A 140,823-nucleotide genomic window follows, 5' to 3' on the forward strand; every position below is an offset into this window, starting at 1 on the left:
GCCTGCCTGCTCTGACTGCTTGGCACACATCACTACATGATGCTTTATTTGTCTTAGCTCCTAGTGCGGGGCAACGGGGTGCAGGGATGAACCAAGGACTGTTCTGTGTCAAGGCCAAGCTGAGGCCTGGGCAAACTCAGCACCTGCAGAACGCACAAGGAGGTGTCCTCTTGTTTGTTATTTGCTAGATCATTTTAAATTTCATTTGTAATTTTCTTTTCTCTCCAAGGGTTAGATGCTTTCAGTGTGCTTGTTAATGTCGATATAATTACAACATGGGGGACCATTTTCCTGTCTAACTTTATTGAATCAGGAATCAGAGCACATAGCCCATGGAGTTTACACAGTTGACCTTCTGAACAGCCAAACAACTGCAGATGGAAACTGTCTTTAATGTCTAGTTAGTTTTTGGTTTTGGTTTTTATCTACTTGAAAGGCAGAGAGAGAGAGAGATCTTTTCATCTGTTGGGTCATTCTCCAACAGCCTGCTACCGCCCAGAATGCCACCCTGGTCGCCCACGCGGGTGGCAGGGACCTGAGCATTCAGCATTCGCTGCCTCTGGAGTCACATTAGCAGAAAGGCAAATCAGGTAAGGAGGAACTGGGACTCAGACCAGCAATCAGATGTGGGATTATGAGCATCGCCAGAAAAATTTAACCTGCAGTCAAGGCCCACAAAAAAAAAAAAAAAGCCTTTTTTTTCCCCAGGATTTTTTTTATTTTTATTGGAAAGTTAGATATGTAGAGAGGAGGAGAAACAGAGAGGAAGATCTTGTGTCCAGTGATTCACTCCCCAAGTGGCTGCAACTGCCAGAGCTGAGCTATCCGAAGCCAGCTGCCCAGAGTCTCTTCCAGGTCTCCCACATGGGTACAAGGTCCCAAAGCTTTGGGCCATCCTTGACTGCTTTCCCAGGCCACAAGCAGGGAGCTGGATGGGAAGTGGAGCTGCTGGGATTAGAACCGGTGACCATATGGGATCCTGGCGCATTCAAGGTGAGGACTTTAGCCACTAGGCTATGCCGCCAGGCCCATGAATGATCTTTTTTTAAAGACAATATTTATTTTATTTATTTGAAAGGCAGAAGACAGTGAGAGAGAGAGCGACATAGAGAGAGATGTCTCATCCGCTTGTTCATGCTCCAAAAAGCCGTAGTGGCAGGACCGGGCCGGGCTGAAGCTGGGCGTTTCCTCTAGGTCTCCCACATGGACGACAGGGGCCAACCACTTGGACCATCTTTACCTTTTCAGGTGCATTATCGGGGAGCCAGCGTGGCTGGGACTCAAACCAGGCTCTGACATGGAATACCAGGAGCACAAATGCAATTTAACCCACCAGCCCCTTCTTCTTCTTCTTCTTTAATGATGAGCTGAGGCTAATTATTAAAAAAAAGTTATACTACCCCACTTTAATTTACACAAACCTCTCCTTGTCTTTCTAACGGGCTTTGCCATATAATTAGCTGCTATTTGCTTGGTGACGCCGGTTTATTGCTGTGGGCAAATTATCTATTGAGCATTTAGTTTAAACGGGCCCAGAGAGAGACCCATTCAGTTCTCAGATCTGTTCCCAAGCTGTTTACGTCTAGAGGGAGGACAGCGTTTCCGCCCAATGGACCTTTGGGAAATGTGGGAAGGGTAGGGAGCCGCGGGGGCAGGTGCATGCTGACCACGCATCACGGCAGGAGGTCAGGGTCACCCACAGCTTTCAGGAACCTCTCAGGCCAGGAGTGAGGCCGGGCGGGGTCACATCTCCAGAAGGCCTGCAGCCACTACCACTCCTGGCCGCCAGGGTCCTGTGGCCCTCTCTTCACGACTAGTTTCAATCCCAGGGATCTTCTTCAGGGGCAAGGGATGAGGGACGTGGAGATGCTTGTTGAAACAATAAGTCTCTGGTTTTTTTTTTTCTTCTTCTTCTTAAGAAAAAAATAAAACTAGTTTGAGGGGCCTGATGCAGTAGCTTAGTGGCTAAAGTACTTGTCTTGCATGCACTGGTATCCCATATGGGTGCTGGTTCATGTCCCAACTACTCCACTTCCCATCCAGCTCCCTGCTTGTGGCCTGGCAAAGCAGTCGAAGATGGCCCAAAGCCTTGGGACCCTGCACCCGTGTGGGAGACCTGGAGGAAGCTCCCGGCTTCAGATCAGCTCAGCTCTGGCTGTTGTAGCCACTGGGGGAGTGAACCAATGGATGGGAGATCTTTCTTTCCTGCTCTCCTCTCTGTAAATCTGACTTTCCAATAAAAATAATTAGTAAATCTTAAAAAAAAAAAAAAAACGAAAAACTAATTTGGGTTTTGTCCTCAGAGCATCCTGGAAGAATTTGGCTCTGACCTACTGTCAACCCTACACTGGGACCTGGCAGCCCTATGGAGAGGATGGGGCTTGGTGAGAACTCCATCCAGGGGGTCAGGCCTCTCCCCACACTCCTGCACTTGGCTAAGGAGATGGGAGGGGCATGCACTGCTTCTGACACACTGCAAGCTCCACCCCTGAACCTGGCCTGCCAGGTCAAGGTCGTGCTTGCTGAACCCCAGGTGCTCAGTTACAAGGAAGAGAATGAGTGTGAGGGCAGCCCAGCTGTGACTCCAAAGACTCAAGGTGGGGTGGACAGGGCTCTGGACTTCTGTCCTTCACCGTCACATGCCAGCACCCAGCTTCCCTCTATTTCTTCGTCTATAGAATCAGCATCTTCCTCCCTGGGGCCAGTGTAGTGGCTCAGTGCCTAAATACTCACCTTGCAAGCACCAGCATCCCATATGGGTGCCGGTTCGTGTCCTGGCTGCTGCTCCACTTTCTACCCAGTTCCCTGCTCATGGCCTGGGAAAGCAGCACAGGATGGCTCAGAGCCTTGGGACCCTGTACCTGCATGGGGGACCTGGAGCAATCTCTTGGCTCGTGGCTTTGGATCAGCTCAGCTCCAACCATTTTGATCACTTGGGAAGTGAACCAGTAGATGGAGGATCTTTCTCTGTCTCTTCTCTGTATATCTGGCTTTCCAATAAAAATAAATAAATCTTTTAAAAAAACCAGTGAAATAGATAGCATTTCAGAACTATCCAAGCTGCTTGATCAAAACCCTTAGAACTTGCATTATATCAGGCCCCTGGGTTGATATTGGGGGGCAGTTCCCCATCCCTGGGTACTGGGACATTTGGGAGGCTGGGTGTGGCTTCCCCTTATCTCTACCCTCCTCCCAGAGACAAGAAGAAATAGAGAATTTGGAAGCAATTATTTTACCTCCTTTTCCCTAACTCTCAATCCTTCCCACCCTGGTCAACCATGCAATCATTATCAAAAATAAAATTAAAAACAACAAAAAAACCTTCCTCACAAGGTAGTGGACATGAAAATGCTTTATAGAGGCCAGTACTGTGACAGGCTAAGCCTCTGTCTGCAATGCTTGCATCCCATATGGTCACTGGTCCGCATCCTGGCTGCTGCACTTCTGATCCAATTCCCTGCTAATGTGCCTGGGAAAGCAGCAGAGAATGGTCCAAGTTCTGGGTACCTGGCTTCAGACCCGCCTAGGTCCAGCATCTGGGGGTTGAATCACCAGATGGAGGATTTTTTTTCTCTCTCTTTTAATAAATCTTTTAAAGATTTATTTTAAAATTTTTATTGGAAATTTAGATATACAGAGAGAAGGAGAGACAGAGAAGATCTTATGTCCATTGATTCACTCCCCAAACAGCCACAAAGCCTGGAGCTGAGCTATCCGAAGCCAGGAGCCTGGAGCCTCTTCTGGGTCTCCCACGTGGATGGTTTGTGTATCACCAAATCTCTAAACGCTTAAGGAATCCACAGTAGATTCTCAAGGCCTATCCCAAAGGCCCCCTCATGGACACAGAGCCCATACCTTCAAGGCAGGAAGCTGGGGTCACATCAAAAGCCCAGAAAGGCTTGGCCTAGGCTCTCCACCAGCCCCACGCCCCCTGCAGCTTACCGAGGGATGGCGAGGACGTATGACCACGTGCCGAGACCCGCGTGTACAGGCCTCTGTGTTCTCAGCAGAGCTCTGATGCTGTTATCAGTCCATTGTATAGATGGAGAGATCGAGGCTCCAGAGTTTCCCTCACAGACCCGAGGTCACAGAGCAAGTGGTAGAGCTGGAATTTGAACCAGGGATTATGATTCTAGAGTCCGCATTCTCACCCCACCTTCTGGGTACACCTTCATCTCCGTGAGCCCCGGATGGCTTGCGTGAGAGACGGACATCTGCCTCACAGCGTACGTGAGATAGAACGCTCGTATGTCATCGAGGCATGGCCCAGCCTGTGGCCCATGGCTCTCACAGGTGTGTTTCTTTTGGCATCGTGTGTGTGCATGCACTGGAAAAACTCACAGTTCGAGTGTCCTTCGCATCCTGCCAATGACAGGGAGCGATACAGCATCACTGAAGAGTTGCTGGAAAAAGGAAAGGACAATGTATGCAAAACACTTAGTGCTGGGGTCAACATTGCAGTGTAGTGGGCACAGCCACCACCTGCAGCGTCAGCTTCCAAATGGGCAGCGGTTCTTCTCCCGACTGCTCCACTTTCAGTCCAGCTTATGTTAACGTGTCCGGAAAAGCAGCAGAGGATGGTCCAAATCCTTCGGCCCCTGCACTCACATGGGAGACTTGAAGGAAGTTCCAGGCTCTTGGCTTTGGATCAGCTCAGCTCTGGGCATTGTGACCATCTGGGGAGTGAACCAGCAGATGGAAGATTCTCTCTCCCTGCCTTTCATTCTCGCTCTGTAACTCTGATTTTCAAATAAATATTTTAAAAATAAATTACAGGAATGATGAAGAAAGAAAAATGCACCTTGCAGGCCCTCCACTATTTTATAGAACTTAAATAGAAACTTAAATATAAACTAAGCGCCAAAACATGGGCTATGAACATCCTAAGCCATGGCCTAACCAGCACCCCGAATACTCACCCCCAGTTTGTGTTACTATATATGTATGTATATAGTGTATGTGTGTGTATATATGGTGTATATGTGTGTGTTCACACACTTGTTTATTCAGAGAGACGCACACAACTGCAGCTTTCCCATGGGTATCCTTCATTCAGTTCACACACTTTATTTGCATTTCCAGTTTGCCGATTAGCTTTGAATTTTGGCAACATTTTAGAACAACTCTAATGAGATGATCAATAGTTTTTTCTTTTTGAATTGTGTTAGTATGGTGAATTCTGTGGATTGATTTTCTAAAGAGTAAACAAATTTCTCATTCCTGGGGTAAACCTGATTTGGTCATGGCTCATTTCCCTGTCTATCTATTGCTAGATTTGATTTGCTGAAATTTTGTTAAGCATCTATGCGTCGATGTTCATTAGGCATTCATTTCTTTTCTTGGAACTCTATAATCAAATCTCTTGCCTGATTTGGTATCGGCATAGTGCTGGTCTCAGAAAACGAGCTCAGTGGTATTCCTTTGCTTTCTAGCTTCTGAAGGAGTTTGTGTAAAACTGATGCTCTTTCTTTCTTGAATGTTAGGTAGACATTGCCATGGAAACGATCTAACCCTGAAGGACTCCCAGTGGAAAGATTTCTTTTTGACTTCAATTTACTTAAACATACAAAATTCATGATTTCAGGGATTTTTTTTTTTTTTTAATGCAGGTGGCAGAAGTCTCATTGTCTGACCACTGCCTTTCTGGGTCTGCATTAGCAGGAAGCAAGAGCCCCGGCTCAACACTGAACCAACATGGGGCATGGATGTCCCAGCCAGAGTCTCATCTGTTAGGCCGAAGCTTGACTTAGAGTCACCATTTTAAAGCGTACGCACCACTGATTATTCCTATGCTCAAAATTTCGTGCCACTAAATTCTGTACGCTGTGCTCTGATTCCAGGACATCTTCACCACCCCTCTTCCATCCCCAGTGAACCACAATCTGGTTTCTGTCTGTCTGGGGCAGCTGATTCTGAGCACACACTACATCGCCTTCCGTGGCTGCGTTCTCTCACCCAGCACGCTATTTTCCATGTTCATGCATGTTTAGCATGTAGCAGGACTTCCTTGCTTTCATTGCTGACGAAGCTTCCATTATATAAATATGTCATAGGTTGTTTATCCATTCATCTGTCAATGAAAACGTGGGTTGTTTCCACTTAGGGTCTATTATAAATAACGCCGCTGTAAACATTCGTGTGTAAACACACGTTCCCAGTTCTCTCGGTTAGACGATGGCTGGGTCACAGGGCAACGCTATGTTTAATGTTCTGAGACATTGCCAAACTGTTCTCCAGAATGGTTGCGGCATTTTACATTCCTACTGGCAAAAGTGAGATCTCAGTTTCCCCATATCTTGGCCAGCATTTTTAATTTTTTAATTTTCTTTCTTAAAATAAACTGCGTTGGGCCCAGCACGATAACCTAGCAGCTAAAGTTCTCGCCTTGAATATGGCAGGATCCCATATGGGCGCCAGTTCTAATCCCGGCAGCATTGCTTCCCATTCAGCTCCCAGTTTGTGGCCTTGGAGAGCAGTCAAGGACGGCCCAAAGCTTTGGGACCTTGTACCCACGTGGGAGACCTGGAAGAGGCTCCTGGTTCCTGGCTTCAAATCGGCTCAACTCTGGCCATTGTGGCTGTTTGAGGATTGAATCATTGGATGGAAGATCTTCCTTTCTATCTCTCCTCCTCTCTGTATATCTGACTTTCCAATAAAAATAAAATAAATCTTAAATAAACTGTTGTCATTCTGGTGGATGTGAACCTCTATCTCACAGTATGATTTATAGAAAATTTGTAAATCTGCCTTTCCAGTAAAAACAAATAAACCTAAAAAATCAGACATATGCTTTAAAAATACCTGTCCAGTTATATGGACAGTTATTTCTTAATTATTTTTTTTTTTTTACGTCTCCTACATGGGTGCAGGGTCCCAAGGCTTTGGGCTGTCCTCAACTGCCTTCCCAGGACACAAGCAGGGAGCTGGATGGGAAGTGGGGCCCCCACTTCTACGTCTCCTACATGGGTGCAGGGTCCCAAGGCTTTGGGCTGTCCTCAACTGCCTTCCCAGGCCACAAGCAGGGAGCTGGATGGGAAGTGGGGCCCCCAAGATTAGAACCGGTGACCTTATGGGATCCCGGCTTGTGCAAGGCGAGAACTTTAACCACTAGGCTATTGCGCCAGGCCCAAATGTGTACTTTTTAAAAAGTTGTTTCAGCTATTCTTCAAAAAAAGGATTTATTTATTTTTATTGGAAACCCAGATATACAGAGAAAGAGAGATACGGAGAGAAAGACCTTCCGTCCTCTGATTTGCTCCCCTAGTAGCCACAAACCGATCTGAAGCAATGAACTAGGAGCTTCTTATGCATCTCCCCCACTGTGGGTGCAGGGTCCCAAGGCTTTGCACCATCTTCTACTGCTTTCTCGGACTGTATGCAGGGAACTGCATGGAACAGCCGGGACATGAATCGGCACCCATATTGAATCCAGGCATGTGCAAGGCAAGTATCTAGCCACTGGTTCATCAGACTGGGCACGGGCTTTAATTTTCAAATAGCCTCCTGACAGATGGCCTCAGCGATGCAGAATTACTTTGCAGGAGGTGAGGGAGGGAACCGCAGTAGTCTCCAGGATAGGAGGGTTCCAGAAGGAGGAAACAACCAGTGCAAAGGCAGGAGTGTCAGACGCAAGGGAGCGGTGGGAGGTAAGTGCTGAGAAACCCAGGCCTGGGCTCGTGCAGGCTGGTGGAAGGACCAGGGGTTTAGGTTGAGTGAGATTGGAAGCTCTGACGTGTTTTGTGCAAAGGATGACGTGATGTGACTGGCTGCTGTGTGGAAAACACTCCCAGAAGATCAAGCACCAAAACAGGGAGGTCTGACTCGTCACCACTAATTCTACAAAAGCAGCTGCTGGCAGGACCTCTGTTTGGGGGAATTACTAATAGTGATGAAATTGTCTCAGACTTCGGCGGCCTACTATTTAACGCTGGACAATAGCATGGACCAGGAGGCTGAAGTTATCCATTACGGCTAAGATGTGATGCTGGACTCCAATGACGGAAGCCAAAATCCTGATTTCACTGCCTATTAGCTTGTGACCATGAGACAGTTATGTGATCTCATTTATAAAAATCATTTGATGGCTAATATCCAAAAAGCACAAAGGGAAATGTATAGTGGAAATGATTCTTTTCCCATGGCTGTCTCATAAGTCATTGTCTCCACACTGGAGTGAACTACAGTGGTCCGTTTCTTATCTGGTGTCACCTCCATTTTCTCTTTTGAAAATTGCCAACGGTGCTGTCTCCACAGGCTCCCACACAAGGCTGTTCTCAAGACCAAAATCAGAACCCTTGCAGATGGAAGGAGATGCAAGCAAGGAACATGGACCTTGAACTTCCAGCCTGACCAGAGCAGGTGGCACTCCAAGCAGCCAGAGTTCATCGGCTGTCTTCCTCGGTCCCAGCTCTGAATTTAGTTGCCATAAAACAATCTGATTCTTGAAGCCTCCCATGAGTTTTGAGCATTTTGCCATCTTCCAAGTCCCGGCTTTGGGGTCCCACAGGCTGGGAGGCTGCCCCAGCTCCTGCGCCTTGGATGGGCATGAGCTGTGCTTAAGTTCTGGCTTCATCCTCCACTGGCCACAGGACCTGGGCAAATGATCTTGTGTCTACAAACCTTACATTTTTTATCCACACATTTTTGATTAACAACTTTCACCTCTAAAGTATCAGTTCTTAAATGTCCTGGTTCTGAAGGATAAAGGACAACAAAGAGCTTTTATTTATTATCAGAATGTATCCATAAGGGGATACTTCATACATTTCATGGACACAAAAAGGAATTAGGGTCCAGGGTGATAGGCTAGTGGCTAAAGTCCTCGCCTTGCACATGCTGGGATCCCATAAGGGCGTCGGTTCTAATCCTGGCAGCCTCGCTTCCCATCCAGCTCCCTGCTTGTGGCCTGGGAAAGCAGTTAAGGATGGCCCAAAGCCTTGGGATCCTGCACCAGTTTGGGAGACCTGGAGGAGGTTCCTGGCTCCTGGCTTCAGATCAGCTCATCACCGGCCATTGTGGCTACTTGGAGAGTGAACCACCAGATGGAAGATCCTTCTTTCTGTCTCTCCTTCTCTCTGTAGGTCTGACTTTCCGATAAAAATAGATGAATGTATAAATATTTTTAAAGCAATGAAAAGATAAAGTTTAGGGGTGGGCATTGTGGCGTAGCAAGTTAAGCTGCTGCTTGGAACACCCACATCTCATTTGGGAGTGGCCGAGTGGAGATCGATGCTGGTCCCACTTCTAATCCAGCTTTCTGCAAACATGCAGCCTGTGAAACAGCCAGTGGTGGTTCAAGTCCCTGGGCCCTGCCGTTCGGGCGGGAGACTTGGACAGGGCTCCTGGCACTGGCCTGGCCTTGGAGGTTGCAGTCATCTCTTTTTCTGGTCATTCCTGCTTGCAAGTAAATAAAAATAAAGTAAACTTTAAAAAATAATAGATGGGATTGGAGCTGTGCCGTAACGGGTATCCCTTAGGGGCACCAGTTCGAGTCTTAGTTGCTTCACTTTCAACTCAGCTCTTTGTTCATGTGCCTGCGAAAGCAGTGCAAGGTAGTCCAGGTGTGTGGGCCCCTGCAAGCACATGTAAGATCCTGAAGAAATGTATTTTGGTGGAAAACAAAAAAAGATTTTTTTTAAAGAACTATTTTATTTTCATTGCAAAATCAAATATACAGAGACGAGGAAAGACAGAGAGAAAGATCCTCTATCCGATGAATAACTCCCTAAGCGGCTGCAAAGGCTGGAGCCTGGAGCTTCTTCCAGGTTTCCTACATGGGTGCAGGGTCCCAAGGCTTTGGACCAGCCTCAACTGCATTCCCAGGCCACAGGCAAGGAGCTGGATGGGAAGCGGGGTGGCCAGGACTAGAACCGACCACGCTCCGGAAAACAAAAACAAACAAAAAAAGATTTTAAACCCATGCGTTTGAGGGATCTTCACAAGGGGCAGGTATTTGGCCTGACAGTGAAAGCATTGACTAAGACTCACACATCCCTCATCAAGTGTGTGGGCTCAACTGCCCTAACTCTGATTCCCTGTTAGCCTCGCCTGTCCACCCAAAGGATGGGCTCAGATTCGGGGAGAACACCGGGAGCTAAACTTTGTTAATGGTCCTACAAGATCAGGTGTCTGGTAGGCAGGCCCACTCTGTGTATGCAGTTACAGCAAGTAGTTTATCCCCCAACCTGCAGGTCCCTCCCTCGGTTCCTCACTGGTTGAGTACTATGGGGTTACAATCTTTCCGGAAGTTTCCTGTTTTAATGATCTCCTTCTGTTTTAGTTTTGCTAACTTAATCTCTCAACTTTTCAGGTTCCAGGACTTTGTAAGCCAGCTGCTAGGCTAGCTTGTTACGGGTAACTTTCCACATCGCAAGCTGTTGTTTAGTTATGAGTGATTTTCTACTAGCAGCTGAACAGCTTGCTTTGCAAATAAACCCACTGTCTGCTCCTCACAGTGGTGAGTCAAGGACCTGAGTTTCTGCCACCCATGTGGAAGACCTTGATTGAGTTTCCAGCCCCTGGCTTTGGCCTTCTGGCTGTTGGAGGCATTTGGAGAGCGCACCAGTAGATGAGGATTCATTCTGGCTGCCTGTTCCATGACTTCTTAAATAAATGAATAGTTTTTCAAAGTTCATGGAAATGCATGTTATGAAAAACTGTACATATGTTTTGATATATTTCTTTTTTAAAGATAGATTTCTTTACTTGAGGGAGACATATTTACACATAAAAAGAGAGAGAGAGCTAGAGAGATCTTCCATCCCCTGGTGCATTCCCTAAATGACTGCAACGACTGGCGCTGAGCCAGAGTGAAGCCAGGAGGCTGGAACTCCATCTGGGTCTCTCACAAAGGTGGCAGGGGCCCAAGGATCTGGGCTGTCTTTGGCTGCTTTCCCATTCGCTGTAGCAGGAATTTGGATCAGAAATGGAGCAGCCAGGACTTGAACTGGTGCCCATATGGGTTGATTGTGTAACAGGCAATAATCCATACACCACAAAGCTGGTGCCCTTTCCATATAATTCTGCACCTAAGCAAACTTACTTTATTGCTGCTATGGAGCTGGTGTGAGAATCAGATAAAATCATGTACCATGATGAGTATATTATTTATACCATTATAACTATAACCTGATAGACAATTAAAAAAATGCAGTTCACACATGCCTGGAACATTCTGAGTGCTTGGATTCTAGCAAGTTTCTCATCATTCAAAAGGTTTCTGTCGTGAGTCCTGTGGCCTCAGCACACCCAGCGTAGACAGCCTGCGTAGACAGCCTGTGTGCATTGTGAGGCCCTGTGGCTGTACCCAGAAGCTGGCCCAGCCGTTGCCTCATTCAAATGAGCAAATGTGCTACTTTTCTTTTGCAGAAGATTCATTTATCTGACAAACACAGTTACAGAGAGAAAGGGAGAGAGAGGGCAAGACTTCCATCTGCTGCTTCACGCCCCCCCAAATGGCCACAATAGCCAAGAACTAGGCTATACCAGAGCCAGGAGTGTGGGGCTCCACTCAAGTCTCCCTGGGGTGAGTGGAAGTAACTCAAGAACACGGGGGTCTTCATTTATTGTCTCCCAGGTGCACTAGCAAGGAACTGGATGGGCTGTGGAGCAATTGGAACTGGAGCCAGCACTTTGAAAACAAGATGCCATTGTCACAAATAGCATCTTACCCTGCTGTACCACAACGTTGGCCCCAAGTCTGCCATCTTTCTCCAATTCCTGACAGTTAAAGACATTTTTAAAAAAAGATATCAAATACTGAACTTTTGGAGTAGCTTTATGAAGGTGTGTGAGCAAGTGCACACGGGTGAGTGTGGGTGCAGGACTGTGTGAATGTGTGCAGGGGTGTAGGTTGGGGCTGTGATATGGGAGGTAGCTGGAGAGACATGGAACTGTGTACCCAACACTGAATTCTAGATGGATGCTCTCTGTCCTCTTCCTGTTGCGAGCCATACTCCCAAGGAAACAGGCAGGACAGAGCAAAGCACACAGGCCACAGCCCTCTCCTGTCACCTCCCTGCCTGTCATCTTCAGGCCCTGGAATGGGGGAAAGCTGTCCCTGGTCCAGGAGGCACCTGGTGACAGCCTGGCATCCTGGTAACCATCACCAGGGACAGAGAGTACTTCTGGGAACAGCAGGAGCCAGCAGGCGGAGGCTGATCCTTCGCTGCTATATTTACAATTCCTGATTTAGCCCAGGACCTTGAGATGAAGGCTGAGTTCCCAAGTTTTCAATACATTCATCCCCTTGGCAACCTGGTAGCAGGGGCAGTTTTATGGGTGCTCACGAAGGCTAAGAGTTTCTCAAGGTCACACAGCTCGGACGTAAGAGCCAGAGCAAGGCTGTACCCTCTAGGACAAAGGTGCAGGGCTTGTCCAGTCTAGGGCAGGCAGCACAGTGCCGCCCAATGACCTGACCCACAGGAGCGCCGTCCATGCTCTTTGCTATTTTACAATGTGCTCCTGTGGTGGCAGCCAGCTGGTTCTGATGGTCATTCGTGGACCAAACCTTCAACCAGTAAACATCATGCAAGTCCCAGGAGTAGGGGTGCTCCACACCGCACCAAGCACTCCAGGGGATCGACCCAATACAGCTGACTTCAGATTGGGGGGGGGGGTGATGTGGGGCAGGGTCCTGGAGGTAGCGAGACCCCCAGGAGGAAGCAGTGGACAGAGCGTTGGGGCCCCTGCACAGGCGCAGGACTGTGGCCACTGACCAACAGGAAGGGAAACATTTCAGTAGGTAAGATATCCTGGCACATTCTATCTGCTTGCGTGCCAACCTCAGCCAAAGACAGTGCTTCCACTTTTTGCACAGGTGGGAGAGAAGATTCCTCTCTGCCAGTTGCTCTGCTTCCAATCCAGCTTCCTGCTAATCAGCAAATGATGGCTCAAATATTTGCATTCCTGCCACTCAAGTGCACCCAGATGGAGCTCCAAGCTCCTGCTGTCAGCCTGGTTAGCCCTGGATATTGCAGGCAACTGGGGAGTGAACCAACAGATGGACAATCTCTCTGTCTTTCTGCCTTTTTAATAAAAATAGGAGTAAATGAAGAGGAGAGGTTTATTTGGGTCACTGGTCTGGAAACCGACAGCATGGTGCCACTTTCTGCTCAGCTCCTGGTGAGAGCCTCGTGTTGCTTTTAATTCCATCTTACATGAACTCTTTGAAGTGTTTTTTTATTTCTAAGGCTTTCTTTTGGATGCAGCATCTCTCTGTTGGAGGGAGAGCAGGGCTGTTTGAGACAGCTTCATCTGAGCCGGTACCAAACACATTAGCCCTGTTGGCCTCACTTCCTCACCCCTGATGTCCTTACAGGTGCACCAGAGAGATGGAACTGTCCCTGTTGCAGCCAGTGCCCGGAGCACCCTGAGATGGTGTGGATACCCATCGGCTGGCAGCCACGCCTTCAGCTCACCCTGCACTGCAGCAGTGCCCAGCTGGCCATGGAAATGCAGATTTGGGGAGGAACAGTCTCTTTGTCCCCAGGAACCACAGGGACCTGCTCACGATCCTAGGGAGTAAAAACCCACCAGATAGTCTCACTCCCCACCCCTCCCCGCAGGTGTCCATGTCAACTTAGAGACTTCTTGCTCTTCAAGCATGAGCACCTGCTAGTGCACCTGGGAAGCAGGGGCAGAGTGGCCTGAGGACTCGGGTCCTGCCACCCTGGTACAATACCAGAGTTCCTTGCTGCTGGTTTCATTCTGCCCTAGCCCTGGCCATTGTGGCTATCTGCAGAGTGAGTCAGAGGATGGAAGATCTCTCATTTTCTCTCTCTCCCTCCTTTCCTCGGTCTCTCTGTCTCTCTCACTCTCTGTAACTTTGACTTTCAAATAAACAAATCAATCTTTTTTTTTAAAGATTTATTTTTAAAATTTTTATTGGAAAGGCGGATATACAGAGAGGAGAGACCGAGAGAAAGATCTTCCATCCAATGATTCACTCCCCAAGTGAGCGCAACAGCCGATACTATGCCGATCCGAAGCCAGGAGCCTCTTCCGGGTCTCCCACGCGGGTGCAGGGTCCCAAAGCTTTGGGCCGTCTTCAACTGCTTTCCCGGGCCACAGGCAGGGAGCTGGAAGGGAAGCGGGGGTGCTAGGATTAGAACCGGCGCCCATATGGGATCCTGGGCGTGTAAGGCGAGGACCTTAACCACTTGCGCCATCATGCCGGGCCCACAAATCAATCTTAAAAAGAAAAAGAAGAAGAGAACTATTCAGACCCAGCTTCCCTTTCTACCGTCTTCTCCCCACCCAAACCTCACCCTCACTGCTAAACAAGGCAAAGGCCTCCTCCCCAACTCTACATGTGTCCTGGGAGACTTTTGGAGCCTGGCCCACTTGGCCAAGATGATGTTTTGGTGGAAACTCTTATTGTTTCCACTGTCTGACTTGAGAGGCATTGAATTATTCATCTTCATTGAGAGTGGCCTGGGTGGTGTTTGAACAGGGCCTCCTTGCCTGGTGGATTAGCTTTCCTTCCTCGTTGTTTTAGAAGCCAAGAAAGAACGAAAGGGCTTACATTTTCATGTATTTTTTTAATTATTATTTTTATTTAGAGAGCTCCCATTCATCGGTTTGTTCCCCAAATGCCTGCAACAGGAGGGGCTGGGGCAGACCAAAACTGCACGTGAGGAATTCGATCCAGCTCTGCCACATGGCTGGTGAGGCCCTCATTGCCTCCTCCTGGGGTGCATTTTAGCAGGATGCTGGAATCCGAAGAGGAGCCAAAACACAAAGTCAGGCACTGTGGTATGGGTGCCCCCTGCAGCGTCTTATCTGCTGCACCAAACACCCACCCCAGCAGGGAGGGGACTCAGAGCAAGGACGTGATTGGCCTTGCTCTATCTACTCTGGTGTGTGTGGGGGGTGCGCGTTCTGCTCCAGGAAGTAATAATGTGTCTGCTGGGCCCACCTGGCTTCCTCCAGGAAGTAACGATGTGTCATCTGCTCGTTACTGCGGCATAACTGAGTCAGTGTTACCCCACTCCTCCTGAGTCATGGTCCCAGCTCTGGGATGCTAATCCCTGTTCCATGTGGTTGCGGTTCAAGCTCTCAGCTCCTTGTTGGCCATTGGAAGGAACTCTCTTAGCGCTATTCTTCTAAAAAGATGTATTTATTTTCATTTGAAAGACAGATTTTACAGAGTCGTTGAGAGAGTTCTTCCATCTGTTGATTCTCTCACAAATAGCTACAACAACCAGACATCTGCTGATCTGAAGCTGGAAACCAGGAGCTTCTTCTGGGTCACCCCATAGGTATAGTGTTCCCAGGCTTTGGATCATTTGTCACTGCTTTCCTGGGTGACAAGCAGGGAGCTGGATCAGAGGTGGGGCAGCCAGGACATGAACCGATGCAGGCAGAGTATTAGTCTGTTGCACCACTACACCGGTCCCTCAGTGATATTTCTTGTTCACTTGTTTTTTAAAATATTTATTTGAAAGGCTGGGCCAGGCTGAAGTCAGAAGTCTAAACTCCACCCAGGTTTCTGACATTGATGGAAGGTGTCTAAACAATCGAGCCATCTTCTTCTGCTTTCCTGGGTGCCTTAGCAGGGAGTTAGATCAGAAGAGGAGCAGCTGCTGCTTGAACCAGCTACCCACATGGGAAGCTGTCATTGCAGGTGGTGCCTCAACCCACTGTGCCGCGGTGCTGACCCTCAGTCTTGCTTCCTTGCTCTTCCCAAGCCAGCTGCTGCCTTGTGGGCAAGGACAGTCCTGCCCCGCTGGCCCACGCTGCTGGGAGTGGCAGTGAGATCAACAATTCCTCGGGCAGGCGGACACACAGTCCCTGTGTGGAGCAGAGGTACGGGGCTGTCTCTCCACACTCCCATTTCATTACCTCTCTAAGACCTGGGGCGGTAATTTGAGGCTGTTGAGAGAGATGGAACTCGCAGCCGCCAGCTTCCACCTTGAATTTGCAGCAAGCTGGGGCAGCTCCATTTTCCCCATCCTACCAACCAGCTGGCTTGTGTCCTGCTGTGGGGAGGTTTGATTGATCAGAGTAGGGAGTGGAGAGATGGCACCTGCCTTATTTACCACGCACTGTCTTCTCAGTGTCAAAAACAGCAGCAACAACAACAGGGACCAGCGTTGTGGCGTAGCTGGTAAAGATGCCACCTGTGATGCCAACAGCCCATACAGGTCCTGGTTCATGTCGTGGCTGTTCTACTTTCAATCCAGCTCCCTGTTAAGGTGCCTGGAAAAGCAGAGGAATACGGTCCACCCACTCCTGCCTACACACACACACATACACACACAGACACACACACACACACACACACACATCCCTCCATCCAGCGACACACATATGAACACATTCTCCACCGTGCAGCCTCGGGGGAAGAGGGTGGGAGCAAGGGCCGGGCTTCCAGCCCAACTTGTGCAAGCTCAAGAGAAATGAAGGGGTATTTGCTTTTTAAAAAAATTTGTAATATTAAAATAAAACAAAAACCAAACAGTTGCATGGATTTGAAAGAATGTCAGACAGAAGACAAGGGAAATCGTCCCTTCTCTGGTTCACTCGCAAGTGGCTGCAACACGCAGAACTGAGCCAGGTCAAAGCCAGGAGCCGGGGCTCCATCTACATCTCCCACATGGGTGGTAATGGGTCAAGCATTTGCTGTTTCCCCAGCTGCCTTAGTGGAGGTGCTGGATAGAAAGTAGAGAAGCCAGGACTCAGATCAGCACTTGGGGCTGGTATGCTAGTGTCATAGGTGGCAGTTTTGTCTGCTACACCACAGTGCTAGCTCCTGAGGTCTGCTTTCAAAGCATGGGGCGGCTGTGCTGAGACCTGGAGCTGACCCACAGAGCACAGCCCGGCTAGCAGGGCTCCGGCCCGGTGCGCTCCGAAGCACGGATCCCACGCCTCACAGGCTGCCTCCTTGGGAGACAGACGGCTGCTTTCTCTAAAATGGCGGGTGCCTCTAAAATCCTTCCTCAGGCCTGCTTTGTGCCAAAGTAAACACTGACCTTGGCTTCTGTTCTCACGCAGGACGCGCGCGGGAGGAGCTCCCGGGGAGCTGGGCTTGAAGGAAAGCAGCAGGCCTGCGGGGCAGCTGTGACCAAAGCAGTGGGACTGGCTTCGTGGTGAATGTTCCATACTTACACGCCCAGATAAGCACTGCGCCTCTCAAAACTGCCACCTTGAAGGCCGTGGATTGACTTTAAACTTCATACCCAGAGCGCAAAAAGAGCCCCCATGCAGGAAGCACTCACCATCCACGAGGCTGGGTGCCCACAGCTCTCAGGGTGTGACTCCATCTGTCCCACAGCCATGGTCACAGGCAAGGAACTTGATGTCTGGCGAGGCCCGTCACTGACTTGGCCGACCCAGGTCCTCTGAGTCCCGAGCCCTTCACGTGGTGTGATTATTAAGTGTGAAGTTTAAATGCCATCTGGACTGCACACATCTTACAGCAGAGTGCCTGATCTGGGTCCCGGCTATTCTACTTCCAATCCAGTTTCCTGCTGGTCTGTACCCCCAGGAGATGGCTGATTATGACTTGCTCGAGTACTTGGGTCGCCACCATCCACGTGGGAGACCTGGGCCAGCCCTGGCTGTTGCACACGTTTGAAGGGTGAACTAACAGATGGAACCTCTTGATTGTCTTTCTTTCTCTGCCTTGCAAGTAAATAAAATTGCAGCTTAAGGGATGGGAGGTATTTAAACTAAGAGATTCAAAAAGTGTCACAGGAAGAAAATGCCAGAGCTTGTTTCAGGTCACAGTCCACGTGCCCGCCTGTGCAGCAGCACCCCTGGTTTCTACTCACTCTGGTTCTGCTCTGGTCTCTCCTGCCTTTCTCCCCGTGTCTGTGCACCCCATAGCTCACCCTGACCAGGGTGAAGGCTCCATCGTCAGCCCCGTTCCTCGCCCAGGGTTGGCTTCTGCCTGAAGCTGCAAGCTGTGGTTTATCCCTTCCCGTGATGCTTTTACAGGAAGCTAGGGCTGCCAGATGTTCCCCGGTGACTGAATCACAGTCACTGACCTCCCTTGGCTCCGCAGTCACTTTCTGTTTTTTATTTACCTATTTCAATTTGAGAGACAGAGAAAAAGAGACACAAAGACACACACACACACAGAGCTCCCACTGGCTAAGTCACCCCCTCCCCCCCCCGCCAGGTGTTCTGCACAGCCAAGCCTGGGCCAGGAGCTCCATCCTCCATCCGGGTCTTTCATGCAGGTAGCAGGGACTCACCTGCTGCTGTCCAGGATCTGCATCTGCATTAGCAGGAAGCTGGGGTCTGGAGCTGGAGCCAGGAATTGAATCCAGGCTCTCCGTGTGGGGTGCGGATGCCTTAGCTGCTAGGGTAACCGGCCACTCCCAGGCACTTCCTTTTCTCCCAACTGAAAATGTTCCAGAACACACATTCTTCCATTTTGTTGTCAAGCCACAGCGATTGTTGTGGAGAGAAAGCTATCTCATCTCCCCCACCTCTTTGTACATTCTTCTCACTGTAGCTAATCCCCTGTCTGCCTGCAGGTTTAATTCCAAAACAAGTCAGGAAAAGGTGTTTGACCGGCTCACACATTTTGAGCGGCTGTGGTTCCCAACATGTTTTGGAAATTCCTGGGATTGATGGGGAGCAGAGGTGCTTTTAACCAGAAACTGGGTAGTTTCTGTGAGACAGAGAATGTGTTCTGACGTTAGGTAGAGGAAAGAACAAGGGAGCAGAAAGCAAGTCTGAGCAAGCACCCCAAGCCTGATTTCTGTGTACATGAACTGCAATAATAGTGTAATTTTTTAGTAATATAGTTTGGATCTGAGAACTTCCAAAAGTTCCAGGAAAATGATAGCAAAACATATGTTTATTTTGGTGCAATTTTTTGGCATATGGCTTCTACGTAGAGGGCTTCAGAAAATTTACCAGGCCTGGCGTGGTGGTCTAGTTGCTAGAGTCCTCGCCTTGAATGTGCCGGGATCCCATATGGGCACTGGTTCTAATCCCCCAGTTCCTCTTCCCATCCAGCTCCCTGCTTGTGGCCTGGGAAAGCAGTGGAGGACGGCCCAAAGCCTTGCGACCCTGTACCAGTGTGGGAGATATGGAGGGGTGAGACTGTATCGCAGTATCTTCTGTGAGATATGGCGCTGGGGGTGGGACAGGGGTTCACGTGGCTCCAAGTAGAGGCCACCTGAGCCACCAGTGTGCCCACTGGGCCTCGGCCTCCTGGACAGTGGAACCCCACAGAGGGCTAGGCTGCTTCTGCTCTGTGGAGGTATCACAAATCTTGCCTGGCCCTGACTATAGCAGTTCTACCTTTGATGTGAGGGAAGAGGCTGTTGGAGGCAGACAGACCTGCCCAAGGTGGCCCAGGTGGTAGAGGACAAGCCAGAACCAGAAGCAAGGGCCCTTGGTTTCCAGTTAAAGTATTTCCACCCACCTTATCTACAAACACCTCCTCCACCAGCTGAGGCAGGGAAGCAGCAGTGTCATAGCCCCTTCCTGGAGAGGGTGGGGTCTGGGAAGCCGGGGACCACCCAGTTCCCATGCATGCATTCACAACCATCTGTATCCTGGCCAAGTCTGGGGTGGATGTGTGGTGCAGCGAGTATGATGTTGCTTCGAATGCCTGCTTGCATCCCCCATCACAGAGCCCGGGTTGGAACCTCTGCTCTGCTTCTGAGTCCAGCTTCCTGCTAACATGTATTCGGGGAGGAAGCCAGTGATGGGTCAAGGACTTGGATCCTTGCCACTCGCAAGGAAGACCTAGACCTGATTCTGAGCTCCTGCCTTTGGCCCCCGTTGTGGCTGTCAGCCGGGGAGTGAAGCAGCAGGTGAGAGAGCTTTTTCTCTGCCTTTCAAATACACGCAATAAAAAATAAAATAAAATAAAATAAACAAAACAAAACAGAAAACAGAAACCTCAGCCTTTACACACTGGGAGCCAGTTTTTTGAGTTTGGTGAGGACAGGATCAAACTGCTATTCATAAAATACGTTGTTAGCATTTTCTCAGCTATTTTCTCACGTGAGGCCCACAGGTGTTGTAGCCCTGCTTAGTCTGGTCTGCCTCCATCCCAGCTCATGCTCTCCAGTGGGAGTAGCTGTCCAGCAAAGGAACCACCCCCTTTTCCCCTGCCGGTTCCGCCCCCTCCCTTCCTGTTTCTCACGTGTGCTGGTTGGGTGCTGTGGTCACATCCGGTACAGGCAACCTCACCTTGGCATTCTTTATTGTGCACAGATTCAGCCTGGTCTTCCCCCGACCCATGTCAAATGTATGCCAGTGGGTAACTTTCCATGGCCTGTTCTGGGCTGTTTCCTATCATGTTTCTTGCACTTACCTGCCGCGTCTGTGTCCTGCCAGAGGAGTTACCAGGCTCCTCCATCAGAACCTCTCCCACTGCCAGATTTTGCGCATCCCAGTGGGTCCATGAGCCAGCCCTCCTCAGTTCACCTCCTGTCCTAGCAGGAACAGTGGCTTTTCCTGACTGGCCTTCAACCCAAACTGGTCCTTGCTGTTGGATGTTTCAGCCCAGCCATGGCTTGTCCATACTCACATATGGCTCACACATGGCTCAGTAGGGGTTGAGACCTAACCTAGTCCATCCCACATCTACCCTGGTCCTCCAGGACACCAGAGGGTGTTGGAGCCTGGCCTGGCTTGGTGCATCCAATCCTAGTCCACACTTGTGCCAAGGGGGACTACAACCATTTCCCATTCGGAGCGTAGCCCCCATTCCAGGCCACGCGCCCCTTGGTGGGAACCTCAATCCAGCTAGGGTTGTCCCCTTAGCTCCCCAACTGGGCCTGTTCCCAGCCATAGATCGTGCACATGCCAGTGGTTGCTCTGACTCAGCTTGGCTCAGCCCCTCTCCTGTCCCGACCTCTGCCTTAGACAGTGTGGCTTAGCGTTCCTGGCTCATGCAGACCAGTAGGTGCAAGAGCCTAGCTCAGCATGACCTGTGTTCCCTCCTGGTCTCTAGTTTCGCTTGTCCCCCACATTTCAGTGCAGGAGACTCAGCGGGTCCCTTCTAATGGTCAGCGTAAGTGTGAGTGGCACTTGTGAGTGCAAGGGTTGGCTATGAAAGCTCCTGGGCTTCCTAGCCACTTGCTTTGTCCCGGGCAGCTCATCTGGTGGAAGCTGGCTCCACAACGGGCACTCAGTCTATGGAATGCCTATGTGGCAAGAGCTAACACCTCCTGCCTAGAAGTCACATCCTGCAGGGCTAGGCAGGACTGTAGATATGTTGTTACACATCCAGTCTGACACCGCTGAGAGACCCCGATTCAGAGCCATTCAGCCTAGGCTCGTCCCAAATCCCTGATCTACAGAAACTGAGATAATAAATATTTGTTCATTAAGTCGCTAAGTTTGCTAAGTTTGCTAAGTTCGCTAGGTTGTCATACAGTGATAGATAATGAGTATCCCAGCGTAAGCAAAGAGAATTAACTAGGACACATATCCAAGCAGTCTAGAGGTGGATACAACCAGATGCCAGGTATCAAATGTCATCTCTAGCAGCCAGCACATGGGTGAAAGCCACTACTGGCCATGCTGGAATCCTGTATCAGAGTGCTGATTTGAGTCCTAGCTGCCCTGCTTCTGACGGCAGCTCCCTGCTAAGAATGTATTTAGGAAAACAGCAGAGGATGACCCAAGCGCCTGGGTCCCTGTCATCCTTGTAGGAAACCCAGATGGAGTTCCTGGCTCCTGGCTTAGACCTGGCTCAGCCCAGGCTGTTGTTATTTGGGATAGTGAACCAGCAGATGGAAGATTTCTCACTCTGCCTCTCGAGTAAATACTGGTTTTGTTCTTGTTTGTTTAGTGGCGTTGGACTTAGTTCCCTGCATCTCTTAGCTCCGTCTTCCTCTGCGTGGCCTTTTTCTCAAGTTGCATCCGGCAACTCCAAAGCTCCTAGCTGCCTCCTGGAGAAGGCTGTACCTCCCTCCCACGAGAACCTCCAAGAAGCTTCTGGCGCGTCCCTCACTTTGATTGAGCCTATGCCCAACCCTTAACCCATTGTTGCGCTCTGATTGGTGCAGCCCACCGTTTGCCCAAACCTGGCAGTTGGGAGGTGGAGTCAGCTGGGGCAGGGGCAGAGTCTCCCCAGAGGAGGACCAGGGAACGGTTGCTAGGAGGGGAGCGGTTGCTGGGGAAACAAGGGATGTGGGTTATTCCCCTGTTGCTGTGTGCTTGTCCTGGTGTCCTCCGGGCTATTCCTGAAATGCTCTCACATCCTCGTCCCGTTTGGTCTGAAGGATGATCTCAGCCAAGACCTCCCCTGAGCACCCCATTTCACAAATGCACCTTTTTGCAATATCATCCTGCACTCAATGAATATGTACATTTATTAGATATTCATAAAGTTATTTTAGTAGTTTAAGGAGATGGAAACGCCAGCTAACCAGATTTGTTCGTTTTACACGGAATCAAATCACAATAAACCCAGTGAAAATAGACAATGGTAATAGTTCTGTTTAAAAATGTTTTAAATGTTATCTTCTTCTTCTTCCTATATGTTCTATTCCCTTTCCCTTCATTTTAAGAAAAGAGTTATTTATTTATTTGAAAGGTAGAGTGGCGGAGAGAGAGAGAAAAAGAGAGAGAGAGAGACAGAGAGAGCGAGTGACTCTTCCACCTGTTACCTGAATGCTGACCTGGGATGTAGCAAAGAGGGGGCTTATCCTGTGTACCACACCTGCCTCACGTCCCCTGTACATCCCACCCCTGAGCTTCAGGCTAGCGTATTATTTTATTTATCTAACTTCAACTCCATCCCTTCCATGGAAATATAAGCTCTACAGGCCAGAGATTTTTCTTCATGCTGGTAACCGCAACATCTTCCATGCCCAGGACACTGTTTGGCACACAGTAGGAGCTCAATTTAAAAAGGAGGAATAAGTGAATGCACAGTCAACCTGTGAAGTAAGTGGATTGGAGATGATTTTCCCTCTGTTACAGACGAGGACATTGAAAACATTTTTTAAAAAATATGTATTTATTTATTTGAAAGGCAGTTACAGGGCCTGGCATGATGTCTAGTGGCTAAATCCTCGCTTTGCATCTGCTGGGATCCCATATATGGGTGCTGGTTTGTGTCCAAGCAGTCCTGCTTCCCATCCAGCTTCCTACTTGTGACCTGGGAAAGCAGTAAAGGTCAGCCCAAGGCCTTGGGACCCTGCACCTGCGTGGGATACCCAGAAGAAGCTCCGGGCTCCTGGCTTTGGATTAGCTCTTTTCTGGTTCTTGTGGCCTCTTGGGAAGTGAACGTGCAGGTGGAAGATCTTTGTCTTTCCTTCTCTTCGTAAAGCTACCTTTCTAATAAAAATAAATAAATCTTAAAAATAAAAAGGAAAGAAAAGCAGTTTTCTGCTCCTTCCCCCGTTTCACTCCACAAATGGCTGTAATGATGAGATCTGGGCCAGGCTGAACGCAAGATGCTGGAACTCATTTATTTGGGCTATCTCTGTTGCTTTCCTAGAGAACTGGATCAGAAGCAGAGCAGCCAGGACTTAAACTGACATTCATATGGAATGCCAGCATCCCAGTCGTGGGCTTAACTTGCTGCCCCCCAGCACCAGCCCCATGGACATTAAAACTTGACAGAAAGATCCTGTTAGCACAAATAGTAAAACAGCGGAAAATGAACATACTGCACAGTGTTCCCACCAAGTGAAGGTCAGGTGATGCCTGGATGTATTAGTTCAGAAAGGTGATAGGAAAATTGAGCATCATGGACACAGAAAGTACCAGCGTCCCAACCCAACCAGAGGCACTTGTCAGTATGAATCCACCCAGGGAGCAGCCATTTCACTCTAGCAGACAGCAACAGCCACTTCTCAAAGAATATGGCCAATTTGAATCTTACTCGTTTTATAGTTTCTTTTAAGTAGAACTTGTGTTAGCTTGTTTTTATTGTTATTGTTGGTTAGGAGTCTAAAACCATAAGCAGTCGGTGCCTAGCTTTAGGCTTGGATACATTTAAGGGCCTTTAATAGTATGTAAGTAAGGCTGTAGAAATTTGTAGCCATTATAAAGTACTTCACTTAGTGTTCAAGATTGAGAAACATTGTTTCAGAAGATTCCAGCCCTCTTGTCATTGGAGACCTGAAGGAGGAGCCTGGGAGTGATTTATTTTTCAGTCTGATGTAAATGTTGAAAGCAGGGTAGGATTAGGGGAGAGCACTCTAGGGCTGTGGCAGGTGTGACAACAGGACTTTGAACTGTGTAGCCAGGAGCCTAAGGTCCAGGTGAGGAGTGTAGCCCTCTCCCTGGGCCTCTCCTGACTAGAGTCTCTCACCTTTGTTGCTTCTCTAGTAAGGGTGTCTCTCCCACTCTCCCTGTCCAAGCTGCCCCCGCCCCTTCCCGCCAGGTATCCTATCACCTATCATTTCTCTGGAAGGGGCCAGGCCATGCCTCTAGGGCTCAGCTCTTACACAGGACCTGGGAAGCCTGTTGCAACTCACACTTCCCTGCCTGGAAACTCATGCCGGCTTGCAAGGCAGTGTGGGGATTACTAAGGAGGAATTTTCGCACTGTGACTGGGCTATCTGCTGGGAACCAGAGATGGCTGGGAGGGTTCAGGCTGGGCAGCTTTTGAGTGGGACAAGCTCAAAGTTGACTCAGCGTGTTATCTGAGGGTCCTGCTTACACGTCCTTCCTGGAATGTTTGAGTGAGAGATGGGAGAGCACTTCCACCACTACATGGAGGGGGGATGCACAGAAGGGAGCTAACTTTTGGTCCAGCGGTTAAGGTACCAATGTGCCAGAACATCAGACGGGAGTACCTGGCTCCGGCTCCCGACCACAGCTTTCTGCTACGGCAGACCCCAGGAGAAAGTGGGGTCTTGTGGTGGTGACTCTTGTAACTGAGATCTTGTCTTCCATGTGGCAGATCTGGATGGAGTTCCTGGCTCCTGGCTTGAGCCTGGTCCAGTCCCAGCTATTGTGGACATCTGCAGGGTGAACCAGTGTGTAGGAGTTTCTCTCTCTCTCAAAAAAAAAAAAAAGAGTCAAAGAAATATTTGCTATGATTTTAAAGATGTACTTATGTATTTGAAAGGCAGCACAACAGAGAGAGGAGAGAGACACACAGGAAGACCACACAGTGTTTCTAGCACTGGCTTCTCAGGAGGCCCCAGGACTTGGGAAATGCTTATGAGGATGACGGATTAGGTTAATGAGGGCAATGGAGTCAGAGAGATGGCATTTATATGCCAGGCCACTCAAGCACCCTGTGTGTCCTAGGCACTGTGGGGAGCCAGGTGGGGAAAGCAGAAGGGTGAGACCACCTGGCAGTGTCCAGGGAGAGGACGTGAGTGAAGGCTGAAAGACCAAGGAGGCACTCCTCCACAGATGTGTGCTGTGGAGTTCAGGGGTAAGTGAGGCTGTTAGAATGTTCCGGAGCTGTGAGTAAAGCCCAGCTCTGGCCTCCTGAACTGGGAACCCCACACACCATACTGAGCTGTTCCTACTTCTTTCTTGCTGCATGTAAATCCAGATTGAGATTTCCTTATTGGATATGCTTCCATCTGAAGTGTGCACGTGCTTCTTTTGTGAGATGATTGGGGATTGTGGAATGTTTGCAAATACATAATGAGGTATTTGGGATGGGAGGCAAGCCTAAACATGAAATCCACTCATGTCTCACATACACTTGTAAGCATAGCCTAAAGGTCATTAAAAAAAAAAAGGACGTTTTTTATTTTTAAAAGCAGAATGACAGAGATGGAGTGACAAAGGGAAAATAAATAAATAAAAAAGAGCATGAGAGAGCAGGCTTTCATGTGCTGGTGCACTCCCCAAATGGTTGCAACAGCTGAGGCTTAGCAAGGCTGAAGCGTGGAGCCAGGAACTCTCTGTGGGTCGCTCATGTGGTGTCAGGGACTCAAGTGGCTACTGTATGGTCTTCTGCATCTCAGATGCATCAGCAGGATGCTGGATCAGAAGCCGATCACCAGGACTCGAGCTGTCATTCCAACATGGGCTTCTGGTGTCTCAAGTGGCAGCTAAACCTGCCGAGTCTCATGTCACACCACCTGCCTTTAAAGATGATTTTATAGGACATTTTTAGTGTACCTGAGGTGTTTTTCTTCTTAAAGACAAAGAAGGAGGAGGAGGTGAGAGAAGAGAGACAGAGAGGAGAGCAAGCAAGAGCACACTAGACTTCCCATCAGTTGGTTATTTCCCAAATGTCCCGAACAGTGAAGCTGGCCCGAGATGAAGCTAGGGACTAGGAACTCAGCCTGGGTCTCCCAGGAGGCTGGCAGGAAACCAAGTCCTTTGAGCCATCACCTGCTACTTCCCTAGGTGCGCAGTAGCAGGCAACTGGAGTCAGGAGAACTGGAAGTCACACTGAGGCACTGCGGTAGGGGCTGTGGGCATCCCAACAAGTGTCAGCTGCCAAGCTACATGCTTGCTCCTTGACTCTTCTTTGACTGAGGCCAAGGTGGAATTTTCCACTTGTGGCATCACACCAGAGGTAAAAGTTTCTGATTCTGGAGCATTTGGGGTTTCAGAGTTTTGGATTAGGGATGCTCAACCTTAGGAAGCACCTGTAAAGGATCTCTTACTGTCAGGCCGTGAGGTTAGAGCACCTAAGGCGCAGCGAAGGAATCGTCAGGTCTCTGGTCCATGGTGCTTTCAGTTTATAGACATTTATAGACAATCTGTGTTCCCCGCAGGCCCTTGCATGGTCAACTGCACACAGCAGGGCAAGGAGAACCAGAGCGAGCTGAAGTGAAGCTGGTACTGGGCTGGCACCACATTCATGCATAACTTCCCATCAGCCCAGGCCATTTTTATGCTCTGTAAGTATGTGTAGCACAGACAAATGAATTCTTAGCAAGGAAGCCCATGGTTTGGGAGGCCCACAACTCCTGGAGGCATGGTGATGCCTCCTTCTCTCCAGTGAAGGTGGATCTTCGGGTCTAAGCCCCTTAGTTCTGGCTGTGTTGGGTAGAAGTGGTTGTTTGGCCATGCCTAAGGCTAGCTTGGCCTGCTACTGTGGTCTGGGAGCTCTGGCACCGGAGAAAGGCCCTTGACTGGCTGAAGAGTCTGTGTCCTCTTGCTTGCCATGGGACTCAGTTCACACCCACTGGTGTGCGTAAGGACCAGAACTCTGTCCACACTCTCTGCCTTTGTCCCTGCCCCCAGAGAAACCCCAGGGATGGATGAGAGAAGGGACAATAAAAAAGCCCCTGGGGAGAACAGAGCAGTGCTGTTTGCAGTGAGTCCTCCCATTGTGCTCATTTTCCTTCCTGTCTTAGCTCATTGCACTTTGCACTTTGCACATAAAACCCCAGGGATTTAGACATACGTGGAAAAGTCTTTTATTTGCAAGGCAGGCAAGGCAGTTTGACAGAGAGAGAAAGAGGGAGAATGAGATCTTTCATTTGCAGTTCACTTCACATGGCTGCGATGGCCAAAGCTGGGCTGGTCTGAAGCCAAGAACTTCATACAATCTCCCATATGGCAGAGACTCAACCATTTGGGTTTTCCTCCATTGCTTCTCAGGTCATTAGCAGGGAGCTGGATCTGAAATGGAGCAGCTGGTTATGAGGTGGAACTTGAACCAGTGCCCCAATGGAATGGTGATATTGCAGGCAGAAGCTTAACTTGCTAAGCCATGGCTGGTCCCTTGTAAAAATAATTAATTTGAGAGAGAGAGAGAAGAAAATTCTCGTTCATTGGTTCATTCCCATGTGCCTTAAATCCTGGCTCAACCTGCTCTCCCACACTGGTGGCAGGGACCCAGTTACATGAGCCAGTTACTAAAGCCTCCCAGGTTTGCTTGGACAGGAAGCTGGAGTCTGGAGCTGGAACTGTGCCTGCAACCCAGGCACCCAGCTGGACAACCTGACATCTTAATCTCTGGATCAAATGTGTACCAGTTTTAATTCCAGCAGCCCTGCTTCCCATCTAGCTCCCTGCCTGTGGCCTGGGAAAGCAGTGGAGGACGGCCCGAAGCCTTGGGACCCTGCACCGGGATGGGAGGACTGGAAGAAGTTCCTGGCTCCTGGCTTCAGACTGGCCATTGTGCTCACTTGGGGAATGAATCATCAGATGGAAGATCTTTCTCTTTGTCTTTCCTTCTCTCTGTATATCTGACTTTGCAATAAAAATAAATTTTACAACAACAAAAAAAAAGAATGACTGTTAATTAATTGATATGGTCAAGAATCATATGAAAAGCTTAAATCCACAAAGAGAGAAACCACTATTCATGTACCCAATATAATGGCTTTTTTTTTTTTTTTGAAAATTGACAATACCAGGTGGTCAAAGGATGCAAAGTGGCTGAAATTCTCACATCTTGCTACTTGGAGAGAAAATATTTACAACCCTTTTGAAAAACTGTTTTTTTACTAAAGTAAAACATATGCTATTCTATGACCCAACAACTCCATTCTTACGTATATACCCAGCAAAAATGGATGCATATGTTCACGAAATGCATGCCTTAAGCTGTTCACAGAGGCCCAAGTGCTTGGGTTTCTGCCACCCATGTGGGAGTCCCAGATGGAATTCCTGGTTCCTGGCTGCAGCCTGGCCCTGCGGGGCTACTGCAGGCCTTTGGGGGAGTGAAACAGCAAGTGGAAGATATCTCTCTCTTTCCCTTTCTCCCTCCCTCCCTCTCTGCCACTCTGCCGTTCCAATAAAAAGAAACCTTTTAAAAAGAAAAGAGAATATGGGTCAGGTGCAGTAGCCTTGTGGTTAAAGTCCTTGCCTTGCATGTACCAGGACCCCATATAGGCACTGGTTTATGTCGTGGCCACACCACTTCCCATTCAGCTCGCTGCTGGTGGCCTGGGAAAGTAGTCCAGGACGGCCCAAAGCCTTGAGACCCTGCACCCGCGTGGGAGACCTGGAAGAAGTTCTTGGATCCTGGCTTCAGATCAGCTCAGCACCAGCCATTGTGGCCACTTGAGGAGTGAACCAGCAGATGGAAAATCTTTCTCTCTCTCTGTCTCTCCTCCTCTGTGTATGCCTGAATTTCCAATAAAAATAAATAAATCTAAAAGAGAAAGAGAGAGCGATATATTTATTTGAAAGGAAGAGTTACAGAGAGAGGGAGAGACAGATCCTCTCCCTGCTGCTTTGCTCCTCAGATGTCTACAATGGCCGGAGCCTGAACCAGGAACTTCTTCGAGGTTCCCCTTGTGAGTGCAGCGTCCCAAACATTTGGGCCATCTCCTGCTGCTTTCCCAGGCATTTAACAGGTTCTGGAGCAAAAGTAAAGTGGTCAAACAGGTGTACACAGGGGATGGTGATGCCAAAGGCAGAAGCTTTACCCACTATGCCGTAACACCAGCCCCAGTATCTATAGTCTTTCAATAGATTAGCTTTACGCACTCAATCTATACAAGCCAATGGTTGTCATGCTCTGTATAATTTGCTTATTTTCCATAAACAAGAATTAGAAGTGGAGCCAAATACAAGAAGTAATTATGTAATGTTTATTTCTCTATAGCAAAATGTGAAAAGTGAAGAATTTTCCTGAGAAAGAATTAGATAACCTTAACTCATTGTGATGTATAATATTTATACATAATGTTTTTCTAAAGCTGAGTTGCCAACATTGAGCATACTCAAGGAAAGCTCTACTAATCTGCAGGATCATATATTTTATCTGTTGCCTTTGGTTTGATTATTGTTTTCAGCATTGGTTCACTGTCATTAAGAAAAATGTTCATAGCAGCTCCAAACTCGAAAATATGAATACCCATCATCAGGTGACTGGATTAAGTTACTTAAGATATAGTCACGCAATACAATACTATACAACAATAAACTTGATCCAAGCCACATGAATCTCTTACATATTAGAGAGTGAAAAATCCAGAAACCAAAGTGTCTATATTGCTTACTTTTAAGGTTTCGTTTACTTATTTTTTTTAAAAGATTTATTTATTTTCATTGGAAAGGCAGATATACAGAGAGGAGAGACAGAAAGGAAGATCTTCTGTCCGATGATTCACTCCCCAAGTGACCGCAACAGCCAGAGCTGCACCGATCTGAAACCAGTGGTTTGGGGCTTCTTCCTGCAGGTTTCCCACATGGGTGCAGGGTCCCAAGGCTTTGGGCCGTCCTCAACTGCCTTCTTGGGCCACAAGCAGGGAGCTGGATGGGAAGCGGGGTGGCCAGGATAGAACTGATGCCCACATAGGAGTCCGGCGTGTGCAAAGTTAGGACTTTAGTCGCTAGGCCATCACACTGGGTCCACTTATTTGTTTTTAATTGAAAAAGACAGAAAGAGAAAGAGAGAGAACATCTAATGTCTTCCATTTGGGTCCTCCATGTAAGTGGCAGGGACTCAAGAACTTTAGGCATGTAAGCAGTAAGTTGGAATGAAAGTGAGGAATCAGGACCCAAACCTCAGGCACTCCAATATGGGATGCAGGTGGTTCACACAGCATCTCAACCACTGTGCCAAATGCCTGTGCCTTATATGTCTATGAAGTTTAGAAACAAGCAGAAATAATGCTTGGTGGCACAAGTCCTTCCATGAATTGGGAGTAAAAATTGGAAAGTACATGAGAAAACTTGAGGTGCTGAAATATTTTATGTCTTGACCTGGGCAGAAAATCCACAGGTATATAGGCACAGGAAATTTCACTGAGTTACCTGGTTAAGATGAGTGCATTGTAGCACAGCAAGTTAAGCCTCTGCCTGCCATGTTGCCATCCCCGCTGCTCCTCTTCTGTTCCAGCTTCCTCCTAATGTGCCTGGGGAAGCAAGTGCTTGGGCCCCTGCACCCATGTGGGAGACCCTCCTGGCTTCTGGCTTTGGCTGTTGCAAGTATTTGGGGGGAGTGAATTAGCAGACAGAAGATTCCCTCTATTTCTCTCCTCTCTCCTGCCCTCGCCATGCTGCCTCCTGAATAAACAAACACACTTTAAAATAGTAATAATAATTAAACACTAAATTCTGTGGTTGAGAACCACTGGTTAAAGGCTGGGTCCTAAGGGCCACACATCCTAGACCACTTGGGGATGTGTTACTAGCTTGTGGAGCCTTAGTCTGTGCGTTGAAGACAGTTCTCACCTGATGAGTAGAGTTCAATGGGAGAGTGGACCTGTCAGTAAGGAGCTCTCACTGTCTGTTTATCCCATCAGGCCCCTGGGCTCGGTCAGGTTTACCTGCCAAGTGTCTCTTGTCCAGCCGTTCTTCCCGTTGCTATCGGCGGATGGCCACAGCCTTGCCCTCGGTATGAGAGCTTCCTTGTCCCCTTGAGCTCTGCTTGCTGACTGCCCACGAGGCTTCTGCGGTCTGCCTGCTGCCGGCCTCTCGGCCCCATGCGCTCCTGGGACCTTGTGTTTCCATTCTAGCCACATCGAGGACGCTAGGCATTCTGCCACGCACCACAGTTTCTTGCGTGCTAGCTCACGCTATTCCTGCGTTAGCTTCCCACCCGCCTTATTTGGCAGCTTTCTCCTTCCTTAAGGCTTATTCAGGTTTCACCTCCAAAATGTAAAACCTGGAGCTGCCCTTCCCATGCAGCCCGTGGCTCCTCTTCTGGTCCCTACGGCACCTTCACCAAGTCTTTGTCCCCTAGCATCTGTCTCCTTGCACTCCTGGGCACTAGGTTTCTGTTTTTGGGTTTACCTCTCCTGGGCTGTGTGGGGACAAGGATTATAGCTTTGTGGCACCTCTTATACATAGCAGCCAGCACTTTCCCGGCACACAGAAGGTGCTTAGCAAATGTTTACTGAGGCACTGAATGGAGAGAGTGCGTTACTCCCCTTTAGGTGGGGTTAGAGCCACAGTTTAGAACTCTCTCACAGAGAGTCCATAAATCTGCTGAGTCTGGCCGAGACAAGGCACTTCCTCTGCCAAGGCCTTATGGCAGGCAGAGAACTGACAGGTGACACTTGTACCAACAAGTGTGTGGTTGCCTAATGATGCGGCCAGTGGAACCACCGCCTTGTGTCTGCTTACAGCACCATGGGAGCTATTCCTCCCTCCCCCTTTGCTATCTGTAGCCTTTCCATTTTCCTCATTCAGGGACCTTCCTGTTGGTGGGCCTCTCTCCTCAATTCCTCCACTCACTTGAGGACTGACCTACCAGTGGGGTGTCCTTCGGTATTTATTGTTGCTGCGGACTCATCGTTCAGTTGCTCCACGTGGTGGATGGAAAATATTGGGGGGAAAGAGGAGGGACACATCCTCTTCTTCCTTGCCATTATGCCCCAAATGATACAGTATCGCAACCATCTACATTGCATTCAGTATTCTAAGTAATCTAAAGGTGATTTCAAGTACACAGGTCTTTGTAGTTAGATGCAAATACTGTATCATTTTAATAAGAGCCTTCAACATCCCACTAGTTTCACGTCCTCTGGGTCCTGGAACCAAGCGTGCCCCAGGATACAGTGGGCCGACGGTACAAATTCAGGACCTCTGCGGGCTAGGACTAGCACATGGGCTGTCCACCACCCTGTGCGGAAAACCCATGGCGCAGAGTGACTCGCTCCTCTGCAGATGCGATGCTTGCTTCTTTCTGGGGTCTGTACTGCTGGCCCAGCGCGGTTAGCCCTTCCGCTTAGAGTCCAAAGGGTCAAGTTCAGCAAGGTACGAAGCAGAAGTTAGAGAGGTGTTAGGTCCATCTTTGACCTCTTTCTTCCTCTGTTAACAATGAGGCTTTGTCGGGCAGGCGTTAGGTTACAGGACCAGCTCGTGGAGTCCTGAGCCGGCTCAACCAGTCTCTTTGGGAGCTTAGATTTTGCAGCCTCAGTCTCTCCATCTGTTGTTAGTGTTAGAGGGGCGTGGAGAGGGGAGATCATCGAGGGGCCGTCCCAAGACGGTGACCGGGTCTGCAGGAGGGGCAGGCAGGACGCTGGGCCACGCCGGAGGTCGCCTCCGCCGCGCCGGCCTCCAGGGCGTGCCCTGGGGGGGGGGATTCCAGGAAGCGGCCACCTGGTTAGTGGCCCGGCGCAGTGGTCTTCCGAGTCCCCGAGCGGGCCCGAGAGGGAGCGCAGAGGCGAGGCGGGAACGCTGTTTCTGTGTGAGCCGCGGGCGGGCCAGAAACCTGGCCCTGCAGGGCAAAGGATCAGCCGGGCGGGGCTGGGGGGGCGGATCAGGAAATTCCTAGGAAATTCCTTTCCCTAACGGCCCATCCGCGCCCCCCGAACCTGCCGGGGACCTAGGTGCCCCGGCAAAGAGAAAGCGAAATGCTTTGGGGGTTCCCTCGCGCCTCCGGCCCGCCGCCTCGCCAGGGCTGGGGGGTTGCAGCGCGCGTGGGGAACGCACGGACACCGGCTAGCCCCCGTCGGCCGCCTCCCCACGGGCAGGGAACTGGAGCAGCCCTCCTGCGGCTCCAGGGCGGAGGGGAAGGGGGGAACTCCCGAGCGCACGCGGCCGCTCGGTCCCCGAGCTCCGAAGAGGTGTCCCCCGGCTACGGTCGTGTTCAGCTTAAGCCGGTGTCACATGAGCCGCCGGGGAGTGGGAACCGGGGAGTGGGCGGGGGCGTGCACTCCGGGAGGGGGCCGCCCAGGTCCACCTATATGCGCCGCGGCCCGGCTGACGGATGCCAGGAATTCCCAATGAGAGGCGATGGGGGGAAGTTTGGGCAACTCGGCCTGGCCAATGAAGAACCTCGGGAGGGCTCTGCCCCTACCCCCGCCCCCGCCCGCCTCTGCTCCCGCAGCGCGAGTGTGTCGGCCTCGTTGAGCGTGCGTGGGGATTAGGTCGGAGCACCCGCGCCCAGGCAGGCAGGCAGGCAGGCAGCTCCGCGGGCTTCCAGCGCTCCAGCTGCCGCCGTCGCCTCCAGCAGCAGCCTCCGCAAGCAACGCCGCGGCGGATCGGGGCGCAGGGGAGCCAGCCCGGCCCCGTCTGCCCATCCCAGAACCCGGCTCCACTCCCTCTCCACGCCAGGGCAGCCGCCGCCGCCACCACCTGGGGTCTCCCCGGGAAGAACTCCAGCCCCTAGTACGCGTGCACCATCATCATGGACCACTATGATTCTCAGCAAAACAACGACTACATGCAGCCGGAGGAAGACTGGGACCGGGACCTGCTCTTGGACCCGGCTTGGGAGAAGCAGCAGAGAAAGGTTAGCAGCCGCCCCCACCCGCCGCAGCCCCCGGCCTCGCCGCGCTGCGCCCGCCGCTCTCGGCTCCCAGCTCCCGGCTCGGAGCGGGTCCCCGGCGCGCACGGGCGGGGGCGGCGCGGCCGGGTGTTGGGTTACAGGCACCGGGCGGAAGGAGGAGCGCCGCTGCCCTGGACCCCGCGAACGCTGAGCTCCAGCAACGGGGAGGTGGCGTCGCCGGCGGGCAGATCGCCGTGGGGTGGGCGATCCAGGCCACCCCACCGCCGCCGCCACCCCCGCGTGCGCAGGGCGCGGGGGCGCCGCTCCAGAGTCCCCGGGACCGAGACCCCGGCTCGGAGACTGCTTGCTCAGGATCGATTTTCCTTTCTCTTCCCCGCCCCTCTAGCCGCCTCTCCATATGGCGTGCGGTGGCTGCGCGCTTCCTGGGGAGCGGTGGGTTCTGTACCTGACGAGCCTGTGTTTCCTGCCTGCTAGGCCGGAGGGGGCTGGGGGTCTCTGCGGGATCCACCTGGAGGTGGACCGGCTGGAGTGTGGTCGTGGCAGAGAAAACCCCGGGGACGGCCGCGGGCTTGTCTGTGGGTCGTGTGGGGGCGGGGTCGGGACCGCCAACGGTTGGGTTGTTGCTTCGCCCCGGCGACTGGTGGCTGCGAGCCCCACACGGCGTACGTCTGCGTCCTGCTCCCCCGAACCCCTCTCTAATGCCGAGGAGAGCCGAGTGTGGGCAACGGAGGGGCTGCAGGGCTGGGGACTGTCCGCGTGATTATTTGGGGCCCGTCCGTGTGGATCCCCGCTTGGTCGCGTGCGGTCTGCGCTCTCCTCCCTGGTCTTGGGTTCGGGGTTGGCAGTGGGACCCTGGCAGCAGTGGCCAGTAGCAGGAAGAGGTCGGAAGCCACTCTTGTTGCGGGGTGGGGAGGAGGGGAGCGGAGAGGGTACCCCGACCCTGGTGCCACTTCCTGCCTGCTCCGGGATCCCTTGCCTCAGGCGGCCATGTACCCCTCACACCCCCCTACTGCCCGCTGCCCACTCCCATCCGGTCCCTCCCCGTTTTACATCGTCACCCCCCTCCCCGCTGCCTCTGACCCGGGAATTGGGGGTGGGGGGGCAGGATGGCGCGTCCCTCTGGATAGCGCGGTTAGGGCTGGGCTTGTGGGAGAACGCTCATGTCCAAAAATGGTAACATTCATTCCCCTTTTTAAACTTAAAAGGGGGGGGGGAGTTTAGAGAGCCGACTGAAGTTTTTTTTTTCCCTCAGCCGAAGGCATCCTGTATTAGCTCACTCAGGAATCCTAAACCCTGAATCGGCGCCCTTTTACTCAGACGAGCAGAGGTAATTTAAAACACACCCACCATGCGCGTCTCCACACGAGGGGACCTGGGACAGTGCTGGCTTTTGCTGGGCTCAGCCCTCTGCAGTGACACCGGGAGGTCCTCCCTGGTTTTGAACTGACTCCATCCTAACCCGGTGCTGGCTTCAACAAACCCTCCCTCTGTTCCTATGGCCCCTCAGGAAGAATTGGGGTCTGAGGGATGAGTCTAGGTTTACCGCACTGATTTCCTGGGGCATCCCCCCCGCCCCCGCCCCGGTTGGTGGAGTTAAGCTGGGAGTGGTTGGGTGATTTAGAAATTGCTATAGAGGTTTACAAACCAAGACACTAAATAAATGAATAAATAAATAAAACTCAGGGGGAAGCTTTTTGAGGATGATCTAAAATTGTCTAGGAGAAGTGAAGAGTAAGCGTGGTGTAAAACCTGGGATCCTCATCTGAGCTCTGGAGGGGCTTGCCTGTGCCCGCAGGTGCCCCAGGAGAGCGCTGCCTCCTGCCCAGGCCCTGGCCAGCACTGTATACTGCTTTCCTGGGGGCAGTCACTGAGTGTCTTAGATGTGCGCTAGAGTGCAGGACCGTGGAATGAATGAATGATTGTCTCACGTGTGGTGGGGGAGAAAAATTGCAGACTGGCAGAACTTGAACCGAGTGGTGCAGCCCTGTAAGGAGCAGGCCACTCAGGAACTTTTGCCTTTGGAGAGTGAACTCAGCTGGGCCGGCACTGGCTGGTGGGGGATGGTGCCCACAGCTCCTTTGAGCTGGGCACACTGAGGGGAAGTCGCCCGCCTCCACGCTCTGCTGCTGTGCCATGGGACCTGTTCAGGCTGGGCGGCTTGCCCTCCCTGAGCCCTGTTTGGTGAGGGAGGCAGGAAAGTCTGAGCTTGGCATCCCATGTCCAGAGCCAGAGGCTCTGCAGGACAAGCTGAGCTGGCACCTGCTCCACGGGGTTGGTGGAGGCGGGGTCTACAGAAGGAGCTCTGGGTCTTGCTTAGAAAATCCAATCTGCGTGTTGTTCCTTGCCATTGGTTCTCCATGTGGATTGCTCCCTGTCTGTGGCATTTCTGCTTTGCTTGGTTCTCATGGCGGGGGGGGGGGTGGTGATACATAGGGAAGAGGGGCTGAGGGTTATGCTACTTAAAGAAACTTATGGATTTCCACCGCCTCCCCGCTCACTGGGGGAGGATGGGGTTGAGTGGGGACCAGGACTGTCGGGAATGAGGGGGAGGTGGGGGAAGACGCAGAAGAACACTGGGTAAGAAGCCAAGGAGTTTTAAAAAAAATAATTATATAAGAAAATATTATAAAAAGTTTATATAAGAGCAGAGAGAGAGAGGAGAGAGAGATAGGAACGAGAGAGGAGTTACCATCCACTGGTTTGCTTTTTACTTGCCTGCAACACTGGAGCCGGGGACTCAGTTGGGTTGACAATGCCCAATGGCCTGAGCCATCATTATTGCCTCCTAGAGCTCCCGTGAGCAGGATGTGCAATTGGGAGTGGAGCAGCTTCAGCTGAGGCACCCTGGCATGGGATGTAAGCTTCCCAGCCCGAGTTTTAACTCCGCTCCCAGAGCCTGTTTTAACCCTGGCCTATCCCTGGCCATTTGTAGGACTTTGGGCAACTCATCATCCTCCCCTGAGTTTGTATTAGATTGTTCCAAAAACAAAAGGAGTTTCTAAAAATGCTTGGGCCATGTATAGTGAGGAGAAAAAGTATGCATGGGTTTCTTTTGAAAACTCAGCTGTTAAGTTTGATTTTTTTTTTTTTCCCCTCTCCACAAACTCTATGAAGTGCTCTTGTGCTTGGTAAGCTCCTGTGCTGTGCCAGGCCTGGTTCCGGGGGGGTTGAGTTTAGGGCATTGAGCAAGATAAGCCAGGCCTGTGTTCTTGTGGCGCTTCCATGGTGTTTCCTGTCTGTAAAAGGATGCATTCCTGCTTCGCTGGCCCCTGGGGCTCTTACAGGATCTGAAGCAACCACACGGTAGGAAATGCTTCCTTGGTGAAAGCAGGGCCCAGTCAGTACAGATGCAGGCAGATACCTGAGCAGGCAAGAGGCCTGTGTGAGTCGGGAAGTTCAGCAGGTTAGTTGTGGCCTGTCTCCAGAGAGTCTCAGGGCAGAGTTCCTGAGCTGCTCTCAGTGCATCCAAACACGTGAGGTGCAGTTGGACTAGGGGTAGGTAGGGCCTGAGCTGTGGAGGACCTTTCCCTGCTTTTTTTTTTTTTTTTCTTTCTGATCTTCCGGGCTGAGCTCCTGAAGCCACCACTGGCAGAGTCAGTGGCTGTTCTTTGGGGCTGGCTGTGCGGCTTCTGGTGCCACCCCCACCCCTCCGGATCTCTCCCAGGTTCTGACGTGTTTGTGTGTGCAGGTGTCAGGCTGTCTGGAGAGAGCATGGACTGGGCCTAGGAGTTGTGTGGCACTGCATCTTCAGGCTGTGGCCTTGGGCAGTTCCCTCTAAGTCCTGATTCCTTGTTCCTAAGGAGCTGAGGCCCAGCCTGCAGGGAGAGAGGACAGAGGAAGAGGCCTAGATTCTCGCTTGGATGTGTGTACCTACAGCTGCCAGCCCTGGGGCTTTTCGCATGGAGAGACTTCATCCAATATTTGTTGAGTGAATGGATGTTGAAACAGAGAGACGGCTTTGGCAGGTGAATAGGGGTGGCTGTGAAGAAGGCGCAGATCCGGCACTCATGTCACGCCAGGTCACAGGAAGATGGATCGCCATGTGTATTCACACTGGATTCTGGCAGAGAAATGGAAGCCATCTTGGGCCTGGCGTGGTAGCCTAGTGGCTAAAGTCCTCACCTTGCATGCACCGGGATCCCATATGAGTACTGGATGGTATCCTGGCTGCTCCAGTTATCTTTCAGCATCTTGCTTGTGGCCTGGGAAAGCAGTCGAGGACGGCCTAAATCTTTGGGATCTTGCACCTACGTGGGAGACCCGAAAGAGTCTCTGGGTTTCTGGCTTTGGATTGGCTCAGCTCTGGCCGTTGCTGCCATTTGGGGACTGAACCAGTGGATGGAAGATCTTTTTCTGTCCTGCCTTCTCTCTGTAAATCTGATTTTCCAAGAAAACAAAAGGCAAAACCCCAAAAACTGAGGCTGCATGTCAAGCTGGAAGACAGCACTAAAGAGGTGGATATGCAAAGCCTGGGCTATGCCTGGCAGGAATTCAGCCGGAGGAACAGGCTCTTGTCTCCACTCTGACCCCTTGCTGCACTGCTGCCTGCCTCATCCCATGCCGGTGTCCTTGGGGCAGAGGCCCAGCCTGTCCCATTCTCTGCTGAATGCCCGGTGCCAAGCACAGGTACAAGTGTGTTATGGATGGCCTGGTCAAGCAATAGGACTGAAACATCAGCTAAATGGCATCATGCATGGCTCCCAGCCCCAGGGTGAGGGTGGTGCGGGGGTGGGAATGAAATGCTCAACTGTGCTATCCTGCACCTGCACCCCGACTCCCACCAGGACATGCTCTCGGCACACTGGGCTCTGATGCTTAGTCCCTGCCCTGACCAGCTGTGTGACCTTGAACAAATCCCTTACCCTTTCTGACTGGTGATACTGGAGGGAAAGTGGAGGCCACGGTAGTTCTTGCCTGAGGTTTTGATGAAGCAATGTTTGTCGGGCACTGCGAATAGCGCCTCACATGTAGTGAGTGCTCAACACGTGTTCAGGACTTGGAGAAGTTCAGCACACCTGTGACCCCAACTCCAGGCTTGGAGACAAGCTCCAGCGTATGAAACCTCCTTCGGAGGAGCCAGGTTACCTGGGGTGCATGGGAATTGTGTTGCCTTTCTAACTCTGAACTCTAGTTCATTCTGAGCTACTTAGGCTCTGATTTCTAAGTTCTTCCACCTGGGGAATGTCATTGCCTCCCCTGCCTCCCCTTCTTCCCATTTCCCGGGTATCCAGGATGAAGGAGTGTGTGCTAACATGCTTACAGATGATGTCAGTTGGGTATTGTGCCGGGAAAATGACTGCCCAGTATGAATGTGCTCAGAAAGCTATTTAACCCAGCAGTGTCTTCAGACCCCGTCATTAAACAGCTCAGGGCATGTTGGGCCCTGCCCACTCCTCCCAGCAGCTTAGTTAGCCTTGCTGTACCCCACGACACTATACAGCTCCTTCCTCTCCAAAGCCTGCTTGCTCCACATGGGTGAGCTCAGAATAGTCGCCTCACCGGCTAGTGAAGTGATTAATACACCCCGTGGGGGAGAGAGCTGGAGCAGGGCTGGACTGCGGGGTACCAGAGGCAGGTGGGCGACTGTCACCTGGACTGCCTTTGGAGGCTGGGAGTGCAGTGAGTCCCAGTGATGTCAGTTCTGAGGCATGCTGGGAGCTTGGCCTAGGCTGCCAATGGGTTTGTAGCAGCAGGAGACTGGCAGGTTCCTGCAGGATACATGGCTGGGGTTTTCCAAGAGGAATAGGGAGACCCTGTTTGTGCATGGATGCCTTGGTGGAAGGATACTGCCAGCTGTGTGGCCCCCTTGCCCATCTTCTCAAGGCAGGCTTGGGGGGCTGGGTTCTCAGCCAGTAGCTGCAAGCCATGACTCTGGTTTGAGGACTTGTCATACAGAAGGTAGTTGTGCGTGCCTGTTGTGGATTTGGAGCCAGGACAGGCAGCTCGAGTCACAGAGGAGAGCCAGTCATGGAAGTGCCACTGAACATCTCTGGAAAAGAGCCCAGCTCCTTCATTGGGTAAGATTTTCCTTGGTGGAGCCAGTGGGTGTTGCTTGCGGCTCAGGCGTAGGGGCTCTGTGTGTGGTCACGGACAACAATGCAGGTAGAAAGGGGAGACACAGGGTCACACCAGGCTGTGCCAGGGCTGGCCAGGGGATGTGGCCACGACAGGGCTGCTGGAAGGCAGGAGCGAAGTCCTATGATAGAGAAGGTGGAGAGCTGTGTGTCAGAGGATATGCAGGACTTGAAGCCGCTTCTGCTGGGATACTCACTTGTCCCTGCCGAAGGCGTGTGCATGTCAAAGACAGTGGGACAGGGAAGGGGCTGGGGAGGTGCCCGAGAGGCCAGAGCAAAGCAGAGACCAGCCGAGATGCAGTGAGGCCTAGCCTCCAGTTCGCTTGGCCTCCCTCTCCTTTCTGAGAGTATGGCGTGGCCTGGCTGGGCTGGCTGTGTAGCTTGCAGGTTGAGAGATGATCTTGGGGTCATTCCTGCAAGTTAGCTCCACCTGAGATGTCCCCAGCATGTAGCCCATGACCTGGTAAAGCTGAGGGATGCTTTTTTAACAGTAGCCCAGCTTGAAACACTCCCTTGAGACTGGTGGGCAGGCTGTATCTTGGCAGGAGTGGCCACTGAGCTGGGCTGGGCTGGTTGCCCGCCCAGGATGCAGAAACTGGGAGCTCAGCAGTGGGTGGTGGTTTGGACAGTGCCAGTCCAAAGCTATGGCCTGGCATAGCCTTGGAGGTTCTGAGGGCAGGAGACCAAGCCTGCCAGGGGCACAGCCGCCCTAGAAGCTGCCTTCTCATGATGCATAGCGTGACTTCCCACCTGTTCCAAGACTGGTGTCCCAGCAGGTCAGGGAGCTGGGTACTGCTTGGATTTGGATCGGCAGAGTATACTGTGTGTCCTGTTTTTGGATGCTCCAGGGCCATATGTGACAATATTGCTACCCTTCTGTCTTCAAGCACCCCAAAGTGGTGCCATTGGTTGTAGCGGTATGAGCTGATTCAGCTCCCTTGCAGACACTGTGGCTGTCCCAGTGGCATGGGGCAGGGTCATCAGCACAGACCGGAGCTGGGAATGGGGCAGAGTTTTTACAAAAGTTAAGAAAGATTGCTCAGAATGCTTAGAATGGCTCCCCCTTTCTGACTGTGTACCACCTGCCAGCAGCTGTCCTAAAGACTTCCTGGGCACCAGTACAGCTAACCCCATGAGGTGGATACCACCGCTGGCCCATTTTACAGATGAGAAAATAGGTTCAGAGTGGCTGTAGAGGACTTCCGGGGACATGTGGCCAGCACGCCGGAATCCAAAGCTGAGCTGCCTGGCTCTGGCACTTGTGCTGCTCACCACTTTGCTGCTTATGAAAGCAGTGCTGGGTTGGATAGGAACGTTTAACCCAAGACAAACGTCTGCAAACAAAACCTTGGTGATGGAAGGCTTCTGGAATTAGGTAGTGGTGATGGTTGCACAACTCTGTGAGTGTATTCCAAACCACTGGCTTGTATGCTTTGTAACTGTGGCATTTATAAGTATTACTGTGCAATCTTAAGAAAAAATACTAGGTAAGATGAAGAAGGAGATGGCGGTTGCCTGTCGCCCCATCTCCCAGAGTGGTTGTCAACCACTGGCTCCTGATGGTGTCTTGTTGTGTGTGTGTGTGTGTGTGTGTGTGCTCATGCACACGCATGTCTGGCTCATCTCTCCCGCTCATGCACAAGGTTGCTGGGGAATGACAGAGTCTAGAAGAAAGGTGGCTTTTTTGAAAGGGATGATGCCTGATGTAGCCCTTGGCCTGGATTGCTAGATGTTGGAGCAACCTAGGGTTCGGGTGGAGAGCAAAGTGGGGAGGTGGGGGTGGCCTTTCTCATTTTTCCAACCCTAATCTACGGGGAGCATCTCAACTGCCTCTGCAAATGCTGGTGGCCTGCACTGCTTCTCCCCTTCCATCAGCGCCAGGGCTCAGGGAAGAGGGTGACTGAGCGAGCCAGCAAGAGGAGCAAGGCGGTTTCCTCAGGGCCCCAGGCGTGGGCAGGGTCCCCCGCCCCACGAGGAAGCTGCACCACCCTCACGGGTTGCCTAGCAATCGTGGAACGGTGGGGAAAGGTGACTGAACCCACCCCCGAGGCAGCCGAGATGGAGATGCAGAGGATGCTGTTCCCCTGGAAACTGCCTTGCTGGGTCCTTGGCTACAGCCGGCTACTTCTGGGAATGGCACCCGTTCTTTGTGGAGAGGGAGTGGGCTCTTTTCTAGGCCTGTCCCCTGCAGGATCACGGGGGTGGTGGGAGGGGAGAAGTGGAGAAAGCCTTGCACGTGGGCTGCGCGTTAGGTGTGTTTTGCCCGTGACCTCACTTGACATTCATGGCAGCCTGGTAAGGCTGTGGGATGCTCACACTGCAGGTGAAACTCTGGCCTGGGAGCCTGAGCTGCTCCTGGCTGCGCACAAGGAAGGGCTGACGCCTTTGACCCCTGAAGGGGGCTGTTCCACTTGGTTCAAGGCACTCTCAGGTGCAGGACCCGGGGATATGACTGTAAGCACTGGCTGCTGCCTGGGAAGGGAGAATTGATGTCAGAGAGAAGGAGATTGGGCAGGAGGGTTATCTGCTTTATATCCACCCAGGGGCCAGCCAGGATTTATCCACAATGTCCTGATTCTCCAAACAAACATAAAGACTCAACCTTCATTCTGATCAAAGGTCAAAGAGCTTGGTTTAACTCAATCTATCACACAGTCCGTTGGGGAAGGTACTGTTAAATGCCTTTCTTCCAGATGGGATCTGAAGCTCAGAGCAGCTAAGTAACTTCCCCAGGACTGACTGGTTGATAAGCAAGGTTATACATGAACCCAGGCAGTTTGACTTCAGAACCCTGCTCTGCGTGTGTGTGTGTGTGTGTGTGTGTGTGTGTGTATAAGATCTATTTATTTGCTTGACATTTGTTTGAAAGGGAGAGTTACAGGGAGAAGGGGGGAAAAAACAGAGAGGTCTTTATCTACTGATTTCACTTCCCAAATGGCTGCAACAGCCAGTACTGTGGCAGGTCATCGCCAGGAGCCAGGAACTCCATCCGGGTCTCCCATGTGCATGCAAGGGCCCAAGTACCTCAGTCATCTTCTGCTGCATTCCCAGGCACCCTAGCAGGGAGCTGGATGGGAAGTGGAGCAGCTGGGACTGGAAATAGCACTGGTGGCTTAACTCATTGTGCCACAGCACTGGCTCCAGAACCCTGCTGTTAGCTGGAAGAACCATGGACCTCCCAAAAGCTCATAGAGAATATAATATGAAAAAATTAAACATAGATTTCAAAGGTTTTTTGGGGGGGAGTTGGTGTCCCCTAGGGTAGTTATTTGGTATAGGTGATAAGGAGCTGCTTAGGACATGTGCATGCTCTCCAGGGAGTGCATGGGTTTGAATCCTGGCTCTGTTTGATTACAAATTCCTGTTAATGGGAGCCCTAGGAGCAGCTGTAAAAGTTTAAGTGCCTGGGTCCCTGGGAGATCTCAACTGAATTCCTGGATGTCGCGGGCCTTTGGATAGTGGGCCAACGATAGAAAGCTTGTGTGTTTTTTATGTTTCTCTGCCTTTGACATAAGTAACTTAAAAAAAATTGCCCTCAAGTCAAGTGATCGGTGAGCTTTTTGAAGTACCTGCGTCCATACACACCCTGGCTGTGCAGGAGTTGATGTTTAATTTGGGAGGCAAGACTTATAAATAGACAAATTAAGAACAACCCAAGATGGTGTGTAATCAAGTGCTCGTGACGTGATTCATGATTTTTAACCTTTGTACGGGCACACGCTGTCTTCCGCCCGTGCGTCGTGATGCATGAGCCTGTGGGGCCGAAGCCCCGTTTTCTAGAGGGGGAAAGTCAGACTCAGGAACGCTCTTTTTAACTGGGTCTCTGTGGTGCGCGGGATCGGAGGGTCCTGGGTTTGGGTCTGGCGCTGTGCAGGGCTTGGAGGCTGAGCTGACAGGCCTTGGTCTTCCTGAGGGGATAAGGTGGCTGTGCTGGAGGGAGATCCTAGTTGGTTTCTCCCTGCTGTTCAGCACAGGGGGTTACTGTCAGGAGCGCACTAAGGGTCTCAACCTGGAGGACCCCCCGCATCCCTGCTGGCATCTCTGGGTGCTGACCTCAGCTTTTGGGAGCTGGCTGGCCCTGCTGCAAATTTTTACCCTCTGTTCTCACCCCTCTCTACTGTGTGGGATCCTTTAGCTCCCCCCCCCCCCTCTTCCCCCTAGGAGTCTTCCTTTGCAGTCAAGCTGATTTTGAACCCCGGTCTATTTGGGTTTTTAACAGCCTGTGCAGGTGAAACACACAGAGTTCTTTAAGCTCTTAGGAGAGTTGCCGAGGGTCTGTCTGGATGCACGGCTGCGAGTTTTTGAGCCAGGCCCAAGAACTGCACCTGGCAGTGCTGTTTTCTCACCCGACTCCCAAATTTGACCCTTGCTGGTTGGGGATCTAAACGGTTTCAGCTCAGGACGAAAAGCAGAGGGGGGAAGAGGGGGCGGGGCCAGGGTCTGGGGGACTCCTCTGTCCCCTCGTTTTTTCTGTTCCTTGGTGGTTGGAGCTGTGGGGTTGCCTGGAGGATGGTCACAGGTCTGTGATTTGTGGCCAGGCTGGGGCTTGCAGCAAAGCATTTTTATGGGCCTGGAGATTTATTTTTCAAACACCCTCGGCAAAGCTGATTATAACTGATGGGAGCGAGACGCAGGGCTGCCCAGCTCTATTTTCAAATCGTCTGTAGGTGCAGTGACATAAGCGGGGGATGGGGAGCCCCAAGGTGGGTGGTCTTCACATGGCAGAGAGAGGCACCAAGACGCATGATGGGTGGGGATGGGGCTGTTGGAACCGAGCTCCTTCTTTCTTCCTCACGGCCCCTTACAGGCTGGCCACGTGATTTGGGGGAAGGACCTGGCAGGGGGCGGGAAGGGGGGAAGGGGGAGTGGCGGCATTTTCTCTTTTTAGTCAAGTGCAAAACACCAGGGGTAGGATTCCTGCCACCCCTGGGGTGAGGCTTGGTCCCTGCCAAGGTCCTACCTGCCTGTGCTGTCTTGGTCAGAGCCCACGTGGGTGTGGCTGGTGGGATCTGTGCGTGGGTGTTTGTACACGTGTAGGCATGCACGCGCTCGTGTCTGTGTGTGTGTTGAGCTCCGGGAAGCCCCTCTGTTGTTGCTGGCCTCCGCCTTGACCTTGGCAGAGGAGTAGCTGCCATTCAAGCGCCTCAGACATCCTCCAGATAACACACACGCACTGGCCCTTGCCAGCACAGTTCCCGATATTTCGGAAGGGCCTTTCTTTCCAGGAACCCAAAATGCTTTTCCAGACTCGGCCCTGGGAGTTGAGCCCTGGAGGCGGCGGGCGGCTTGAGAAGTGTGTTTTTCTGCAGGCTGGGAGGCACGCAGCCAGACACCACGTTTCCTGCCCCTTCCTCCAGGAAGCCCGTGGCTGGGAAGGTTCGGAGGTGTTGTTGCCCACACCATGTCCTGAGGCCTCTCTGTAGAAACTCAGATATTTTTCCCAATTGAGACCCAAAGGAGAGATCTGTCATCCTCTTCTCCTTCCTCCCTTTCTTTCTTAAAGGCCCACTGTACCTTTGTTTGTTTAAAAAATATATATTAAGGAATGCCATGTTGTGGCCTCATTTTGGCATATCTTTCTGGCACCCTCCTCCCAGCTCACCTTTGGGTGCTTGGTGTGGGCAAGTGATGCCACGCTGGTACCCACATGTATCCACCTGAGGGGGATACCCCTGGCCACCCCCCCACACCTTTTCCCTGGTAGCTACTGGATTGGAGGACCTGGTCAAGCCAGGCCCACCTTGCCAGACGGGGGCCAAGCCTCAGGCCCCTCTGGGATCCCCATTGCATCCACCTGTGACTTGGGGGATGAGGGACCTTTGAGGTTTTTTTTTTTTTAAAAAAAAAACCTGAAAGAATCAGGCGGCTCCGTGAAGTATTTTTGGGTCTTCTGATCTTGAAGCCAGTTCAGGAAAACCGCGTTGCCTTCCCCATTTTTATTCCAAGGAAGAGTTGAGGGCTGTGCGTTCTTCCCAGTCCCATCCCCTTCCCTTGCTGGAGGTCTGGGACTTGGTGCTCTTTCTCCTCCGCAGGTACTGAGACCGGCTTCTGCCTCTGTAGCAGGTGTCCAATTCAGAACCTGATTAAACAATGGCACAGCTAGTCCTTCCCTCTCTCTCCTTATGCTCTCCTGAACCCTGGCACTCTCCATGTGGACTCGGCGGGAGGTCTCCATTCCAGATCTCACACACTGAGACGCTGCTGAGGCCTGGGGAACCTGCCCATGCCCCCTTGGGAGGACACAGCTCCTTACAGGTGGCATAGGCAATGAGAACCAGCTTCCTGTCTCTGTGGCGGCTTTCGTAGGTTGCACCTGCTGCCCTGCGCCCTGCCCTGTTGAAGTTCAAAGACTTGTTGCCCTTTGATGAGGGAGGCAGGGGATGTGAGTGGCAGTTCTTGTTTTCTTGGCAGCTGGTTCCTGTCGCCTGTGGGTATCTGCCCTCTGGCCTGCTTTTCCTGAGGTTCTGAGTGCCAGGTTCTTAGGGACACACCTCCTTTTGTCTTTTTTTTTTTTCTAGGGTAGCATTTGTGCTTTCATTACCCTATATGTTTATTCACAAAAGAGAGAAGAGATCTTTGATTCACTGGCTCACTCCCCAGATATCCACAATAGGTGGGGTGAGCCCGAAGCCAGGAGGTAGAACTGAGTCCTGGAGTCTTCCTTGCAGGTGGCAGGGACTTGGGCACTTGAGCTGCTGTCTCCTGGGGTGCCCACCAGCAGGAAGCTGGAGCTAGAAGCCCAGCCAGAACTCCAACCCTGGCCCTGTGAGGGTGGAACGCTGGCATGGTCAGCAGCTTCTGACCCAAGCGCCTGTCCCTCCCCGCCACATCCCGCTCTCTCTTTTTTTTTTTTATTACTTGTTGTGGAAGCAGATACTTAAGGACAAAGAGCTACTGTGGATTTGGGAGTGCTCCCAAGTGGGTTTCTATCTCTCTCTTGCAGTAGCATCTTGCAGCACTTGGAAGCCAGTGTGGTGTGCACTCCAGGAGAGGCTTGTGCTGCAGGGGTGAGGCTGGGGGTGGGTCCCTCTCAGCTGGGGCCCTGATGGCAGCTAGTTTTTTTGAGGGGGTGGGGATGGGGGGAGGGTGCTCATAGTCACATGGCCTTTGTTCCTGAGCTGGTTCCCTGGCTTCTAGCTGCTCAGGGAATGCCGGGACAGCATGATGGACTGGTGAGAGCTGGACAGGATAGCTGTGTTGGCAGCTGGCTGGCAGCCCTCATGATGCTCCCTTTGGGCACTGTTGTAAAACCCTGAATTTGGGAGGCATTTATTTGCCTGCTCACAGATGTCCCCGATCTGTGCTTGACAGGGGGCTCCTTGGAGAGCCCCCTGAGCAGCTCATCCTGGCTCCTGGCACAGCAGACATCCAGACAGGCCAGCTTGCACGTAGTAGGTGCTTGTTGACTATCTGGGGTGGTGGTGCATGGTGGCGGGGGCGGGTGGACCGGAAGGGGGGCAGTGTGGACAGCCGCAGTCTAGCAGGAGACATCTGACAGCTGCTGAGGCGCTGACTGGCGAGGCCCCGAGACGCCAAGGGATGGTGCAGAGACGGGGGTGGGATGCCTGGGCCCAGAACAGAAGATGCCTGGGTGGCTCCTTCTGGAATTCACAGGTGGTCAGGGGTTAGGAAAGTGGCCTTCTCACTGGGGTAGGATCAGATCCCTGGGGGTCACTTTAGTGCACCTCCCTCCTCCCCATCACCCCGGGTGTCTGGTGGCAGGCAGCATGGTGATGGGCAGCCAGCGTGGGCCTCCCAGCTCTGCTCGACAGGCCAGCTGTAAGTTTTCGTCCTCGGGCTCACTGCCTGCCTTGCATTCCTTCCCTGAGGTGCTGGCCCTGCAGCTGGCTGGTTCCCTTTCAACACCCTGCCGCTTTCCTTGGAGGTGGGGGTTGTTGAGCTTGCCATGGGCCTCCTGCTTCAGCCAGCTCTTAGCTTCTGCTTCTCTTGTGTGGGTTTGGGAATCTCAAACCTGGGCCTGGGTTTTCCTTCTCTTCCCTAGCTCTGGCCTGAGGCCTGGCTCTTTCAGGGGTGGGTATCAGGAGCTTGCTATCTTCAGCCTTGAACCCCAGGATGAGTGAGGAAGGGTCAAGCCGTAATTGTCCTGTTTGGGCCACTGGGAGCAGAGAGCTTGCTTGGGGCCCTCCGAGTTGCTGGAGCAGGAAGGATGATCTTGTATTATAGATCATAGCTCCAAGAGACACAGGTTCTTGTTCTGGTACCAGGTGAGGCTGGACCAGGTGCACCTGTGCCTCCCCTCCAAGCCTGGGGGCAGCACCACGTGGAGAGCGCCTCTAGGGTCTGGGTGAGGTGGCGTGCTTGAGGCTGACCCTGGGCCTCCCAGGCCAGGCTTCTGGGAATGCCAGACCTTATCTTTAGGAGTCTTCTGTGTCCTCAGCCTTCAGGAATTTGCTGCCACCCTCTAGGGAGGGCGTGGGTGGGGTTAGGTGAATGTGCTTCCCTCCCAGGCAAGCAGGAGAGCTGGAGAGCTGAGTGACTCCTGGGGCCCTGCCTCTCTGCTCTGCCTCTGGAAATGCCTCGTGAGGGTGTGGCCCTGAGTGGGAAGCCGGGGTGCCAGGGGAGTTGGTGAAGGGAGCTTTAGCTCTGAGGGTCCTTCAGGTGTGGTGGGGGAAGGGGCCGTGGGCTTAGGAGGAGCGGAACGTTGTCCCTGAGCTGGTGCCACACATTGGCTTGGCTGATTCAGAATGATCTATACACCGAGAAACTGTGGCTGGAGTCAGGGAACGGACCTGGAGCCCCAGGACCTGGCGCTGGAGTCGGAGTGGGACCTGGAGCCCCAGGACCTGGTGCCAGCAGGAGGCCTTGTCTTGCACTTGTTTCCTTGCTGGGACCAGCTTTAGCTCTTCTCCCCACCTTCTAGCCAGCCGTTTGAAGAAATCTAATCAGAAAGCCCACATCAGAAGGTACCCATGTGTCACCTGACTGCCCCCCTTCAGAGCAAGGGGCTGAGGGCCCTAGTGGTGATTTGATTTGTCCGTGAGCTCATTCCTGCGGGGCTGGACTTGATAACAAGGAGTCTCTGCTCTTGGAACCTGTCTGCTGACACTTCAGAGCCCTGGCTGGTGGGTGCATGTGGGCTGGCGTCTTTTCCATAGGGAGATGGAGCTGCTGGGGTTCTGGCTGCCATGTGGGTGGTCCTTATCACGGGAATTCCACACTTGGAGATAACCGTGCCCTGGCAGGGGGAGGTGGTGATGGATAGGTGGGTCCTCCAGGGATTGGCTCCAGAGCTTACATTTTTTAAAAAATAAGGTTTATTTATTTATTTGAATGGCAGGGTTATTTATTGAGAGAGAGAGAGAGAGAGAGAGAGAGAGAGAGAGAGAGAGAAGTCTCCCTTTTGCTGGTTTATCCCCCAAGGGGTGGCAGTGGCTGGGGCAGGTGAGTCAGGCTGAAGCCAGGAGCCAGGGGCTTCTTCCAGGCTTTTCCCGTGGATAGCAGGGGCTCAAACACTAGGGCTGGCTTCCACTGTTTTGTCAGATGCATTAGCAGGAACTGAATTTGAAATGGAGCGGCTGAAACTTGAGCTGGTGGCCACATGGAATGTGGGTGTGGCATACAGTGGCTTAATGCACTTCACCACGACACTGGCCTCCTGAGTTTAGATTTGAGGGAGGCCATGAGCAAGGATCCTGAGGGTCTGTTGCAGTCTGGCACTGGTAGTGGTGCTGGTGGTGGTCCCATTGCTAACACCCCACATTCTTGCCTGCCTAGCCCTGGGCTGTATCCCTTGGGTGCCTTGCATGATTGAACAAGCACAATGTGCTATGGAGAGAAGTTGCTTGGACGTTCATTCCTGCTTTACAGGAGGAACTGAGACCTAATGTAACTCATTTTCTCCAACTCCCACAGCTTTAGTGGGGAGCTGGGCTCTGACCCCGGGCTGCCTGTCTGGAGCCTGCTCTCCTAAGCCCTGCCCCAGCCGCTTCCTCTCTGCTGGGTCATCCCAGCTGGTCAGAGGCACCAGCTGCCAGCCCCTGGTAGAGCTGGGCCGCCTCTCCACCCTGCCAGGGCCCCACATGCCTCTCTCCTGACTATACATTCCAGTGCACTCCTGAAGAACCAGGAAGTGGTCCCTCTCTGGTCCTGGCTGTGGAGACTGAAGTCTCTGCTATTTTGTGAGCAGAAGTGGGAACAGCTCAGGACCATGTGTGGGTTTTTAGAAAGACTATTTTATGTCATTTTTATTGTTGTTTATTACACTTATATATTTGAGATGTAGAGAGAGACTCTTGGTTCCCTGTTCAAATACCTGCCACTGCAATAGCAGACCAATGTCAGGAGCCCAAAGCTCAATTTGAGTCTGTCTACTTGCCACCCCTGCCCTGGGACATCCCTGACACTGGGCTTCTGAAAGGGTGGTCTTGGGGATGCACCTTTGTTGAGCCTGGCCTCTGTGCCTTCCCGGGATTCCAGAGTGCCAGCCCTGCCTTTCTGTGACTGTCCCAGAGCAGGGTACCCATGGTCATGTGGACTCATGGCAGTTATGGTCCTAGGAGTGCCACAGTGTCCCACTGGTCCACTGCCATGAGCTGCTACCACCCTCAGCTCTCCATCACATTAGCAAAGAGCTGGCTCAGAAGTGGAGCACCGGGCCTTGAACTGGCACCCGTTTGGGATGGAGGCATTGCAAACAGCTTTATCTACTACGTCACAATGCCTGCCATGCATGAATGGATTTTTAAAAGCTTGCAACGTTTGTACATAGGAGTAGAGAGAGTGATATGGTGAAGTTTCATGGGCCTGTTCCTTGGTTCTAACAGTTAGTGCAGCCTTGAACTAACTCCCTGGAACTCTGGCCTGGTGGCATCGGGCTCAAGTCCCCAGCCAGGAGGAACATTTTCAGGGTGAATTCAAGCAATAATGGAAATTCTGTACCTACACATGAGACTGAAGTTACTTGGCCCATGTTTATTGGGGATTATAGTCTTTTTACGATATTTTAAACAGAAGAAAAAGTCCAGAGAATGGCACGAGAAAGCTTTGATGCTCACCAGCTGGCTTGCACATACCACTGAATGATGGGACACATGCTGGGAGACGCATTGCAAGGCAGTTTCGTTGGTGTGTGAACTTCAGGGAGATGGACTTAGACCTACTAGGAAGACTAAGGGTCACTAAGTGAAGGGAGATCTTGGCTCCACTACAGCTTTTCTTTCTTTTCTTTTTTTTTTTTTAAAGATTTATTTATTTTATTGGAAAGGCAGACGTACAGAGAGGAGGAGAGACAGAGAGGAAGATCTTCCGTCCGATGATTTACTCCCCAAGTGGCAGCAATGGCTGGTGCTGTGCCGATCTGGAGCCAGGAGCCAGCAACTTCTTTCTGGGTCTCCCAAGTGGGTTCAGGGTCCCCATGCCCTGGGCCATCCTCGACTGCTTTCCCAGGCCTCGAGCAGGGAGCTGGATGGGAAGTGGACCTGCCAAGATTAGAACTGGCACCCGTATGGGGTCCCACTGCATTCAAGGCGAGGACCTTAAGCATTATGCTAATGCGCCGCCCCCTTTCTTTTTTAGGTTCGTTTTATTTTTATTTGAAAGGCAGAGTTACAAAGGAAGAGAAAAGAAATTTTCCACCCGCTGGTTCACTTCTCAAATGACTGCAATGTCCAGAGCTGAGCCATTCCAAAGCTAGGAGCTAGGAACTTTTCCTGATCTCTCCAAGGACACTTGAGCCACCCTCTGCTGCTTCCCTGGCATCGGCAGGCAGTTGGTTTGGGAGTGAAGCAGTTGGGAGAAGAACTGGTACCTCTAAGGGTGCTGGCACTGCTGGTAGGTTTAGCCTACCATACCACAGCACCAGACCCAAGCTCCAGTATAATCTTATATATATATGTACATATATATATACATATATATATATATTTTAAGATTTATTTATTTTTTTATTGGAAAGTCAGATATACATAGAGGAGGAAAGACAGAGAAGATGATCTTCGGTCTGCTGGTTCACTCCCTAAGTGGCCGCCAACGGTTGGAACTGTGCCGATCCAAAGCCAGGAACCAGGAGCTTCTTCCGGGTCTCCCATGTGGGTGCAGGGTCCCAAGGCTTTGGGCCGTCCTCGACTGCTTTCCCAGGTCACAAGCAGGGAGCTGGATGGGAAGCAGTGCCGCCAGAATTAGAACTGGAGCCCATACGGGATCCTGGCACGTTCAAGGCGAGGATTTTAGCCGCTAGGCCACTGCGCCAGGCCCCTCCATTATAATCTTAAAGGACCACAGTTGAACATGCTGTGTGTCTGGGGACTGATTTAGACACTTGCATGTCCAGTTGCGTGATCTCCACTCCTGAACAGGCCAGTGCACGAGAGACACCCATTGCTGACCTTGTTATATGCAGAGATGTTGGGGTCAGTAGAGTGAAGGGAACCCAGAGGAAGAGTCCAACCCACCAGGAGGAACCAGATGAGGCTGCCTGGAGGAGGTGATTATGTGAGCTGAGACTCACACCTAGAATATGTAAGGGTGGAGCAGGCAAAGGGGTGGTGGGGACAGGGTGGGCCCAGCCAGGTGAGTGTGACCAGAGGTAGGGACAAGAGACAAGTGTGGGGGTGAGTGTGAAAGGGGTGGGTGGAGCAGCTGAGTGTGGGGTGATGCTGAGGACTGGGTGTGTCAGCTGAGGGCCGGGCTCTGGCCATCTGTGGGCAGCACAGGCACCAGGTTTGCCCTTGAACGCTGCTCAGCATGTGGTTATGTGGACTGGCCCCTGCACGTGAGGAGAGCCATAGACTGACAGAGGACCCACTTCGTACGTCGGAAGAGTGTGTGGAGGCACCTGGGAAGGCCCAGCTGCGATTTGGAAGACGGCTGGGTGGAATTGGCCTGAGGACAAGCATGTGGCTAGGAGTCAGGTTCAGAGTCAGCTGCCCCAAGCAGGAGTGGGCGGGCGGGGTGGGGGGCATGAGTGATGTGTACGGGAATGCGGCTGCCTTGCCTGGCCTTCGCAGGCCCCGCCTTCTTCTGTGTGCTGCAGGTTGAGGCTGGGGAGGACAGCCGAGTCACTGTGGGCTCTCTGGAAGGCAGCTGTGGAGGAGGTGCTGGCCGGTTGCCATGGGAACCATCTTGGCTGTGGGTTTCCATTTCTAAGGATGCCCTGTTATGGATGAGCTCACTCCACCTGCACCCGATGAGTCACCCTGGCCTCTGATCTCCCACCTACCCCTAGGCCAGACAGGAACCTGGAGACCCTATGCCCAAACTTACTAGCCTAGGGCGGGGTTATCAGCCAGAGGCCAGGCAGGAAGGACAGCCCCTAAGCCATTGTGGCTGTGCTCCAGCCCAGCTGGTCATCCCCACAGCGAGCCACTTGACTGATGTGGCCTGGGAACAGCCTCAGCTGTGCAGGGCTCAGGACCTGCCGTTCAGTGTGTTGGGCGGCTGTGGTTCCAGAGGATGCCCAGGGCTGTGTGTGTGTGTGTGTGCTCACACGCCAGCCAGTTTGGTGGCGGCAGTTCCTCATGGTGGTTGGGGACTTCCTGTTGGGTGGGGCACTGCCTCTGTTCCGAAGGGCCACCCCTTCCGATCCTGGACTAAAGCTTCAGTTTGGGTATGGAGGCCAGCTTAATCCCACCCCTTGAACAAGCGATGTATGCTTTCAGAAACCTATTTATTGTTTTTATCTTTGTATCCCCATTGTTTTGATAGTGGCAATGATAGTGCATATACAACTTCATTCTTCTTTTCCGTTTCCCCACTTGGCCTTTTGTCAGCATGACCGTGGTTTCTACAGCCACACGGCCTTTATGGGCCCTCCCTGGAGAGCGTGACATCCAAGCGTAGGGCTTATTCCACGAACGTGCAGTGACTTGCATGTTTCTCTGCGTTTTTCCACAAAAGCTGGTGCAGTAGACACAACCACCTGCAGCAGAGTTTTAGGTTGAAGCTAAAAGTTCTAGAACTCTTCTTTAAAAAAAAAAAAAGATTTATTTATTTATTTGAGAGTTACAGAAAGAGAAAGGGGGATTGTATTTGCTGATGCACTCCCCAAGTGGCAAGAATGGCCAGGGCAGAGCCAGGCCAATGATAGGAGCCAGGAGCTCCTTCTGGATCTCGCACGTGAGTGGCAGGGGCCCATGCACTTGAGCCATCCTTCACTGCTTTTCCCAGGCACAATATCAGGGAGCTGGAGTGACAGTGGAGCAGCTGGGACTTGAACCAGCGTCCATATGGGATGCTGGCATTGTAGACGGCAGCTTTATCCACTCACTGTGCCACGACACTGGCCACTCATCTAGAACTTTTTTGTTTTTAAAGATTTATTTATTTTTATTGGAAAGGCAGATATATGGAGAGAAAGAGAGAGAGAGAAAGATTTCACATCTGCTGGTTTACTTCCTAAGTAGCTGCATGGCCAGAGCTGAGCCAGTCCAAAGCCAGGAGCCAGGAGCTTCTTTTGGGTCTCCCAGGTGGGTGCAGGGTCCTAAGACTTTGGACTGTCTTCGACTGCTTCCCCAGCCTACAGTCAAGGAGCTGGATGGGAAGTGGGACACGAACTGGTATCCATATAGAATCCTGGTGCGTCCTAGGTGAGGACTTTATCCGCTAGGCTATGGTGCTGAGCCCAGTCTAGAAGTTTCTCACGGTGATAGTCAAGGCACTTGTTGAAGAAAATAATGTACAGAGATTTGTTGTTTCAAAACTTTCATTTAATTCCCTACCCGGCTTTATTACAGGGGTAATCACTGCAAAAGTGTGTGAAGTTTATTAAGTTTGTGGATGCTAGGATTGAGAAAGTTTATTTAGGTGTGAAGTGTTGAAATTGTGCATACGAGGGCTAACAAACAGTGCACAGTATGAAAAACTGTGCGGATGTCCTCATTTTTCTTTTTAAAATTTTTTTAAAGATTTATTTATTTTTATTACAAAGTCAGATATACATAAAGGAGGAGAGATAGAGAGGAAGATCTTCCATCCAATGATTCACTCCCCAAGTGAGCGCAATGGTCGGTGCTATGCCGATCCGAAGCCAGGAGCCAGGAACCTCCTCCAGGTCTCCCACATGGGTGCAGGGTCCCAAGGCTTTGGGTCGTCCTCAACTGCTTTCCCAGGCCACAAGCAGGGAGCTGGATGGGAAGCAGAGCTGCCGGGATTAGAACCAGCGACCATATGGAATCCCAGGAGTTCAAGGCGAGGACTTTAGGCGCTAGGCCACCGCACCGGGCCCAGATGTCCACATTTATTGCACCATGATGTGTTTATCTCATTCGAATGATGTGTTTATCATTTCGTATTCTGTGAACTTTTTGAAGTACCCCCCTCACCGATCTATAGGTCAGGAGTAGAGTGTGATGGTCTGATAGCTCTCCATGATACAATGGTCACCATTAAGTTAATCCGTACATTCATTGTTTCATGTAATTACCATTTTATGTGTGTGTATGTTCATGAGACAAGGGCACGATGATCTGTTCTCAGCGCAGTTGAAACAAACACGACAAGGTTGTTAGCTGCAGTCAGGTGCCATGCTGTCCATTAAATCCCCTTTAGGATTGAAAGTTTGTGCCCTCTGCCTTCGCCCCTGGCAACCACGGTTCCACCCCCTGCTTCTATGTGTCCAGCTTTTTCAAATTCCACATCCAAGCAAGAAAATGAGGCATTTGTGTTTCAGAAGAGATTAGTGTTTGGAGGTCAGCACTGATGCTGGTGCTGAGCTCCCTGGCCACCAAAGCAAAAAGGGAAACTGGAAAGAGAACAATTTTTGTTTTTTTTTTTTGTTGTTTTTTTTTCTCTCCAGTAAAAGGAAGTAGACCAGTTCAGCAAAGGAAGTGATGCCTTTGTCAGCACCGAGTGCTGTGGCCTTAATGATTTAGAAGCAGCATGGTGCTGGGTGCTCTCATGGCTTTCTCTTCTGCTTAGTTCCTGCAGCCTCCTGCACGGCCCTTGTTCTGCAGGAGCCGGAGGACCGGCTAGGTGGGCTTCTGGCTTGGGGCTGTTGGGGTTATCTGAGGCAGTCTCCAGTGGGTCTGGGCATGTGTGGGGGAGAGCTGTGAATGCGCAAGCAGGGCCTCTTCTCCACTCCACAGCCAGCTGTTGAGGTCGGAGCTGTCTTCTAAGGATGGTTTTGGATCTGCCCTGGATGTCAGCAGGTGCTGAGGCTTCACGCTCTTTGCCATGCAGCAAGAGCAGGGTCTGCATGGAAGACCGCGGCGTGAGTGGGATTCAGGCTTCACCGCCGGGCCAAATGCCCACCGCTCGCAGAATTGACATGTTTGGGAGGAGATGGTGAAGCTCGCAGTTGGCAGGTTCCTTGGGACATGCTGGGGCTTCGGGTGTGTGGACAGCAGTTATGGTCAGTAAATGGGTGGCTGTCTGGGGGCCTCTTGGCCCCCTCTGGCTACTGGCCACTGTCCTAGGTTCCTGCCCTTGGGGGAGACTCATCTTGAAGGGAAGTGGGAGATCTGCTAAAGAGGAGCTGAATCTGTTGTTTGTACACCCCACTCTGGCTTCTCCTTCTGTGTCCAGGTAGCCATGCTTGTCCACCCACCGTCCCCGGGAGATGTGTTGGCTACTGGCTGCCAGTAGGCTGGTTGAATTCTTGACCTCTGCAGGCCCGAGTGTCCCCTCCCCTGGCACCCAAGCTTCCCACAGCTGGGATGAGAGGAAACAGGGGCAGGGCGTGAGGCCTTAACAGCCCTAAGCATCTGGTGGATGCTGAAACAGGTGAAGGCATTGGGTGGGTTAGTGCTGTGTGTCTGCGGTAACACGCCTGGGTGGCTGAGCCACTGGCTAGCATGCAGGTGGCCCTCGCTCTTGTGGGTTTGTCCATCTCCCCTGGCTGGATAGGATGCAGCAGGGGTCAGCTGTGGGTCTGCACATGTCTCAGGGAATAGGGAGAGGGGAAGATGAGCACTTGCATGCCGGTCAGGTGGAGTTAGTGCATATGAGGGATTCTACTGGGGATTCATGATGCCCTGCCTAGCCAGGAGCACCTTCGCCCTCACCAGGGGTTGTGGGCAGTCAGAGCTTGACAACAACAAAGGGGGTTAAGAGAGGGAAGTTGGCAGAATGTCCCGGCCCCTCTTCGCGTTGCCGAGAGAGTTGCCCGTTGGGGCTCACAGTGACTAGCTCCGGCTTGGGGGACTTGAGGTCCTGTGGCAGGACTGGGGCGGGGCTGGGGCTGATTTGTTCCATCTGGTTTGTGTGCGGCTCTCGCCTTCTTGCCTCTCCCCACCAGAAAACTGCAGAGAGCCCGGCTTGCTGGTCTCCTTGCCAGTCATCGGGAGGGAGGGGAGAGCACCCGCCTCTCCAGCAGGCCCTCTCCCTCCAGAAGATCCGGTGCCCTGCAGGGCCTCTTGCCTTAGCCCAGAGTAGATGGTCTTGGCCTCCAGGGGCTCCCTGGGGGTGCTCCCGTGCCCCTGGGCATGGCCACCCTGTGCCACCCCCACTACAGTTTTTTTTCAAAGGTGGTCCGCACAGGCCACCCGGGTTCACATACATCGCAGCTTTCCGGGTGTTGTCCAGGCTCAAGCCAGAGCCCAGGCATCTGCATTCTAACACCTCCCCCTTCACTTGGAGCTAAACCTGGAGAGGCCATCTGGAGCAATATATTGCTTCCGTCTGAGTAGGAGGAGCTTAACTAAACAAACTCTGTGCCTTCCCTTTTGTTTACTCATTTTCCAGGATATTCTGAAAGCGTGTTGTCTCCTCGTGACCAAGACCATAAATTCACTAGCCACCCCTTAGTAGAACACCGCGTCTCGCCTACAGCCCAAGCCCCCTGTTACTTAGAGGGAAAGTAAGGAATACACAGGAAGTCGGTCGCTTTGCTGACTGTGGATTCCTTTTGGCCCTGGAGCAGGCGGACTGGGTGACTAGCTACGAAGCTGCTTTAAAGATATTCGAGGGGGTGGATTCCCATGTGACCACTGGTTTGAATCCAACTCAGCTGCTCCACTTTCAAGTCAGCTCCCTCCTAATGCACGTGGGTAAACAGCAGAGCGTGCCCCAAGTGCTTGGGCCCCCAACACCCGCGTGGGAGACATAGATGAAGCTCTTGGCTTCTGGCTTCAGCCTGGCCCAGCCCCTTGGCATTGAAGCCATTTGGAGACTGAACCAGTAGATGGGCGATTTCTTTATGTCTCTTTGTAATTTTGCCTTTTAAATATAAAATGCCCATTGTGGCACATGTACATGGTCCCATCATCGGGTCAGGGTGATTTGCATGGAACCCCTTCTACCTTACCATAAGGTTGGTAAGCCTATCTCTTTATGCACTACAAACCAAAATCTTGTCTATTAGTTATTACTTAAATTTTTAAAAGTTTACATTTTCATTCTATTTAAAAGGTAGAGATAGCAAGAATTTTTTTTTAATGCATGTTTTTATTTGAAAGCCAGAGTTAGAGAGAGCAGAGTTAGAAAGATCTTCCATCTACTGGTTCACTCCCTAAATGGCCAGAAGGATCAGAGTTTGACTGGGCTGAAACCAGGAACCAGGAGCCATGAGCCTCTTTCTGGTCTCCCTTGTGGGTGCAGGAGCCTAAGGACTTGGACCATACTCTGCTACTGTTGGTAGTATTACTACTCTCTCTGTTAGTAGGGAGCTGGATTGGAAATGGAACTGCTGGGACTTGAACTGCCCCCACTATGGGATATTGGTGCTACAAATGAAGGCTTAGCCCGCTATGCCATGGCGCCATCCCTGAGAGAGATCTCTTATTACCTGTTTACTCAAATGCTCATAGCAGCCAGGGAACCAGGCTGAAGACAGGAGCTCAGACCCCAAGCCAAGCCTCCCATGTAGTGGCAGGGATCCAAGCTTTTGAGCCATCGTCTACTGCCTCCTGTATTAGCAGGAAGCTGGGTTAGAAGCAGAGCCATGACTTGGGAACTCCAGTACCAGTTGTAGGTGGCACAAGAAGTGACTTTTAACTGCTACTCAAAATGCCCACTTCTATTTTTTTTTTAAAGATTATTTTGTTTCTCTTAAAAAGTATTCAAAATGAGAATTTTTGGGGGGTGACCAGTATCATTTTTTAAAAAGATCTATTTATTTTTATTGGAAAGTCAGATATACAGAGAGGAGGAGACACAGAGAGGAAGATCTTCCACCCGATGATTCACTCCCCAAGTGGCTGCAATGACTAGAGCTGAGCCAAGCCAAAGCCAGGAGCTGGGAACTTCCTCCAGGTCTTCCACACGGGTGCAGGGTCCCAAGGCTTTGGGCTGTCCTCGACTGCTTTTCCAGGGCGTAGGCAGGGAGCTGGCTGGGATGTAGAGCCACCGGGATTAGAACCGGCACTCATATGGGATCCGGGCGCATTCAAGGCGAGGACTTTAGCTGCTACACTATCGTGCTGGGCCCAGATGATCAGTATCCTAACATGCATGTACAGTGTGAAGCAATCAGCCAGGCAGGCAGCCTCTTTCCCCATCCCTTTGAAGAGCCTGCACACGGCAGCGATGGTGGCCAAGGTCATCCTATTGCCTTTCATTCATCCATGGGGATTCAGATGACCCACTCTTCTCATCACCCACATATGCTCAGCAAGCCCACTCTGCCACCAAGCACAAACGTCTCCTGGTTATCCTGGCCTGTGTGTTGCTTGGTTTCCTGGAAAGAGGGTTTTCAGCTGTGTGCAGCCTGCCTTATCCTGCTGTCCTTCCTGGCTGACCTTGGACACTCTGAGCCTCCTGGGGTCTAGTGTCCATCCAGACAGTGCTCCATCAGGGCTTGGGGTGGAGTTACATCAGCGTGGGGGTCTGCCATCAGCTGTCGGTTCTGTGGCTGGTGCAGACTTTAAAAGCCCCCTTGGAGACAGGGTGCATGCAAAGGGGGGACGCTGGAGAAGCCTTGCAGGACGCAGTTTGACTGGGTTACCCCTAGGACCCACACCCTCAGGGTTCATTTGGGAGTTTTAAGTCAAGAAAACTTGTGCTGCTTTTGTGTGTGGTGAGAGCTTTGAGGAAGCAGATGGGGACCCCATGTGGATGGAGATCAGGAAACTAGAAATACAGTGAGACAGGGCATGAGGAGAAAGGCTTAAGAGAGAGCGCATCAGGGGAGCTGCTGGGAGTTTGCTGATGGACTGCGCTGGGGTTTTGGTAAACATGGGGTAGGATTTGACGGTTTAAGAGAAAAAATGTCCAGGATGTGCTGGCTGGAGGCCTGGAGAAGGTGACATTTCTCACTCAAAGCAACTGAGCAACAATTCCTAAAAAGGAAAGTGACTGAGGGTGAGCGTTGGATGTGGCAATCAAGCTGCCGCTCGGAACGCCTACACTCCACATCACAGTGCCAGGTTCGAGTCCTGGCTCTGCTTCTGGTGCCTGCTTCCTGCTGCTGTCCACCTGCGAGGCAGCGGGGCAGAGGCCACCCTGCCACCCTTGAGGGAGACCTGGGGGTGTTTGGTGGTCAGTAACCTGCAAATGGGAGCTCCTTGTCTCCTGCTGTTCTCTTTTTCCTTTTACATACATATAAGCAAACGTGTGTTTTTTCCAACAGAGACCCAAGCGCTGCTGATGAAATCAGTGAATAGCCTCAATTCTAAAGGTGTTGCAGATGGGTGCAGCCATGGGGCTGGCTCTTGATGTTGCAAAGCTATGAACATGTTCATAACCTTGTTTTAGTAATTCCACACTCCCCTCCCCACGAATAATCACATCCTGCAGAAACTTCTGTTCAGCTAAGAGGAAGACATGCTTACAGATGCTCTCGGATACTATGCACGAGCCCAGCACTGGGGGAAAGAAAACATCTCCTTGTCTCTCCAACTGTGGGGGAGGAATTGAGCTAACCATCATGATTCACCATGGTACAGTCGTTAACAAGGATAATCAAGAAGCGTCTGCAGGAACAGAAATGTTCCACAGGCTGTTGGGAGCAGAATTACTAAATGGAGTGATCTCTCCATTCCTGATTCTAGTTTCTCATGGCCCCAACCAGCATTTAATAACATTGAGAGGAAACTTCCAGAAACAATCCACTACTTTTTAAATTACACATCACCCTGAGTAGCATGATGAGATCCTGTGCCGTCGCACGGTGTCCTGCCTGGGGTGCGGGTTGTCTCCACGCTGTGTATGCTGCCTGCCTGTCAGTCACTCTGGCTCTCTTGGCTGTCACAGCTACTGCTGCAGTGTCAGGGGTCTTGTGTGAAAACTAATCCTTGTTTGACTTAGAATGGCCCCAAAGTGGCAGAGCAATGATGTTGGCAGTTTGGGAATGCAAGAGAATCTGTGTGAAGTGCCTTGTTTAAGAGCAAAGGTGAAAGATCTCAATTTGATAAGAAAAAAAAATGTATGTTGAAGTTGCTAAAATCTACAAAGTGGATCTTCTACCTGTGAACTTATGAAGAAGAAAAAGAAATCTGGATTAGTTTTTGCTGTTGCACCTTAAGTCGGAAAGGTTACGGCCACAGTGCAGACGCATGCCTGGTTAAGAACAGAAGGCATTGAATTTGGGGTCGTGTGTATGTGGGCAGCAGTGTGTCTGGGCTGTGGTGCTGTGGTTTCCATGACCATTGTGGGTCTTGGGAAGTAGCACAATGACTGGTATGTACATTACCCTTAGCTGCAACTGTGAAATCAGTGCGAGGAAGCAAAGTCAAAGGCAAAACTAACGTGGCTACATCATGCTTATAGGAGTAGATACTTTTTAAAAGTGTTTAAATTTCACAGCAAGGGGCTGGCCTTGTAGCACAGCCAGTGAAGCCACCATATGCAACACAAGCATTGCATGTTGGATTGTGTCCAGGCTGCCGTACTTTTTGATCCAGCTGTTATATACCTGAAAAGGCAGCTGTTGATGGCTCAAGACTTAACACCCCTGCCACCCACGGGAGACTCAGAGGGAGCTCCTGCCTTCAGCCTTGTCCTAACCTGCTTGTTGTGGCCATCTGGTGAATGATGGAAGATCTCTCCCCACATCTCCCTTGCTCTGCCTTTCAAATAAACAAGCATAAATAGATCCTGAAAAAAAAAAAAAAAAAGATTGTAGCAAGAAAGAAAATGTCCATCTGAAGTATTATCTGCGCAAGTGTTAATAATCAAATCAACATTTTAGTGCATGCTGTGTGTGGCTGGGTTCTGTGAGGGGCATGGTGCCCTGAGCCTAGGCCAGGGGCTGTGTGTCAGATTAAGTACACAGTGAAGTGAGGGGTGGTACTCAGAGCGGGGAGTGGCTGGAAGGGACCTGGGCCTTCGACTTAAGTTGTTAGGAACCGTTGGGCCAGGCTGGCTTTAAGCACGAGCCAGCAGCTGGGGCAGCATGGGCAAGGTGGGCCTAGAAAGACCAGTTGGGTCTGGTTGTCGGTTCAGATCATCACAGCACTGAGTGAGGTCAGAGTTTGGCTAGGTGTCCGCACCTCACGTGGTTTCCTGGAGCCTAGAAGCTGAAGTTCAGGTCCAGCTGAAGTGAGCTTCTCTCAGGCTTCTCTGGAGTCAGAGGGACAGGCATGGGGTACCGCTCAGCTCCCAGCAGACAGGCTGTGCTTCAGGGGGCAGCTGCCCCAGCGGGCACCTCCCTCAGCTGCCCCTTGCAGTTGGCTGGCCCAGGACTGCCATTTCTGGCCCTTGAGCTGGTGGCAATGCTGGTGGTAGAAGATCCACACTCATTCTCTCTGTTTCTCCAGCGGCTCCCCCTTTCAAGTGTGTCCCCATGCTGCATGGGTGCCAGGCGCTGCTGGGGGCCACCCCATTCACGCTTCCCCTCTGCAGGGGGTCTTTGACATTTTGTTTAAGTGGGATTGTGATTGAGAGTGTGTGAGGGTGAAAAGCCGAGGCTGTGGCTCTTTAAGGCGGCCTTCCAGTGACTTCTGCCAGAGGAGACACTGAAAGTTTAATCTGAGGGCCAAGGAGGGGGAGTGGGGAAAAGTCTCCATTGCATCTGGTTTGTGTTAAGCCCTTGCCTTCAGAGGAAGGCTGTGTTTATGGTTCCAATCTGGCTGAACTGGGGAGGGGGTGGCGAGGGGTGGGGGACTCTGATGTCCCGCTGCAGGCAGTAAAGCCTGGGGGACAGGGCACCAGTAGCCCATCCCGAGCCATGTCTGTCTTCCCCACCCCGAAGTCCGAGTGAGATGTCCGCTTTCGGATAGCCCCCGGCAGCTGGGCCTGGTCAGGCTGGAGCTGCGTCCCTGGTGTCTCCAGACTCCCTGGGCTTGGCCATGGTCAGCTGGGCTTGTCTGTAGGCGGCAGTCCTGGGCAGGGCCTGCCCTTCTGAATCCCGGATAGAATGAACCCCTAGATGGTTGGAGACTTGACCTAGCCCCTTGGCCACATAAAGACTGGTCCAGGGAGGCGATAGAAACTGCTCCAGGGGCCCTGACAGTCTTGGGGGCGGGGGGGGGGGTTGTCAAGCAGGCTTTGGTTCTTTGCTTTTCTGCTGGTGCCACTTGGCTCAAGTCTCTCTCATAGGCTGGCCCTAGGGACAGGGGCTGGTGGACATCAGGCCCCGAAGACCAGGGGAAACAACCATTGATTCACAAGGCTGCTAGTGCCCCCCAAGGCTGTCCTTGCCTGCCATTTCCATCACTGGCAGTGCCTGGTACAGTCAGGGCTCAGACTGTGTGAACCCTGGTGTGGGGTGCTGGGGTGCCCTTCAGGACCACTGCGCTTGGAAGGGCTTCTAGGCACGAGGCCCTGCCTCCATGTTCCCAGACCACAGCCTGTCCTGTTTTTCCCTTAGTCCTCCTTCTCCACCCCGCTCCCCCTCCCACCCCACAGCTCTCAACAGAAGCAGGGAATTTCCAAGCTAAAATGGAACTGAGACAGCAAATGTCCCCTGGAGTAGATGAGGACACTGAGGCAAGAGGCATGGACACATCTGGGTCAGAGCCCACATCAGCCCCAGGCAGTCCGCCCCGTGGGTGTGTGTTGGGGTGAGGGTGGCCAGAGCAGGCCGGTCCCGTCCACCTTGCCTCTCCTGTGCACCAGAGTGGGGCGGGCCCTTGCTAGGTGCCCTCCCCGCTTCTCTGGCTGTTTTTTCCCCTGAGTGGGAAGGCTAAGTGACAACTCTGGGCCTCTGGGATTGGGCCAAGTCATGCCCCTGTGCTTTCCTAGAAAGGAAAAAGCAGCAGGTTGGTTCAGTTCCTTCCTGGGAGATGGGAGCTGAGTCACCTTCGTGTCCTGCTCTGGGGACCACTTCCTGTGGGTGTTCCCCAGAGGGTTGAGGTCAAGGGAAGGCTCTGTGTACTGCAGGCGCTGACCCCAAGTCTGCACTCTGCAGGTCAGGCTGGTCGGGGGGCCGGGGGACAGGGCAGAAAAGGCTCAGTGGAGCCCAGCCCCCCACCCCCCACCCCAGGCTGCGAGCACTCAGCACCTGCAGGAGTCAGGGTTTTGCAGTGCGTTTGGTCTACAAGTCTTCAGGGTCTGTTTTGTTTTGCCTTAAAAATGTGACCTGTTTGGGACCGGCGCAGTAGCCTAACAGCTGAAGTCCTCACCTTGCATGCTCCAGGATCCCATATGGCACCGGTTCTACTCCTGGCTGCCTCACCTCCCATCCAGCTCCCTGCTTGTGGCTTGGGAGAGCAGTAGAGGATGGCCCAAAGCTTTGGAACCCTGCACCCGTGTATGAGAGACTGGGAAGAGGCTCCAGGCTCCTGGCTTCGGATTGGCTCAGCTCCAGCCGTTGTGGCCACTTGGGGAGTGAATCAACGGATGGAAGATCTTTCTCTCTGTCTCTCCTCCTCTCTGTATATCTGACTTTGCAATAAAAATATATATATATTTTTTAAATGTGACCTGTTTATGGTAACATGAGAACAGCTGCCCACTGGGAGATTTCAACAGTATATGTCTGGCTTGAATGCATATGGACATAAAATGGATGTAAATTATATATGTAGCAGATACATATGTGTATGTTGCCACTAACAATCTTTAAATTTTTATGTATTACTTACTTGAAAGAAAGAGAGATGTTCTACCTTTTGGTTCATACCCTAAGTGCCTGCAATAGCCAGGGCTGGGCTAAGCCGACACCAGGAACCTCATGTGGGTGACAGGGATCCGTCCACTTGGGCCGTCATCTGCTGTTCCAGTATAGGAAGCTGGATGGAGTTGAAGAGGAACCAGGACTCAAACCCAGACCCTCAGACACAGGATGTGGGTGTCCCAAGTGACCTTCCAACAGCCAGGCCAGACGCCCGGCTCCTCTTCCAGCATGCTCAGCAGACGGTTTATAGAGATGTGAAGCAGCTTCTACACATGAAGTTGTGTGACTATTGCCATCACCCACGTCCAGAAACCTTGCAAAATTGACGCTCTGTACCTGTGGGACGGTTTTCCGTTTCCCAGCAGCCCCTGGCAGCCGCCATGCTCCTTTCTGTCTATCTGAACTTGACTGTTCCAGGAACATCATGGGAGCTAGGTCTGATAGCATGTGGGTTTCCTGGGAAAGCTTCCACTCAGCATGATCTCTTCCTTGTGCCGCAGGTTCCAGCCTGTGTTGGAATTTCCTTCCTTTTTAAGGCTGGGTAATATTCCACCGTCTGCCTCACCACACCTGCTCGATCTGCTACTCTGGTCTAGGCACTTGGTTGGCGTTTTCCTTGGCTGCTGGGACAAGTGGTGCTGCTGTGGAAAGGGATGTGCAGATACCTGTTGGAGGGCCTCCATTCCATTCTTTTTTCTCTGCATGCACCAGTGGCATTGCTAGATTTGATGTATCCGCTGGTGTTACTCTTTGGGTTCTTGAAGTTTCCCAGTCAGGATTAGCAGGGCAGCAGTGCCTTGGCCTTGACCACTCCCAACACCCTCCAGCTCCCCTGACCAGCTGTAGCCCCAAGAATGCGTCATGTCCCATGCTGGTTATGGCACAGCTCTGGGAGAGACTAGGACCATAGAGCTAATCTGAAATTGTTTCCAGAATCTTCTGATGATTAACAATCTCTTTGGGTCAGGTCTCCAATGCTCCTTCTTGATTTCTTCCTGCTGTAGGTTCCTGGGTGCCTTGGGGAGAAGAGGGGACTCCAGAGTTTGTGGCATCATTCTCCCCAGCCTCCCACCTCCAGCCCTCCCTGCCCTAGGCCTTTCTCTCTCCAGGGCTGCCCCAGAGGGCTGTTGTAGGATCCAGTGAGTCACAGCTTAACCGGGAAACTTCCTGGCTTCTGTTGGAGGAAAGCTCTGGCTGTTTCTTGCTAAGGGAGCAGGATCCCCACCCCTATTTTTCTGCTCCGGTAAGTCAGCTGTAGCCAGCAGTGGACCACTATGATGTGGGGGCCCCAGATGTGCCTTACTTCCACCCTCCACCCCCTTGCCCAGAGATGTGACTCTGTCGCCCTACTCATGATGTGGGCTCTGGGCTGAGCCACTGGCCTTTGGCTGGCAGGGACCCTATGTGTTGTGCCCCTTCAGGGCTCTTGTCTGTTTCACTGGGGCACCTACCTTCTGGGCAGCTGATCACAGTTGGGGCTACCTCTGATTTTTCTTGGGGCTTTGTTAGTGGTTAGTCTTGTGCCTTGTATCTGGTCCACTTCCGCTGTACCCCACCCCCCAACCTGGTGGGCTGGGAAGAATGATAAAGTAATGGGGAAAGAATTGGGAATCGTGTGGGGGAACCTCCTGGCTTTGGGTTGGGGAACTGTTCTTCATAAGCTGAATCACCCAACACTCCTGTCCCCTTAGTTTTTCCACCTCTAAAATGGGGATTCCCCAACATCTACCTCGTAATCCACTTGCTATGAAGGATGTTACCAGTGTAAAATCGAGAGCTGACATTCAGCTTGACCGCTTGTGAACCCACGTCTAAATGCCTGCATTGGGTTCCCAGCTCCAGCTCCTGACATCAGCTTCCTACCAGTGTGTACCCTAGGAAACAGCAGGTGATGGCTCATGTCCATCCTCAGGTTCATATACGGGAGACTCAGACTGAGTCCCTGGCCCCTGGCTTTGCTGGCCATTTGCAAAGTGAAAAAGCAGATGGTGTTTCTTTTTCTGCTTCTCAAATAAATACAATTTTTCAAATAATAAACTGTCTCCTAAGCAAGCTGTCACGGTGTCAGATGGGGTCGTTGCCTAGACAAATCAAGTTCATAGCTAGACATGTCAAGTTTGTGGCTAGACATGTGGGCTTTGTAGTTTTGCCTTGTGCTCTGCCTCCTCCCTTACCACTGTTTGTTGCCGACTTTGGGAGCTTTCCTGTGCCTCAGTTTCATCGTCTGTAAACTGGGCTTGGTGACAGCACCCACCTGCTAGGTGGATTCCAGGGTTCATTGAGTTTGAAGTGCAGCAGACTGGCAACAGCATCCCGGTATCGGGGGTCCCTCCCCCCGGGACCTTCCTTTTCCCCATTGGGTTGTCAAACTGAGAACTTTGGAGCATCTCATAGCCTGAGCAGCCTCTGCAGGCGTCTGGGCAGGTTGGGAGTGTGGGCTGGAACAGCTGCGAGCTGGCGCCGGCCTCTCCACCTGTTTGTTCATCTTGTTGGCTCAGGTCTGACACCCAGGCGTGGCCTCTGGCCCCTCCCTCCCTCTGCTCTTCTAAGTGTCTCTTGTACCCACCCACTCGGCTCCAGCACCACCTGGTCTGAGATGACTTTGTCTCGAGCCCAGGCCTTCTTTGCACAGGCCCACGGCTGGACTCTTGGCTGCCTTTCTTGTCTGCCTCTGTTGGCTGTTATCCCACGTCTCTTAAGACACAGGTGCATGTCACGCTGGTTCTCCAACCCCCGATTCCCACACCCACCTCACCACCCTTCATGTACGTGTTGTAGCTGAAATCCGACCAGACGTCTTCAGTGATGTTCATTGTTCTCAGAAGTTGCCATGACATTGGGCAGGCATCGAGCTGGGCCCCAGTGCGCCTGGCCTGTGGACTTCTATCAGCATCCTCACCTCCTCTCCTGCCCCAGCCCCAATCCCACCCACTGCCATTTTCCAGACTTCTTTTTTAAGATTTATTTGAAAGGTACAATTATAATGGGCACAAGAGGAGAGACAGAGAGAGCTTCCATCTGCACCTGGTTGTCCCTTTGTAATTACTGCTGACACCTCTTTTTTATTTCTTGGTGCCCTGGTTGGGATGACAGAATCTATGCCCACCCTTGGGCCATTTACAAACTTGCCATCCTCAGCCTTCAAGATGCATTGAGTGACTTAGAGAGCGGTGGCCAGATAGGACCTGATCACTGCCCGTTTGTCTTCCCCATCAGACTTTGGGCTCTGTGATTCTGGTGCTGGGCCTTTGTTTGCCCACTGTGTCCCTAGGGTGCCTGTCCCCCCTTAACTGCCCCCACCCCAAGTCCCTGCTGTGTGGACGTGCCTGGCTGGCTGTGGTTGGTTGGCAGGGAGCTGGAACCTGGGTAGCTTGGGCACATCTGCAAGCCTGCTGTGAGGGAGGCTGCTGCCGGGGGCCAGCCCAAGCCCGGACAAGCCGGTGGCACACACTCTGGCACCCGCACTAGCAGCTTGGCTGCCCCTGTCATCATTCATGGTCTCTCTCTCAATGGGCTTTGTGTTCTGAAAGCCAAGAGAGACAGAATCCAATCCTTCCTTCTGTCTGTCGCAAACTGAGACTTGGAGGAAAAACCTGCCCAACCCTTTCTGCTTCTCCGGGGAGTCTTCTCTCATCGCTCGTTGTGGGTGTTAGGGGAGGTGCTGGGCTGGCACCTGTGCTGCCCTGCACTGGCTTTTCCCATTCCCAGCCCAGGGGACCAGCTGGGGGGCAACAGGCTGCCCTTGGCTTTCCTGGGCCTGGGACCTGGTGGTTGGCAGAGCTGGGTGGTGCTAAGAGCTGAGCAGAGTGTAAGGGGCTTGCCTGGAGAGCTGCAGGACCCTCCCTAGGGCAGGGAGAGGGTACAGGTTCCTGCAGCCTGGGGGGGGTCTGTGTTATGTCATATGCTGTGTGGTTGTGAGATGGTTGCTTCCCATCTCTGACCCTAAGGTCTATCTGCAAGGACACAAGCACCTGGGTCATCTGCTGCTGCTTTCCAAGGCACATTATCAGGGATCTGGATTGGATGTGGAGTAACAAGGGGCTTGAACTTGCATCTATAAATGTCGGTAACTCAGGCAGCGGCCCAACCCGCTGTACAACAGCACTGGTCCCCAAGGCCGACTTTTACCCAAGGTCCACACAAGGCCAGTATCTTTGAGCAGCTGCAGGATCTGATTGCCTCTCCGTCCTTCCCCTGGGGGCTCCCGAGGTCCCTTTGCCTCACATGTTTCCACATCCCTGTCTTCTAGTTGAGCATATAGCACTGTACTTCCCTCCAAGATAAGATTTGGATAAGGCTGTGGTGGGAGTAGGCACCCTGGGGGTGGCCCCTGCTGCATGGCTTCTGTGGTCCAGCTCAGGAGCCCTGCTGTTAGTGGGCACAGCAGACATGGAGCTCTTGGCACTTGGAGAAGGGCTGTGGAGGGATGCACTGACACCCAGGAGACAGCCCCCTGGGCTGCCCAGCAGAGGTGCAGAGTCCTAGCCAGGCCTGCCTGTGGCTGAATGTCTCACACCTGCTTGGAAATGTGGGACTTCCCGTACATACAGCCCTGGTCTCCCGGCCCCCTTCTTGTTGCCGTAGGGAGCCCAGCGGGCCATGCTATTTTATTGTGTCGCTCATACCCCTGGCCGCTGACAGACCCAGCGGAGGAGCAGGAAGGCCGGGATGGTCCTGGGCCACTTTGTATCAGGCCGGAGTGGCCTTTTCCGTGGCTCATGGACTGCCTGTAGGAGAGCTGTCTGCTAGCACAGCTGATCTCTGTGTGCTTTGAGAGAAAAAACTTAATTTTTCTGGACCTCAGATGGTCAAGTTAATGGGACCTTTCCTGGCCCCTGTCACCTGGGGCTTAGGCAGGACCACTATGTGTCCATCGCGTTTTGTTCCACTGTGTGAGGGGTCAACTTAGAGACTGTTGTCTGCTGGGCCTACTGAATGCTTTAGGCTTGGCCAAATTCTGGTCATCTGGGACAAATTCTCTGTGGAATTGTGTGACCTGGAACTGTTGGCATCTGTGTTAGAAAAAACCAAATGATGTCACCTTGGGGTGGCTTTTCCTTCTTTGGGAAAGGAATGTACTGGCCACTCCTGTGAGCTGTAGCCCACCGGGGTCTGTATGCTGTCAGATCTCTTAGTGCTAGGATTGGACTCGAGATGTCGGGGACCCTACTGGTATGAGTAGTGGCCTCATGCTGCCCTCCTGTAGCAAGGTGCCCCCTGGGGGAGACCAGTGCCTCACGCTTGGAGTCGTCATCCAAGATTGGCTATGAGCTGCTATTTGGAGGCAGCGCTAGCCCAAGAGGGCTGCAACTCCTGGCTACAACTTCCTGCTCGTGTGTACCCCAAAAGGCAGCAGGAAGGTGGAATAGGAAGGGAGCCAAGACACAAACCCAGGCATCCTTAGGTACCATTCGTGCTGATTTTGGGGTTTAAGGTCCTGCAGGAAGTCTGGGGCCCAATCACAGTCAAACGATAACCGGGATGGATCTTATTTCTTCCCTGGAATCATGATGCTTTGTCTTATTCCAAATTTTAATTTATTTATTTGTGGGGCTAGGCAGAGGGACAGCTCTTCTGTCCACTGGTTCACCCCCTGGATTCTCCCAGTGGCTGGGCACTCAGTCCAGGTCTCCTGTGTGGGTGGCAGGAATGCTTAGTTGAGCCAATGCTGCCTCTGGGGGTCTCCGTGAGCAGGAAATTGTAGCCAGGAGTTGGAGGTTGACCTCAGATTTCTTGCATGTGGATGTGGGGTGTCAAACTATTATAATGGATAGGTACCCCCTCACCCCCTAAACTTAAATGTTGAAAAGATTTTGAGTTCTTTCCCAAGGAGCTGACAGGTTCTGTCTTATCAGACAGGAAAGCATCTTCAGGTCGTGATCTGCCTTTTGAGGGCCTAGTGGGAAGCCCATGCCGGGACCTTGTGGTGGGTGGTCCTGAAATCCCTCCACCAGTGGGGTGTGCTCATGAGGTCAAACAGTCTCTCCAAGTGAGCCCTGGCCCCTCACTCCTTGGCCCTGGCGGTGCTTTGGATGCCCAGAGCTGTGTCTCTGAAATGGACTGGCAGTAGGCAGGGAGTGCAGCCCTCGCTCCCACTTCTTGGCTCTGGCTAGAGACTGGTCTCAGCCTCCCGGGGGAAGCATCACGGGACCTTGCCGGCCGGTGCCAGGGCTCTGCCCAATCCCTGTTGATTAGACTGGGGGACCGGGCAAGGGGGAGCCATGCCTCAGCAGGTGCATTCAGGCTTCTTGCTGATGCTGATACCAGCTCTGCCAAGCAATGAGGTGGTTTACCCCCACTCAGCAGATGCAGCACTGAGGTTGTGTAGCCAGTGAGTGGAAAGGGCTGGCTGGGTTGGCAGTTTTCAGGCATCTGCTGTGAACGTTCGCACGGGACTGCGTCTTCAAGGACTGAAGACCTAATTCTTGCTACCGTTCTGTCTTGTTTAACCCCATTTAACAGATGGGGACGCTAGGGGCTTTGAATCCTGTCCGAGGGCTTAATGAGGCATACAGCCCAGTTCCTTCGGGCACCCCCATCTGCTTGTACTTACGGTCCCTGGATCCCTCCCCTTCCCGCAGCCTTCTCCTGTCCCCTGGACTCGCTGCTGGAGAGTAGAAGAGACTGCCTGGGGAGTGTTAGCATTGTCAGCAGCCACACCCAGACGGGTGGAAAGTAAATAGAGCTGGGTGGAGAGGTCCTGGCAGAGTCTGCCTTTTCATGTGCAAGTAAACCAGCTGACGGCTGGCACCAGCCCCGGAGAAGTTAACCAGATACTGCTATTTACAGCATCAGAACTCCGGACATTTGAGATCACTTCTAGGCTGGTCTTCACTTGGACAGACCGGCCACGGTGGCCCGAGGGAGAGAGCACGCTCCTAGCCTGCTCCCCAGTGACCTCTCTGCCAGCAGCGGGTGTGGCAGGGACCTTAACCTGCCTTGCCTGCCCAAGAGGCTCTGCCATCCCCTTAGAGACCCTGACCCCCTGATTGGAACGCAGGCTCATCATGGCAGGCCAACCCAGCAGAGGAGTGGAGGGCTCTGGGTCGCGCAGGGAAGGGGAGCCCCGAATGAGAAGGAAGCATGGGGAGTTTTCTGGGTTCATAAGGCCAGAGCACTGGCCTCTGTCCTCCCCTTCACTGGCTCAGCCATGGGGATGGCATGTCCAATTGCTGCTTTAGTCTCAGGTCCTGGCTCCTAAGTATGACTTTTTTCATTGACAAAGCTCTTTTTAGAGACCTCTTTTTTTCCTCTCTCTCTCTAGATAGCCTAATCAGTATTCTAAATTTTTCTGTTTTCCTTGTCCTGTATTTGGAGGAACATCTTTGTCCAGCCACCCCAACACATAGTACTGTCCTCCGCGGACCCCCACCCAGGGTCCCCGGTGTCCCAACCCACTGTTAGGTCTGCGCCAGTAGTGACATCTACACCCATCTAGACACACTTTCTTTACATTTGCATAGTTGTTTTTTTTTTTTTTAAATAGATGGTGACAGCGCGGGACAGAAAATGCAAAAGCAGCAGGAGTCGTTCAGTCGGAGGCACCTCTGCTCCCGGGTCTTTGTACATCCTCCTGGCGTGTTTTCCTATCAGCCTTTTACGGCCTGTCCAGGAAGCTCGTCACCGCGATGTGCTGGGTGGGAGAGTCAGGAGCCAGCACCTGTGCCGCTGACGCCCGGGGGTGCTCTCGCTCCTCAGGGACAAGGCTGTCCCGTGGGTGCTGCCTTTGACAGCAGCGGAAATAAACACCCCTGAGGACGAAAGATTGTCACAGCCTGTTCTTTTAGGGATGTGTTTTAATTAGGTGCATTACAAGGAGTCTTCAGAAAGTTTGTGGAAGTTGTCACTCTGTTTCAATGTGGTCAAGTCATTTTTAATTCCGATTCCCAAAAAACTTGTCCCATATCCTTTGGCGTGTAAAGTTGCTGGAGGCAACTTTGACACAGGCCTGAAATGGCTGCTGCAGATGTTGGCACTTAGTTTGGGAGTGCCTAGGTTCGGGTCCCACCTCTGCTTCTGATCCAGCATCCTGCTAATGTGCACCCTGGAAGGCAACAGGGGGTGGCCCAAGTGTCTGGGCCCTTAGCACCCATCTGTGGGGAGGGCTTCCCAGCTCGCAGCAACAGCCCTGCCTGATGAGAACATTGGGGGGAGTGAACCAGCGGATCTCTCTGCCTTTTAAGTCAATTTTGAAATAAATACAAGTTAAAAAAAAAAGTGAAAGGCGTTGGACACCAGTTTGTAAAGTATGCAGGACTGTTGATTTTACAGAGCTGGGAGGGGTGGAGGTCCTTGGCCAGAGATCACACGCTGGGTGGAACTGGGCAGGGCCCAGCTTTCCTGTCCCCTAGTCCCTGAACACCAGCTCCCCTGCCGTGAGCCCGGGCTAGCGTCCTCAGTCCAGGAGAGTGGGGGCATGTGCCGACAGAAGTGTGGTTGCCAGGCAAGGTGGGGCAGGGCCTGGGGGTCCCCGTGTCCGCTGTGCCAAGGCCATTCAGCAGCAGGTGAGTTGTCTCGTGTGAAGAGAAAAGCACCTTTATTGAAGGCTTCTCTGGTGAGGTCAGCCAGGGGCGGACGGGACTGGAGCGTTCCTGGAGGCGAGTCAGAGAGCCCGGGAAGCGGGAGGAAGCAGGGCATTGAAAACCAGTGACACACAGGGGCCAGAGTTGTGGCACTGTGGATCATGCTGCAGCTCGTGACCAGGCATTCTGTATCTGAGAGAGCTGGTTCGAGTTCCCACTGTTCTGCTTCCGATCCAGCTCCCTGCTACTGCACCTGGAACGTAGCAGAGGATGGCCTAAGCGTGTAGACCCCTGCCACCCCCACGGGGGACCAGGATGGAGGCTTTGGCCTGGCCCAGCGGCTACTGGGGACATTGGGAGAGTGAACCAGTGGGTGGGAGACACCCGTTTCTTCATGTGTGTCACTCTGCCTTTCCAATAAATAAATCTTTAAACACACGCACACACATTTGTACACAGCCGGGCAAGGAAAGCAGGAAGAGGCCAGGGCCAACTCAATGGCCAAAGCACTAAAGCCTCAGGTGCATTTTCCTGTGAGTCCTTTTGTTGTGTTTGCTCATGCCATCTGTTTATTGATCTTGTTAATTACACCTACACTTTTCGCATCGAATTACAGTTTGAGGATCCATTGTTTGAGCCTGTAAGATTCTGTGGAGTAGATGAGTCGTAACTAACTGATACCTTATTGACCTAAGTTGTGGATAATGCTGCTTTTTTTTTCTCCCTCGTCAATAACCCTGCAGAGAATGCCTTTATCTTTATTTGGTGTCCTGTTTACCTGGGACAGAGTCCCAGGGTCGGGCTGAGGGTGTGTGCCTTGTTAGTTCGCTCCGGCAAGTCCGAGTTGCTCTCCTGCAGAAGTGAATGGAAGCCGCCCGCTCCGTCGCGGTGCCCACCCTAAGTGGGGAATAGCAAATGAAACTAGTTCCCTTGCTTGAATTCACAGGCTGCAGCCGTGGGTTTCTTGTGACCTGTAAGCGAGGGGTCTTCGGTATCCCAGATCCCAGCTAAATGGGACTATACAGATATCTCTTTAGATTCTAAGTTTTAAAAGACAGCAGGGGTCCGGCGCAATAGTGTAATGGTTAAGGTCTTTGCCTTGCAAGCACCAGACCCCATATGGGCGCCAGTTCTAATCCCGGCAGCTCCACTTCCTATCCAGCTCCTTGCCTGTGGCCTGGGAAAGCAGTGGAGGACGGCCCAAAACTTGGGATCATATACCTGCATGGGAGACTGCAGTAAGGCTGCTGGCATCTCATGTGGGTCTTGGCTGCTCTACTGCCAATCTGCCTCCTGGCTCTGGCTCTGGCCTGGCCCAGCCGTTGCAGCCATCTGGGGGTGAACCAGCAGGTAGAACATCTCTCTCTCTCTCTCTCTCTCTCTCTCTCTCTCGTCTCTGTAACTCCGCCTCTGTATATATATGTGTATATATATATATATGTTATATACTCAATATATAGTATATGTGCATGTATCATAGATACATAATATATATTATACACATATTATATATACGTATATAGTATGTATTATATACCCACTTTTTAAAAATGATTTCACTGTTTTTTCCCTTGGAAAGGCAGATGTGCAGAAAGCAGGAGATATGAAAAGATCTTTTGTCCTCTTGTTCACTCCCCAAGTGGCCACAGCAGCTGGAGCGTAGCTGATCTGAAGCCAGGAGCCAGGAGCTTTCTCTGGATTTCCCACATGGGTGCAGGTGCCCAAGGCTCTGGGCCAGGCTCGACTACTTTCCCAGGATACAGGCAGGGAGCTAGATGGGAAGTGGAGCAGCTGGGACACAAACCAACGCCCATACGGGATCCCAGAAGATGCAAGGCAAGGATTTAGCTACTAGGCTATCGCACCAGGCCCCTAGTGGGTTTTTTTTTTTTTTTTAAGATTTTGGTAAGATTGTGGAAGAATCTGTGAGCCAGCATGTGACACCTATAGAGCAGATGGACAGAGGTGCTTCTTTCCCTGGCCCTCACCTTCCCCCACTGGAACCTGGCTAAGCTCCCTTTAGCAACCCCAAGAGGCAGCATGGCCACTTCCTCTTGTCTTCCTCAAATACCTGTAGGGCACATGGAGAGGAGAAGAGGTCTCAAGATCAAGGAGACGTTGGAGTAGAGGTCACGGTTCCCTCGGCTCCTCCCTCAGCTCCTCCCTCAGCTCCTCCCTCAGCTCCTCCCTCTCCGTGCAAGGGCCCCAGGCTGTGCAGGACGGAGTACAGAGGCGCTGCGGAGCACCCAGCTGCAGCCCTGGCTGCAGAGCTCCGGCCTCTGTCCTGGGGTGTCCTCGCCCCTCCTCCAGCCCTTTGGCTTCCTCTGCTGCGGGTGTGTAAGGTCACCGTGGGAATTGTGGCTTCACGATTTTAGCCCTCTCCCCTGCAGACATCGGCACTGGTCCCACAGAAGTGTACTCAAGACACCCAGAGGCCACGTTGCAATACCTGCTGCCCTCGGGGTGGGGGAGGATGGGGTGGGATGGTGGAGTGGAAACAAAGACTGGTGAATTTGGTGGCTGGATGCCATGACAATCTCTTAGGCTTTCTCCTCCTTCTACCGTTCGAATAGCGGATATTTTCTAAGTACTTTTCAGTCCTTCATCTTCTTGGGGTGGCTATTTGGTGCCATTGTTCAGATGCTGCTTGAGGTCCCTGTGTAACCCATGTGGGAGTGCTTGGGTTCGAGTCTTGCCTCTGCATCATGGGGAGGCAGCAGGTGGCGGTGGCGGCTCATGGGACTGGGTCCCTGCCACCCACCCATGTGGGAGCTCCAGATTGAATTCTGGACTCTTGGCATTTGGGCCTAACCAGGACCCCACTGCTGTAGACCTTTGGGAAGTAAATCGAGGGATAGAAGACCTCTGAGTCTGTGTCACTGTGTTTCATATTTTTTTTTAAGAGAAAATGTTACTCCTCTTGACTTTTCTGGCGTGCTGCGCTAGTCCCGTGGTATGCTAAGGGGAGGGGAGTTTCAGGGAGGTTGAGCTGAAGGTTATGCAGTCAGTGGGTGTGGGGGTTGAGCCTAGCTCGGGCACCTCCTGGGTGCTTGTCCCTAGCCACTGAAGGACCTGCACCTTTTCCTGAGTTTGCCTAGAGGAGCTTGCCTGCTGGGGAGGTGCCTCCGCAGCCCCCTGTGAGGCAGGACTCTGAGGCCCTGGGATTAGGGCAAGTGGGTTAGGCATTGTTGCAAAGCTTCAGTTCAGGGCATTGCGGGCTTTGTCCGGCAGAGCTGAGCAAACACAGGTGTGTTTTTGTCTCCTGGGGCCCAGCTTCCCCCGGAAATGGGGCTGGCTGCTTTCAATAGTCTGGTTCCGCTTGCCAAAGCCCTGTCTTTTTTTTTTACCGAAGTGACTTCTTCCTCCCACCCCCAAACCCTGCTGCACAGTGGGGCTGCAAGCAGGGGGTGCTTTTCAGCCTCCAGCTGGGTGGGCTCACTCTGGGCACTTCCCACTATGACCCCAACCACACTGGATCTGAAACTGTCCCTTGGACTTGCTGAGGCTGACCGGTTCTGCCTGAGGCAGGAACAAGCCTGCAGGTGGGCAGAGAAGGGGCCATGAGTTAGGGTTCCACAGAACTTCCACAGTGGTGGTCCCTGGAAACGGCGCCCCTCCATCCTTGCCACCACAACATTGTGAATGCACAGTGCAGTGACACTGGGCTGCGTGACATGGTCAAATGCCAGCTAGGAGAACGGGTGCAAAGCCAAAATAAATGATGTGAGGGATCTTGCAAGAAAGTTACAGTGCAGCTGCCACGGAAGCCCAGGTCATGCTCCCCTCACTGCCCCCCTTCACTCCCCATGGCAGGTCTGCTGGGGGGCAGTGTGGGGCAGCACTAAGGGGGGAGCACCTGTTGTGACTCCCTCCTGCCCTGTTGTATTTTTCAGTCCCAACTGTCTTTGCTTCTCAGCGTCCCTAGGTGCATTATTGTCCGTCTTCTTCCTGTCCCCATGCCAAACAGCATCACCCACAAGGGGCGTCCACACGAAGTATGCCCGCATCTCCCTGGGGCTGCCCCAGCTCTGCTTCAGCTCCTCCTCCAGCTGCCCAGCTCTTCGCTGCTCTAGCCTGGACTCAGGTACAGGTGTAAGCCTTGAGCCCTGACCTTCAGAGGCTCCCAGTCTTGGGGGTGAAGGACATACAGGCGGCCAGGCAAGGACCACGCCATGGGGCTCAGGTAGTAGCAGAGTGAACAGGCAATGCCTGGACGCGAACCAGCGTCCATATGGAATGCTGGCACCACTAGCAAAGGATTAGCCTGTATCCACCATTCAGACCTTCTTCCATGAACTTTTGAAGTCATCTTTCCGAAGAAGGTACAGGCAGAAGGTTCTGCATATGCCTCTGCCCAGCCTCTACCTCCTAACCTGTGCTAGTCTTCGGGGGCTCTGGGATAGACCCCGTGCACGTGTTCTCTGTGTATCCTGTGTTGGTTCAGTTGATCATGAGACACGATTTCAAGACAGAGTCAAGGGCGGGTTGTTGGCGTATGGTTAGGGATGCCTTGGGATGCTGGCGTGCCGTATCAGAGCGCTTGGGTGTAAGTGCTGCTGATGCCAGCTTCTTGCTAATGCACATCCTGGGAGGCAGCAGGGGGATGGCTCAAGTGCCCAAGTCCCTGCTGCCAACTTGGGGGATCTGAACCGAGTTCCCAGCTCCCAGCTTTGGCTGGCCCAGTCCCAGCAATTGCAGGGCTTGGGAGAGTAAAGCAGCTCATGGAATAAATCTATTCTCTGCCTTTCAACTAAGTAAATAAAGAAATGAATAATAATTTTTTAAAAAGCAAAGACAGGGCTGAAAGTTGGCGAGGAGTGTGTGGGTCATGATGCTAGTACTTCCTGTGTGTGTGGAGGCTGTGTTTTCTCCACTCTCTGTGCCTCCGTAAATCTAAGCAGCCATTTCTTTCTTGCTCATAATCGCTAGGGTTGCGTCCACCATGCCTGCCCACTTGCGGACTCTTCATTTCGGAGTTCCCCAGGGCAGAAGGAAGTGATGGGGGAAGGACTACACTAGAATGATGAATCATCCGCTATTCACCCTGGGGACTTTACAAGGGGAGAAGGCTGACGCCCTGCCCCCGGACACTGGCTGGCGTGTGGCGGCTAGCGTCATTTGGTGCAGAGACGTCCAACGCTGCCAGAGAATGCTGCAGATCTGGAGCAAGGGGGCTCTTTTCTCTGGCTGTCACAGATGCCTGACGGGGATTGGGATGGGTGTGCACTTGTTTCTTGTGCGTGTTATGTCACCCTGTCCCTGGCTGGAGCCGCAGGTGGTGCTGTTGGCAGATACCAGCTTGGTGTCCTACTCCGTCGTGGTCAGCTTCCTAGGGAGGCGGCTACAGAGTTCACAACTTCACATGTAACCTCTTTGGGGTCTGGTTCTGTGGTGTGAAGTGCCCCTGCCCTGAGCCAAGCCATGTGCGCGCGCGCGGACACACACACACACACACACACGCACGCACACACAATCCTACCCTTCTTTTGTCTCTGAACTGGGCCCGCAGTAGGATTCGTTCAATCTTTGCTTTGGTTGACTGCCAATCAGGAAAGGTGTTTATCAGCTAATTTACCCTAAAGTGTCAACCTGGCTTAGCCTGTTACTTCTGGGTTTCTGTGCTTTAAAACTGCAGAGAGTGGAGCCCAGCATGATGATTCAATTGGCTAAACCTCCCCTTGCAAGTGCTGGGGTCGCAGATGGGTACTGGTTTGTAGCCCTGCTTCTCTACTTTCCATCCAGCTCCCTACTTGTGGCCTGGAAAGCAGTGGAGGATGGCCTAATTCCGGAAGAAGCTCCTGGGATCCGCTCAGCTGCAGTCCTTGCGGCCACTTGGGGAGTGAACCAGCTGATGAAAGATCTTTCTCTGTCTCCCTTTCTGTAAACCTGCCTTTCTAATAAAAATAAATAAATCTTCCCCCCAAAAAATGCAGAGTGAAGCAACGCCTCATAGAGGCAAATAGCGAAGGATGGAATCGGCTCTTGTGAATGTGGCTAGGAGGAGGCTAGCAGGGAGTTGTGGAGGGTGTTGCCACGTTGCCTGTTTCATCAGTGCCGCCCGCGTGGGCCACCTCAGCTGCTCAGAGGGTTTGTGGGCTCTGCTGGGCGAGTGTCTCCATCAGTACAATGGAAGGACACCCCCCAGGACAGGCAGGTGCAGGCACCCATGGGGGGGTGCTGCTGTTGAGGGGCCAGGGCCCTTTAGACCTGTGGGAGAGACTGACCCTTGTTTCCTTTCCTTTGGCCAGACGTTCACGGCATGGTGCAACTCTCACCTCCGGAAGGCGGGGACCCAGATTGAGAACATCGAGGAGGACTTCCGGGATGGCCTGAAGCTCATGTTGCTACTGGAGGTCATTTCAGGTGAGGGGACCCCAGAACCCTGGCTTCTGGGCAGAGTCCTGGACCCTTGACTGGAGCCAGCTTTGGGCTGTTTGGAACAAGCTGGGGCATGCTGGCTGAGACTGGGAGCAGGGGCCTGGCTTCTGGGCCTGCCCCCAGCTGCCTAGGTGACTTGGATAATTGACTCTGCCTGTGGAAGGATGATCTTGGAGGTCCTCCCAAATGTCAGGATCCTCTGGCCGAGAATGAAACCATGAATGGCCACGTCTAGATTGTGGCTGCACCCCGATGAGCCCTGCCCTCCCCGACCCCAGATGTCTGGAGTGCATATCCCAGCTCTCTGGTGGACACTTCTTCTCGGGGCCTGGGGAACCTGGCCTTGGTTTATCTGCTGGACCCTCTCAGCTCCTCTGTTCCCCGAACCTCTCTCTTTGGTGCCCATAAGCCTGAGAACAAATGTCAGCCCAGGCCTCCGCCCTGAGCCCCCTCTCCCATGCTACCCTAGCAGGGGGCTCTTGTCACCTTGGGCCACACCACGCCTGGCCCTCACAAGCCTCTGTCCTCCCCCAGTCCTCATCTTGTCCTCTAGCCCCAATCTGGGAACTGTCCCGTGTGCCCCTTCGTGTCCTGTTCATTGCGTTTCCATCTTCATCATCCTGTTAACCTCCACTGCCTGGGGCTCAGCGTGAACCTGGGTCAACTCTCACCTGGATGACACCACCAAGAAGGCCTCCAGCGCTCTTGCATTGTCCCTCCCCTGCTCGCAGCAGCCCCGAGGGATCGGGTGGCAGCCCAAATATGGTCACACTGTTCCTTGCTCAGCCCTTCACCGCCTCCCCTGGGGCTTGGAGCCTGCAGTCCGCATTCCTTAGCAGCTTGCAGGACCCTGTGGGAGCTGGCACCTGCTTTGTTTTCCACTAACTCTTACCAAAAAGGGATCCGGAGCTTAGACCCCCTGCCATATGCGCTGGGGGGGACCTGTGGCTCTCTCCAGTTGACGCGCAGAGCATGCCCATTCCCCATGCCTCTGCCTGAACTCTTAGCTGGCTTTGACTTTAACCTTTGCAAATATTGCCTTTTCAGGTAAAGTCTGTGTGTATGTGTGTGTATCAAAGTTACTGTTTTGACCATTTGTAAGTGACATTAAGCACATTGTGAATGTGGCATTGCATACAACCAACCATCTCCAGGACACTTTTGTCTTCCCAAAGTCAAGTCTGTCCCCAATGAACCCTGACTTACCATTCTCTTCGCTGCCTGGCTCCTGGCAGCTCCCGTTCTGTGCCCATGACTCCCAGCCACTCCAGGGGCCTCATGTGAGCTGAGTGCTCCCAGGGGACTGTGTGTTTCCTTCGGTAGAGCCTGTTCCCCAGGTCTGAGCAGTGTCCAGCTTTCTGTCCTGACAGATGAGGGAAGTTCCACTGTCCACGCATGCACCTGCTAATGAGCGCTTGGCTTCTTTGTCCTTTAGGGCCACTGAGGCTACTGCTGTGAGGACCTGGGCTTACAAGATGCTGGTTTTCGTGGGTTTTTTTTTTTGAGTTGCTGGGTCGTATGGTAGTTTTGTGAGGAACTGCCACACTGGTTTTCCTCTAACTGCCTTTGGGAGTGGCCTTTCCTATTTCTTTCCCCTCAAAGAGTCCCCAGGTGGAAACAAGCAAGTGGACCCTTGCTGCTTCTCATTCTTCAAAACCAGGGGGTGCAGGTGGGTTCTGTTGTTGCCTGTGGCACAGTGTTCCATACTAGCACCGGTTCGAGTCCTGGCTGCTGGACCTCCAATGCAGCTGCCTGCTGATCTACTGGGAAAATAGGGGGAGACAGCCTAGTGCTTGGGTCCCTTGCTGCTCACATCAGGAGCAGGAGAGATTCCTTGGCGTCTGGCCTTTTGGGGAGTGAACCAGTGAGTGGAAGAACTCTCTGTCTGTTCCCTTCTTTTCTGTCAGTCTGCATTTAAAATAAGCAAGGCTTTTTGTTTGTTTTGTTTTGTTTTTGTTTTTGTTTTAAATCTGAAAACCTAGTTTAGGAATTTCCTCCAGGAAGTCTTCCCTTGCCTTCCATTGCCTCCACTCCAGTTTGGGTTGAGGAGTTGCCTGGTCTGTCTCCCCACCTGGTGGCCCTCTGCTGTGTCACTCACCATATGGTATACTCAGTTATTTAATGACTCAGAGAGCGAGCTTCCACCTGCTGGTTTATGCCCTAGTCATGATGACTAGGGTTGGTCAGGAAGTGGGATATTCAGTCCCTGGCTCCCACGTGAGTGAGCCATCCACACTGCCTCCAGGGGTCTGTACTGGCAGGGAGCTGGAACCCAGCTTGTAACCCAGGTCCTCCAACGTCAGATGCCCGTGTCCTAACAAGCAGGACAGCTGCCTGTCAGGTGTCTGTGCTTCTGGCAGTTTGTTTTCTTACCCACTGCACGCTGAGCTCCTGGGGGGTAAGCGGGGACTCATCATGTGGCAAGTGAGTGACACTCCAGTGGTATCAGAACGGCCGGCTGTCTGGAGCTGCAGCTGTGCGACCTGCAGTGTGTCTAGCTGACCGGGTCCAGCCTGAGCCGAGGGCAGCCGATGCTTCAGGGCAGCCTGTGTGTGTCTTCCCCTGGCACGGAGGGGAGACCTGGTCAACATAGACATTGCCTTTTCCTCCTGAGTGTCTTTGGCAGTGGGCAGGTTGCCGAGCACAAGGGGAGAGGAAGAGGAATGTTGCCTGTAAAGCTTCTCCAAGCATGGCTCCTAGACCACCCACATCAGAATCAACAGATCTGCTTATCAAAATGCAGACTCCTGGGAGGGGGCAGGGGTTGACTGTCTAGCAAGTTCTCCAGGGGCTTTTGCTGTCGCTAATGGTTGAGAACCCCTGGTCCCAGCCTTGGCCTGTTCTCAATCATTGTCTGCTATCCTTGTGGCAGGGTCCCTGCCCAGCCAGTGTGTACAGCTGGCAAGTGCCCACTGAGCTCAGGCAGGCGCCTGGTAGCACCTGCCAGTGAGGGTCGTGGTGCCCCGCCCACCATCCCTGCAGCCCCTGGGTCTCGCCTACCCCAAGCCTGGCGTGTTGCCTGGTTGAGCAGTGGCCTTAGCTTTGGGCGAACTCCAAGAGAAAGTCTTGATTTCATAAAAAGGCAGCTGTACTTCCCCGGGAGCCGACAGCCAGATCGTCTCTAGGGCAGGAAGTCTGCCTGTTTCCAGAAGCTGGCCTGGCTGGCTGCCGCCGCTCCAACGCGGTGGGCCTGGCCCAGCTTTGCAGTAGCTAGCCCCTTGAGTCCTCTTAGCTGGACCATTGCCCAGATAGGACAAGCATGGGAGAGGCCTGGGTGCCAGGCTCTCAAAGTTCTGGGATTCTGAAGGGCCTAGAAGCTCTGCAAGCTCTCCGTGTCACCATGTGCAGTACCTTTGCAGCTTTGAGTCCTTTCACGAGGCCCCTGGATGCGCTCCACTCTGGGATGAAGATACTGGACAGCCAGCTTCTGTGCCCATTTCCCCACAGTTTCTGACCTTGAACTCTGAGAGGCAGAAACTCTTGTGGAAACCCTTGGGGCGGGAGTAGGGGTTATGCCGGGACAGAGGGCTGGGGTGCAGCTGGGGTCACAGGAAGCCAGTGTCCTGGGACAGGGGCATTCTGCTCAAATGAGGAGGGGGACGCTGGAGGCAGCTTCCCCTAGATCGGGGAACTTTTCCAGAATGATCAGGGTGACCTTTGCCCCACTGCTAGAACAAAAGAGCCTGTGGTTCCTTCCGTGTGATCCCCTGGCAGCAAAGATCCTCCTGTTCGTTCTAAGTTCTTCCTTCTTCCCCCTCTTCTTTGGAAGAACACTCATCTTGGTGTTTGCTGCCTGTGTGTGATCACGTATGTCTCCCCATCTAAGGTCCCGGGGTATCATTACACAAAGCCTGGAAGCAGTTTTTCAGCCCCCTCTTCGTAGCATCCCTACCGTGGGTGCGTGTCGGGGCTTATGAGCGCACCACGAGGGGCCATGCACATGCCGGTTTAGGTCTGAGAAGAGGCAGGCTGGACAGGGCAGCATTGTGCTGTGCCTGTGACACACACACACACCTGCTGAAGGTGCGCCCTGCCTGGCTGACAGCAGCTCACCTCCCTTCTCTGCCCACTTGATCCACGCAGGCGAACGCCTGGCCAAGCCCGAGAGAGGCAAGATGAGGGTGCACAAGATCTCCAATGTCAACAAGGCCCTGGATTTCATAGCCAGCAAAGGCGTCAAGCTGGTGTCCATCGGCGCCGAGGGTGAGTACCCACCACCACGCCATTCACCCCGATGTTGTCTGCGGCTAGGGAGGGTGCCCAGTCGTTGCTGGGGGCACTTGGAAGTGGTTCCCCCAGGACTGCGGACTGCTCTGCTCACGCAGCCCTTGCATGTTCTGCCCTGCCCCCCAGCTGCTTCCTGCTCCATCCTCAGCCAGATCCTGGTGCCTTGCAATCTGGGGGTGGGGGTGAGGGTGGGGGGGCGGAATGCCGTCCTTCTTCTCCGCCATTTGGCCAGAACCGAACAGATCCGTGCCTGGGGCTCTGGAAGGGGAAGGGGAGAGTTGCCAGCACATTGGGTGGCTGGGGGATGCCTGAGGTTCCCTGGACTGCAGGGAGCCACTAGACACAAATCCTTAGGGACGTCTTGGTGTTTTTCCTCTCACTTAGAAAAGCTGTTTAAACCACTACGAGACATCTTTAGAACGTTCATGGAAAATGCGCATTACGAAAAAAAAAAATGCTTGGATTTAAAAAAAAAAAATTTTTTTTTGCACCAAAATAAACACATCTTTAAATTCCATTATTTTGTAAGCTTTTTGAAGTCCCTTCATATCAGCATGTCCCTAATGATTAAACAAAGGTAAAACAGTTCGCTTTCTGTAAGCTTTATTTGAAAGGCAGAGAGACATGCTCCCTCTTTTGGCTCACTACCTCCAGGCCTGCAACTGCCCAGGAACCCCAGGAACTCCAGGGCTTTGACGTGCGTGGGTGGTAGGAACCCTTCCACCTGGTACACATGAGCCGGAAGCTGGAATTAGCAGATGGGACTCAGGCGCAGGCACTGTGGGATGCAGCTGCCCCACGCAGCACCTGCCCCACACAGCACCTGAGCCGCTGTGCCCGACACCCATCGCAGCTCAGCCGCCTGAGCACAGGATGGGCAGGGAGACATGGAGTTAAAAAGTCCTAACCCTCAAGCAGCATGGCTGTGGATTCAGCAAATATTTACTGGGCAGCTGTTTAGAGAACTATGCACGTTCCCCTTGCTCTGAGTGGAGCCATGACTGTGGGCACACTGCATGCTCCACTCTGGCCGGTCCGTGAGCCCAAGGCAGCAGCATCACCACAAAAATCTCTACTCGCACCCCTAGCAGGCAGCTGCTCCACCTTTGGTCCCCACGCAGCCGTGGGAAAACAGGTGCTTGCAAAGGTTAGGCTCCTTGCCCAGGACCCACACATGGCCAAGCCTGAGCTGAAATCCAGGTGTGTGTGACGCCAGGGAAATGCTCTCCTCTCCCGAGCACGACCGATGACCGCTTCCTCTCTGCTGGGACTCAGCAGCTCAAGTGCCCCGGCCCGCCTGTCAGCATACAGACCTCGCTGCCGCGGCTTTCAGTAAACATCAGTGCACAGGGCAGGCAGAGGTCAGGAGCTGCGACAGAGACCATATGGCTCTTCCAGCAGGGCTGGCGCTGCGGTGTCACTGCTAAAGCTGCCGCCTGCAACCCCAGTGTATCCCACATGTCAAGTCAGATCTACAGAAAGAAGGAGAGACAAAAGGGTCTTCCATCTTCTGGTTCATTCCCCAATTGGCCACAATGGTCAAAGCTGAGCTGATCTGAAGCCAGGAGCCAGGAGCTTCTTCGGAGTATCCCTCATGGGTGCAGAGATCTTCATCTGCTGGTTCATTCCCCAGTGCCTGCAGTAGCCGGGGCTGGAGCAGGTCCAAGCTGGCAGCCTGGCACTCGAATCCAGTCTCATGTGGGTGACAGGGACCCAACTGTTTGAGCCGTCACCTTGCTGTTTCCCAGGGTGCCCATCAGCAGGGAAGCTGGATTTGGAAGTGAAGCCAGAATTTGAACCCGAGTGCTCTGTTACAGCAAGTGGGCGTCACAGATGGGCCCCTAACCACTGTGCCCAGTGCTCACCTCAGTGGTTGGGATTGCACCACAAAGGGGGCATGAGAAAGAGGTTTTATTTAGAAGCCTGGTGGCTTGGGTGTCAACAACTGGGAATGGTCTTGTTGGTGTGTTGTCTGTCCTTAGGATGCAGGGGTTAAGAGGTGCAGTGGCCAACGTGTTGGATGGGGAGGTGGTCCTGGGCTTCCAGCTTCTATCACTTGGAACTTCTACAGTATCGTTCTTTCTCTCCCCTGGAGTGGGGGGAAGGGAGAAGCAGGTTCCTAGTGCAAACAGGATACGAGTAGCCTTGTAGTTCCCTATAGACCGGGAAGGGGAAACCCAGACAAGCCTGCTGGCTCCCACTCCCAGGACAGACATTATTAATCAGTCACTGAGGTTGTTCCGATGGAGCCTGCTTGTGGCCTTGGGCCCAGCATTCCTGGCAGGTGCCTGCCATAGCGCTGCCTGTAGGATGGCCATCCCCCTACTGCAGCCACAGAAATGTCTGATAAAATGGGGAGCAGGGCGAAGAACCTCCGGGTAGGCCCTGAAGGTGGGGGAGTCCGTGGGAACTGGGCTGGGGTGGTGCGTGGCCCAGCTAGCTGCACTGTGAGGGTCTCACTGACCATGGCTCCAGGTGAGGCTTTCCTGTTGAGGTGGTCCTGGGGTCTGTAGTTTCCAGGCTGGGGCTGTGCTTGGTAGCTTCTCCCTAAAGTGAGTCTACACAGATTCCTTGCTTGGCATCTCAGCTCATTGACCGGGGATAGATTCCTAGGGAGAATTTCAGCTCAGAAAGTCAAACGACTTCAGCATGCATGCTGTCTTTTGCTACAGTATCTTCCAGTTTATACTGTGGCTTCAGCATGGTGGTCTTGTTAACATAAGGTATGCGTGCGTGTGTGTGTTAACTTTGCTAATTTAATAGCTAGGAAATGGCTTATTACTCTGATTACATGTGAGATGGAACATTCTGGTAAGTGGGTTATTTATAGGTCATGATTTGGGGCTGATCTGTTTGTGGCTTTAGCCCGTATATCCAATGAGACGTTAGGCTTACTGTCTTCTCGGTGAAAATCAGCTTTTGGATTCTTAGATGTGAAACCATTACAAGTCGCAAATGAAAATATTTTTTTAAATATATTTATTTAGTTGGAAGAGAGAGTTAGAGAGAGAGGAAAAGGCAGGGACAAAGATTGACCCTCCATTTGCCACAGCAGCCAGGGCTGGACCAGACCAGAGCCAGCGGCTGTGTCCAGGTCTGCCGTCTTGGGCTGTCTTCTGGTTGCTTTCCAGGGCATTAGTAGGAAGCTGGACCGGGAGTGAAGTGGCTGGCACTGGACCTGGCACCTGTATGGGATGCTGGTACTTCAGACAGTGCAACGCACTACGCCACAGCACCAACTCCACACTGATGAAGTTCTCCAAGCTGACTCTGCTTCCCCAATACTTTGCCCTGTGTCACTTGTTCGTGCCACCGTAGTGATCACCTTCTTTGTCTCCGTGGAAGGAGATTGTGCCCCCCGGTGTCACTTCTTCCCCCTTGTTCAGGCTAAATCCTGCCGTGCCCTCACACCCTCCGAGAGGCCCAGCGCTGTGGCCTGCCTCCAGCGCTACCATTCCCTGCTCAGTACCAGCACGGCCGTGGAGCAGCGGGTCACTTTTTTGAAAGTTAGCACCTTATTTATTTACATTTATTTGAAAGCAAAGGAGAGCAAGAGAGAGACACAAGCCTTCTGTTTACTTGTTCACCCCAAATGTCTGCCGTGGCTGGAGCTGGGCCAGGCTGAAGCCCAGAGCCTAGAGCTCAGTCTGGGGGTCTCCTAGCGGGTTCCTGGGGTACAGCCACTTAGACTATAGCTAGTCCTCCTCTCACTCACCCCACACCAGGGTGTACGTTGGCAGGAAGCTGGAACCCAGCAGCACTGGGGCTCAATCCAGACACCCCAATGTAGGATGCGGGCTAGCCAAGCAGTGTTTTCACTGCCTCGTGTTTGAGCAAGGGGCTGAGCCCTTGGGGTCTGACTTCCTTAATGGAAAGGCATTCTTGGTTATGGGGTTTGTGGGACGCAAACTTCAATGGACACAGACTGTGGGAATCAGGACACCCTGGAAACTGCCCCTTCCTGTGCTTCTGCTGGGGCTCCCCTCCAAGTAGGACTGCGGGTAGGGAAACATGAAGTCGTGTTTGGGCGACGTTTTTCTAACGGAGATGAGGATAAGGAGGCTTCATTTGAGTGTCAATGGTTGAGCCCTCATGCCCGTAACTAGGTCAAAATGTAGGTGTCTCAGAAAGGGGCTTGTTCCTGCTTGGATTCCCTGCTTTTTCCTGGGCACAGAGGTGGGGAAGGTGGTAACAGAATCGATAGCACTTGAAAGTCTAGGGTGTGCTGTTTAGTCTAAAGAGAGCGGGCCATCTTTTGTGATCTTAAACTGGCTTTGTAAGAAGAGGGTCTGAAGAGCTGTCACCCATGGGGAGGTTGACATGGGAATCAGTGGGTCATTGCTGACTTTCTGCCTCTCACCTGGCTCTCTGTGTGTGGACGGCTGTCTGGGGAGCTGACTCCGTACCCACTCCAGCTCGTGGAATTGCCAGAACATCTGAGATGGCTGGGAGAACCATCCCCTCTTCTGGGTCAGGCCGGGGGAGCCCCATTCAGGGTTTGGGGCGCCCTCTTGTGGCCCTTCCCCGAGGCACACGGCTGGCGTTGACTCCATTTCTCCGCTGGCACCTGCACCTGTCACACTGGCTCCTAGCATCCTGTGTTCCTGGCGCAGGCCGTGGTGGGTGCCGTGGGCGCTGCCCGCGTCTCTGCTTGTCCTGACATGTCCTGTGGCTGTCTCTGTAGAGATTGTGGACGGGAACGTGAAGATGACCCTGGGCATGATCTGGACCATCATCCTCCGTTTCGCCATCCAGGATATCTCCGTGGAAGGTAGGCTTCTGCGCGGCTCTTGCTCTCCCCCAGGGCCTCCAGCAGCTCCAGCTCCATGTGCAACCTCCGCTTGGAGAGGATTCTCCCTCACTCCATACAGAGGACCCTGCCGCATGGGCCACGCCTCCTCTGCTCCTCATCTGTTTTAGGGCTTCTGCCCTGTCTCCTGGTCTGTAAGGACATGTTGGGCTGCCGATCCCCATAGATGTATGGGCAAACTACCCTCTTTGGAAGAGCCCGAGGCTGCAGCGAGAAGTATCTTGCAAACCTTACTGGGCAGTAGCAGCCCAGAGAGGGAGGGAGGAGCTGACCCAGGCCCTCCTCGCTGCTCCCCTAGCTCTCTCTGCTGGCCGCATCGCAGAACTGCAAGGGCTACCGTGGTCCGGAGCAGTGACTGGTGGCTTAGGATTCTGCCTTCCAGCCATTGTTGAGTTTTGCTGTTGATGTGCATACATTTACTCTGCAATCTTTGCATGTTTGGTATGCACACAAGATACACACAGCCAGACATTTCAAACTGTCCAGTAATCCTGAGAGGAACCTTGTTTCTTGGATGACAGTAACATCTAGGTAGGAAGGAGTCCTCACGTTTTCTCCCCACTCAGCTGTGTGCAACCTGCTGGAGGCTGATGGAGGCTGACGGAGGCTGATGGAGGCTGACGGAGGCTGCTGGAGGCCCCGTCTGGAGGATGCTGGACGTGTGGGTTCCCTGGACCATCAACCCTTCCTGCCACAGGGAAGCAAATCTGACGTGGTTGCTGATTTTGTACCACCATCACGTCTTTGAATAAAAAGGAGCAGGGAGAAGGAATTTATATAGATTTGCTTTATTTTATTTTATTTATTGCTTTTTATTGGAAAGGCAGATATACAGAGAGAAGGAGAGACAGAAAGGAAGATCTTCCGTCTGATGATTCACTCCCCAAGGGAGTGCAATGGCCGGTGCTGTGCTGATCTGAAGCCAGGAGCCAGGAACTTCTTCCAGGTCTTCCACGCGGGTGCAGGATCCCAAGGCTTTGGGCCATTCTCCACTGCTTTCCCAGGCCACAAGCAGGGAGCTGGATGGGAAGTGGGGCCGCCAGGATTAGAACCGGTGCCCATATGGGATCCCGGGAGGTGTTCAAGGCGAGGACTTTAGCCACTACACTATTGCGCTGGGTCCATTTACTTATTTTTTATTTGAAAGGTAGATTTACAGAGAGGAGAGAAGAAGATCTTCCATCTGTTGGTTCACTCCCCAAGTGGTTGCAACGGTTGGAGCTGAGCCAATCCGAAGCCGGGAGCCCCAGGAGCTTTTTCTGGGATTATATGTGGATACAGCGGCCCAAGGACCTGGGCCATCCTCTGCTGCTTTCCCCAGCCCCAAGCAGGGAGCTGGATGAAAAATGGCACAACTGGGACACGAACTGGTGCCCGTATGGGATGCTAGTGCCTGCATGTGGGGGATCAGCTTGTTAAAGCACAGCACTGGCCCCAGGAGAAGGAATTCTGAAAGTGTGGCTGGCTATTTGCCATGGAGTGGTTCAATCACCAAATGGCAAAAAAGTTGGGCCTTCGCCACAAGGCCAAGCATTGCCACATCTCCGACATGAAAGGCCGCCTGACTGGCTCTGACACACCTCCTAGCCTGCTCTCCTGGCCCTCAGGTCACTCCTCCCACTCCCTCAAGGACGTGGACTTGCTGCCCAGGGTGTCTCCCCTTGTCCTGCTTGGTAGCAGCAAGGTGATGCACGCCCATGTGTCACGGTGGGGCCTCATGCCGCTGGCACCCGCTGTCCACACGGGTCAGCCCACTGACCTGTCCTACCACCCCCCTTCTTACAGAGACATCAGCCAAGGAAGGGCTGCTCCTGTGGTGTCAGAGGAAGACGGCCCCTTACAAAAACGTCAATATTCAGAACTTCCACATAAGGTGAGTGGCCGGTGTGGTGAGCCCTGGGTCCCTGGTTGGGGCAGTTTTGGTGCCAGAACAGCGTTAAGACCCCCAGGGGAAGCGGGGAAGCACCTGGCCGTGGGAAGAGGTGTTGGTGGGCTGCCTGTGGTTCACAGTCACGCTACCAAGGAGGCCCCGAGGAGAATGTTCCAGAAACCGCAGGCTGGGGCCAGGGACCATGGTAGGTGTTGGAGTAGCAGCTTTGTCCCAGTGTCCGAGATTTGCAACAGGAAGGAATGTCTCTTTCCCAGTCCGTCTTCTCCTAACTCCACTTCCGAAGAATTAGGGATCAGGGTTCGAAAAGTTCTTGGCAAAATGAGTACTATGAAAAAATTATGCTTGGGTATCAAATGATTTCTTGCCAAAATAAATTCTGCTTAAAAAAAAAATGAGAGATAGTAAATTTTTGATCTGCTGGCTTGGCCACCAAATGCCCATGTGAGCCAGGACGGGGCTGGGGCCGTAGCTGGGAGCACAATGCAGGTCTCTGATGTGGTGGCATGAACCAGGCACTCAACGGGCATCAATGCCCTGCTTCTAGGGGTCTGCGTGGTCAGGAGGCAGAGCTGATCTCTAACCACTGGGCCTCAACGCCTGCCTGCCTTTGGTTAGGGCCGGGCTGCCTGGTAGGGCGGGGTGGGGTTGGACAAGGGTGCCGGTCTCACCGACTCGCTCTCTCCCTCACCCTGGGCAGCTGGAAGGATGGCCTCGGGTTCTGTGCTTTGATCCATCGCCACCGGCCCGAGCTGATAGACTACGGGAAGCTGCGGAAGGTGAGTGCCCTCACCTGACCTCGCCCTCTGGCTGGGCAGGGGGCGGAGGGGGGGGCGGAAAACGGGGCAGGGTCTTCCCTGCCCTGACAGGTGTCTGCCTCTTAGGCCAGCCAGACCTGTGCAGATGTGAGCAGACAAGGCACTTGCCGGTGGGGACTCCTTTGTGACAGAGGCCCATGGGCTGATATCTGGCCTGCTGGGAGAAATAGGTGCATGACCGAGGCAGCCTTAACCACATCCCTGCCTTCTCTCCTTCCGTAAGGTGGTGCTGCTCACTCCCAGCCGCGCTGCAGGCTCAAGGTGGCTCCCCCACTGCCTCTCCCCAGCCATGAATTCCTACCTGGCTGCAACTGGGAGGTCTTTGTTGTGACTTTGTTGCTTGGTTTCCCCTACACTTCTGTCCTGAGATTACCTGTGTGTGTGTGTGGATCCAAGGGTAGAGAAGCAGGTGAATGCTGCCTCTTTCTGATGTCCGAGCTGGGTCAGGGCCTGAGCTGAGCATCCCTGCCCTGCCCTGCCTTGCCCCGCCCCGCCCCGCGACTGTGTGACTGAACTCATGAGCGCCCCCTTCTGTCCACGTCAGTGCCAAGAGGCTACCTGGCCAGGCATCCTTTGGGAGAGCAGCTAGCCGCCCAGCCCTGTGCGGGGTCAAGTCCTGGGCTATGTGGACAGCAAGCATCTGCCCTTTCCCTTCTCAGAGGGCACAGGGTTCCATTCCCCTGACTTAACTTCAGTTTTTTCAAAAAAGATTTATTAATTTTTTGAAGGAGTTACAGGGAGACAGAGATCTTGCATCTACTGGTTCACCTCCCAAATGGCTATCCTGGCTGGGGCTGGGCCTCGCCAAAGCCAGGCACCTGGGACGCGGTCAAGTCTCCTGTGTGGAGGCAGGGAGCCAGAGGCATGGGCACCATCTTCCACTGCTGGATTGGAAGAGGAACTTCCAGAATTTAAACTAGTGCTCCTACGGGATGCCGGCTACAGTGGCGTCTATAATGACACCAGTTCCTGACTGTACTATTTCACAAGGGCAATAAGTCACTTTTGAGGCCAAGGCAGGAAGTCTCTGAGGTGGCCATTATTCGAACACATGGTCACTGCAGCAAACAGCAGCGGAGGCCTAGGTGGGCAGCGCCTTCCACCATCGGTGAGCCCGAGAACCCATAAGAGCCCAGTAAGGAACCTGGCCTCAGACAGGGTGTTTGCCTCCTTAAGATTTTATTGTGTTTTGTTTTAACGCACGCACACATATAAGACATACAACATATTGTGGCAGCTATGTTTGATCACACGTTGAAGGGTGTTAGGCATGTGTGCGTGGCGTTGTCCACCCATCGCCATCACCCATTTCCAGAACCCTCTCAGCTGATGCCCACCCCTGTCCTAAAGCCCACTTCTTCCTCCCCTTCAGTCCCTAGGCGCCACATGCCCACTTTCTGCCTCTCCGAGTCAGGCTGCTCCGAGAGGGGAATTCTCTGGGGTTTGTCCCTGGTGGTGTAGCCTGTCACACTGGCCTTCCGGCCTGAGGGTGACTTGTCCCCCCTCTTGTGTGTCTGAACCTGCTTGCTTATTCATTGGTCCACAGATGCCCCCTGGGGCCATATCTTTGGTAACGCTGCTGTGGCAATGGGTGTGTGAGACCTTCCTTCTAGTAATTTCTGTGGAGAGCCAGGAACAGAACTGCTGATTGTGATGGGGCTGCTGTGTTATCTCACCTAAGTCTGAGGAGCGGGAAAGAACCTTCTAACTCTCCAGCCAATGAGAATAACCTTCTGCACCCAGAGCTGCCTCCTGAGAGGGGCTGGCAGGCAGTCACCTCGGGCCCCTGTTTTGACTGCCTCCCGAGTGGAGGCGTCCCCAGGGTCCTTGTCTCGGTTCTTATCAGTCTCTCCTTCTCCCTGTAGGACGATCCCCTCACAAACCTCAACACGGCCTTCGATGTGGCGGAGAAGTACCTAGACATTCCCAAGATGCTGGATGCTGAAGGTGAATGGCGGCCACCACCTGCCAGCCAGCAGTTGGGGGCAGTGGGTGGGGAGGTCGGGAATTCCGTAACTCCCTGAGTTTGGAAAGGTAAGGTAGCAGCTGGCATGGCTCAGGACTTTGAGGCCGTTCATGCGTTGGTCACCTAAGGATGGCTCTTGGAGTCGCAGTAGAGGGTGCTAGCTCAGGACCGGAGGTCCCCCCCCGGCTGCCAGCCATCTTGCAGGGGTCTCTCTCTTTACCCTATGAACCCTGGGCTGATCTGCAGTCTGTAGATGACACACTGGCCTTGATCTTGCCGTGACCATGGACTGTGTGTGCTGCGCCCTCCCGTTATTGTCACAGTCTTGGCAATCCTGGGGACCAGCCCTGGCTGGGGCTCCCCAGTGCTGCAGCTTCCCTACGCTGCCTGACCAACACAGCAAACCCAGCCTGAGCAAGGGGCTCCTGTGCCTCATAGGGTTAGACCGTGCTTAGGGACAGGCTGGGGTTTGATACAAGAGCGTCTGCACCAAGGATGGGAGCCTGGGGTGGGAAAGGGTGTTTGTGCCATGCAGAGCTTCTCTCGGGGTGCACAGAGGTTGAGGAGATGAGAGGAAGGCCTCTGGAAGCTTGGCCTGAACCTTGAGATTGGACTCCGTGCCTTCCGCTCTTCTTGCCTCTTGCAGGGCCGGGTGCACCATGGCCACCTCCCCTCTGGGACTCCTTGGCTTTAAATACTCTAGTTCCCTGTGTTGGGGCTGGACAGGCGATCCAAGCCTGCTTTCTTCCCCTTCTCTCCCTGCCCCACCAATTGCTGCTTTACTCCTCCAAGGCCCACACCGTCCAGGGCTGGGCTGAGCTGGGCTGAACTGGGCAAGGGCTGGGCAGGGCTGGGCTGAGCTGGGCTGAGCTGGGCTGGGGCTGGGCTGGGCTGAGCTGAGCTGGGCTGGGGCTGGGCTGGGCTGGGTTGAGCTGGGCTGAGCTGGTTGAGGGTTGGGCTGGGCTAGTGTTGGGCAGGGCTGGACTGGGATAGGCTGGGCTGGGCTGAAGCAAGGCTGGGGCTGAGCTGAGCTGGACTGAGCTGGGTTGGAGCTGGGCTGGGCTGGAGCCAAGAGCCAGGAACTCAATCCAGCGTCCCCCGTGTGCATAACAGAGACCCATTAGCCTCGAGTCAAACACAGCCACTGCGATATGGAACATGGGGTCCTTCATTACTAGACCGAGCACCCACCTCATCCCTGGCTTTCGAAGTTTCACGGTGTCATAAGAACATCTTCAATCACTTCCAAACACACAAAAGCAGAAAGGATGTTATAATGAGCTTTTGTGTTTCTGTTATCCAGATGGAATGAGTGAGACTTTGAGACTTTGTCACACTTTTTCCTTTTTCTAAAAAAAAATTGAAATAGGTTAAAGCAAATATCAGCTATGTACTTAAAAGAACATACTTTGAAAATATTGATATTTTCTTCTAGAGCCATAAAATAACTCCCACAGCTGGCAAATTGACAGTCATTTTTTTCTTTATTAAAAAAAATGATGTGTTTAATTGAAAGGCAGCTTTACACAGAGGGAGGCAGAGATCTCCCGTGCACTGGTTAACTCTTTGGACAGCCAGAGCTGGGCCAGGCTAACGCCAGGCACCAGGAACTGCTTCTGGGTCTCCCACGTGGGTGCAGGAGCCCAAGGACTTGAGCCATCTGCTCTTCTCCCAGACTGATATCAGGGAGCTGGAGCAGAAGTGGCCTCACTCAGACTTGAACTGGTGCCCACATGGGATGCTGGCGCCATAGGCAAGTGCTTTACCTGCCTACACCACAGCCCCGGCCCCAGCAGTAATTTCTTCATGTATCCACTGCTGAGTTCAAGATCAGATTTCCCTAGCTGTCTAGGAATGTGTCTCATCCATCTGCTGTAGTCAGCAGGCATGGCCCTTGCGCGTTAGATGCCCTTTGTCTTATCCACAGCTCTTTCCCCCGTCTTCCGCCATGAGTTTGGGACAGAAAGCAGACTTGCTGCCCTATAGGGTATAACCTGTCTAGGGTTTGCTGTTTGCTTCCTCGGGCATCATTTCACTTGTTTCCCTAATGTATCTGAAAGGCAAGGAGACAGAAGTCTGCCATGCACTGCTTCATTCCCCAAATGCCTAACAACCTCTAGGGCTGGTCCAGGCCAAAGCCAGGAGCTCAGATCACAACCCAAGTCTCTCACATGGGCGGCAATCCACCCACCCCCCTAGTCACTCGAGCCATCCTTTGCTGTCTGTCGAAGTGCCTGTTAGCAGGAAGCTAGAGGTGACTCCATGCTTTGGCGAGTGGAGTTCATGAGCTACTTAGCTGCATCTAACCTCAGTTTGTTCTCGACAGACATCGTCGGAACCGCCCGCCCAGATGAAAAAGCCATCATGACTTACGTGTCCAGCTTCTACCATGCCTTCTCTGGAGCCCAGAAGGTACCCAGGGCCCCCTCTGCTCCTCCCATGCCCAGCATACCTCATGCCCCACACCTCTCTTGCCTGCCCCTCCTTCCCCCATGGCAGGTACCCCGATGGTCTCGTCGATAGAGTTAGCCCCTGGTTCTGCAGTGGCGTGTTGGTCTTGCCTGGCCCCTCTCCCACCCCGTACCTCTGTTCTTTCATCTTCCCACTACTGTGACCTGAGACAATTGGACGAGGGCATCAGCAGGAAGGGCTGTGTGTGTGAGAGCGGGTGGGGCTGAGTCCCGGGAGGTGGGTGGGCAGCAGCTCTACCAGTTGCAGCAGCCCCTGGCTTGGCAGAGCTCCAGGGCTTCCCCTTGGGGGGCTGGTTGTGAGGACAGCTCCTTGTCTTTACAAACCCATTTTGCAAAAGTGCCGTCAAGCCCTTCCCTTTCCTGCACTGTGCCCTCAGACGTGACTTAGCAGATCTGTCCGCACTCCCTGTGAGCCCTAGTACCTTCTCCTGGACCCTGCCTAGGTCCCCCACCCCCCACCCCAAGTGATCCCAGAAAGAGGAAGAGACTCCACCTTCTGGGGCAGAGGATGGAAGGAAGCACTGTGAGCCCCTTCAAGTGTCCTGGCCCAGTTGTGCTCAGGGAGTGTTGGAGTCCAGTTGTGCGGGTTCTGCACCATGCAAGGGCACTCTGTGTATTGCAGGCTTAGGAGAGTTGGACATTTTCCTGACCAGGTTTAGCTCAGACAGTAGAATCCCCTTCCTCCAGAAGCCTCCCCTCCTAGGCCAGAAGACTCCAGAAGAAGCAGTCTTGACTGCAGAACTTCGTGACTTTGGGGGCCTCGTCCCTTGCTCGTGCTGGTGTCCCGCCTCCGCATGGTGTGCACGAACCTGTCCTGACGTGCATGACGGGACCCCCTGCCCACCCTCTGCCTTCCCGCCTGTCTCCGGCCCTCCCTCCTACCTACCTGCTCATCTCCAACCCACCCCCCGTCTTCGCTGCCATCTCATTTTTTACCCCTCTTTCCTCGCCCGCCTTTCATTTGTCTGTGTGCGCGCGCATCTGTCTGTGCTGTGTTTTTTTCTGTCCACCATGGCTGTTTGGGTTTATTCTGTGCTGCTGCTGCTGCTGCTGCCGCCGCCTACTTTCTCCTCTCAACCTCTTCTCCTTCTCTGTGCAGATGTGTAGGCCGGATGGGAAGGCCATGTAACCTAATGTTTCATGTCACTGCTACGCCTTCTCGGGTACGCAGAAGGTGAGCTCTCCCTCGGCCTCGCCCACTCTCCCTGCCGCCCTCCTGCCCCATCTCTCTCTCTCATTTCTCTCTCCACCTTGGATGCTCCAGCAGTAGACCCCAGGGGGAAAGGAGGGATGAGAACAAGGGGACAGGATGCCGTGTGAACCTGGGCCAGGACACTTGAAGATGCCAGAGAAGCTCAACTTCTGATGGCCCCTGGGGTCTCTGTCCCAATGCGCTGGGAAGAGCGGACACCCCCAAACAGAAAAGAAGTTCCTGGTCTCAGCCTCTTTCCTGCCCCGGTGTCTCCCCATTAAGAGCCTTTGCCCCAAGTGCCGTGGCTCTTGGTTCTACTTTTTGACTCATCCCTTTAGCATCCAGGACCCCTTTGTCTCTCTTCATCTCCTCCCTTCCTGCTTGAGCAGGGTCACCCTCCAAATACAGCTAGCAGCCAAGGGCAGGGAGCAGTCTTCCTGGGGTCCAGGCCAGATCGAGCCCTGCCCGGGGCTTCCCAGCCAGGACTGCCATAGCTGGTTGTGCAGGTTGCCCATGAGACAGGAGCACCCTCTGTGTGCTGCAGACAATGGAGATATGAATGTTGATTGCTCACATGATTCTGTGGATGTCACTGAAAATGTCTCTTAACAAAATCAGCATGGCATCTTTCTGATAGAAGCAACTTGGGGGAGGAGATGCCTTTGAAAGCATCCTACAGAGAGGCCCTTTGGGCTGGCAGCAGCCTTGCTCACTGCCGGTGCACTGCCCCTCCCTGGGCCCTCCTCGCCTTCCTCACAGGGCTCCTTGGCATGGGCAGAGTAGCCCACTGGGACTCATCCTGGCTGCCCAGCCCTCTCCCTGGCCTGTCTCCTATGTCCTCTTTCTCTCGGTCCCACCCCCTCTGCCGTTGCTCGCTCTGGTCATCCTCCCCCAAGCCCTGCCCCCCATCTTTGGGCTGGGACAAGCTTGCCTTGGTTGGTCCAGTAAGGTCACTCACTCACTCATGTGCCTGGCTTGGCTGATTTCTGTGGTGTACCCCCCTCTCTCCAACTCTCCTTCCTCCTCCTCTTCCACTTCCTCCTCTTGCCCTTCAGGATCTGCCCTGGGCTGCACGCCCACTGACGTTGGCCTTTCTTGCTTGGAGGCCTTCTCTGTGTCCTGGCTGATCAGAGCTTTGAAGGGGGTGTGATGTGCATGTCCATGCGCGGTGTGCACGCGGGGGGTGTACGTGTGGCAGCCTGCTCTTCTTCCAGAATCTCCCACTCCTTCGTTTTCCTTCACTCATCCCTGTTGCAACCATTTCACGCTGTATTTGTCCACATCCGAGGACAAGGTCACCAGTTGGGAGGGGTCTTTGTTGCCCCCGATCATGAGCTTAGCAGGCCAGCAGGATAGGAGCTCCTGTCCCTTGTGGTGGGGTGGGGCCACAGGAGGGAGAATTCTCTTTGCCTGGCATATCATCTTTATTGTGTCCATGGCTGGTGCTGATAAGTGAAAATCTACTGTCATGGAACCTAGGAGTGGAACTCAAGGCCCACAGCCATGGTGTACACTGACCATCTTCCGTGGGTGTAAGCGCACCTGTGTTGGACAGGTTGGTGTGGGATTCTAACTCTTGCTGCACTTCCCTCTCCCTTCCTGATCCCACACAGGGAGGGAGAATGAATGGTGGAAAGCACCAAGAGTATTTGTTTAATGTAGTCCATGTGTTGAAGTTTAAGGTGGTCGCCTAGGAGGTTATTTCTGAGAACCAACCCTTGACAGCGTGAACTTGATCTGGATGCTTTCAGGAGCAGGTGGAACTTCGGCATCCATTCTTCCGTTCCACAGTCCAAGGGCGAGGGTGTGGAGAACCCGACCTGATCCTGCCCTGGAGTTGGTGGTCTGAGAAGCCAGCAGTGGTTGAAAGGAGCAGTGTCTGCTGAGCCCTAGATCCGCCCAGGGATGGGGTGGGGCACACAGGGCTCTGAGAAGGTTCTCCGGCACAGCATACACTTGACCTCAAGAGTCTTAGACTAAGGGTCCACACAGAAAAGGGCATGCCTCACTGTTGAGAAGCACAGCTCACAGCTTGCACAGCCCAGCTTTGAGCTGGGAGAGAGCAGCCTATGAGAGGATGCAGGTTAGCATCCCCTCAACTACCTGTGCGGAGAGAGACGGGGGCAGGGGGAGAAGAAACCAGGAGCCCCGTCAGAGGTGGCGGCAGCAGGAGAGAAGCTTGTGCCATCAGGGGTTAGCTCCACTCTGTCCCCTTGCCCAGCCTGGTCCTGCCTTCATCCCTTCTCCTTGGGGACACTGGGCCCTTGGTCTCGTGAGCAGAAATGCCAGAGCTGGGGCTGATTCAGGACATGTGGAAAGAGAAGGCTGTGGGAGGGGACAAAGAAAATAACACTTAGACCAGGGAGAGTTTGGTCTAAAAATGTCACCAGCGAGAGCCTTGTGGCACTCACGTGGATCTGTGGGATGTGGAGTCAAGGCGTGTCGTTTGGCCATGTTTGGATGTCTGATGTTACCTTGGTGGATGCCGACTGTTAGGGTGGCACGTTGGCTTGGCACAGCTAAGACTTTGGGGATAGTAGTCTGAAACTTTTTTAAAGTTCCTCATTAATAGAGAAATAGTAATGCAACTGCATGTTAGCTGTATAGTACAGCTTAAAGTAAGTCACAAAACAAATACGCAAACACAAACCATGAAGTAGGAAGCCCGTATATCTTAGTCTATCCTTAAGCCTTGGAAATAAGCACTTGGCCTGTTTCTGTGGAATGAGGCTACTTCCAAAAGCTCATGGAAAGTGGGATTAAAATACAAGTTTATTTTGGTGCAAAAAAAAAAAAATTGGAAGCCACTTGTAGGGTGTCCACAGTCCAAGGGCCTTGGGGAGTCCCCTGGATGCTCTCACATGGTGCACTCACCTGCCTTTGGCTCTTTCCCTTGTTACCTGTGGGGGTCCTGTTGGCTGCAGCAAGCTCTCTGAGTCTTCTCATGCTGCTTGCTTGGGTCCAGCTCCTCTTGCACAAATAACAGGACCCTCCCAGCATGGGCTTCTGAAACTGCTTCAACTCAGAACAAATGTTCTCTTTGAGCTTCTATCTTGTCTCCCAAATATCCCAATGGTGTATGAGGTTCTTGTAGCCAGGGGAGCCCCAAGTTAGAAAGCCAGAAAGTTGGCATCACTGGAATAGGCCCTGCACCTGCCATCAAGAGGTCTCTACTCCAGGCCCCCCAGGCCCTGGATGCCCAGTTGGACCCGTACCTCCCGAGCTGATCTCATCTGAGGCTGAGGCTGGTGGAGGCTGACCCTGCTTCATCAAGGGACTGCTGTGGAAGCACCCTGCAGTAGGCTTCCTCCAGAAAGGCCCCCTTTGCCCCTGGGACAGCCAGCTCAGACCCCAGGAAGTTCAAGTACAGACAGACCCATTTATAATCCTGGGGCCGAAGCACTCATGGTGAGCTGACTATGTATGGAGAGAAAGGTGGGCCTTATAACAGCAAGGCCTGCAGCCACCCTATCCCCTCTTGTGAATGTCAGCCTGGAAGGGACACCCCTGGGCTTTCCCTTGCCCTGCTCTGGCCTTTAAGGGAGGTAACCAGCATGCTGTGGACAGCCTGATAATGATAAGGGCAGGTAACAAAGCAGCGGGGCTCCCAGGACCCTGCCCTCTCCGGAGCCCCTGCCTTTTGGGACAGGTGCAGGCAAGAAATTGCCCTCCTAGCTTTGTCTTGAAATTCCTCGGGGGTGACTTGTTGGTTTCGGGTGGCATGAAGAGCGAGGCTGAGTGTTGTGAGGCAAGGCCTGGCCCTGCGGAATGGAAATGGTTGGGAACAGGAGATGAGACCTAAGAGTGTGACTCTTGGCCTGCATCTCTGGAGACCCAGGGCTCCATGCCCCCACCCAGAGGATCTGGATCAGCCATTGCCCTCTCTGTGTGTCACCTCCCTAGGGAGCCCCCACCTGCTCTGGCCCCTGGCTCTGCAGAGTCCTACAAGGATGTTTAAGATGGTGTCATTCCCCCTCCCCACCTTCACCATCTGCTTGAAAAAGTTGTTCCAGGAGATGTTGCTAATGTTGCCTTCGTGCCTCTCCAAGCACCCTCAGGTGCAGCAAGTTTGTCTTGCTGCCTTGGACAGCCATCTTGGTGGCTTCTTCCCCATCCTGTTGGGATGTCCTATCCTTGTCACCTTAATCCGGGCATCCAGTGCCCATCCCCAGCTCTACGAGTCTTCTTGCAGGTGTCACCTCCTCTGACCCCAGGATCTTTTGCTTTCTCCCTCATGGCGAGTCCATTTCGTTTTGGTTTACAGTTGAAATTGGCACAAGAGTGTGGCTGGTTAGGTGGTGGCCCCCTGCTTGGCCACAGGAGGTGGCGCCTCCCTGGGGAGGGGGGCCCAGGCTGATTGTGTTTAGTCTCCATCTCGTTGTGGCTGAGGCCTCTCTCCAATCTGCTGGTCCAGGACTGCATGCTTGATGAGCGTGGTTTTCCTTGAGGTGCCCGTGCTGGACATGGTACCTGCACTGGGCTGATTTGTAACCCTTGCGCCTTTGCTGCAATAATCGATCATCCTTTGGTTTTCTAATGCGCACTTGACCTGGGGACATTCTGCAGGGATCAGGAGGCCCCATGGCCCCATGACCCCATGGCCTCTCTGTCAGCTCCTTCACTCAGGACTCCCAGATTTGATCTGCAAGATCCTGGCAGACCCAGCCCCGAGACCCTCATCCTTGGGATACCCAGGCCATCATTTGAAAATCTGGGATAAACCTCAATTTTTTCAGCTCCTTTAGCAGCCCTGAGAATTCTGCTGGTCACTGGATTCATTTCCCCCCACCATGTGCCTGTTGGGCCTCAAACTTGGGCTCTTTTGTAGGCTCCCCAGTCAGCTCCCAAAACCCCATCCAGGCTCACCAATCATGGGATCTAGCCATGGGTCCATACAGGGGGCGATGAGGGCAGAGGAGAGGAGGTGTGACAGCACCCCCAGCCACGTGGCGTGCAGGAGTGAGGGAGGGCCTTTGTCAGCACGGGTGTATGCCAGGTCCCCCTGCTGCTGGGACTGACTGGCTGGCACTTACCCTGTCTGTTTTGTTGCCAGGCGGAGACAGCAGCCAATCGCATCTGCAAGGTGCTGGCCGTCAACCAGGAGAATGAGCAGCTGATGGAAGATTACGAGAAGCTGGCCAGCGATGTGGGTACCCTTGGGGTTCTGCTGGACGTGCTGTCCCTTGAAATCTGTCCGTCCACCTTCTTCCTGTGGGCCCAGCCCACTTAACCCTGGGCACCTTGGCCATTGTTCCCGGTCTCCCAGAAGGCAGAAAGGCTCAGGGCATTGTGAGCCTGGACAGTCCCTTCCTAGCTCTCTGTGTCTCGGTGTGGCTTCCCCTGAGATTTGAAGCAGAAGCTCTCTGAGTCCTGGTAGACCAGGAGTCTGGGAGTGAGTCTCAGGTAAACCGGACGAGTCAGGTGACTGATGCTGGTGGTGGTCCTGGCTAGGGACAGGATGGGCCAAGCACGTGGGGGTGGAGGGTGGTCAGGGCTTCCTTGGCCTCTGCCCTAAGAGCAGCCAGCCTTGTGATTTGCCCAGCCCCACCTCTCGGTGCACCTGCTGTCCACAGAGCCAGAGGGCGTGGCTGTAAAGCCCTGCTCTATATTCCCCTCACCAGCTTCCTGGTCTGTAGCTTGGGCCAACTGCAAATACTTCTTCTCTCCCAACCCCACTCTAGTGCAAGCGAACTACAAAGCATCCATAATTAATGGGCATTAATTGTGGGGCATGGCGTGGATTTTCCCATTCTCATTTCCACTCCTCCTCCATCTTCCATTCCCTGGGCTCCAGAAAAACAGTCTTGAATGGTCCCCTGCCCGTGCTCTTGGCCAGCCCTCTGCCCCAGAAGCAGCCCCTTCCTTACTGCTGGGACAAAGATCCCACGTTTTAGAACCCTAGAGGGTCAGGGGACCAGAAAGAAGCTCAGAGAGCAGCTGTTCATCCCTTGCAACGTGAGGCCCAGCAAATTCTTGGGCTCATGATTATGGAATAGCAAGGCAAGGAGTTTGGAAGTTCAGAGGAAGGCCCCGGGGAGGTAGGAGAGGAATGTGTATGTTGGAGAACCCCCAGCCGGCCCCACCCGTCAGCTTCCTTTCCCTGCCCCTCTGCCCTCCCCACAGCTGCTGGAGTGGATCCGCCGCACTATCCCATGGCTGGAGAACCGGATGCCGGAAAACACGATGCACGCCATGCAGCAGAAGCTGGAGGACTTCCGTGACTACCGGCGCCTGCACAAGCCGCCCAAGGTGCAGGAGAAGTGCCAGCTGGAGATCAACTTCAACACGCTGCAGACCAAGCTGCGCCTCAGCAACCGGCCCGCCTTCATGCCCTCCGAAGGCAGGATGGTCTCGGTGAGCACGGCCCGAACCCCGCCCACCCCAGCCCAGAGCTGCACAGTGACCATGTGTAGTGCCGTGCTGTGCTACATGGCGCCATGCCGCGCTGCGGGTGGGAGGTTTTCTGCTAAGCAAACACGGTTGGGCTCAGGCTAGTCTCCCCGCTGCTGCCAGGCGCCGCGCCTGCGCTGATCACGCTGGGCATGTCCTGCCTTTCCACCCGCCTCCATCAGCCCCCGAAAATCTTGGTAAACCCAATGCCTCTTGACATCCTGAACCAACAGATCCTAGTTCAGTCACAGTGAAGTTAATATTTACTTCCATGCAATCTTCAGTTCTTAAAAAGTGTAAGTGCGTTTATTACCTAACCTACATCTGTTAGGGATTTAGGGGATAGGATATTTGACGGATATAAATATGCAAAATAGGGAAAACAAAAATTGCTTAAATATTCCTACCAAGTTTCTACTTTTTAAAAAAGGTTTATTTATTTATTTATTTATTTATTTTTTATTGTAAAGTCAGATATACAGAGAGGAAGAGAAACAAAGAGAAAGATCTTCTGTCCAATGATTCAACCCTCCCCCCCTCCCCAGGTAGCCGCAATGGCCAGAGCTGAGCTGATCTGAAGCCAGGAGCCCAGAGCCTCTTCCAGGTCTCCCACGTGGGTGCAGGGTCCCAAGGCTCTGGGCCATCCTTGACTGCTTTCCCAGGCCACAAGAAGGGAGCTGGGTAGGAAGCAAGGTGGCCAGGATATGAACCGGCGCCCGTATGGGATCCTGGCATGTACAAGGCGAGGACTTTAGCTGCTAGGCTACCACTCCGGGCCCTAATACCAACTTCTTTAAAAGTTTTGTTGGAAAGAACCTTTTATTCCACATACTTTTTAAAGATGATATATTTCATATAATAACTTTCCATGTAAAAAAAAAAAAACCCAAATCTGGGGTGAACGTTTAGTGATTGATGGGTCAGCTTCTGACTCGGCTTCTTGCTAATGTGCACCCTGGGAGACAGCAGTGAGAGCTCAAGTTCCGGGTCCCTCACCATCCCAGGTGACCTTGATGGAGCTCTTGGCTTTTGCCCAGCCCCGCCTGTTCCAGGCACATCGGGAGTGAAGTCACGGATGGAAACTCTCCTGTCCGTCTCTTGCAACAAAACAAGACACAATAAAAATAACTGAACAAGCTCACATAGCTGACATAGTCCATGGTGGCCTGCTTCCCGAGTTTTATGTTATTCGTCCTCCTGCCTTCAGGTCTTGGGGAAAATCTTTCTAAGCCAGAGAAACCTCAGAAAATGTAACAGGTTCATCACCCTTTAAGATGAACAATAGTAAGAGTGGATGGCTATGTAGAACCGAATGAGCAGGGACAAGCAGGTACAGGTGGCCTCGGGTACTCTCGAAAGGAGGACACGAGCCCTTTGACCTTGGGCGTGCAATTTTGGAAGATGGCCATCCTTTTGCAGATGCAGCTCTCAGACAGGCAGCCAGAATGTTCTGTGGGAAGCAGAAACAAGTGTTCTTCCTGTGACACAGACCCAGCCTAGCCCCAGGGTGCATGCATGGTTGGGTGGGATAGGTGATGACACACTGCCCAGCCGGATCCCCTGTACTTCCCAAGGGAGTGTCTCAAGGGGCCTATGAGCTTGTGCTTGGCATCTGCTTCTCAGAAGCTTGGCCAGCTTCCCCAGGCTGGGGTCCCTGCTGCTCCGTGCCACTTCCCAGAACGCTGAGGCCTGCGCCCGTGAGCAGAACTGCTCATGCGGGATTGGTCTGAGCCCTGGAAGAGCCAGGCATTTGTGATGGGGAAGCTGTGGGCTCTTTTCCCTCCATCTCTCATGAGCAGGAACCCCATAAGGAGCTGAGGTTGATTTATTCATGGCTATATAGGCTGGCAAGGTCAAGAACTCAGTGCTGGCATTCTGCATCCTGACATGGCGGAGGGCTTCCCAGCCACCTGCCCTAGTCACTCCAGTACTCACACCATGGCCCCTGAGTCCGTGAACAGCTTTACCCACTCATGCGGGCAGAACCCTCAGGATCCAGCCATCTCTCAGAGATCGCCCCCCGCAGGATCATTAACATCTGAGCCAAGGATTCTGTTTGTAGCACACGGATTATGCCCACCCAGCTCCACTCCCGAAACCCCAGAGCTGGCACTCATGGGGGCTTGGGCCTCTGCTTCTTAGGAGCCAGAGCTGGAGCAAGAAAAGGGGATGGCTCAGGTGGCGGGGTGGAGAAGGGGAAGGGGTATGGCAGGTTCCAGGCAGGCCGTGACCCTGTGCTTCCCTTCCCCACCCTCCACGGCAGGACATCAGCAACGCCTGGGGCTGCCTGGAGCAGGCCGAGAAGGGCTATGAGGAGTGGCTGCTGAATGAGATCCGCAGGCTGGAGCGCCTGGATCACCTGGCTGAGAAGTTCCGGCAGAAGGCTTCCATCCACGAGGCCTGGACCGATGGTGAGTCTGGCCCGCACCTGCTCTCTGCTGCTCTTACTACACGTCTGGTGCCAGGCGACCTCCTTGGCCCTTCGGTTGCCTCGGCATCCTGCCCTCATGGATTTTTGAGAATCATATCCATGAATGTGGACCCGATCTCATCACTGTCATTCTCATCTCTTCTTCCCCTGAGCCGGTTAGCTTGAGTTGGAGTCCTGCCTCTGCCACGTTGAAGCTGGACAGTCTGGCCTGTTTCCACACCTGTAATATGCAGATGACACTGGGCCTTCCTGATGTAGGTTCCTAGGCTCCAGGCCACAGATGTGGGCTCTGTCCCGTGGAGGTGTTGGCCGGGTCAGGAGGAGGCCCTCCCTGCTTTACGCTGCCACTGGCCTTGCTTGGCAGTCCTCAGCCTGTGACAGTCTCTGCCTGTGCCCTTACACAGCTTCTCTCTGTCTCTGTGTCTGTAATGGAATCTGACCCGTGTTTTGTAATGATGGCTGCTTGTTGGGTCCAAGTGCGGTTAAGTCCTCATCTTAAACAGGGACAGAGAGTTCGTGTTTCGAGGTAGTGGATTGATGTATGGATTCCACTCAAGCCCTTACCGCCTCTTTGCAGGGTTGGGATGAGGCTTTTTTAGTCTCATTCAGTGCCTTGCAAGTGGAATGCATTCAGATGGGTGTGGCCCTTAGTGAATGGCCAAGACGGTGAACCAGGACCCTTCCCTTTGCTCTGACCTGAGGTGTATAGGGGCTGTGTTTACTATCTGTCTGTTTGCACCTAAGGCGAGGTCCATCGCACCTGCTATGGTCTTTAAGTTTAGGGATGCTGAGACAGCAAAGTCCGTGCACATACTCTCAAACTCAGGCACTCTGAAATCAGCAACATGATTGTTTTGGAGGAGGGCCATTCATCCTGAGCAAGATGTTTGTGCTGCCAAGTGGAAGTGGACAACACTCAGGTGCTTCTTGGGGACAGGTCAGGACAGGTCACAACCAAGGTGCAAAGCAAGAGAGGCCCCATCAGCTGGCCAGAACCAGCCAGGGCACACAGAGTGCTGGCATGCCAGCACAACCTCTGGGCACAGGGTTTGGTTGTCTCCTCCCAATGGGGCAGTTGCACCCTAACCTAGCAATTTCATTTCCATGTCTGCAGGGAATCCTGTGTTTGGTTGCAAGCCTTTGTAGGGCAACCTTTGTAAGAAGGGCCCCCCACAGTAGGCAGTGGGTGGTTTTACAGTGTTATATAGCACAGCCGCAGCTGCTGTGGGCATTTGTACATCAGTGGACGGGAGCTCACCCCCACAGGTGTCTCATTTCCCGCTCTCTGTGTCACCCTGCCTTTCAAGCAAATGAATAAAAGCTTAAAATACAAATTTCTTTATAATGTACATTTTCATGAACTTTTGAAAGACCCTTCATGTTCGTGGCTTTCAAAATCCTGTGCCAAAATAAACAATCTTTATTCCAATTTCCATGAACTTTTTGACATACACTTGTACTTCTGCACAAATGCTTTTTTTTTGACAGAGCCTTCATCCACAGGTTCATTCCGCCCAATGTCCCAAATTTTCAGGACTGGGCTAGGGCCAAAAAAAGGAACAAGGGGCTCAATCCAGGTCTTGTGTGTGTGTGTGTGTGTGTATGGTACGGAGGCAGGAATCTAGATTCTTTCTTTCTTTTTTTCTTTAACAGTTTTATAATTTTTTTTAAGATTTATTTATTTTTAATTACATAGTCAGATATACAGAGAGGAGGGGAGACAGAGGGGGAGATCTTTCATCCGATGATTCACTCCCCAAGTGAGCGCAATGGCCAGGAGCCAGGAACTTCCTCCAAGTCTTCCACGCGGGTGCAGGGTCCCAAGGCTTTGGGCTGTCCTCGACTGCTTTCCCAGGCCAGAAGCATGGATCTGGATGGGAAGCGGGGCTGCCGGGATTAGAACCGGCGCCCATATGGGATCCTGGCGTGTTCAAGGCGAGGACTTTAGCCACTAGACCACTCTCCCGGGCCCAAGAACCCAGTTTCTTGAGTCGTCATCTCTGTTTCCCAGGATTTGCATTAGCAGGAAGCTGGAGTTGGGAGTCAGCAAGAGATCCGTATGTGGGACACAGGTATCCCAAATGCCAGGCCGAGCTCTTGCCACCGAGGCCACTGTCGGTGGCCGGGGAAGTGCTCCTGGGAGAGCAATCGCTTTCCATCACTACCATAGCTGTCTCTGCATCACTGTATGGGAAATGCTCCCGTGGGATGGACCCCAGAAGCAGGGCTCTCAGGGCCCTGACAGGTGCCCGCCCCTAGTCCTGCTCAGACCAAGTGTCCCCTCTCTCTGAACCAGGCAAGGAGGCCATGCTGCGGCAGAAAGACTACGAGACAGCCACGCTTTCAGAGATCAAGGCCCTGCTCAAGAAGCACGAGGCCTTCGAGAGCGACCTGGCCGCCCACCAGGACCGCGTGGAGCAGATCGCCGCCATTGCGCAGGAGCTCAAGTAGGCCTACACCCGCCCCTCCTTCTCCCCTGCCCTTGAACCAGGGCTCTGGTTCCTCAGCTATTCTCAGTAGCAGAGATGACATGGCCTAGAGAACAGGGGTACAGATGGGTGCTGGCTCCAGAAGGGAGTGGCTACAGGAGACACAAGGTGTGCCTACAAGAGGGACCACACAGCCCGCACCCCCTCTTTCTGTTGGGTCTTTGATGCTTGCCTGCGACTAGCGCGAGACCAGACAAGGAGCATGCATGCCTTGAATCTGAGCTCTGGGCTTCCTTACTGGACCTCAGCGGCTCCCTGCTGCTGGACATCAAGGGCCCAGGTTCGCCTCAGCCTTGGCTGTGGGGGCAGAGAGAGTGTTGGAGAGGAAGATGGGCCTTCTATGATTTCTGAAAGAGCAGCGGCTGGGCCGTGAGGGATGCCTGGAATGTTCTGAGGGAGCAGCCCCCTGCTGCTGCACCAGCACCACCAGTGCCCCCTTCACCCCGGCCCCGGGAAAAGGGAGAGCAGGTCCTGGGATCAGCCTGAGTTACCCGATTTCCTTGTCTCTTCCCGCTGCAGTGAGCTGGACTATTACGACTCACCCAGTGTCAACGCCCGTTGCCAAAAGATCTGTGACCAATGGGACAACCTGGGAGCCCTGACCCAGAAGCGGAGGGAAGCTCTGGAGGTGAGGGCCAGTGCGTGTGTCCACAGCTCTGCATGTACCACCTCTTGGCCCTCGGCTTCCTTGGTGTGGGCTGAAAGATGCCAGGACGTCCCTGGACGTCCCCCTCCTCCGCCCCATCGACCTGTCTGTGGCCGACTCAGCTCACCCTGGTGCAGGTGCCTTCCCAACCAGCCTAACTCTCTCAGCTGAGTGTCCTCTCATCCCCACCCCAGCCCTCTGAGACCTTTCCCCTTTGGCCAAGCCAGGTTATTCTGGGGTGAGAAGATCTCTATCCCAGACTCAGAACCTCTGCCTGTTCTGCCTGCTTAGGTTCAGTGTTTCTGGCCCTGGATCCTTTTTGGGGAGTGGGGGTCCCCAGGAAGATCTTGAATGCAGTAGGGGTGATCCTGGCACTGAACATTCCTTCCCTTGTCGGGCTCTCCCAGCGCACAGAGAAGCTGTTGGAGACCATCGACCAGCTGTACCTGGAGTATGCCAAGCGGGCTGCTCCCTTCAACAACTGGATGGAGGGGGCCATGGAGGACCTGCAGGATACCTTCATTGTACACACCATCGAGGAGATTCAGGTACACCCACCACCTGCCGGCCACCCCAGTATCAGAGCACAGAGGAAGGGTACCCCAAGGGTTTCCTGAGATTGGAAACCTTTGCCTTCTAGTATTATTATTTTGACACACTAACATGCACATGGGATAAAACGCCGCAAAACAAGAAAGGTATGCAGTAAGTCTCCTGTCATTACCCAGCCCCCGTCCCCTCACCCTGGAGGAAATCTCCATGCCATCTGCATAACCAGCAGATACCCACACCCGGAGCCATGCTTTCTCCGCACTCCTTCTGCACACACAGTGCTCGGGCTGCGTCCTCACCCCTGAGTGTTAATGCAGCGTGTACCACAGAGCTCGTTTCACATCTGTGGACAGCTTCGTTTATCTTTTCCCAAGGGTGTGGTACTAAAAAAATTCTGGCAGAGAGCTGAGGAAGCCAAGGTCAGGGTGGTGGCCTGGGGGGGTAATGGTCTGACTGGCCAGGGTGGTTGCTGCCAGCTTTGCCAGCCTTGCGGGATACCGCTGTGCCTTCCCCTACTCTCCTGCCCGAGTGGTGCCCAGTCACAAGGATGTCTGCTTTGAGGATCCCAGCTCTCCCAGCCAGGGGTGGGGGAACGCAACCTCCAGGAGGGCCCTTGCACAGCCTGGTAGCCCAGCTGTGGCTCTCTTAGCTTATCTCACCTGTCTCACGTGCCTCCCCATCTCTGTCCAGGGACTGACCACAGCCCATGAGCAGTTCAAGGCCACTCTCCCCGATGCTGACAAGGAGCGCCTGGCCATCCTGGGTATTCACAACGAGGTATCCAAGATCGTCCAGACGTATCACGTCAACATGGCAGGCACCAACCCCTACACGGCCATCACACCTCAGGAGATCAACGGCAAATGGGACCACGTGAGTCCAGGGGCTGGGCCGGAGGGCAGTGGCTGAGCCAGAACAGGGTCTCCCATCCATCTTCTTGGTCATTGCTTGATTTCTATTTCCTTTTTCTCTTAATTGTCACATAGTAACCATTCATTTATCCAGTGAGTGGATTTCTGAACAGGTTGAAGTCTCCACTCTGGCTCTGTTGCTCAGCTCTTCTCTACCCCAGGCCCTGTCTTTCCTGTTGGAGGGGTGGGGACCATATATATGGGGCAGATGGCCAGCCCTTTCCATAAAGTCTGGTGGTTGTTCCTGCCCCAGGTGCGGCAACTGGTGCCACGGAGGGACCAAGCGCTGACGGAGGAGCACGCACGCCAGCAGCACAATGAAAGGCTACGTAAACAGTTCGGGGCCCAGGCCAATGTCATTGGGCCCTGGATCCAGACCAAGATGGAGGTGAGTCCCAACACGCAGGCAGCTGAAGCAGAGAGCGGCCAGCCAGGGTTAGACTGAGCCCATTGACCGGCTGGCAGCCTAGCAGAGGCCTAGTGCCTGCATCCCGGTTTCTGATGTGGCAGCCCAGCTTGACACAAGCCAAGACTCAGGAGCTACCTAGGACAAGCTCCACTTCCAAATGTCCCATTCCGCTTGAGCCCTTGGGCTTGTCCCACGGGCCTGGCTTCCACTTGCTTCCTTCACGTTCCTTCTGAGCCACAAGCTGGATCAGAGAGGCTGATCTTCCCACAAAGAGAACTGAAGCCTGGTTGAGCGTGGGGTTTTGTTTTTGTTTTTTGCTGGAGAGTGAGGGGCTGTCAAGCAGAGGTGGCATGGCTCGGCTAGAGCATGTTCTCTGAGCTCTTGGAGGATAGAGACCATGTCAAACTCACACTGCTATACTCCCCTGCCGACACCCTGTTGGCATACTGTGCTTAGTAGATACTCTGGGCAGATTTGCAGGTTGGAGTTGAATGGCTAGGTGGACGGCCAGTGCTTTTACAGCATTGGTAGCAGATGAAACGGGCACTACGCTTGGGCTGCAGGGGTAGGTGGGATTTGGGTGGACCAGGGCAGGCATCTGGGGAGGGAGAACAGCAGGAGCTGCAGAGCTAAGCCAGGTGTGCCAAAGCTGTGAGGATATTGTCTTGGTGGGTACAGCAAGGGGCTCTGAATTGCACCAGGGTTGGGAATAATTTCTGGAAGGATGGAGAGTTGGATGACAAGCAAAAGAGTGGACGTGTTTATCAACTGACTCTGACTTCCCTTGCTGAGGCTGATGGATGCTAAGAGATGCAGGCATTGCACCCGGGGAGGATGCTGCTGTACACCTGCATATTCTCCCCGTACCAAGGACCACCCGTACCAAGTGCACCTTAGCAATTACCAGGCAGACTCCCTCGGGCTGGTATAGGGAGGGAGATGCTTGGGGGTGGGGATTAGTCAGTGACCATGGGGGGGCCCCTGGTGCACCCGGTGGTCCAGAGTAGTGTTGGACTGATAAGATGTCTCCCTCACAACTTGCAGGAGATTGGGAGGATCTCCATCGAGATGCACGGAACCCTGGAGGACCAGCTCAACCACCTGCGGCAGTATGAGAAGAGCATCGTCAACTACAAGCCAAAGATCGACCAGCTGGAGGGCGACCACCAGCTCATCCAGGAGGCGCTCATCTTCGACAACAAACACACCAACTACACCATGGAGGTGAGTGTGCCTCTGGTGGGAAGCCTGTACCCCCTTCTCTTCTCACCTCCTGATGCAGGGCCCAGGGCTGAGGATGGAGGTGACTTCTTTCCCAAGGAGACAAAATAGCAGGAGGATGAGCTCTCATTCCTTTTTTTTTTTAAAGAAAAGATTTATCTGTGAAAGGCAGAGCTCTGGAGAAAGAGAGGGAAAAAGAAAAAGAAAGATCTTCCATCCACTGGCTTATTGCCTCAAATGACCACAACAGCCAGACCTAGGCCAGTCTGAAACCAGGAACTTTTTCCAGGTCTCCCATGTGCATACAGGGAGGGGCCCAAGCACTTGGACCCCTTCTAGTGCTTTGTCGGGTGTATTAGGAAACCAGATCCGAAGTGGAGCATCTAAGACTTGAACTGGTGCCTGTATGGGATGCTGACACTGCAGGCAGGGGCTTACTCACTATGCCACAGCACCAGCCCCTCCCACTCCTCTATACCCCCAAAGCCCTTCTTGATTCTCCAGGGAATGGGTCAAGAGAGCTATATTTACACCAACCAGGACAGCTGTCTGGTCACTTGATGATGGGGTCATCAGTTGTAATCTGACAGTATCCCTGTCTCGAGTGTGGTACTCACCTCTACTTGCTTTGAGTGGGAAGGTTGGCGAGCTGTGCACCTGCACGCGACTTGGTGTGGAGTAGCACAATCACGGATTCACCCAGCTTTCTGTTAGTCACTCTTTCCTACTACCAAATCTGCCCTCCATCCTGAACCAGCTGCCCTGTGCCAGTCCTAGCCTCTGCTGTCTGCCCCAACCCTCTGTCCTGGGAGGCAGCTGGTCCTGCTCCTGGTAACCCCAACAATCTTGCCTGAGTTTGATTGTTTTGGGCCATTTCTATGGTCAGGGAGTGCAAGGGACAGGGGTGGCCGGGAGCCAGGGCCCAGGCTTCCATGGGTGACTGCCGATCTCTCTCCTGCCCCCAGCATATCCGCGTGGGCTGGGAGCAGCTGCTTACCACCATTGCCAGGACCATCAATGAGGTGGAGAACCAGATCCTGACACGCGACGCCAAGGGCATCAGCCAGGAGCAGATGAATGAGTTCCGGGCCTCCTTCAACCACTTTGATCGGGTGAGAGCCCCTGCCGTGCCGGGCTAGAGCGGCCCCAGCCCCTGCTCCTGCTCCAGGGCCCTGGAGGGCACAGCCCCGGTTGTAGATCACCAGTTCTTGGACAAGTAGGGATGGGGGCAGTGTGAGGAACCGCTGCCAGCCTGCCTGGCTCCAGTGTGCTCCACAGGGCCACCTGGGAAAGTGCAGCCCCACATCCCCAGGACCTCCCTGGAGCGAGTTGCTGACAAAAGGGCTTTTGTCCCTGATGCCTGCTCTGCTACCCAGAGGACTCAGCCCTCATGGACAAGGCCATCAGGGTGACTACCAGTGAAGGCCTGAAACCCTCTGGCTCGGGGACTGTCCCCTGGGAGGCAGAGGACAGACCCCACCACCTACTGCTCGCAACCTTGCTGCCGCTGGGCCTTCTGCTGCGGCTGCCTCCATCTTCCATCCTGGGTCCTGGCACAGGCCAGTGCTCAAGGGGCTGCCCCTTCCTGGGGCCCTGGGGCTCCAACAGGGACACGAAAGGCTGGGTGCTGTCCACCTCCCTTGCCTGCTACACTGCCCTCCAGGCACCTGGGTGGGGGACGATCTCAGGGGACACTCGCAGTTGGAGCTTCTCACCCTTGTGGCTCACAGTGCTCCCGCTGGCCCTGCCTCCCCGAAGCAGGGCTGTGAGTGGGGGGACAGGGCCCCCTGGGAGCTGGGTCCGTGCGTCTAACTGTGTGCGTTTTATTTCCCCTCCCCCTTGCCTCCCCTCCACCTCCACCCCTCTCTCCATCTGCATGCTTCCTCCCGTGTCTCCCACACACGCCTCCCCTCCACCGGGCATGGCCCACCTCCCTCCCCTACCCCCTCACGGCCTCCACCTCCCTGGCACCGCATGGCTCGCTGCCTGGCACACGGCGGCCCCAGGATCACTCCGGCACGCTGGGTCCCGAGGAGTTCAAAGCCTGCCTCATCAGCTTGGGCTATGATATTGGCAACGATCCCCAGGTACTCGCCACCTGCATGGAGCACGCTCAGGGGTAGTCTCTGGGGCAAGAAATAACGCCTTTCTCCTTTTTCTCTTCTCTGTCTGTCTGGTTCTTGCTGTTTCCCGCTCCTTCCTTGTGGGCCGTGGGGCTCGTCCTGTGTTCCTGTCCCTGCCTGCCCCCATGTTGGGCTCCTCTGTCCTTGATGGTCTTCTGTGGGAACCTGCCGGGTCCCCACTGTTCTTCTCCCTGTGGATGGCTTCATGCCTCCCCCTTTGTCTTCCCCCTTTGTCTTCCTCCTTCCCCGGGGACATCCTCCCCGGACCTGTCCGTGCGTCTCCTCCTTTTGTGGTCCTGTGCCGTCCACCTGTTTGGCCCTTCCTCCTCCCGCCTCTCTGACCCTACAGAAGAAGACAGGCATGATGGACACGGATGATTTCCGCGCCTGCCTGATCTCCATGGGTTACAACATGGTAATGTAAACCCCGCCCTCTGTCTGCCAGGCTTCGCCCTGCCCCTGGCATGGATGCAGCTGGCTGGAGAGGCCACACCCTTGGCCATGCCAGGCCTGGGTCCCACTGGCTTGGGTCTACCCTTCTGGAAGAGCCCCCCACCTCTGGTTCCAAGGGAAGATTGCACCTGCGATTCTGTTCTGGCCGTGGAGCCTGTGTCACCTCCAGCTCTGTGCCCACGCTGAGCGCGCAGACGGCACATCTTCTGCTGTGGACAGATAGCTGGGCTAAACTCGGGGCTGGCAGCTTGGACATGCTGAATTTAGGGGGTTGGCTGTCCTGTGAGGCACAGAAATGGCCATTTCTGTCTCCATCTTGGGCTGACTGCTTCCATCCTAGGCCTCTCCTTAATCTTAATGAGCAGACCATGGAAATGCAGAGCCCATGATCACTCAGGCAAGGGCTGGACTGGACGCAGTGGCCCTGGGAGCCAATTTCACTATTGCACCCCCAGCCTGTGCCTCAGAGGAAATGAGGGGAAGCCTGTAGCCTGGCCATGAGGGTTCAGGGAAGGGGCTTAAGGCCCCCCCTGCATGGACCTCATACTTCTAAAACACAGAGTAGAGGGGAGAGGGTGGGCTGTGGAGCCAGACTGCCCCAACTCAGATCCCACCTCTCCCACTGGCCGGATGAACTTGGCAGAGACAGTAAACCTGTCTGGGGTCTCAGAGGTTGCGGGTATATATCCTAGAAATCACAGAGTGATGGTGAGGACTGAATGGATTAAAATACATAAGACAGTTAAAGTCAGGCCTGGCATGGAGCGTGTGCGATGTCAGCACGAGCCAGGGTCATTGTTACCAGGATGAGAAATACCGACATTGTCTGCTCCAGGACAACCTGGGCATCTGTCAGGAGTGGAAGCCCCAAGCTGGGACCCCATCCATGGGTGCTGTGTCCCTGTCATGCCCTCGGGACAGCCCAGGTCACCATGCTGCTAGACCTCCATTCATCACAGTCTACTCTAAGCCCCAGATGGTTCAAGTCCATCTGAAACCTTCCCCGCTGGCCATGGTGGGCTGACGGGGCCTGGGGGTTGGCTGTTCCCTCCAGGGAGAGGCAGAGTTTGCCCGTATCATGAGCATCGTGGACCCCAACCGCCTGGGCGTAGTGACATTTCAGGCCTTCATTGACTTCATGTCCCGCGAGACGGCAGATACCGACACGGCGGACCAAGTCATGGCTTCCTTCAAGATCCTGGCCGGGGACAAGGTGAGGCTCTGTAACGTGCACACGGAGCCTCAGGGGTCCCCTCAGGCTTCTCATTGCTGTCCATCACTCCCTGTTTCTGCCATGCCTTGGGCATGTTAGGACAGAGCATGACCTGTGCCATGGGCAGGGCTGGGGAGGGGAGGTGCCTGACTTCATGAGGAGCCCTAGGCCCTTGCCTTAAAATCCTCCCACACTCACACATGCTGTGTAGGTAGGAAGGAAGAGACACGCTCATTTCCCTGGGCCACTTCTGGCTTCCAGATCTCCTGGAGGGCCTGGCTTGGGCAAAGTGGGAGGGATGAACGCAGAGTGGAGTCAGAGGTGCAGGCTGGGACGTGATAGGTGGACCTGCATGTCACTCAGCTCAGCACCATCTCTGGTCCAGGGACCTAAAGGGATCTAGAAGAGCCAAAGGTCACTTTACAGAATAGACTCCAGGAGGATCCAGGGAAAAGTGGCGGGGGGGGGGGCGGCCGATGGGGTGATTGGGGACAGACTTGCTTTCTGTAAAGACTGCAGAAAAAGCCTGTGCTGGGGCGGGGCGGGGGGGGGGAGCCCAAAGCAACAGGGAGTGTAGTTTGTGAACTGTCTCAGTCTGTGGGGTGTGGGGACTCTGAGGCTGTGACAGGGTGCACAGGTGTGGTGGAGGCTCTGGCATTCCTGGTTAGTTACGGTACCTTGGAGCGGGAAGGTGCCTCCCAAAGACCACTCCAGAAAGGCGTCCCAGCTCAGGCTGCTTCCTGGGGGACTGGTATGGAGCTGGGGGATAGACCAGCAGGTCTGAGCCCCCGGGCCATTTCACGTACATTTGTCCTGAGTGAGCCTGAGGGAGAGAGGAGGCCGAGACCCAGGGCGGGAGCTGGCAGGTGGCAGGGGACGTGACAAGGCCCACATAAATGGGGCTGAAAGCACAACAGGATCTTAGAGGCTGTTGGCAGTAGCGATGCCCAGCCCTGGACGCTCACCATCACCAGCAGGAGGCTCCATAAGTCCTTAGCCTGCAGAGGGGCCGAGGGAACGGACCAGGGGTCCCCTAGGAACCTCCATGATGCCCATGGGTACTGCCCAGCGCACGGCCTCTATGGACATGAGAAATGGGGGAGGCTTCGGGGTGTGGTTATTAGCACAATGAATTAGCTCTGGAAGAGGTTGAAGATGGTAGGAAACACAAGGTGCTTTTGCAAATACATATTACAAATGTAGGAGAAGCCGTCAGAAAGTTCATGGAAAATGGAATTGAAAGACAGTGCAAAACTTTGATATCTCTTTAGAGGCCCCCTCATATACGTGCCTTTTCAGATGCGTGTGTTGGCATGTGGTTATGTGTGTCCATGCATATAAAGATACCTCCAACAGTTTGTGGAAAACAGAACTGAGAATTATTTTGGTGCAAAAAATTCATGAAATTGTGCACTCTTTTTCATAACATGCACTTTGCATGTATTATGAGTTAATTTTTTTTTTGCACCAAAATAAACAACATTTTGTCGTTCCATTTGTCATTGCGCTTCAGATAAACTGCTCAAAAGCGTCTTCCTAAACCGGGGAGTAAGAGGAGGGGCCTGAAAGGGGGTGCGCGGGAGGAAGCAGTTTGCAGCCTGCGGGGTCCTGCGGGGTCCTGCGGGGTCCTGCGGCCGCCTTGACCACTCTGTCTCCGCAGAACTACATCACGGTGGACGAGCTGCGCCGCGAGCTGCCGCCCGATCAGGCCGAGTACTGCATCGCCCGGATGGCGCCCTACACCGGCCCCGACGCGGTGCCCGGGGCCCTGGACTACATGTCCTTCTCCACGGCGCTGTATGGCGAGAGCGACCTCTAATCCGCCCTCTCCCGCTCTGCTCCTCCCTTCCGCCCTGCCCTGCCCTGCCCTGCCGGCCTCAACCCCCTGTTCGTGTCTCTGCTGCTCCTCTGTTCCCCGCTCGGGCTTGGTGTCACATCTCAGCAGCCTCCAACCCGGGTGAGCTGAGACCCACGTGGCATCAAGCCTCCGTGCCCGCAAAGTGACAGTTTACAAAATTATTTTCTGCAAAAAAAAAAAAAAAGAAAAAAAGAAAAAAAAAAGAAAAAGAAAAAAAGGGGAAAAAAAGGTTATATTTAAAAAAGGTGAAAAAAGCCAAAAAAAAAAAAAACCAAAAAAAAAACCCTACATATTTTATTATAGAAAAAGTATTTTTTCTCCACCAGACTTAAATGGAAAAGAGGAAAAATTAACTATTTGCACCGAGATGTTTTTGTTTTGTTGTGACATAGGAAAAAAAAAATAACCAAGCACAAAGTCATATTTCAGCCTTTTTACTGATTTTGTTTTTCTTCTATCTGTTCCATCTGCTGTATTTCTTTCTCCCATCTCACGTCCGCCTGGGTGTGGGAGAGGGGCTGGGGAGGGGCGGGGTGCTCTATCAGAAGGCACACAGGTGCATGTGTTTGCTAGTTCACTTGTCCTTGGAAATATTTTATGATATTAAAGGAGATCTTTTGAAATGGCTTGTTTTTTTTTTTTAAAGGAAGGAAAATTCATGTGGCTTCTCCACAATCTCAAGTCCACTCGTGGGCGTGTGACTGTCCTCTTGAGTAAGCAGGAAACACTCGCATTCTTCCTTAGGACAGAGTGGGACAAGCGCGCCTGCAGAGTGAGGGCAGCTTTGCTGGTCAGCAAGGACTTTGTTCAAAAGATGCTCCCTGCTGTGCGTTGTATTTGAAGAGCACTGGGCCACCTGCATGTCTCCTTACTCTTCAATGTCTTCTTTAGGAATCCTCTCCCTCCTTAGCTGTATCAATTCTCCTGGGACAGCGCCCGGTTGAGCTGAGCAGTTAAGGTGCCCACAGCCCGCACTGGGGTTTGTGCTGGCTCCTGAGTGCCGCTTCCTGCTCACAGAGCCTGGGAGGAGTAGGGGATGGCTCAGTTGGGTCCCTGCCACTCCTTTTGGAGATCCGAGATGAGTTCTCAGCTCCCAGGTTGGACCCAGCCCAGCTCTGGCCATCACAGGCATTGGGGAGAGACAACCAGCCCATGGGCATGCTTGCTCTCTCTCTGCCTCTCCAATTAATAAATTCTCCTTACTCCCCACCTCCCAAAAGTTCACCAAGTGCAGCTGTCCACATCTGCTGGGAGCCTGCTGGACATAGGGGAAAAGTCTTATGTGCAAAATCGTTTTGGAGAAAGTGGAATGGTTGCAACCAGGAAGTTCTCTGAACTTTCATGGCTCTGTGGGCAGTGGTATGTGAGCTCTTCCTTAGAGTGAATGCTGAAGCTGCCTGGGGCAGAAACAAAGTTACTGCAATTCACTCTCAATGTTTTCTTAACAGAAAACAGTTTCAATGAGATCTTCCATCTGCTCATTCTTTCCCCAAGTGGTTGCAGTGGCCAGAGCTGAACCAATCCGAAACCAGGAGCCAAGAGCTTCTTCCAGCTCTCCCACACGGGTGCAGGGTTCCAAGGCTTTGGGCTGTCCTCGACTGCTTTCTCAGGCCACAAGCAGGGAGCTGGATGGGAAGTGGAGCTGCTGGGATTCGAGCCGGCGCCCATATGGGATCCTGGTGCGTTCAAGGCGAGGACTTTAACCACTACACTATCGCGTCGGGACCAAAAGTCCAGGTTCTTTAGTTTTTAAGATTGTATACACACCTCATGCTGTCTTGATAACTCTACTACACTTTTCCTTTAATCATTCATACACGTGGCAAAGTTCCCCAGAAGCAATCAACCCTGTTTGCAAATTTCATTAAGCGTCGTTAAAACATTTTTAGTCATATTGACAAGTTGTATAAGTCTCCGAGACAGCCTCACGCAGCGTCACTGAGTTGAAGAGGATTCCTTGGGTGACCGGAATGCTATTCACCAACAGTACTTCAGACTAAAACACAAAGCAAATACATGACAGATTCTCCACTGTCCCCAAGAGGCAGCCTGATGGCTCCAGGAGTCGGATCCTCCCACCCATGCCGGAGACCCTGATGGAGGTCCTGGCCCCCAGCTTTGGCCCTGGCCCAGGCCCGGCCCTTGGCTGATAATAAACAAACGCTGTTGTTTTAACTGACTTGCAAGCATCAGTTCCAGCAAGAAGGGGCTCCACTTGCCTGTCTTCTGGAATTACAGACCAGGTTTGAGAAGGAGCTATGTGAAGCTGTCCCAGAGGCAGGCGTTGTGCAGCGGGTTAGCCACTTGTTCAGGGGACAAGCATCCCTTATGGGAGGCAAGAAATGATGGCTCAGGTGCTTGCTTGGGCCCCGCCCCCGTGGAGGGAGAGACACAGTTGGAGTTCCAAGGCTCCTGACTTTGGCCTGGCCCCGCCCTGGCTGTCGTATTTGGGAAGACAAAGAGGAAGTGATGGAAGACCTCTCATCATCGTTCAAGTACGTGAAAATAAACGAGCGATGGCTCATTTTTTCACTGTCCTTCAGACAAGCAGCAGCTCCTCAAACGCTAATATAGGAATGAACCACTGGGGGAGGCGAAGCAGCCGTCCTCCCACTGCCTTGATACCTGTGTCTTCGTACCTGGGCAGTTAGGGCTGGCTCCCTGCCTTCGTCCTCTGCTCAGTGCGAAGCTTGGATGCTTCCACTCTGCAAGATCCTTTCTGGTCCTAACTTTGGTCCCCATGGTGAAAGCAGCATTTTAGGAAGGCACGGCTAGAGATGCCCCTGGGCAGCTGGGACAGGCGGAAAGGAGACCCTAAGATGGCCTGTACCCCGAGTCCACTGCGGTATAGGGATCTGGCAACGCACAGGGAAGATTCCCCACCCCCCAAATCTCCCTTCCGGCTGCTCTACCACCCCAGGCGGTAACTGTATTGGTCATGGTCATGGTCATGGTGAAAACAATGGGAATTGCAGTGGGGTTGTTGTATAACTTGTGTTTTCTATAACCTAATACAGGTTACATCCATGCATGTAGTAGAAAACCCTGGATTCAGTAGCCAAGCCAGTGTCCAGGAGGCTCCCAAGAAGGATTCGTCCCTTCCATGCTTCCCACAGCTGCTTTTTAAGACAGCTGGAATTTGAAATTAGCTGGGTCAATGCTGCCTCTTAGTGGCCCCAGATGTCATTACAGCAGTTCACAGTGGGAGAGGATAAGGGGGCCCCTTGCCAAGTTGTTTTTGGGACAGCCGTGGGGCTTGGGTCTGTGCCGGAGGAGGGACAACAGGAGCAGGACACTTAGGGAGAGAAAACTAATGATGAACCTTTGCTGCATGCTTATGCTGGATTGGCACACATCTTTAGCAATTTAGACACATTAGATCTTCATCTAGACAGTATTATCCCCATTGAGAACAAAAGCCAGAAGCCAGAGCAGACCCTATTCCCCAGGGAAATGTTGTGCCCGCCATGCCAGAGATGCTCAAACTCTTGCTCATGAATTACTGAGTGGGTTTAAAAAGCCTCAGGATCGAGTGGCTCGCCCAAACTGATGGTTCACGGACCACACGTGTCAAGTTCTAGATTAACATTGCATGTTCGCCAAGAGGGAGGTGGTGTCTGGAGAGAAGACGGCTTTCCAGGGGCCAGGGTTGTGTTGCATTGGGTTAAGCCACCACCTGCAGTATCGCCATGCTCTATGGGTGCCGGCTGCTCCACATGCCAGCCAGTTCCCTGCCACTGCACCTGCAGCTTTGCCGCAGCCATATGGGAAGCTAATCAGTGGACAGGAGCTTTGTCTAACTCTGCCTTTCAAATAAATGAATCGACCTTGTCTAACCACAGACATTCGGGTTCAGCGGTTGGTGGGCAAAGGGGGTGTCTTGTGTCTGTTCTCGGTCCCAGTTCCTTCTCTCGCTCTTCAAGGCGCGTGTCCTGGGTGAGGGTACCTCGCCCTGACACCCCCAACAGTGAGCTTTCATCCTCCCTCCTGCTCCTGTTCGCTCCCTGCACCCCATTGCCTGTTTGCAGCGGGCTTCGGGCCTCTCCACATTCTAGGCACCTGCTGTCGTAACCAGTGAGGAAGGATAAGGGCTCCTCCAGGTGGCTGCTCGGGCAGGTCCAGGTGTGAAGCTAACTGCAGGGGCGGGGTAGGGGGAAGGGGCGGCAGTGTACCTCTTGGTGCCCCCTGCCAGCTCTTAGACCCAGACAAGCAAAGCCAACAAGTGACCTGGATTCACTTTCTCTTCATTGTCCTTTGCTCAGCAGTTCCTGGTGCCTGGAGGTGTCACTCTGGCTTCCCATAGTGCTGTGTGCCCAGCCCAGGCAGCAATGGCCCAGCTGTGGGCGTCATCTCATCTCAAGGAAGCCTGATTTTGTGGCACAGTGAGCTAAGATGTTGCTTACAACGCTGGCATCCTAGGGGGTATGCCCCTTTGAGGGATGGCTTCTGTTGGGATCCAGCTCCCTGCTATTGTGCCTGGGAAGATATAGGAGGATGGTCCATGCCCACCTCTATGGAGACCCGGATGCAGTTCCAGGCTTCTGGCTTCAAATCAGCTCCAGCCATTGCACCTGTTTGGAGAATGAACGAGCAGATGGAAGATAGATCGCTCTCCCTACCTCTGCTTCTCTCTCTCTCTCTCTCTCTCTCTCTCTCTCTCTCTCCTGCCTCCCTTCAACTCTACCTTCCAAATAAACACATCTTTTAAAAAGAAGGGGGGGAAAGCACCTGCTTTCATGGATTTCTCAAATCATCTCAGGCCTTCGCCATTTAAGGGTCTTCTCTTCTTTCTTCTTCTTTTAAAGAATGATTTATTAGAAAGGCAAATCAGATTTACAGAAAGAAGAAAACAGAAAGATCTTCCATTCAAGGGTTCATTCCCCAAACAGCCTCAACAACCAGAGCTGAGCTGATCCGAAGCCAGGAGCTTCTGGGTCTCCCATGTGGTGCAGGGTCCCAAGGCTTTGGGTGATCCTCTGCTGCTTTCCCAGGCCACAGGCAGGGAGCTGGATGGGATGTGGAGTAGCTGAGTATGAACTGGCGTCCATATGGGATCCCAGTGCTTGATGAGGATTTACATTGAGCCATTTACATTTACTGAGCCATTGCGCTGGGCCCATTTAAGGTCTTCTGTTAAAATGTCTGTCATTCACACACAAAGTAAAACTGGCATCTTTTAAAACATAATAAAAAGCATAATATTAAAAAAAAAAAAACCTTTGAGAAGAACAAACAAGCAAGCTGCCAGCTGCGGGTTCATTGACCCACAAAGCGAGCCCACAAACCCTGGGCTGGGCCAAGGCCAGGGCTGGGAGCTAGGAATGTTACTTCCGGTCTTCCTTGTGGGCAGCAAAAATGCACCCACTTGAACCGATACGGGCGCCTCCAGGGTTTGCAGGAAACTGGGGTCGGGAGCAGGAGCCAGGACTCAAACCCAGCACTCTGAAGTGGGATGCAAGCTTCTAAACCACAGGCCAAATGTCTGCCCGACAAGACTGATGGATGTTCAGAGAACGGCAGTGCCTGGACGTGGGCGGGTTCAAGACTCCCAGTGTGAGAAACCATCAGCCATGTGCAGGCGATGCTGAGAGACCCCCGCCCCTCCTCTGCCACTGGTTACCTGGAAGTCACGGAGGGGGAAGCCGTGACCGCACAGAGGGACGCTCAGCACTGGAGCCCGAAGCCGGAGACGCAGGACATGGCGGGGTTGAAAGTTCAGGCTCTGCTTATTTGTGTTTAAGTCTCAGATCTGTTCTTGCCCAGCTCCGTGACTGAGCAACTGAATTCGCTAAACCTCAGTTTCCTGATGGAGTTAAAAATAACCTGTGTTTTAAGCCCAGCTGGAAGATGGACTAGGAGGGGGGAAAAGAAGAAGAAAAAGCAAGGCATTTTCAGAGCCCTGGCTCCTGGCCTATGTAGCCAGCTTTCTCACGGGGTGGAACCGTTCCTTGCCCACTGCCAGGTGCACGGCCAACACCCCTGAGACCACAGGAAGTCAACGGGAGGGGAACAGACCAGATTGTTTGGTCTAAGGGCTCCGTGACATGGAGGCATTGGAAATGAACTTGCATGCTTCAGCCGGCCATGCAGCAGTCTGATGGGACCCACTAGCCCTGTTTGCAGCCTCTCTTGTTTGCTCTGCAACACTTCTGCCCCACCTGCCATGTGTGGGACAGGAACAAGAGAAGAGAGGGCTGGACACAATCCCTGCTGGCTCCCTGCTGGCTCCTCTTCAAGGGACTCGGCTCACCAAGGCACCAGGCTTGGGGTAGCACGTTCTGGCTCCGTTATTTTAATAGTAAGTGCTTTCTGTCCCAACATCATGTGAATTAAGTCAACAAATGGGTGTGTGTTCAGATGCTGCCGTGGGATCATCTGGGCTCAAAAACACTGCCCAACTCTTCTGGAAAACCCTCGTGTGACAGGTGCCCTGCTCCATATGCAAAGAGAAGAAATGTTATACCAGGATCCCAAGAAGAATCTAAACACACAGGCATTAGCGAAGCTTGTCACAGTCAAGGCCTCCATAGAGCAGGGCCAGAGCCCAGAGAGCAGGCGAGGACAGCCCAAAATCTTGGGACTGTGCACCTGCGTGGGAAACCCAGAAGAGGGGATTGGGTGGCCACTGGGATGCTGCGTGTCTCAGTTCCTCCGTGACTCCTGTCCCTTCTGCCTCCAGCTGGCTCCTTGGAGGAAGTGCCTATGAGACCATGGCTGGCAGCAGCCCCAGGATCTTGTTTTGTTTTAAGAATTATTTATCTTTATTGGAAAGGCAGATCTACTGGGAGAAGGAGAGAAAGATTTTCCATCTGCTGGTTCACTCCCCAAGTGACCACAACAGCTGGAGCTGAGCCGATCCAGAGCCAGGAGCCAGGAGCTTCTTCCGGGTCTCCCACACAAGTGCATGGTCCCAAGGCTTTGGGTCATCCTCTGCTGCTTTCCCAGGCCACAGGCAGGGAGCTAGGTGTGTACAGCCCACTTCCTGGTTCATGGATGACGCTGTCTGTGTCCTGGCATGGCGAGTGGGGTGAGAGCTCCCTGGGGTCTGTTTGGTAACCCTTTCCTGAGGGTTCCCCACCCTCATGACCAATATCCTCCTATAGGCTTCCCTAGGGCCCGGCAAAGCAGGCTGTGAGCATTGCTTCAGCTGCCCACTAGCTGTGTGACTTTGGGAAAATTGCCTAACCTCTCTGAGCCCTTATCTTCATCTGACATGTTGGAGCTGTATGATGGTGCATGCCTACTGGCCACCCTCGTGCCTACAGCATAATTAGGGCTCAAGAAAGGACACTGCACGGGGACCAATGCTCTAGAGCAGCAGGGGAAGTCACACAGGTGACAGAGACTCGAGGGACACTGGAAAGGAGGGAATGGGGTAACCCACCAGCAGCCCCGAGAGAGGGGGGAGGAAGAAGCACACGCAATGTAATCTTCAGAACACCTGCAGAACATCTCAGACCTAAATGAGCGTTCCGTGAGCTTCTATTTGCCTTCTTATTGACGGGTCCATGGACTTGGACTTGACTCTGAAATCCTACCTGGGGCCCTGGGCACTCAGGCACCTGGACAAGTGGTCTCCTCCGGACACTGTCCTGTTGTTCTTTTCCGCTTACGATGGGAGAGAATCGATTAGAGCGCCACAGGCCTGCTGGTCGGCGTGGGCTCCACGCTGATGCGCGGCAGACGTTGACACGCGCCCCGGCTCGCTCAAGGAGTGAAGTCAGCTCAAGTTCATGACCACCCAGACAGACGGGCGAGAGCCAGGCGACAAAGCGCGGCCCGTGCACGAGTGTGCGCGCGTGGAAAAGCAGGTCTCCGAGGACTTTGTTGTGCCTGATGAGGGAACTGTGAGGCAAAGTGGAACGCAGTGTTGTTGGTAGCAGGCCGATAGACGGATGTATGTACGGATGTGTAAACCGGACGTGAACTCCTGGAAAGCGGCGGGATCCGCACGAGTCCGCAGGGGCCTGTGGCTGGGGGCTTAGAGACCAGCGCTGCTTCTTCTGTGTTCTTTTTAACTATCTAAAATGTTTCTCATACACAAGTAGTATTTTTATAAAATTCCACTGTCTCTGTCTTGTCTGGTTCTTATCACTGTAAAACAAAAACAAAGAGTTTTTTTTTTGAAATTTTATGTATGAACAAGGATTTGGATACAAAGGTGACCTCTTTGGGTGAAACAAAATCCTCTTTAAATCATTAAAATATTTTCATACTCTATTTATTTAGATTTATTTGTTTTTATTACATAGTCAAATATACAGAGAGGAGGAGAGACAGAGAGGAAGATCTTCTGTCCGATGATTCACTCCCCAAGTGGCCACAATGGCCAGAGTGGAGCTGCTCCGAAGCCAGGAGCCAGGAGACTCTTCCAGGTCTCCCACACGGGTACAGGATCCCAAGGCTTTGGCCTGTCCTCGACTGCTTTCCCAGACCACAAGCAGGGAGCTGGATGGGAAGCGGGGCCACCGGGATTCGAACCGGCACCCGTTTGGGATCCTGGTGCTTGTAAGGCGAGGACTTTAGCCACTAGGCTACTGCACCAGGCCCCCTTTCATACTTTATTTAAATGTCTGCATCAAATGCTGCTGTGGAAGGTATTGCAATGATGGATGTGCTTATTAAAAAGCTGTTGAAAGTGTACCTACTCATAGGAAAGCTATGTATTGTGCAAAGTATATATGATAAAAAAATTCCCCACCCCCAAGAAGCAGCTATTATTAAATTTCTTATACATCCTTCCAGAACTTTTACTATGCATATACTAGCATATATGATGATACATGTATTTCTTGTTTTGTTTTATTGATGAGGACAAATTACATATTCTCTTTTATGATCCTTTTATTTAGGAAAAAAAGCTTTACTAAGGTGTAATTTATATGCTATAAAATCCATATGTTTTATGAGTACATTCGCTGATTTTGGGAATAATTGTATGGAGTCCTGCAGCCTTCCCCGCAGGCCCCAGTGTTATGGCGATGTTTTGCTCTCTGGAACAGCAAGTGGATTCATCTTTCTTTGTGTTACCAAAACAAAATTCCTGAGGCTGGAAACTTTTTAAAGAAAAGAGGTCTATTCATTTATTTATTTAAGATTTATTTATTTTTATTGCAAAGTCAGATATACAGAGAGGAGGAGAGACAAAGAGGAAGATCTTCCGTCTGATGATTCACTCCCCAAGTGAGCACAACAGCAGGCGCTGCACTGATCCGAAGCCAGGAGCCAGGAACTTCCCCCAGGTCTCCCACACGGGTGCAGGGTCCCAAGGCTCTGGGCCGCCCTCCACTGCTTTCCCAGGCCACAAGCAGGGAGCTGGATGGGAAGTGGGGCTGCTGGGATTTGAACAGGCGCCCATATGGGATCCCGGTGCATTCAAGGCGAGGACTTTGGCTGCTAGGCTGCTGTGCTGTCTGAGTTTTGGAGGTTGAACATTTCAGCAGAACGGCTGCAGCTCCGCCGAGGTCCTGGAATCCGATGACGTTATGATAGGAGTGCAGGAACGGACAGGTCATCTGGTAAACCAGGAGCCCAGAGGAAGTGGCTGGAGGCTAGTGGGGAGTGCCCGCAACTCCCAGGTCAGAGTCCTTGGGTTCAGATCCCGGCACTAGCTCCCTGCTGAAGCCGAGCTTGGGAGGCAGGGGGGAAGACCCCACCGTGGGCCCTGGACTGAGTTCCCGGCTCCTGGCCCAAGCCTGGCTGAAGGAGGCACTGGGAGACTGAGCAGTTGGGTAGGAGCCTGCTCTGTCTTGCTTGTTCTCTCTGTGTTACAAACAAAATAAATTTTGGAAAAATTGAAAAAAAAAAAAAAAAAACAAAAAGACACAGGAGATCAGAAGAAGACGGATCCTGTTTTATAACGATTTTCTGTCACAGGGACAAAGCCGGGGAGCACCCCAGTCCCTTCCGGGGGCAGCGCTGCCCACTGCTCCCCTTCAGTGTCCTAGGCCTCACAGCGTCGCTGCCCGGGGACCAGGCTTGCGGCGTGAGAGTCTTTGAGGGAAAATCTTTCTGGGGCTCGCTGGTTTCCCCTCCCTGCGGTGGACAATCATGTATTCAACCAGCGCCCTGTTGGTGATCCTGTTTTCTGCTGCCATTCATTGGACTGTGTTTTTGTACCCATTGATGTGGATGTGAATGTAGAGACCACTGTCATGAAGGGGGCTGCTGCATTCACGAGTTGACCCTTTCATGATGGAAGCCACTGAGAATCCCCCCACCCCGTGGAGAGCGGAGCCGCACCCCAAGGTGGCGCTTGTGACCACCTGCTCATGGCGCAGAGGTGGTAAGGAAGTTGCAGAGGATTGGATCGGACACGCACAAAGCTGCATGATGCGCGCGTGATCAGAGCAGTGATTGGAGGGCTCACTGCATGATATGGTGAGCTTCAAGTGGATTGGTTAACGTAACGGATAAGAACAGTGGGTGACAAAGGCGAAAAAAGTTTTCCGTGCACGCAAGCCAAGCGATATGTTGTAGCTGCTTCCCCTTTGCTTTTACGCTTGGATTCTTACTTCTTTTGCTGGATGTATGCTGCCTCTCGTGTAATTAATTTTATGAAGAGTGTCTACTGCGTCGGAGTTTTACTCGCAGGACGAGGGACTCCCGATACCCCCTTTTTAAAAAATTTATTTTATTTTTATTGAAAAGATACACAGAGAGGAGAAGAGACAGATCTTCTGCCCGTTGATTCAAGAGGCCACAATGAATGGCTGGAGCTGCACCGTTCCGAAGCCAGGAGCCAGGAGACTCTTCTGGGTCTCCTACATGGGTGCAGGGTCTCAAGGCTTTGGGCTGTTCTTGACTTCTTTCTCTGCCCACAGGCAGGGAGCTGGATGGGAAGTGGGGCCGCCGGGATTAGAATTGGCATCTATATGGGATCTTGACACATGCAAGACAAGGAGTTTAGCCGCTAGGCCACCACACCAGGCTCGAAGAGTCCCTTCTAACGTGCATTCCTCTCTCAATGTTGGAGAGAGCCTGTTTGCTCAGAGATGAATTTCTCCCAATTACACCAATCCATCCATCCGCTTACCTAACAGGATAAGAGCTGCAGTGCCTGAATGGCATGAGAAATGGTTAAATGCCTTAGAGCGCTTGCACAGGAGACCCGCGGGCACAGGGCAAGTTGAGGGGCCTGCTTGGTGGCACAACATGCTAAGCCACAGCCCGTGACACTGCATCCCATCCACAATAGTGGTTTTGAGTCCTGGTTGCTCTGCTTCCAATCCAGCTCCCTGCTCAGGTGCCAGGGAAAGCAGCAGGTGATTCTCCATGTGGGAGAATGGGGTGGAATTATAGGCTCCTGGCTTTAACTTGGTGCCATTCCAGCCATCTCTGTGTGTCTGTCAGCTTTTCAAATAAATAAATTTTAAGCACGCATGAGCACACACACACACACACACACACACACACACACGTGAACAAGGGAATACAATCTGTGTTCTGTGTTGTTCATTCATTTGAAAGAGCTACAGAGAGGCAGATGCAGCCAGCCCCTGTGATAGGGTGTGTGGGCTACCCAAGCGACATTTTAATCAACGTCCTCATTGACTTAAGAGGGAAGGGAGAGACAGACAAAGAGAGAAAGAGACAAAAAGAGAGAGCTCCCACCTGCCGGTTTACTGTCCCAATGCGTGCAATGAGTAGGGCTGGGCCAGACGGAAGCCCCGGAGCCAGGAAACTCCACCCAGGTCTACCAGCTAGGGTTGGCATTAGTAAGAAATTAGAATCCGAAGCAGACCTGGGACTCGGGCATGGGAGTCTTAGCTAAAAGGAGAAAAGCCAAGGCTGGACGGGAGGAATCAGTCGCTGTCCATTGCCCAAGGAGGCCAAGGGCTGTGCACGTCTCTTGCAATCCTCCCCGTGGCCAGCAAGCGGCGCTCCACTCTCCCTCGTGGAAATGCGGGACTTAATATAGCAACCCCGACCGAGGCCGCGAACGTGTCATTTGCAAACCTCCCATTCCACCACAAGGAAAATCTCGGAGGATTTTCTTCTGGGAAGAGCAATTAGCCTAACCTCTTCGGAGGAGAAATTGCATCTCCGAGTTTGTCTGGGAAAGTCAGCCCTGCTCCTGAGAGCCATCTCCGGGGAGGGTGGAGCAAAACCACTGCCAACTGGTGGGGAGGAGGGCGGGGCTGGGAATTGCAAGCCGGGGCTTCGGGGCTTGGGGATTGGGGGCTAGCTGCCTCGGGGTCGTTCAGAGGACGCCAAGCTCCCAACCGCGGGGCCTCTGGCTTTTGGCTGGGACTTGGCTGGTGAAGAGATGGAATGGATGTGGAGGTCCTTGGTGGGTTGGGGGCCAAGACAGCTCTGGGGCCCCTCTTCCCGTCTCCCTACACAAAGTGCCAGGCCTTGTGGACAGAGCTGTGACCAGACAGGCCCGTGCCTGCTCTCACAGAGCCCACAGTAGTGCACGGAGAAAGGGCCAGCCCCTGGGACCTAGAAGCGGTTGGCTTGGAGTGGTGGGGTGGTGGGGTGGTGTGGTTTCCTTAAGGTCACAGGGTAGAGGGGTGGCGGGCAGCCATTGCTTTAGACTCGGGTCCTCCTGGGAAGTGCGAGTAGATTGGCTGGAGTTGCTCAGGTTGTGGGGGGTGGGAAGGACTGAGTCAGAGGGCAGGGCCTGCAGGTGGCCACAGCTGGGGGACTGGGCCAAGCTGCAGGGCTGCAGGGAGCTGGGAGAGAGGGGCCAGCAGGCAGAGAGCCCCGTGGGAGGTAACACCCCTGCTGGGGGAGGAGGCTGGAGATGTGATAGGAAAGAGGAAGGAGCCTCTTACCAGAGCTTGGAACGCAGTGTGATCCCATCAGATGGAAAATGCACATACACACACACACACACACACACACACACACACACACACGTCCTTAGTTGCAGGCAAGGGGAGCAGGAGAGTGGCTGAGCCCCTGTGATCTTGGGCACGTACTCAGCCTCTCCAAACCTCAGTTTTATCATCCATAAAGTGGGGGTAATATCAGCATCAACCTCATCGGGCTCCTGAAAGAATTCAACCGGGTGTTGCTTACCAAGCACATGGCCTGGTCCCTGGCACCCAGTCAGGGCTCCTGCATGGCTGCTGGCACAGTTGTTGAAGGCAACTGTGTTGTCAGCTGTCCTGGCTGCAAGAGGCCGACTACGGCAAGGAAAGCTGGTGGCTGGGCACAGAAGGACGCAGATGTGTGGGGTGGCTGTGCAAGCTGGAGAGGGAGTTGGTGGGGTCGCAGGGGAAGAGGTGGGATCCTCAACAGCCTGCTGCTCCAAGCGGGGGCAGGAGGGTGTGTGAGCAGCCGCAGCACCTGGAGGCTTTGTAGAACCGCGGGGGGTGGCACTGTGGGGTCGCAGGTGAAGGAAGCCACCATCCAGTATGCCAGCATTCCGCAGGGTGCTGGTTCGTGTCCTGGCCGCCCTGCTTGTGGCCTGAGAAAGAAGATGGCCTACGTCCTTGGTCCCTGCATCCACGGAGAAGATCTGGAAGAGGCTCCTGGCTTCAGACTGGCCTGGGTCTGGCCGTTGTGGCTATTTGGGGAGTGAACTAGCAGAGGGAAGCTCTCTCCTCTGTAACTCTGCCTTTCAGATAAACATGAATAAGTCTTAAAATGAGATGCAGAATTGCAGCCCCAGCCTGGACCTCCCTCTCAGAGCGTCCAGCTGACTGAGCTGTCCTGGCCATGTGTTTGCTGGGGTTTGAAGAGCACAGCTCACCTGGCTTCCCCTCTCCTCTCTGTCTTGCGAATGGCTGTAATGGCCGACGCTTGGCCAGACCAAGGCCGGGCGCCTGGAACTCAGGTCTCCCACGTGAGTACAGGGACCCCAGCAGTTGGTCGTCCTCCGCTGCTCTCCCAGGAGCACCAGCAGGGAACTGGATCCAAATGGAGCAGCTGGGTCTCGCAGTGAGGCTTATGTGTGTGGCACATAATGGGCATTACCCACTACAGCCACGATGACAGCGCGAGGCCTGAGCTGTGTATGTTAGCTACCTTCGAGTTTGAACAAACGCGTCTACCCATGTAACTCCGATTCCAGTGAAGATATAAAACAGTCCTGTGGTGGGCATTTGGCCAGCTCGGACACCTGTGTCCTGTATCACTAGGTCTGGTCTCAGCTCCCAGCTCTTGCTCCTGGCTGATGCCGCGGCTAATGGCTCGAGTAACTCGGTCCTCGTCCCCCACACCTGGGCCCCACCCTGAGTCCCCAGCTGCTAGCTTTGGCTGGGGCCCAGCCTGCCCTTTGTGTGCATTTAGGAGTGAACTGGCAGCTGGGAATTGTCTCTTCTCTCCCAAGTATAGTGAGCATAAGGTTTTCTTCTAGGCATTTCAAAGTTACAAGTCTTGCTTTTAGGTCTTTGATTCTTTTGCATGTATTTGTCCAGTTTTCCAGCGTTGTTTGTTGACAGTTCTGTCCCTTTCCCTTGGTTTCCGCATCAAAAATTCATGTGGCCATGTGTATGAGGGTTTATTCCTGGGCCCTCTATTCTCTTCCCCTGGTTTACGTGTCTGCCTTAATCTAGAACCACAGTTGAGATTCCTGTGGCTTTGCAGAAGTTTTTTCAGCCAGGAAATGCGACTCTTGAAGCCTTGCTCTTCATCTGCAAGATTGTTTTGGCAATGTCTGGTCCTTGCGATTCCATATGAATTTGAGGATGGGTTTTCTGTTTTGAAAAGAAAAAGTCATTAGGATTTTGGTGGGGATTCTGTCGACTGTACATTGACTTAAATCCTTGTGATATCCTAAGAAAACAAAGACTTTCTCGTGCGTGGTCATGGGCCGTGTCTGCACGCCTCATGCCCTCCCTCCGCGGTGCTTAGCAGTTTTTGTTGTACCGGCTTTCCCCCTGCTTCGCCAAGTTTGTTCCTTAGTGTTCTGTGCTTTTCTATGCTACTATAAGTAAAATTGCATCTGTAACTTCATTTCCTCTTTGTTCATTTTTAGTATGTAGAAATGCAGCTGAGAGACATGTTTAGCTTAGAAATCAAGGCGCCTGCACCCCCCACTGGATAGCCTGGAGCTGGCTCACCAATCCCAGCTTCTTGCCAATGTGAACTCTGGGAGCTAGCACTGATGGTTCAAGTTTTTGAGTCCTGGCTACGTGGGAAACTTGGATTGAACTCTAGCTTCCTGCTTTGCCACAGCCCAGGCCTGTTTGGGGAATGACCCCGAGGATGAGCTCTTTCTTCCTCTCTCTCTCTCTCTTGCTCTCTCTCGCTCTCCTTCTCTGTCTTCCAGATAAAATCTTCTTAAAAATGAAATCCAACTAGGCTTTTGTGTCTTGACTTTGTATCCTGTCAATTTTCTGGACTCAGTTGTTGTCTGGAGAGGGCCTTTTGGTAGAATGTCATGGTTTTCTAACACAAAGGAGCATCCTCTATGGGAAGATCTTCCAGCTGTTCTTTTCCCGCTTGGATGCTCCTTATTGCTCTTCCCTAACTGCTCTGATGGAAAACCCCAGGACCAGGCTGAATGGAAATGGTGAAAATGACCACCCCTTGTGGGACAGGCTGGAGCAGTCTGCTGCACGGGAACCAGGGCAGGGGGTGAGCCTGCTGGGGGTTATTGCAGGTCGCTCTGACTAGGCTGCAGCTCCCACTAGTGTACGTGAAGGCCAAGTGCGTGGTGGGTGGGATCAGGATGGGCTGCAACACCCGTTGGTTTGTGTGGAAGACAGGGCTGGAGACAGAACTGACCCAGCAATTGCAATCACTAGTGTGTGCATGAACTGATGGGACAGTGGGTTGTGCCGGACCCTGTGTTGGCAAGCACATGCAAGAATCAGGTCTGGGATCACCTCAGATGAAATTTTGTTGGGGGATTCCTCCCAACTGAATTGCTGGACTCAGAACCCCAACCACGGAGAAATTTGCAGGTTCCATGGTCTGACTGTGGAGTCCATGTGTCAGAGCTGGGCCTCCTCAGTGGCTTAGACAGAGCAGTGACCAGCATATCCAGGTGCCCATGGAGGATAGGACAGTACACTGAACCTGCAGAGGACACCTGGTACCACAACAGAGGATGGAGGACAAAACAAGTTGATCACCTGAGCCATATGTTGGCAGTGAATATCTGGGCAAATGGAGACTCTAAAGTGAGCCCATGTCGGGCCCGGCGCGGTGGCGCAAGTGGTTAAAGGTCCTCACCTTGCACGCCCGGGATCCCATATGGGCGCCGGTTCTAATCCTAGCGCCCCCGCTTCCCTTCCAGCTCCCTGCCTGTGGCCCGGGAAAGCAGTTGAGGACGGCCCAAAGCTTTGGGACCCTGCACCCGCGTGGGAGACCTGGAAGAGGTTCCTGGCTTCGGATCGGCATAGTATCGGCCCGGGAAAGCAGTTGAGGATGGCCCAAAGCTTTGGGACCCTGCACCCGCGTGGGAGACCTGGAAGAGGTTCCTGGCTTCGGATCGGCATAGTATCGGCCGTTGCGCTCACTTGGGGAGTGAATCATCGGACGGAAGATCTTCCTCTCTGTCTCTCCTCTCTGTATATCCGCCTTTCCAATAAAAAATAATAAAAATAAATCTTTAAAAAAAAAATAAAGTGAGCCCATGTCAACTATTGGATTCTAGAGAAAGTTCATTGTGTTTGTAGTGGTGGGATCTGCAGTAATCCAGGACTGTTGAACTATCAAAACCTCGTGCGTAGGACCCTCAGAGCATGCCCCACATCGTGGACCCTGGGTTGGTGTCGGGTGGCTGTCTGCCATCCCAGGGTATGGAGAGGTTTGGCAGGGCTAGATGTGGCTTCTCCCCTTTTCTCCCCACTTCCCCCAGATACAGGAAGGAAAAAGAGAGCATGTGGAAACAATGGTCTCACCCACCTTCCTATGGCCCTTGACCCTAATTACCCTAATCAATTATGTAAAAAGCATAAAAAAGAAAAGAAAATGGCCATCCTTGCCTTGTTCCTAATACAAAAAGCTATGTTTGCTGTGGGGTTTTCAGATCTGACTTTTTAAAAAGTATTCCTCTTTGAAAGGCAGAGAGAGAGAGAGAGAGGAGAGATCTGCCATCCATCAATTCACTCTTCAGAGCTTGCCACAGTCTAGCCCAGGCCAGGTTTAAGCTAAGAGCCGGGGACTCAGCCCAGGACTCCCACCTGGCTGTCGGGTACCCAGGTACCATCCATCACTGGCTGCCTCCCAGATGCAGCTGAGCAGGAAGCTGCAAGTAGCAGAGCTGGGCCACTTTGGTAAGGGCCGTGATGTTCCAAGACGTGACTTAACCTGTGCCCTAACCCCTTGTATTTTCCTACAGCTGGTAGTCACGTCTCTGTGTCTGATTTTAATCATTTGAGTCTTCTCTCTGTTTTTTTCTTAGTTCCTTTAGTTAAAGGTTTGCCAATCTTGTTGATCTTTTCAAAGAGCCAGCTGTCGGTTTCATTGTTCTTTCTGTTGCTTTTCTAGTCTCGGTTTCCTTTACCACTGATCTAATCTTTATTATTTCCTTCCTTTTTTCAGCTTTCGGTTCGGTTTGTTCTCTTTCTAGTTCCTTGTGTTGTAGAGTTAGGTTGTTGATTTGAGATGTTTCTCGCATTTCTAACTACAGATTTCCTGTTTCTACTAAGTCTCTTAAGTTTTGCCAGGCTGTGTTTTTCATTCCTTTATTTCAAAGTTTTCTTTTCTTTTCTTTTTTTTAGTTTCCCTTGTAGTTAAAAAAAATTATTCCTTGTTTAAGACTATGTTGTTTAATTTCCACGAATTCATGCATTTTCCAGATTTTCTTCTGTCATTGAGTCTTGTATTTTCGCTGGAGGTAGTAGTTTGTAGGACTGTTACTGTTTTTTAAAAAGATTTATTTTATTTTTATTTGAAAAGGCTGTTTTACATAGAGAAGCAGAGACAGAGAGAGAGGTCTTCCTTAGTGGTTCATTTTTCAAATGGCCGCAATAGCCAAAGCTAAGCCGGTCTGAAGACAGGAGCCAGGAGCTTCCTCTAGGTTTCCCACAAGGAAACAGGCCCCCCCCCCCAGGACTTGAGCCATCTCCTGCTGCTTTCCCAAGCCATTAGCAGGGAGCTGGTGGAGTAGTGTAGCCACAATGCCGCAGGTAGAGCCTTCAGCCCATTAAGCCACGATGTCACTTCATTGTTATCTTTCTTAATCTATCAAGGCTTAATCTGAGTTCAGCCCCAGGTGGGGCTTGTGGTGGTGTAGAGTGGAAGTTGAGTGGACAGTTCCTTCTAGGACCACCTGGGGTGTGGGGTTTTATATATAGCCTTTCCTGGCCCAGGACTGGTGTGACCTTGACCATGTGCAACACAAGTGGACGTCCACGGGAGGGAGCCACAAGACAAGGCAAGGTTGATGGCAGATTTTTTTTTTTTTTTTTTTTAAGAGTAGAGGAAGTGTGATTCTGGCACTCCCTGCCCTCTCCCTGATGGGAGCAGGAGACAGGACAAGCAGGAGCCCCGTGTAGCTGGACATGGCCTCTGAGCTCAGCTCTGGGAAAAGTAGGTTCCCAGGAGGTGGCAGGGTTGGCGTTGCACCTGTCAGTCACTGTCTGCTGGTTCTTGCACAAGCCCGCCTTTCATTCATTCATACACTGTGAGGGTTGCAATCACTTGCACTCTTGCTAATGCCATCCTTCTCAGTCATAGTACTAGACACATAAGAGGGCTGTGTACTAGGGGTTTTCTAAATAGCTGCGGGAAAATGGAATTGAGGGGCAGGTGTTTAGCACGATGGGGAAGGCTCTGCCTGGGCCATCAGAGTGCCTGGTGCAGGTCCCAGGTCTTCCCTTTCTGATCCAGTTCCCCTCCAGTGCAGGCCCTGCAAGGCGGCTGGTGATGGCTGAAGCAGCTGGGTCCTTGCCATCCATGTGGGAGATCCAGTTGGGTCTGTCTTTGTCCTGGTCCAACTCTGGCTGTTGCTGGCATGTGGGGACTGAAGTGGCAGATGAAAGATTTTTTTTTTCTTGTTGTCTCTCTTTAAAATAGAATTAAAAATATAAAGGTTTTAAAAAGATAAAACATGGGGAATTAAGATGGTGGAATAGGGAGAAAGATTAGCCAGTGTGAAGCAGAGAGGGCACATTCCAGGAAAAAGAAGAGGACAGAACAACAGCAGAGGGGTACCTGGAGACTGACAGACACAGGAAAGCAGCGGGCACAGCGGTGTGGTATTGCAGTGACTGATACCCCATTGCCATTCAGCAAACAGCAATCTGAACTACATCCGCAGCCAAAAATCCACCAGCAACCAGGTGGGAAGGGACATTTACTGGGAGCTCCAGAGGTGAATCCAGACAAAGAACTGCACGTCCTGCTGGTCTGTTTGATTTGACCAGGAGCAGAGACAGAGCAGCAGGTTCCAGATGGGCAGTGCAGGAACAGGGTGGATTTCATAGCCCAGTCTGCCTACTAGAGCCATATTGGGAGCCATTTTGTTTAAGCAGGCAAAGGCTATGTGGCGGAACTGCCCATGCACAGATCTGGGAATGAACTCATTTTGATTCAGTGAACTGCAACAAAGTAGCATCTGACAGGTTCCACCCAAGACAGGTCCAGGTAGCTCTCAGATCAAGAACTCTAGTGGTGGCACATCAGGCACCATTTCTTACAGTGTGGCAAAGAATTTAAGATTGCAGGGGACAACAGTGAGCGGCAGATGCGCTCAGCGAGAACTCACAGAGCTCAGTGCATTGCACTGGTCCCACAGAAAAATAATACTGATTGTGGCATCGTATGGGTCAAAATCGGTCCATGTGACCCTCAGACCTAACAGCCAACAAGTTCCAGCAAGATCATCACCAACAACAACCTAGCCATATAGGACACGTAATTCTCCTTAAACGTGGGACCTGCTCCAGCTGGAAGTGGGAGAAAGGTTGTAGAGACAACGGTGCAGCCTCAGCGTGGTATCACAGGAGGTGGACACTGGTGAGGCAGGAGCTGGGGCTATGGAGACCATGGTGGAAATCTAACATAAGAACCCAGACTTGGAACTTGCTGAAGTGAGTGGCCCAAGTGACTGCAAACAAAGAGCCATATACCAACTGCAATAAATAAAACCGAACTGTAGACCTGTGGGTGACAGAGCTTAGAAACCTGCCCCAAGGAGAAGAATCTGATAACTAGAAGTACAATGACCAAGAGCAAAAGAGACAGAGGCACAATGGATATTACTGAAGACTCCCCTGCAAAGGAGCAACCTCAGAATTAACTGAGAAAGACATAGAGAAAATGGGGGATACAAAATTCAAAACTCTTGTTATAAAACTTCTTATCAACAGTGAGAAGCACATAAAGGAGACATTCAAGGAATTCAAGAAAATATGTCACATGGGGAATGAATCAAATGAAAGCTGATATATCAGAAATGAAGAATGCAGTGGAGCAAATTAAAAGTACAGTGGGAAAAAAAAAGTACAGTGGGGAGTCACCAAAATAGAATGAAGGAGGCAGAAGAAAGAACCTCAAACTTAGAAGATATTTTCTGTCACCAGGGGGAAACAAAAAGCTGGAAGCAGAGCTGGATCAGGCCCAAAAAAGTATTCAAGAATTGAAAAGCACTACTAAAGGCCAAATATTTGTAAGAGTTATGGGAGTCGCAGAAGGTGCAGAAAGAGAAGCTGGGTTCACAGATGTATTTAATGAAATAATAAGGGAAAATTTATCTACTCTAGAGAAAGAATCGGGAAACAACATGGGGAGGGGGGTGTTGGGGGGAGCACAGAACTCCCAAAAGGCTTGACCAAAAGAGATCTTCATCAAGACATGTGATCATCAAGCTCTCCTCATTCAAACATAAAGAAAAGATCCTTAAATGTACACGTGAAAAAATCAACTGACATATAAAGAAATGCCAGTTAAACTCACAGGAGACTTCTCACAGAAAATTCTACAGGCAAGAAGAGAATGGAGTGGCATATTCCAGATTCTAAAAGCAAAAAATTCTTGGTCCAGGGTAAGGTACCCAGTAAAACTTTCCTTTGTCTTTAAAAATGAAATAAAATTCTTCCACAGTAAAGAACAGTTAAAAGAATATGCCTCTTCCAAACCTGCCCTACAAATGATACTTAAAGATGTTCTCTTGACAGAGAAAAGGAATAGCACCCAACAAAACTAAAGGCAAATCTAAAGAACATCCCAATAAGACAGCAACACAAGACTAAGTCAATGAACAACCCATTGCTAAAACGACAGAACCAAATTACCACCTATTTGTATTAACCCTGAATGTAAATGCCTTAAACTCATCATTCAAATGTCATAGATTAGTAGACTGGATTGAAAAACAAAATCCATCTACAATTTGCTTACAGGAGACATATCTCACCAACAAAGAGCAGCGGAAACTATATCTCATGGATTTTAATTTTTTTTTTGTTAGTTTCATTTCTTCAAAACACTTTCTTCTGGTTAAATTCCTCAATGACTCATCGATCACACAGTAGCATCATTTTCTTCAACAAGATTCTTGATTTCCTTTTTCATTTACTCAGCAACACATTAGTCATTCAGTAGCATGTTATTTAACTTCATGGTGTTGGTAATTTCTTTTTTTCTTTCTTCCTGTTGATTATATCTTTTGGCTTTTCATTTAAGAAGACGTATAGTAACTGTGTAATGGAGACTACTATATCTAGTGGTGTGTTATTTAACTTCATGGCATTGTAAATTTTAATTTTTCTTCCTGTTGTTGATTTTATATGGTGGCTTTTCATTTAAGGGAATATATAGTAACTGTGTAATGGAGACTATCATATCCACATGTGAGCATACAATGCAGTATGCATCTCTACTTCCAGACCCAAGATGGACTCCCAATGAAACCGTTTACTGTATCTTGACAATAGGATGCTGGACTCTCTGTCATTGTCCACACCCGCAATGATGGACACATGACTGTGTAAGACTCACTGTACTTTAGTAATGATATAGGGGAACTCAGTGAAGGGGGAGGGAATTGGGGAAGGGATAAGGGGCCAGTGTCTGGTCACCTTTGGTGAAGCTGGCAGTGGGTAGTGAGAGAAAAACCTTTGGAGTTGTGGGCTGGCATGGTGGCTCCATAGGCTAATCCCCGGCCTTGCAGTGCCAGCATCCCATATGGGTGCCGGTTCGTGGTCCTGACTGCTCTACTTCCCAACCATCTCCGTGCTTAAAGACTGGGAAAGCAGTGGAGGATGGCTCAATTCCTTGGGCCCCTACATCCATGAGGGAGATGTGGGAGAAGCTCCTGGCTGCAGCTGAGCTCAGCTCTGGCTGTGAGCAGAGCCAGTGGAATGATGACTTCTCTTTGGGGAGTAAATCAGTGGATGGATGATCTGTCTGTCTCTCCTCTCTGTAGAGCTGTCTTCTAAATAAAAATAAGTACATTTAAAAAAAAAAAGCCTTTGGAGTCAGATTGGTCAGGTGGGACCCTGGCTCCTGTTTTGGAATCCCCCTGGGCCTACTTTCCCATCTGTAGGATGGGAACCATGTGCACCTTCTGCCCCAGCAGGCTGTGCATGGATTCATCCATGCATTAACCTGTAGCCAGAGCCAGGGAGTGGGGCTGCGGTCACCTGGCCTCTCAGAGCTAGCTTTGGCCTTTTTGCCATGACCACCCACCCCATCTGCCCCTTGGCTGTCCCCCCCGACCCCAGGTAGGAGGAGGCAGGTGTGGGGTGTGCTCCCTGGACAGCTGTTCCCACACCCTCCTCTGATCACCCCCTCCCCGTGCACCTCTTCCTCCTGATGTCTTTCCTGTCGGGTTTTCTCAGTCAACCAGTCACCAGGAACAAGACCCAGCTTGCCCTCTTCTCTTTTCCACTTCCTGCACTCCTCCCTCAGACAAGCCCCTGCATCTCAGCTGCATGGCAGGGAACCGGGCTGGAACACCTGAGCCCTTGAGGGCATCACGGCTCCTGCCACGTGACCCACCCTGCATGTTTAGCACTGGTCAGCCCACACTCCCTTCCTTCCCCGGGCCC

The 140,823-nt window shown here is 52.7% G+C and overlaps 1 protein-coding gene across 3 annotated transcripts; it reads left to right on the forward strand.

Annotated features, from left to right (window-relative positions):
• The first annotated feature begins 33,410 nt into the window (after positions 1 to 33,410).
• Positions 33,411 to 118,109, forward strand: ACTN1 (actinin alpha 1). Of its 3 annotated transcripts, XM_040975398.1 has the most exons (22): positions 33,411 to 33,997; positions 79,728 to 79,842; positions 83,941 to 84,060; positions 88,769 to 88,855; positions 90,680 to 90,767; positions 91,483 to 91,561; positions 93,466 to 93,547; positions 95,893 to 95,978; positions 102,283 to 102,375; positions 103,353 to 103,583; positions 105,883 to 106,030; positions 108,347 to 108,497; positions 109,059 to 109,167; positions 109,593 to 109,733; positions 110,428 to 110,610; positions 110,902 to 111,036; positions 112,102 to 112,281; positions 113,244 to 113,390; positions 114,285 to 114,365; positions 114,751 to 114,816; positions 115,909 to 116,067; positions 117,728 to 118,109. In XM_040975398.1, the coding sequence occupies exons 1-22, from the start codon at positions 33,893 to 33,895 to the stop codon at positions 117,884 to 117,886; spliced, it is 2,745 nt and encodes a 914-aa protein (XP_040831332.1). In that variant the 5' UTR covers positions 33,411 to 33,892; the 3' UTR covers positions 117,887 to 118,109. The 3 variants fall into 3 exon arrangements, with proteins under 3 accessions (XP_040831332.1, XP_040831333.1, XP_040831334.1); XM_040975399.1 differs by lacking the exon at positions 114,751 to 114,816 and having other exon boundaries at positions 33,412 to 33,997; XM_040975400.1 differs by lacking the exon at positions 114,285 to 114,365 and having other exon boundaries at positions 33,412 to 33,997.
• The last annotated feature ends 22,714 nt before the right edge of the window (positions 118,110 to 140,823 follow it).

This window comes from Ochotona curzoniae, unplaced genomic scaffold (genome assembly GCF_017591425.1).
Source record: "Ochotona curzoniae isolate NIBS_2020 unplaced genomic scaffold, NIBS_Ocur_1.0 contig_2688, whole genome shotgun sequence".
Classification (NCBI taxonomy): domain Eukaryota; kingdom Metazoa; phylum Chordata; class Mammalia; order Lagomorpha; family Ochotonidae; genus Ochotona; species Ochotona curzoniae.

What these genes read in the sequence shown, in the direction of transcription:
- ACTN1 (XM_040975398.1), top strand. Translation starts at nt 33,893, where the DNA reads ATGGACCACTATGATTCTCAGCAAAACAACGACTACATGCAGCCGGAG. An exon ending in ACTACGGGAAGCTGCGGAAG is followed by an intron (nt 91,562 to 93,465) that starts GTGAGTGCCCTC and finishes TTCTCCCTGTAG; the next exon opens with GACGATCCCCTCACAAACCT. An exon ending in GGATCCAGACCAAGATGGAG is followed by an intron (nt 111,037 to 112,101) that starts GTGAGTCCCAAC and finishes CACAACTTGCAG; the next exon opens with GAGATTGGGAGGATCTCCAT.